General features: G+C 49.1%; 4 protein-coding genes across 4 annotated transcripts in view; 3 read left to right on the top strand and 1 right to left on the bottom strand.

The window, feature by feature from the left end:
* Positions 1–22136: 22136 nt before the first annotated feature.
* On the top strand, positions 22137–32948 carry rab4b (RAB4B, member RAS oncogene family). Its single transcript, XM_035384230.1, has 7 exons — positions 22137–22344; positions 28007–28087; positions 28683–28797; positions 29146–29208; positions 30662–30816; positions 31911–32006; positions 32786–32948. The coding sequence occupies exons 1-7, from the start codon at positions 22329–22331 to the stop codon at positions 32899–32901; spliced, it is 642 nt and encodes a 213-aa protein (XP_035240121.1). The 5' UTR covers positions 22137–22328; the 3' UTR covers positions 32902–32948.
* A 4852-nt stretch (positions 32949–37800) lies between these two features.
* On the bottom strand, positions 37801–48271 carry ap2s1 (adaptor related protein complex 2 subunit sigma 1). Its single transcript, XM_035384231.1, has 5 exons — positions 48111–48271; positions 46243–46392; positions 44202–44315; positions 42442–42501; positions 37801–40600 (listed from the first exon to the last, which is right to left on the bottom strand). The coding sequence occupies exons 1-5, from the start codon at positions 48111–48113 to the stop codon at positions 40499–40501; spliced, it is 429 nt and encodes a 142-aa protein (XP_035240122.1). The 5' UTR covers positions 48114–48271; the 3' UTR covers positions 37801–40498.
* A 3464-nt stretch (positions 48272–51735) lies between these two features.
* On the top strand, positions 51736–123595 carry arhgap35a (Rho GTPase activating protein 35a). Its single transcript, XM_035383873.1, has 7 exons — positions 51736–52413; positions 97533–101740; positions 105724–105841; positions 115344–115421; positions 117839–117970; positions 122417–122522; positions 122759–123595. The coding sequence occupies exons 2-7, from the start codon at positions 98009–98011 to the stop codon at positions 123147–123149; spliced, it is 4557 nt and encodes a 1518-aa protein (XP_035239764.1). The 5' UTR covers positions 51736–52413; positions 97533–98008; the 3' UTR covers positions 123150–123595.
* An 8995-nt stretch (positions 123596–132590) lies between these two features.
* The window catches only part of npas1 (neuronal PAS domain protein 1), a 57364-nt gene continuing 47364 nt past the window's right edge, over positions 132591–142590 (top strand). Inside the window, exons 1-4 of the mRNA XM_035384118.1 lie at positions 132591–132668; positions 134629–134789; positions 137332–137437; positions 137684–137770. The gene's annotated coding sequence lies outside the window, so the exon portion shown is untranslated. The remainder of the gene's footprint in view (positions 132669–134628; positions 134790–137331; positions 137438–137683; positions 137771–142590) is intronic.

Raw genomic sequence — 142590 nt, 5'->3', positions numbered from 1 at the left:
CTTTCTCTTCCCCTCAGGAGTAAGATCCTGATTCCACAGTAGATGAAGGGCTCATACCAGAGTAACACATGCACAGAAAATACGAAAATTCCACAAGGGGCACATCTCAGCCCCATCGAAATCTGTTTGGCGGTCCAAACCTCCCAAACCCACCATCGTCTGGCTTGCTTAAACAGCTGCTTTTTTATATTTGTTTGTTTTTTTTTTCTTTAGGTTTTTCAACTGGGTGTTCAGCTAATCGGGTGATTTATTCCCATCCCGATTTTTCAAAAAAACAAAAAACGAAAGAAAAACAAAAACAACACACACCTGTTGACGGGAGCCGTATCTCTGCGTTGCTGTGAAAGCTCTAAATCTGCTGTTGCCTGGAGCAGAGCCGGCCCATGATCCTTTACAGGCTGAGCGGGGCAGTGCCGGGCGCAGGACTTTGGAATGCCCTGATTCCACCTGCGGTTTCGATGGCTCTGAGGCCGGCGTGCTTTATTGGGGGGCCTCACGGAGATAAGGCCCGGGGGGGGACGGGGTGGGGGGGTGGGGGGGCGGGGTTATGTAATCCCCTCTGTGGAGTGCTGGGGTGTGACGGCTGGCCTCCGCTGTGCCTGTCTCAGCCAGGCTCCAGGTCCCCCCCCGCCCCCCCCCGCTGACTTTAATCCCCATCGCTGACCGGGCCGCGCTCCCGTGCCATGCTCCAGGCTTCCCTCTCGGCTTCCCCGCTTCCTGGAATCCTCCAGTCAAACATCCATCCTCCCGCACTTCCAGATCATTGCTGGGTTAAAAGCTACATCACCCCTAATAATCATGATCAGTGTTGGGTTAAAAGCTACATCACCCCTAATAGTCCAGATCAGTGCTGGGTTAAAAGCTACATCACCCCTAATAATCATGATCAGTGTTGGGTTAAAAGCTACATCACCCCTAATAGTCCAGATCAGTGCTGGGTTAAAAGCTACATCACCCCTAATAATCATGATCAGTGCTGGGTTAAAAGCTACATCACCCCTAATAATCATGATCAGTGTTGGGTTAAAAGCTACATCACCCCTAATAATCATGATCAGAGTTGGGTTAAAAGCTTCATCATCCCTAATGAGGAGGGAGCTGCACTGGAAGGACAGCCAGCGTACCCACCGGGCCTCCCGTCCCAGGCTGGGGAGGGGGGGAGGTGAACCCCACAGTTTAAAGCACTGTCCCAGGACAGAGGAATGTGCTCTACCCGCCCCGGACAGATGGTGCAAACGAGCGCGTGGGGCGCAGCGAGAGGTGTGAAGCTGGGAGAAGAGGGGGCCGTGGGGGCCGTGGGGGCCGTGGAGGTCAGGAGGGACGGCGTGCTGTGGAGGAGCGTGAAGGCGTCACACCTACACACCTGCCCTCCCCGTAGGGGGCGACGCGGGAGAGGGCATCCAGGGGCCAGACCTCACGGCGCAGAGACACTAACGTCTGTGGAATTCATAACTGCTGCTGTCGATCCAAACCACTGATTAGACACAATCAGCCTCCCTCGGTATGTCTTCCTCTGAAGAGGATTAGATTGATGCACATACACGGGCACATGCACGCACACACACACACGCACACAGACACACACACATGCACACAAACACACACACACGCACACAGACACACAGACACACACACACGCACACAAACACACACTCACAAACACGCACAAACACACACAGACACACACACACGCACACAAACACACACTCACAAACACACACAAACACACACAGACACACAAACACACACATACACTGTAATCCAGTCTAGATGACTTGCAACACTGTTTGAAACTAACACCATAAATCTTACTGCATGCATATTCTGTCTATGCACAATGCATTGGCATAATGCTGTCATAAGCCTGACATAGCACCTGTCATAACCAGTCACGGCAGCATAGTACAGCTTCGGGCCTTTGCCATAAAACTTTTATAAAGTGAGCGTGACTTTTACAAAACAGGTTCAACACAATAGACTGATTTCCCCAATCAGACTTTAGACGGCTATTGCAACTCAAAAGGAGGTAAGTGATGCTGTCCATCTTTGATCAGAGTAATGTTGCTGTGTTCCTCATGATTTTTTAAACCTTGTACTGGGATGAAATGAGGCTTCAATTAGGCCCCCCCTACCCCCCACCCCCCATACACACACACATAAATTTGTCTATTGGCCCATTACCTCATCTCTCAGTTCCAATCAAGTTGAAACTCTCTTCCCCTCTCCCTTGTCCTTCCTGTCTCTCTCCATTTCTTTCTTCCTCCCCTGTCCCAGATGGAATGGCCTTTGTTCTCTGGGTGAAGGCCTGTTGTGAAAAAGAACCTCTCCTTTTGCACGATCACGTGTAACGCGATCCCTTTCTGCTAATCCCATGAAAGAAGTATGTTTGCGTTGTGCGCCTATGAGATCCCGTGCTTGTATGTGTGAGCGTGTACCAGGAACCACAGAACAGTGTGTGTGTGTGTGTGTGTGTGTGTGTGCGCGTTGAGAGTGCGGGGGAGAAAACCAAAGGGGTCAGTCCATCAAAACATCATGTTACAATTATGCTACATGAGGTAATGTTGGTGACATGATGGTGACACTGATCTTTTTCGCTGAAGACAAACAGGGGACCTCTCAGATTTCACCTCGACATCTGCTGCACCCGACCCTGACCGCTGCAGACTACCTGATCGCCATGGAGATTTGTTTTCTGCACTGGCCAAATGACCAACAGAAATTTTTTTCACTTTTTGTTTTTTTCCTAACCACATTTTGTTTTCTCAATTTGGTATATGTGATTTCAAAATGACAGTTTTCGATTAAAATGCGTGCATCCTGTAAACTTTTTAAACTCTGTTGTCCCTTAGTTTAAAAGATTTTGTTGTTACTGTTGTTTTCAGTTTTTGTCTTTTAGTTTTTTCCTCTTTTTTGGCATTACACTTAACTGACCTTGGCAGGTGAGTGGACAGGTATGGGGGGGGGGGGGGATTGCTAGTCTAGGATGAAAACAGAATCAGAAATGTAGGCACCAGCAGCAAGCTGTCACTGCAAACTGGGGGCCTACAGGGACTCTCAGGCCAGGACAATCGAGGGAGTGGCACTGGAAGCTTGTTTAGCTTGGGGATATTGTTAACTGAGTTGACAACCATTTGTGGGCAGATTTACACTCAAAGGGTGAAGAAACTGAAGTCGATAGCAGTAAAGCAAGGGAAAAATATAATTCTCGATTGCTGTTAGTTAAGTGTGAAGTTTTGGGTTTGTATCCATATTTGATTCTTTAATTCATTTTAAATTATTTTTTATTTACTTATTTTACTTATTTTTTGATTGAATTTACATATTTGCATTTTTTTAACAGTACACCACTGACAAAAATACAGTTGCAAGAAACACTTTTGTGAGCCCTTTGGAATTACCTTGTGTTCTGTATTAATTACACAATACATGTGGTCTGATCATCATCTAAGTCACAATATTAGATGAACACAAACTGCTTAAAGTAATCACAAATGAATAATTGTACTTCTTGTCAATATTGAATGCATCATTTGAACATTCACAGTCTAGGTTGGAAAAAAATGTGTAAACTGCAAGGCTAATGACTTCTCCAAAAGTTAATTGGAGTCAGGTGTTCCAATCAGTGAGATTAAATTGGAGGTGTGGGTTGGAGGTGCCTTGCCTTATAAAAAAGGCACAAAAAGTTTGGTTACTGACAGTCTGCTCTTCACAAGAAACATCTGTTCATGTGTACCATGCCCTGAAAAAAAATTATTTTCAGTGGACCTAAAAAGAAGAATTGTAGATTCATAAACCTGGAAAGACTAAAAAGCATCTCTGAAGGCCTGGGCGAGTAACTAATGCAGAAATCCAGGTAATTCCAAAGGGTTCACAAACTTTTTCTTGCAACTGTATATATTTTTTAATAATATGTAATAAATGATGAAAAAATAAATCCATTGCTTAAAATGGTAAAGGAACAAAAACAATGCTTTTTAATAAATTAAAAACCTAAATAAAATGCATCATACAACACCCACTAATCCCCTGTTTTTAATCTCAAATTTTATTACTTATGCTTCTCCCACGTTTTACACATAAAATATGTAAACATGTTTTTATTATTAAAGCTTGTCATTTTCAGTTCAGCATCTTGTGTAATTAAACAAGCAAGGGAGAAAGAGAAACCTCGTCTGAAAGATTTGCTATAGCAAGGAAATTAAATCTTCTACCACAAAGCCTACGAATACCCACAGATCCCTGGGAGTGATAGTTAATTTTTGTGCTATGTTACAGTTGGCTAGGATCAGAGTTTTCATTATTTTCCATTCTCAGCCTCGCAGCAGTTAGCAGCAGCGTCTTTTAGCCTCCTCACACACTCTCCCTCTCGCTTACACACACTATCCCACACACTTCCTGTGTGTCTGTTTTCACTTCCTGTACCAATCACAGTTTTGCCTGGAGGCTCTCGGAGGGCTGCTTAGTCGCCGAGGTGAGCCCATCTCCCCTGGGCTCTTTCCCCCACACAGAGCGCTCATTGTTCTGGCCAGCGTGAGCTGTGCCTTCCCACTACCTGCACATTACCTGTGCATTCCCACAACCCGCAGTCTGTGTGTCTGTCTGTGCGTTTTCGCGTCTGTTTCTGTGTTTTGGTGTGTGTGTCTGTGTCCGTGTGTTTTGGTGTGTGTGTCTGTGTCTGTGTGTTTTGGTGTGTGGGTGTATGTGTCTGTGTCTGTGTCTGCATGCATATGGTTGCCTGCCATACCTGTCCAAGTTTTGATCAATCCACCATTTTGCCCCCACATCAGTTTATCTTTGAAGGAATGCTGGAGTCAGATTTGCTTTGGGTGGCGGGGGTAGAGAAGAGTGGAGGGAGTGGGGGTGGGGGGAAGGGTATTATGCTAAACTTCTGAAGATAAGCTGTTGCTATGTTGCTAGTTTTATGGTTGTTGTGTTTGGCTGTTGCTTTGTGGCATTAGAGAGTTGGTACCATACGATGCGAAGCACCACGTTCATTCCTGGTCGACTGAACGCATTAGCGGTTATCAGGATATAGACATTTTCTCAGGACTCTTTAGGCAACAGCGTTCTAAAGAAATGCCTAGTAGCTCGTGGGAGCTTCCTGCCTTGGGAGAGAGGAGAAAAAGCTGGCAGCTTTATTGGGGTGCAGTGATGGCCCAGAGAGACCTCTGTGAGAGCGTTATATGGCTGGTGATAAAGCCAGATTTCTGAAAAGACAACCAAGACACTCCATTCTGTTTAGGCTCCACCCCTTCTCACCTTGTCATATCAGGAGGTAACCACACATCTCCCAAGTAATACTATTCCATTTATATGTGCTTCTCTTTTGGTTTATGTGTCTTGTCATTTATTGTTTTGGGTGGCAAGTTTGTCAATGCATTTGTCTTGCTAATTAATTCCTCCATAATATAATATCATATATGTGATTTGTCTTAATGTTGACTGCATATAACAGTCACGTAAGTAGACACGCATACAGACTCGCACACGCATAGTGTGCTATTGGTCCTACTCGCCCACACAGAGAAAGGGATTCTGGGACACATGTCAACACTTAGGAGTGCCCTGTCTATTTTCATCCCTCTTAACGAAACCCCCAGGTACCAAATTAGTCAGGCCTGCATTGGCAAGCACGGGCCCTCTCCTCTTCCTGCCTCTCGTATTAAATGGCTCCCTCCCCCAGCACCCCCCCAAGTTTGAATGTACTCACCAAACCCCCCACCCCTCCTTTCTGTCAGGATGATCCCCGGATCACCCTCCCCCCAGCGCCCCCAGGGGGCCCCTAAGAGTCTTACTGTGTGGTCCCTCAAAGCACAACCTTTTCGTGGGGTCGGAGGTCAGAGGTGAGCAGAGCGGTGTGTGGGAAACGTGCTGCCGGAGCAGGCCCGCGGAGGGAAGCCGCCAGGCTCCGCCACTTCCTCTCTCCCCTCCGCGCCTCGGGTTCGTTTAATTGAGCTGTCCCGGCGCTTGTGACATCAGCTGAGCGCCGGGTGTTCATTTCCCCTGTTTTGATTTATTAGGATCCCTCTGCAGATCGGACCTCAGCCGTTCTGAGTGGCTGAGCGTGAGCGTGCAGGGGCTGGCTGAGCGTGTGGAGTGTGTACCAGGACCCTATGTTGTCCCATAAGACCCATTTGTGGGGACTGAGTCATTATGTATTCATTTATTGGCTGATTTCCTGGTAATCGCCCCTCCCTCCCCTCCTTCATGCAAGAAGAGGATATTGCTGGATATAAACAAGAGAAAAGAACAGATCAATAAAAGAAAGTCTCAATAAATGTTTTAGCATTATAATGAGGCTTAAAATCTTTTTCCTCTCTTTCACTTTCTATAGATGGTCCGTCATAAGTGTGTGCTATTTTATATGTATGTGTTATATGGACCTACTGTATGGTGTGTCTTGTCATCACTGACATACCATACAGGTGCACAGTATTCGGAAAGTGACATTTCTATGACATGCCAAGTGACATGCATCATATACAGGAGATAAATAGCTGTTATGAAGGGCCAGTCATAGAAATTTCTATGCTTTCTTTTTTACTGCTTCTTATCAATTTTGGAATTTGCGAATGTGCCTCTCAAGTCACTGCTGTGCCACCCACACCCATATATGGTAAACGCAGACACTGCTTTGCAAACCAGTGACTATTTCACACCCTAGAGGCTGCATAGTGTACTACAGGGAACCTAGCGCCAGTAAGAAGAGAGGTATACGTCCCACTGATGAAAACCGATAGCCTGGCACCTTGCAGTGCGTGTTACCACCTGATTTATTGGCTGCTATGTCAGAATGAATGTCTACGCAACACAGTTGCCTAACTCTGTTCCTAGAGATCTACCATCCTGTAGGTTTTAATTTCGATGCTGATTGACCTGATTCTACCAATTAGCAGCCCAATAAGATCTCTAGCTGCTGAAAGAGGTGTGTTTGGTTTGGAGTGAAAAGCTACAGGACGATAGATCTCCAGGAACAGGGTTGGGCAGCCCTGTGGCACAGTGATTTATCTCTCTGCTGAGTGGTTAGATAATTAATAAAAATAAAAAAATAAAAAAAGCAGATTATGTGCTGCTCAAATTTTTTTGACCACCTTACTGTTGTTTTTCTGGTGTAGAAGACCCATAAAGGTTTTGAGTGACAGCAAAGGGGCGTGTGCTGTAACATACCAAACACAGCTACACAAAACCCTATACCCGTATATATTTCAGCATTGCATAACATGTACAGCATTTTTTTGAAGAAGGCAATGACAGATTTGCACAGGGTTGCCAGGACGCACGGGTAACAGAAACTCCCCCACTTGTCATTTCGTAGGGGTTCTTGAGTTAAAAATCCTTCCAGAATTTCCAGACTTTTTTGCATTTGTACAAAAGTACTGCACAATGCATTGCTGCTATAAGATAATCAAATAGATGCAAATAAACTTTCACCTGTTTTAAAATGACATTTAAATGTGCAGTTTTAATGCAAAGCACGCATGTAATATTTTGAATTCCTGAAAGATTAAAAGTGTGTTCTTGCCGAACTTTTAGTAGTGCTTTTGTGTTTGTTCTTCTATGAATTGTGTTTTATTCTCCTCTTCATCTTTTAATTATTATCATTCCCATACTCAGTAAGTTTGGATTCAGCTTTTTGTTTCAGTTCTTTGTGTGGGAAAACAGGTTTTCTGCAGTGTCCCACAGATTAATCAATGCACATCCGTGCCTTAATATTTCCATTTTCCATGTAGAATAACAGCGTTATTGTCTGGATGTCTAGATTATTCTTTGTGGTTCTGAACACCTTTATTTCCATTTGCAACAGAGGTGGGGGGGAGGGGTGGAATCCATCCTTTGTGCATGAGCTCCTTTGAATGGAGGGCTCGCTGGAACTTGCTGTGTTTCATTTGTCAGGTCAGTTTGCATGTGCCTGTGTGTGTGCGCGTGTGTGCATGTGTGTGTTTGTCTGCGTGCATATGTGTGTCTCTGCATATGTCCGTGTGCGCGTGCGCGTGTGTGTATGCGTGCAGCAGTGTCACTTTGGTTCTTTTTTTACTGTAATTACTTTTAAATTTGAATTTAATTTAAATTTTTGAAAAAGTACCTGGGGCATGTGAGAATTTTTTATAATCAAATGTTTTGGGGTTCCAGAAACACAAGAACCATGAGAGCCTTATCTCAGCAGGCCTGCCAGTGGTGAAAGACACAAAGCACTGAACCCACTTTTCAACCACCTCCCCCTCCCTCTCAGCACACGCCTTCCCCACATTCTTAATTCTTCTTCTGGCAACTTTCAGCTCTGCGAGAGGGGTTAGGATTTTCAGAAGTCAGTATCCAGGGTCTTAACAGCCTCATTTACGTCATTGTTCAGATGAGAAGCCGGGTCACACTTCTCCTTTGGTCTTAAATCATTCCCTGATGGAGGAGGCTTGAATGAAAGGGTTCCCAGCATTCAGGCCCTGAAGAGCGGCCGATTCCCAGGGCTTGAGCGGCATTAGCCTGGTAATGGGTGATTAGGGGGAAAAGGTGAAAGGTTAGATCTGCTCTGGGCAGTGGCAGGCACAGTACGTGAGCACTAAAATTCGGGGTGGGGGGGATAGGGGGTTTGGGGTGGAGCTGGCCAGGCCGTGTGGCATGGTCTGTTGGGCGGCCAACTCCCAAACCATTTACCAAATATCCCAAATGAGGTCAGGGGCCTGCTATCTGTAACCCTGTCTGAATGAAGTAGAAGAAATACTGTACATTCAGAGGGTAGTTATTTTTTTATATAAAGCCCAGTACTTAACTGAGCCGAGGAATGAGGAAATGACTCATTTTGTGTGGTAAACAATGTTCTTTTGACATTATGTTGCTGTTGTAATGGGATGACACATCTGAGGTGTAACTGATATAGAATGCATCTTACTCCACTTGTTCTCCTGATCATCAATAGCTTGTTCCTTCCTAGTACTGCATATTCACCATGACACATGAACCGAACGCGTAACCATGGATTCCCTTCTAGTAACTACACTTCCCAAGCCGTCCCAACCCTCTTTTCTGTTCTGAATGACGGCTTTGGTTTGTTAGCTGGAGCTGTACTAGCATCAGAGGCGTGCCACTGTGCCATGTTGTGAAGAATGGGTGGTGCGTATATAAATAATTCCTGGATTATTTTTGTGTTTGAATAATGCAGAACAAAAGGGCATTAAGCATTTCAGTGTAGAGAAACACAAAAATAAATCCCCCACCGATGTGTTTTGGAAATAAACTCAGACAATAAGAAAGTTGGGCGCGTCCCAGAAATGTGTCAGCACGGAATCACGTTTTTATTGTTTTGTTTTGTGCTCGTTTCCCCCTAAATAATTGCTACCTTCGTACCTACGAATTACCTCTCTCCCCACCTCCCTCACCACCTTCCGCCTTCCGACCAAGCCCCATGGCTTTGGAAATGTTTTGGCAAAACGTTCCATCTTGATTTTTCCAGCTTTGATTGAGTTTTCCCTCAGGGGAGGGGGCCTCTGGGAGGGGAAGTGACATCATGGAAAGGGCTCTGCGAGGGACGCTCACTGCGGGTGACGGGGGGATTGGCCGTGATTAAGAGATTATGAACGATGGAGGAAATGAAAATGGCCGCCCCCCAGGGAGACTCGGCGGCGGGCGGGCCGACCGGTCGTCCTGGGGGCCCCGGGGCTCTAGGGGGGCCCCGCAGGTAGCGGAGAAGGGGAGCTGAGCCGCCATTAATTAGGGCAGCCGCCCCTGGACGGCCGCCAGACCCTTGCATGTTGGGACTGAATGGAAGGGCTGATTCAGCAGTGGGGCAAACAAACAGAAAATAGCCCCCCTTTCCCACCCCTCACACCTCCCTGGAAACAAAAGAGGCGGCCCGGGGGCAGGAGAACATCGGCCCGCCGCCCGCCGCCCGCCACCCGCCGCCCACTCCTAGGCCTGACGGCCCCCGCAGGAGGCCTGACGAATCGCTGGGAGATTTCAGAGCTCATGGGTAGATTTTCCATTCGGCGTCCTGCTCAGCTCACGCTGGGGATCGGGTATCAGCCCCCTCCGCTTTTAGAAGCGGCCTGTCATTTCGAGGCGCCCAATAGAAGCGTTGTGTGGGAAAAATAGAGCCTGAGACCATTTGTTTGTTAGTTTAAAAATTGCTTGAACGTCTCTTCGGCCCCTTTTAAAGCCTTCGCTGCTTTATAATCGTGGCTCCAGACTTTTTTTGGGGGGGGGGGGGGCAGAAGTCATTCAGGAATGCCACAAGCTTGGTATTCTATCTGAATATGAAGTGAATAAAAAGGTGGCACACGTCATGCATCGGGAATACATGTATGTATATATATATTACTACCAGCTTCTGTTTCAATACTCATACAGTCACATGACTCACTTATTCTTGAGGGGTTACTCTGCTCTGTAATCCCCTTTTTTTTTGGCAGAACAGTAAGCCGTTACTGAGGTATCCCTGCATGCACTGGTGCTCCCCATCAGTCTGAGCGTAAGATCCTATTAATACCCAATTAGAGGGACTTTTGCCCCTGCGTGCGGGAACAACGCGAACCCATCTGCCCCCTCTCTTGCCCTGGGCCCGGACACAGTGGTGCCTGCTCATCTGACGGTGGGGTGCTTAATGCACCCATACTGGGGGTATTGTATTCAGTCTGGAGGTAGTGTAGACAGGGGGGGTAGGGCGTTTTCCTGTGTTTGCGAACCCTCATTGATAACACATTGAGAAGAATAAGCCCACCCACTCATCTCAAACTGTGAAGATAGGTGCTGTGACTCGCTGTGGTTGCTGTCAAATCAGCAATAAAAGCCAAGATGGCCAATGCAGTGGCGACTCTCTGCGATTAACGATGTGCCTACCGCAGCAGCGTGAATTCTGGAACACAGTAGGGGAGGAGGGGCTATTGGTGAGCACCAGGGAGAGGAAGATACATTTTACCCCATTTTGTCAGGTTTCTGTAAGTAAATGCAGCCCAGGGGCAGGGAAAGGAGAGGTGTAGACGCACAGAGCGGAGCGGGGAGGTTGAAGCCTGGACACAGGGCCGTAAATCACGTCTTATTTTGAGGCGACGGAAGTGCCGGAGTCCAGCGCACCGCAGAGGTCACGCCCGGCAGGCTTGCCCCGAATCTGCACCCCACGGCCCGGGAGTCAGGGGAGCAGAAGAGCGCAGGTCACAGCAGGGAACAAGCTCGCCCCTGGGGCAAAAAACACCGACACGCCACTGATTTATGAGGTCATTATATCATATGCCTGGGACCTGTTACCATTTGGAGACCGGTTAAAAATATCAATCTCCATAATATTTAGCACTCACAGATCAGTGTACTGTTTATTATTATTATCATTTGTTTATTTTTATTTGTTTAAAAATTGATAATTGTCAAGCCTATTCCAGTAGCCTGACTTTATTTTCAATGTATTCTACTCAAGTGATTAGCCACTAAACCTGATTAAATGTGACCCCACTGGTTCTCTAATAACATGTAGCTTTAGTGTCCCTGTATTCACTGGAAAACTTTATTAAAAACAGTCTATTTATGGTTTTGGGTATGTGTTTTGATTGGGGGCTGGAGGTGTGAATTCTTGCATGTTCACTGTTGCCGTGGCATCAGAGGAGTGGCCACGGAACAGTAGGGTGTGACGTTGTTTCAAAGGAAGACCCCCTACCTCACCTCGGTTAATCCCAGCTCCCCTCTGCATTGTGTTCATTCACCCCACGCACCCCCTGTAGGCATGTTTGAGGAAGGGGGTACCCAGTTAATTTAAGCCCATGCTTTAATGACGAACTGTTTGGTGTGACAATTAGTTTATTAATTGTAGGGCTTTAAGATAATGTGTCAGTCAACACCCCACCTCTCCCCCCAAAACTACAGCCCCAAGAAATAATTTCTTCACTGTTTAAAGGCCCTGTGTAATTAAAAAAGATAATTTTGTAGTAGTTACATTTTGCAGAAAGAAAACAAGCACTAGGAAATGACACAATTTTAGATGAGGTTTTAAATGAGCTTTTTCTACCCCCACATTTGTCAATTTGTGTTTATTTCATAAATTAAGTGTTAGATAACTCAGCCATTCAGCATTGCAACCCCTTGCTGGGCTGCCAATCAGAAGTGAATATCCAGGCAGAATTTACATGCATTTTAGAATGTAGGTGAGACCTGAAATGCTCACGTTTAGAAATGACATACTTTCATCAAAATTAATTTGTACAATTTCGCTGTTTATATATAGGGAAGAATAAGTGCACATCTTTGTCTTGTGGCTTACTGAACGTTTTAAACAGAAAAAGAAAAAAGTGATGACACATTTCGAGAACCAGGAAAGTGCAGACAGCGAATATTTTTGACACGGAATTAAACGGAGATGACGCCACACTGTAAGTGAACACCGGGGACTGAGGCTCCGCTGACCTCGCTCAGTGACCCAACAGCTGACCCAACTCGGTGGTGCATGAGCGTCATTCCAATATGACCCAATGTGGCCGTCCTTACTTCAGCTTTTCTCATCCCAGGCCCAGCCAACAGAGAAGTGTCTAAAGAGGCAATCTCTGCCTACATCTGTCAAATATTGCGTTTGCCTACAACGTATTTGCCTGGTGATTTATGTGCTTACGTGACAGCTTATAATTAAGGAATAAATCCTGCCGTATTCATTTTATTCTTCATGATTTCAGGAGGCTATATACGAGAGAGAGAAAAAATCTGGCAAATGATGTTGCTTATATGAAATCCTGTCTCTTCTGTGAGCAGTTCATATACGAACAATAACATGCTGCTGTTCCTACCGTAGCTAGGAGTTCGCTTGATGAAGACACATTATGGCTATGCAGTTTCAGTCAAGACAAACAGTCCTGACTTCTGCTTGACTTATGCCTGAGGTGGGAACGTCAGCTGCTGTCAGTTCGCTGCAGAAATACCACCACTCACAATAGCTGGCTAACAGTTAAGGTGGGTTAGTGGACACAGCAAGATAGTGAAAATTTAACCCTTGTGTTTCGGTAAAATTGAGCAAGTTTAACTATTAGTAAAAGAGGAATGACTCTTGAGTGATTTATTTCATTGTGACCAACCTGCTGTAAATTTGGCTTTTGTTTTGTTCTCGATTTTTGTTATTTATGATCTGTATTTTCTTTATTGCTTTAAAATCCCAGTAATGCTCTGGATATATCTGACCCAGGATAACAGTTTCACTGGTGATAATAAGTAAACAGAACACAGGGTTAATATCTGTCACTTTTGTTTAGTGTGGAAAATGGGTTGAGTGTTATATCTTTGGGATGTGCAGCTAGTAAAGCTAAGGTTTCAGTCAGCAAAAAATGCTATTCAATGTTTTTTTTACAACATTGCATTAGAGTTGTGGTGAATAAAAATGTTGTAGCAACTTTTACCTAGCCCAAACCACAACTTTTGTCAGCTGACCTAATCACAAATTCCCCTAATTTTCTGCAGTACTTTCAAAAGGTTGTGAAAGCTTTTTCACGTTCTCAACGTTTGGTTTTACCTGTGATGTATTCTCTTGAGACCCGGCAGTTTTTAGGTTTGAGTATTAATTTTTTTTTTTACATAATTCAAGTGTCTTGGATGGAAAAAATTACAAAAATATAATGAATTATAATTCATTTCAATTTTATTGAATGTCCCTTGTAGTGTATGTTTCAAATCAGTGGATATATATATGGTTCATTTCATTTCTCCATCTCTCTTTAGGCAGAGGTTGGTCCACATACTGTACATCATCCCATTAAGAATTCTATCTACATTCCACAATCAACAAATTACAGCAAAAAGCTCACTATTTATTATTTAAAGACAATGTGAACTGAAGTTGTTCAGTTCTTTATTGAGTGATGACAGAACTAATGAGAATAGCAAAAAAGCCAAAAAAAACCAAAACATTTATGATATTTAAATATACACCAATGTACAAAAAAATGTATTGACCAATCATTTAAAATGGCAGTCTTGGAGAAGCCTCATGCCAATGCTTTGCTTTGCATCTTTGTTTACACTCGAAATCCTCCAAGTTAAACTTTGTACCTTGGGTACAGGTATTCGCCTGAGGGGGGGGGGGGGGGGGGGGGGGGGGTGAGATAAAGGCCTGTGTTGTGTGTTAAACACCCTTAAGTGGGCAGAGGGGCAAAAATGACCTAAATACTACACACATCAGAAGAAAACACTGCTTTGAAAAAGGTGTCCTTTCAGCACAAATTGCGAATAACAGGGCAGAAGACGTGTCCCGTCTGTCATTGGCGTTATCGGCAATAACGGCGGCCACGCCCGCTCACACGAGCGCTGAGATCATCCTCCGCTCGGGTGGAAGTGATTGGGGGGGGGGGGGGGCGGAGAGATGACGGACAAAAACAGAGCGCGTGCGAGGGGAGGCTTTGAAGGCGAATTGGGATGAGAGCACAATTAGAGGTGCGCTCGAAAGACGGGAGGGAGCAGGTATATTGCTTTGTCCCAAATGAGCCTGTGGTGTCACAGGTGCGACACACCTGGGCTATTACATCATGGCTGGAGGCAAAGTTTGTACTACATATATTACCCTACCCCCACCCCCCGAGCATTACAGGTCTTAGACTTATCCCTTACGTGTGCACCAAATTTATCTGAAAGGTGTGAACAGGGAGATCCTGCCTTATATCATACACGCAATTTAAAAACAACTTCTCCAACATTCTGTTCATAAATCCAGGGATTGTTGTCAGCTCAGAAGAATAACATTAATATTCCGTGTGGGGAGGGGCCTCCAGCTCATCATGTGCTCTGTCAGGTCAGCTGTTGTTTTGAGAAGCCCGTTTCCGTGGTGATATATATGGGGGTTGCTGTCAGCGCCGTCACTCATATCGCTGACATCACCCCTCATCACTGGAGGCGACTGTCTTCTGCTGACGACCCACACCTGCACTGCATCTGTCCACAGAGCTGGACACCGTCATGCACACACGCGCGCTCGCACACACACTCGCGCACACACACGCACGCGCACTCGCACACACATGCACGCGTGCTCACACGCGCTCGCACACGCACCCGGCCAAGCTGTGAGTCAGTGAAAAGACGTAGATCTCTAACAAAATGTTCGTACAGTGTGTGTCTTACACACTTATTCACTTTCCACTCTTCGGCTGACTAATACAATACATTTCAGCCCTTTGATGCTTCATTCATCAAAAATGGAAAATATTTAACTCTCTGATGTCCTTTCAGGGGAAGAATTATTAACATTTTTGCTCAATTATCTGCAAATGGTTGCCTTACCAGAGGCAGAAATAACTCACATGATACCTGTTTTATGGAACGGCATGTTAATTTCAAGAGTGAAAGATTGCTCTTCTGAAGAGTAGGTTAATTCTCAGGATTACTGACAGGTAAAGAGGGAGTTTGGTTGGGGGGGGGGGGGGGGGTTCAGCCTGAGGGTGGTGGGTTATCTGTGAAAGGGTGAAATCACCCTTGTAGCTGCAGGACTGAGGAAAAGGTATTCAGTTAATCCATAAGAGCCCCAATCAATTTTGGTCGCCAGGACTAAGAGGGTTGCCCCTAGTCACCCATCCACGCCCCCCCACCCCCACCCCCACCCCCACCCCCCAACCCTGAGGGGCTACCCCACTACCCACCCTGTCCACAGCTGTGCAAGCCTTGTTAGCTTCATGTCCAAACAACGCACCCTGAATTTCTGCTACATGCACTTTGGCGCATGGCCACGCAGCAGGGGGATGGGGTATTTATTATGAGTACAATCATTGCACAAAGCACTATAGCGATGAAAGAATGGAGGAGGTTTACGCAACAGGCACCAGCCCACAACCCAAACCGTAGCGCAGCCATGTGGAAAGGAGTATGCGCCTCTCTGGTCTGAGCTACGGACAGGTATGGAATACAGGGGAAGTCTGGACTTGAAGCAACAGCCCAAAGTGACAGCCTCCGACGGTGTTTTTGCCCTGCGAGTGGTGTGCGCGTGAAAGACAATCCTCTGCGGATACCGACCCATAAAATACCGAACATTTTGGATGACATCATTCGAGGATTCCTCGACAAGTTTCATCCAGCCATGTTTCTGCGCACGTTGAAAGCAAAGTTCCTCCCTGTCAGTGGATTCGCATGTCAGTGGTTTTTACACAGTGAGGCTTATTTCTGATTGATTAGTTTAATAGAGGGAACATTTTATTGTTCTTGGGGTGTCTGCTTGTCCTCGGGGGTGCAGTTTTCACAGTACCCCTGGGTGTTGGGCACTTCCTGTTCATTCTGTTCCATGTCAGGTCATGTATTTGGCTCAGGCAAAGAGAGGGCAGCCCTCTGAAAGGGGCTGTGGGTCCTAGAAGGCTCTGCTGTCAATCATGCTGTTGACGCTTGGTAATTCCCTGTGCTGATATTGAGTGATAAAGATCCCTGTGATCTGCTCATGGGGAACAGTCCTTAGGTTCCTCCTTCTTCACTTTCAATTCCCAGTCCTCATTCCCTCCTTATGAAGGGTCGTAGTGTCCCTGCAAACCTGATCGATGGCCTTTGATAAAGGAGAGGCTCTGGAATACAGAGGTCTCTCTCTTCCTCTTATCTCCCTCTCTTTTAATCCCGGGCTCCACACCGTTCTCTCCTTACTTTTATCAGCCCGGAGTATTTTCTCCTCTATCTATCTCCACCTCCCTCCTTTGATCTCCATCTCTCTCTCTTTCCGCCCCTCCGCTCACGCTGTTTTTCCCCACCCCTATCGCATCAGCTCAGAGGATCGTCTGTTGGCCTCATGTGCAAACACGCAATTTGCAGGCGTGCTACTGACAGCTTTGCGTCATTAGGATGTCCACCACAGGTACAGACACACTGGAGTTTTTTTTCTAGGTAAATCAAGCACATCATTTTAAAAAATCACATGCTGATTGAAGTGCCTGTATGTAAGCAATGAAATATCTCTCACACAGCAGCATATCTTTATACTTCCCTTCAATGAGAGCATAAATAACATGTACCGGATATTTGAGGCTGTAGTTCTAGGATCAGTAAGCAGAATATTGTAAAAAGAAAAATAGGATGACCGTTTAAAAAAAATAATAATAATAATTTATATCCTTGTCAGGGATTTGAGAATTCAAGCGGTTTTATTTAACGTGACAGAGTTATTTTGCTGAAGCATGGTCATCTTTGCCAAAATAATTGTAAGCAAGCACCCTCTCTCTCTCTGTCTCTCTCGCTCTCAGCAGGTCAGTAGGACACAGTGTGAAAGGGGAACACGAGAGAGGGGTGGGGGGGGGCCGCAGTGTGTAACTCATCCTGAAGCCCAAAATCCGAGGGCCCTTCACAGAGGAAAGGCGATACTGCTGGGGGACAGATAGGGATCTGAGACTAGAGGGGGTCAAAGCATTCCTTCCCCCAGACATGGCTCGGCCTGTCCGTACTCTTAACCTTTCCCCCCCCCCCCCCGCCCCGCACCCACCCCCCCCCCCCCCCCCCAGCCCCTCTATAGAGCGTGGGTAAACACCAGCGCACAACATTCACAAACGGTCCCTTCCTCTATCCATTACACAACTGTCAGGCCATTAAGTACTGGTACAGACATCTAAGCCAGCGCCATATAAACTTAATTTGGATCTTGATGCACATCAATAGATCCCATACCTATGTGAAACTCATCTGCTGTCTATAGTTTTGAGAGTAGCAGTAGCCTGCTTTCCTAATCCATCTTAAACCGCAAATAAAATACTCTAAATTTAGTTCATAAAAGCAATCACTAAAATAACTAAAAAATTGTATAGGCAGAGACAATGAAAGAGTAGCCTATGATTGCACAGGTTCTTACTGCCATGGCAAGTATGAGTATGCATGTATATCCTGTCAGTGCACATTGCCAAGGTAACGTGACATTAACGGGAGCTCAACAGGCCCAATCAGACCAGGTCAGTTGGCAGCAGACCTGCATCATCTGTTTGTTTTGGCATTGTTCTCCTGTGCGGTGAGCAATAAGTGCCTTTGATGTTGTGTGTTCACCCCGAGTCAGCACGACCTGTGATTCTGCTGTTATCTTTTAAAGTTTGTCAGTGAGGCCCAAGGGAGCGTCACTAAATGAGAGACTAAATCTGAAAGGGCATGCACGTGTGGTTGGGGCAAGCGTGCCAACATATCATCACCCATTATGTCACACGCATGCCAGCTGTTAACAGTGGCACTGGACCAGTCCATTCAACTGGGCATGTCTCAATAAGTTTATTGCATTTTTCATAGCTAGTATGACACTGTAGGAAGCACCTCCTACCCTCCATGTTTAACATTCAGCAAACCTTCGCCATCTTACCATGTTCTGTCATATACTCTGCCGAGACTGTGTGTCCTCAGGCATATTTATTTTGACCGAAGAGCTGGACTCATCACAAAATGGCTGCTGCTTGCTAAACTGTGTAGGATTGTACAACTATGTGTGACTATATAAACATTCCTGAAAAAGGTTGTCTGCCAAAGAATAAATGCATAATAATAATTATAGTAGTAAAATTTTTAAATATGGCCACCTAATTATCTTCAAGTGTAATGGCTTAATGCTTTATAACCCTCCTCTGCTTTAGCTGATGTGTGCTGGGTGTTCTCAAGCTAAATGGTTTTGCATCACCCAGGTGGGTGCTGCAGATTGGTGACACTGTTATGTTATGCAGTGATCGCGAAAAGCCGTATACAAATTCAATATACAAATGCATCACCACTCCCATTGCTTGAACACTGGACTGGGTCCCAAGACAAATGCTCTGTTACCGAGCTCAGTGGAAAGGTAAGTGTCTATCTTCCTTTGGAGACTGCACACAGAGTCCGATACCCTGATTCTATCCTTAAAGGGTAGGACAATAATCTGGCTAATCTCCACTGGGCCAGTACAGGCATTCCTCCAAGAAAAAAGGGCCTGACCCTTTAAAAAAGCTGGGCTGTCCCGTCCCATTATCACTCACAACACAAGAGGGGAACGAGAATAATGGCAGTAGCCCTCTTTTCTTTTTTTTTTGAAGACCCCATTATGCTCACAAAGCCACCCCCAGGCTTTTCATGTAGCCCTAAGACTTCACCCTCAGTTCATTTTTTTTCTTCTCACAGCCTCAGGATCTTGTGCTCAAAAGCTCCCAGAAATTAATAAAAAGGCGGGGAAAAAAACGCTTCTGGTTTTAGAAACAGTCAAGACGGGCGAGCGACGGCCGTGATAATTCCCCTCTCTCCCCGTAAGGGTCAGCCAGGCCGCTAGGAAAAAGGGAAAAAAAGGAAATAAAAGGGACGAGAGCATTCTGCACCCACTCAGCACCCGTCCGTTCCTTCACTCGCCAAAAATAACTCCCAGAAAGACATACGCTTTCTTCCAGGTCATTTCCCTCCCTCAATGCTCCCGTCTTTCTCTGGGACTCTCCCTTATTGTCCAGCCTTTCACATGCGGCCAAAGAGGCCTGAGGGTAGCTCGTCCAGGGTGCTTCAAACACCAGCATTGCATGAAAGCGCAGGCGCGTCCTTCAGCCATAATGGTGGCAGCTCCACTGGGCCAGCCAGCCAGTGGAGATGTGTTGTAAACACAAAAACACAATGTCACACAAGCATGTACACATAGCCCTCATAGTGATGAGCATTACAGTGCCTTCTCTGTTGTTTTTTCCCCCAACGCTGTCGAGCTCGTCGCCTGGTTTGTTCTTCTGGTCTCGCTCCTCATCCTGTTATGGGTACGCACACAACAAGAAAGACACAATGCGTTTAGGGAATTTCCCCTCAGAGAGCTAAATGTTTGTTTGAATTTATTTTCTTTTTCCTTCTCCCAGTTTTGACAATGGCATCTTGCCATACATATGCAGTGAACCAATGATGTCTCTCCTCATGTCACCCTCAGCCCAAACAAAGCAGGGACATGTTTTGGTGATGATAAGGTGATTAATGAAATCAACACCTTTGCTGTGCCACGCCTACAGATGTACACCTGTACGTTCAAAGGCGATTCAACACAGAATGTGATTCACTTTGGAAAATTACTCATCGCTCCATCCACAGATGCTCGCCTGTCATTGGCTGAGCCGTATCCTTGCCCCACACACAGGTTTGTCTGCGCTCCGTGTCAGTGAGGTAGTGTCTGGACGGGACTCAGTCACAGCTGCCCTTCAGTAGTTCCCCCCTGCATCTGCCAGTTCACCCCACAACGAGGGGCATCCCCTGACGCTGCCCTAGACTCTCTCATTTGTCAGAGCGGCAGTTTTCCTCCAAGGTCAAAAGCATTGCCTCACCTCCAGCATAAAAACAATGCCAGCCTGCTACAAACGACAGTTGGGGCCATTGAGAGATGGCGGAGTCATATTTAGCTCCAGAGGTTAGCAGGGCATGGAAACACACCTTTTTTTTTTTTTTTTTTTACCCCCCTTCGGAGTTTAGACAGGCTTAACAAAACATCCGAGGCCCCACAAGAGGAACAGACGCGCGCTTCCTCCCAGGTCCTCTCTCTAATCTCCGTAAAAGGCCTTTTTTTTTTAGAGGGCTGGAGAGACGGAGGGATCTGCCAGGCGAGAACAAAAGCCGCAGAGGAAACCTGGAAGGCAGCGGTGGGCTCTGTAATTTATCACCTGGAGGCCCCGGGCGGGCCTCGCTCCCCGGGACTTTGAAGCCGTCTGCACCCGACAGTTTTTTTCCCCCTTCTGTTTCTGTCAGGGGCATTGTGTGCAGAGGGCATAATGGAATAAGGATGAATAAGCCCAGGGAAGAAAAAAAAAGGAAGAAGATGAAGAACAGAAAGATTTCAGCACAGACTGACATTCCTGTTCTGACCAACTACCAGTCAACAAACTGACTCACTCTAACAGACTCTTTCAGAACATAACAATAAGGGACTCTACAACTACTCCCTAACACAAACACACACAGATAGGGGAAGGGGGGGGGGGCGGGTGATACTGAACACACAACTATTGTGCATGTTGCACATTTAGTTGGTTTTTACACTAGTCTGTGGTTTCATTATATTGTAAGACTTTTGGTGTAATGGTGCATTAGGTGTTTGTGTGTTGTGTGTGCAGGGGGTGGGTGAGGGGGGGATAAGAATAATCTATATCTTCACAAAATAATCAGCCTTTATGTATCACATGCACAAACACGATTGACACAAAGCCCATAGGGTGACGTACTTCAATAAGTTGACCTTAGAGAAACACTGAGTCATAGGTCATCTGGAAGCTTCTGTCTTTGACAAGACCTTTCCCAAGCTCTCCCTCTGTGTGAATCATTGAAAACTATATGATGACCATTGCACTACAACCCACAGTCTGGTAAATTATAATAATTCTCTGGAATAGAACGATGCGTTCAATTCAAGTATCTCGCACATAGGCCCTTTTCCGAAAGGATTGGATTGGATACCCTGGTCAAACTAGAAACGCGAATTGACTTTGCACGGCCGCGTGTATTTTTTATTTATTTTTTAACGGAGGGCGTGGGGACTCGACTACTGAAGCTTGCCTGCCACCGTGTGGTGTGATGTGATAGCTACAGCAACATATATTTGTGTGTTTGAGATTGAGTATTATTTTATGCTACCTCATTAAACGACATTTAATTAAAGTAAAATTACTTTGTAATTAAAGTAAAATGCGCCATAGCCTACTAGATTTCAAATGCTATATTCTGGCATCACTTCCTCTATATGAATCACTTAATCTGAAGGCAGTTTAAAAGGTGGTGGAATAACTGAGAAGGAATGAACTACAGTGTGGTGAGCATGCAGTCAAAACAACGGAATAGAACATACTCAATGTTACAGATTAGGAAGTTGTGGCGATCTTAACTACGCGGGATACAATAACATTCATTTTATTCTTAGATATGCTTATTTTACATTAAATGGGCTACGACAGGACTACGCCTTACGAATAAACAAACCAGTTTAAAAAATAAGATTTTGGGATAAGAGTTGATAGATTTTGATTTATACAAACGGCAATAGCTCGGCTAAAAAAAATCTACCAACTACTGTAACAACATAATCTTTATCTAATAGAGTAGCTTTATTAAGTTTATCTGTGGTCAGGTATTTTGAATGCTGCTGACCACTGTTCCGAGAAAACACCTGTTGACCATAAAATCTTTCTGGTCTCTCGGTCGAACTGCCTGAAACTATGGAAAAAGTGAACGCTTTGACGTCGTTATTTAAAATTCCGTCATTACGTTTTCATGCGTCGCTCTGGTGGGCAGGGAGGAAGCGGTGTGGCGGCTGGCGTCCATATCAAGGAGGAGCAATTGCTTTCCAGATAATACAACGCACAGGCCATTAAATATACGATATTCTCATATTGTAATAAACACAAAGCCTTAGACCTCAGGAAGCCTGTCAGGTTTAAGAGTCGAAGGTGTCCGGGAAAGCGGGGACAGACATGTCAGAAACATACGGTAGGTGTAGGCAAAACAACACCCGCACGGAACGGCAGACTGCTAGCTAGCTACTTAGCAAGCTAGCCGGCTAATTAAGGACCTTGATATGTTAATCATACTAAGCTTGCTAGCGACGTAGCGAATTTAGTTAGGACGAAAGTGCATTGTGTTAAATGCCTGCTGGTAAACTATCGCTGTGTCTAAAATGAATTCTTAGCTATTGACGACTGTCAACACATATTGCTGGTTTGCTAATCTAGCGGAGTTGGATGAACTTCGTTTTGGACGTGTTACAGTAGCACAGCTAGCTGCTAGCTATCCACTTCCTAAAACTAGGTGGGTTACAGTATTAACTGAGCTCCATACGATGCAAGTTAAAGAGAGATGTGACGAGGTTATCATGGTTGCCAGCTAAATGTCCTTAGCCCAGCTAGGTAACTCTTGAACGAAACTGGAGTTTGCGTCTTTCAGAAGTTGTAGTCTACTTGCTAAGCTTTCGTGGCGTTGGAATACGGAGGTATTTTGTGTCTTGTTTGGGTAACTTAGCTAGGTCGTAACAGCTGTTAGCTTACTACCTAGCCAGTTGACATTTCCTGTTGGAAAGGACCGAGCTAGCAAGCCAGTATCCCTGCCATCCGCCGTGCTTTTTTGACCGTTTTTCCGTGATGTAAACAGACTGTCATCGTGGTGGACCGAAGTTTCTGGATTGAGGTTCGATGTGGCTAACGAGCTAAATGGCGTCTGTCGCTACTGCTGGTGCAAAGTAAACACTCTGAGACCGGAACGACCTCTGCTGTGGTGTCGGATCAAATTTTCACATCACATTATTGATAAACAAATATGTGTCATTACCAAATGCTAGGCCTGTGTCACATGTACTGGACAATCTCGTTTTAAAGGCTGACGCTAAAAAAACAAACAAACAAGATTGCCAGTCTGGTTGTGGTTAGGTGTGGAGTTATGACAGCTCGTATGTGGTGTCTGTCATCTTTGAATCCGTCCACAACCGCTTATCTTCAAAATTATTGCCTCCGTGTGGGTTAAATTCCATAGGCTTCTCACGAAGCCATGTGTGTATATTGTTTTTTGCAGAATGGTGTTGTCTCAATGCTGAATAGCTATGGGTGACGATACTGATGGTTTGTATTTATCTGGCCCTGGTCACAGAGCTCTTTACAGTGAAGGTGGGTGGCGGATTACCCTGAATTACCAGTATATCATCAACCAGCTGATCAACTGACTCATGCAAATGTGTTACATACTTAACTTGGCTGTGATGTGGGAGTTGCCATGTGGATGTAGCATGGCCCTCACTGGCAATAATATTTACTGTTCCTATTCATGCTACGGGAAAACAATAACCATGACTCAATCCCAGACATGTCTTTTTATTTTAGAGCTCTTGTGTCATTAGCCTGGTTCATGTGCCTTGAACTTGAAAACGGTTGCCTTGAAATGGTACCACACACACACACGGAGCCGCCTTTTGTGGCTCTAGCAGCAGGAACTTTCTCCTCCTCCCTCTCTTTCCTTCCCTCTCCTGTACTCAGTAACGCAATACCAGCCGGTGCACTCTGGCAGAAGAGGCCCGCACTTCCTCATACTAATGGGTTGGAGAGACTGGCGTCCAGTTGCTTCGTAATAGTCCTCATTGATTTCCTTTTAGCATGGTTTCCCAGCATGGGGCTCTGTGCCGTTTGTGTGAGTGAGAGGGGGTGGGAGTGAGGCGGGGAGTTTGGCAGTCTTTGAGCTTCGTGGGCTAGATGCTTCACGGGCTGAGCGAACAATGCTTCGAATCCTCTATGACTCAGAAGAAAACCAGTCAAGTAGAATCTTTGTTTGGCATATTCTCTAACTCATTTAATATAGCACGTAACGCGTAAGACTAGCAAAGTAAATGTTAACAGTGTCACACTAATATACCATATTAGATGGCGTTACTCCCAGAATGTGAAACACAAGCTTGAGGTTCTGTTAATTGCCTTGCTAACTTGCCAGTTGCATAATTTCAGTCGGGTTACTGCACAGAGACTTTACCTCGCTGAACAGTTATGGAAATTATTAATAAATGTTGTCCCTGGTGATGATGTTTCTGTGGTGAGACTTAAAATACTTTCAGTGAAGTCAATGTACCTGTTGTGCCTGTATTTACGTCAGTTGAATTTTCTGGAAATGCTACCAGCAAGTGCTCACTTCATTGCAACATATCTGCTAATTCCAGTGAATGCATTGTCACCTTTGTGCTGTACCTTTTTCAGTTGGCACGTTGCACAGGGTAATATATTGTATCGCACTAAATTGTACGTTTCTCCCAGGCAATTGCACTTTGCATTTATCGGAGGGGTGCTGATTCCAGCACTGATTATGCAGAAATCTCAAAAAAAAAAAAAAAGTGGCAAGAGAGAACTGCTTACAGAATTACAATGGAAGGTCCATCTTAACTTGAGTAAGTGGTGTGGGTTTTTTTTTTGTTAATTAGAGAGCAGCAGAGAGAGAGGAAGGCCTTCCACGGTCACGGCACACCACACCACACACACACGGCTCACTTCTGCTGACTTTGCCGAAACGTTGCCGCGGGAACCGTGGTTAGCGGCCAGGCTTCGTGTTCTGCCGGCAGTCTTAACCGCAGCCGCTCCAGGGAAAGTCCAGTGGTAAAGTATGTGTTGCGTTGTGCGCAAATTAGTCGCGGCGGTGCAGTTCACTGTGTTTGTCGAGTCGGCCGGGCCGTGCTAGTCAGCTTGGACGAGCGCCCGGCGAGCAAATAATTAATGCGGAGTAACTGGAGTCTGTCTGTCGACAGCAGCGCAGCTAGTGGTCCCGTGCACCGTTTGTCACTAGCGGTCGATTAGTTTGGTCCTTATTCATGTTTGTTGTATGTCTGTATGTCTCTCTCCCTTTCCCTCTCTCTCTTTCTTTATCTCTCTCCACCCCCGTCTCTCTCTCTCTCTCTCTCACATCTCTGCGGAGAGTGGAGCAGTGGAGGCTAGAGAGCTGTCTGGGAGATCCCTTGGGGCTCTTCTGTTCTTTCAGGGGTTACAGTCTGCAGCCGGGCCTGTTCCTCTGCCTCTCTGTAGCCCTGCTGGGCCTCCTGAGAACAATACTGTGCCGCCTGGGCTCCTCATTGGCTAATGGGCCCTGCTTTGGACCACTCGCGTTCCACGGTATCGGCGGTTGACGGTGCAGATAGCAAGCCTCTTATTCTAAGAGCGTTTTGCATGGATTTTATAGCTCTGGGCTGCTGCCTTTGAGCAAGGCATTGTACAGTAGGTTGGTACATAAACCCAAGGCCAGGCAGTCTTTTTCTTACTGCGCACAAGCACTCTTTGCTTTTTGTACCGCTTGTTAGTAGATGTTTTTCTACAGAACATTTAGCTCTTCACTAGCAGTAGCAGGGGATGTTGATGATGTATCATTACAGTCCTCTTTCATGCAGATGCCGTAATCAGAAGTCAGAGTTTATCCGTGTAGCCACTGGCCGTGTCAGTCTCAGTGGCTTTGGCACAGAGAGCAGAAACTCAAATAAGGGCAGGAGGGAGTGGGAAGTGATTTGTCGAGGCCCTCCTGACTAAATATTTTCGGCGGGCCGAATGACCTTCGTGGCAGCAGGGCCGTATGCAAATGAGGCGGAGGCCTGCGCTGTGTGGCGTCTGTCTCGGCGGCTCTCTCTCCTGTTCCCCCCGGCTGCTGCCTCGCTCAGTACGTCACTGCTGGCGGATGTGAAGCCTTCTGCTGCGGCGAAACCGTGGAGAGGAAAGTCCAACGTGCACACCGCACACGAGTCTCGCTCTCTGTGTCAACTGCCTGTTCTCTCTGTTTTACCTCTCTCTCTCAATCTCAGTCTCTATTTCAACACCTCCCCCCCCTCTCTCTTTCACAAGACTCTCTCTCTCTGTTCCTGTATTTCAGCCTCTGCTCTCTCTCTCTATTTAACCAACCTCTCTCTCTCACTTTCTCTCTCTTTCACCCTCTCCTCTCTCTCTCTGTGTAACTCACACATCCTCTTTCGGAGAACCCTTCTGAAAGTCACTGTCACATCCCCCATGTATTTCCCTGTAGAGTGCAGTTGGCGGTGCACAGATGGAGCTGAAGATGTGCTGTGATCTCTGGCCTTGCCTCTGTTTGAACACGTCTCCCGTTTCTGGTCTCTTTAGCCGAGCCTGTTTGCTGAAAGCTTTTCACAGTGCCTGTGAGATTAATGCAATACAGTTGTATTCAGTTCCCGTCTAAACCTAATTTTAGAGCTGAAATAAGGGGAGTGTATCAGCGGTTAATGTGCTTTGCGGTTTTCGATGTAGAGTGACCTGGGTGTGGGTATTACGGAGCCCCCGCCCCTCTGGCCTGTTCCCCAGGCGACGGGCAGCTCCGCCCCCTCTTTCCCGGAATCCCCCCCGCATGACTGGCCGGCTCCCGAGCCCGGCACACGCGCGGCTGCGGAGGGTAAACAGAGAGCGCCTTTGGGTCCGCGGGTCAGCGGTTCAGCTGCGTGGGCCGGGCCGGGGCGGGGCGGGGCGGGGCGCGCCCCCTGCTCTCACCCGGCCCGGGGAGGTCCCCCGTAACGCCCGCGGTCGAAACTCCGTCTGTGACCGCAGTTTCAGAGGTCATGGGAGCGCCGCCAGTCCTGTGTAAGATGGTGGCCCTGCCGTTGCAACCCGGTCACGAGCTCACTGTGCGTGTGGACCAGACCGGGACCCAATGACTCATTTCTTATTGGCTCAGAGTCACGCATCATGTGTAATTGTGCAGCTAAACTGGGTATCAACAGAGGATGCTCTCTGGTGTAGGAGCCTTGTTAAGTAAATAAAAAAATAAAGTACTCTTTTTTTTTTTTTTTGTTCTGTGGTATGAAAATGAATAAAAGGCCTTTGTTACATGGTGAGAGCTAATGAGGAGCTAGACTCTGATGTGCTGATGACAAATCCATCATCCTTTTACTCCCTGATGGAGGTTATTCTGAAACAAGTCTGAAATTAGGTGATATTTTTTCTACACTGCCTTGTTTTTTTTTCTAGTTTATATATTTATTCATTTTTTTTTTTACATATTATTGGTTCATACTGCTAGATATTAATTCAGGTGGAGATTCTTGTTGAAGATTGAAACCTCACTTCCCCACCTGGTATTTGAACATGCAGCCTGAGAGTACCTTCCCCTGTCCTCAGCCGCTGCATCACTCATACATGTTTCAAATATTACATAACACAAATATTACAGAGCTTGTAGAGAGTTGTATTTTCAGTCAAAGGCATACTTTAAGGACTATGCACAATTATAGATGGATGATAAATATTTGATTAGCCTAACGCGTCCACTCCTCCTGAACCCTGAAATCACTTCAGTATTGAAACTGGGTCATGCGGTTGAAACGGGTGGAAACTTCATTTTTTCTCACTTTCATTCAGCCAGGGCACACTGAGTAAACACCTCTTGCCAGCTAACTTGCACACTTCCTTCAGTCTCGATTCATGTTTTTGAGCCCGTTGCGTAGAGGCGTACGCTCAGGGCTCACTTCTGCATTTCCTGTTGCGATGGCGATGCGCTCTGCTCGTTAGCAGCTTGTTTTAACCGCAGGCTGAGCGCGATGCTGGGAGGACGGCGTGCGGTCTGCGGAGGGTGCGGCGCTGAAAGCGCTGCTAGGCCCTGGCCGGGCTCTATTGATTTCTCCTGCTCTCTCCGGTTGCAGATTTCCTGTTCAAGTTCCTGGTGATTGGCAGCGCTGGGACGGGGAAATCTTGCCTCCTGCACCAGTTCATCGAAAACAAGTGTGAGCAACAACTCTCCCCCCCCGAGCTGCGTGTCAGAGATCCTGTAACTGAGCCAAGACGGCTCACTTCTGCTGTACTTCAGCTATCAGCTTCTAGTGAGCTACACAACCAATGGCATAGGGGGAGACAGCCAGCTATGGGTCTCCGGTTAATATTAGGTAGTTTGTGTTATGTAGAACAACCAATAGCCAAATCAGAAATTATTTCAAATTGTGAATAGTACTTCACTTGGTACGTATTGTTACTGCACATTACAGGAAAAGAGTGTGTGACACTAATAAATAAATAACCTATTAATTATACAAATGTATGTATGTAAATGTATACAATCTCCTGCCACATATTAGGTAGAGTACGCCTTATCTTGAAGGTGTGTCAAATCTACTCTGCGTTTTGTCAAAACATGATTGTATAAGTATTTGAAATATCTTACACCATTTCATATTGTGGGCAATACATTTTCATTCATACAGGACAGGATTTAGCCTGAATTTCATCAAATGAAAACCATAGGAGTTTTTTTTAATTGTTGAAGTAAATGTGGGGCGCTGGTGGCTGAGATGTCTGTAGTGTGACAGCCTCTGTCTCCTCCAGTCAAACAGGACTCCAACCACACCATTGGTGTGGAGTTCGGCTCCAGGGTGGTCAACGTCGGCGGGAAGACCGTGAAGCTGCAGATATGGGACACCGCTGGGCAGGAGCGCTTCAGGTAATGGTGATGATGTCATGAGGAGCGGAGGCAGGTGATGGCCTCCCGTCGGTCAGCAAAGATGTTGTCATGACGACGGAGGCATGTGTGCAATGACAGGCTACTTAATTAGGACATTGGGTATGCCTACATTGCTCGCTTGAGTTAAGGCTTTAAATGACTCATGTGACATGTCGAGGCATTGCGTTTGTGTGTGGGGACAAAAACAACCTGCTCATCTCTTTGAGCGTGAGTGGCCAACAGTACGGGCAGGGCAGGACTGTGATTGGTTGATTGCTTTGAGGATGAATGGTGTTCAGTGAAGACAGTCCCCCATAGGCTAACTCTTGACATTTTTTCCCAACCCAGATCTGTGACTCGAAGTTACTATCGCGGGGCAGCAGGAGCTCTTCTAGTGTATGACATCACGAGGTGAGAGGGCAGGGGATTCTGGGTACAGTGACGTACGGCATATCGCCGTACTATAAATAGTTTTGTTTTTTTTAATGTGTGTGTGGGTGGGGTTGGCGTCTGTACCGTATAAAAGCACACGTACACAAGCACAGGTAAACTCAAGGAAAAGGACAGAAGCACCCTCACCAGCTGCCCGTCTAGTTTTCATCAGCTGGGTGGATAAATTAAAAACAAATCTAACAAAATGGAGGCCGATCCTGCGACGCCCCGGGAACAGAAGGGTGGAGAGGGAAGGACGATCCAGGGTTTGATTTAATAAGCGTCTGAGCTCCGCTGCCAGTTACCGAGGCTCTGTGGCAGTGAAATCAGACCGAGCGAAAGCCATAATGCAATCTGACGGGGCCTTAATAAACTATCTTCTGCCAGCGGGGTTCGGTCCACAAGCGCAAGTCAATTAGCCTGAGAATTGGGAGCAGCTGGGGCTGTGTCGCTCGCTCGCACTGAGCGCGCTCGGTAGCTTCGTGGACATGGAACCAGCTGTTCTCTCCCTGTCACTTGAGGTGAAATGGGATCTATCGCCCCCTGCTGCTGTGGAGGACTTGAGCAGCCCATCCATGCCAGAGGGTGCATAAGCAGTGAGGAACCTAACCGAGGCTTAAAATCCATCTGTATAGTCATAGCCCATGTTACCAGCAGCAAATTAGTGAATGAAATATGCTTGAGGTATGAGTCACTCTCTGAATGCTTATTTTGACCAATGATAAATAACGATAATGATTAAATGAAGTTTATGGTATTCAGCAAACTGTGTCAAGTGGCAATTTTGGTTTTAAAATCAAATTGTCTGGTGTTATAATTGCTGTAGACACTGGGTGTTATTGTCTCATATGAGCCAATCAAAATACATGCTGTCCGTAACAAAACACTATGATTGGTTCAAATCTGAGTCACTGACAGTATGTGATCGGGAGTCCTCAGTCTCGTCACTATTTAGTATGTTGCAGTTATGTTACAATCATGTACAGTAGCAAACACACTTATCTAGAGCAAAGTACGGAGTTTACATCTTTGTAAATCACGTATACTAAAATGTGATATCACTAAGACGGCCCAATTAAAATCAATGAGTGTGAAGTTAACCTAACAAACAACACTGTAACAAATAGAAATGACCATTAGACAGATTACCTCTCTTTATACAGCTACACTTATAACATGACCCCAAAAGGAAGTTCAAAGAAGGATTATCTAAGAGGGTCAGGGAAGCCATCGTGCAATCAAAAGGCGGGTCTTTTCTGCAGACGATGAGTACATTTGTCACTAAGAGGGACGTGGGCAGGATTTATATGACACTAGTGTAATATAAATATTACACATTTATATTTCACTAAATTACCAGCTCAGAACAGTGCTAGAACGGGCATCTGTCACGCTGAAAGTGTCCTTGCGTCTGTCCGTCCGTCCGTTCCAGCCGGGAGACGTACAATGCCCTGACCAACTGGCTGACGGACGCGCGGACGCTGGCCAGTCCCAACATCGTCATCATCCTGTGCGGGAACAAGAAGGACCTGGACGCCGACCGGGAGGTGACCTTCCTGGAGGCCTCGCGCTTCGCCCAGGAGAACGGTACCTCGGCTGGACTTCCTGTTCCTGCACAACGCTTTCTGCTTCCCCCCCGACACTTCCTGTTCCTGCGCGTTGCTCTCTGCTTCCCCGTGACACTTCCTGTTCCTGCGCATTGCTCTCTGCTTCCCCGTGACACTTCCTGTTGCTGTGTGTCGCTCTCGGCCTCCCCCCCAACACTTCCTGTTCCTGCGCGTTGCTGTCTGCTTCCCCCCGACCCTTCCCTTTCCAGCGTGTTACTCTCCACTTTCCCTCGACACCTGAAACTGCCCTTTGTCCTCGAACCCTCCCATCACACTCATTACATTTTTGTCATTTAGCAGAAGCCCTTATCCAGAGTTGAAGGCTGCATTTCAACATGCATTTATACAGCTGGTTGTTTTACGGAAGCAGCTCAGGTTGAGCACCTTGCTTAAGGGCACGGCGGCTGCTCCCCAGCTGGGAATCGTAGTCCACATCCTTAGCCATTGTGCTACGCTCACCACACCCGTCTGCAGTCGCCTCCAGGTCTTCGTCTTTCTTCATCTGTCACCTGTCAGTGTTCACCTTGTCTTCTGTGTCACTTTCCTACTTTTCCTGCTGTCAATCCCATGGCTTTAAACTAGCCAACTCTGGCTCAACTACCGGCCAGAATCGTGGTGATGGCGGGGGTCTCCTGTTTCAAATGGATGAGAGCCCCCCCCCCCCCCCGCCTTTCTTTATTCACTCCATCCCATCACTTCTCTCCCTCTTCCCCTGCTTCGGTCTTGGCATCTTTTCCCATATTCAGTGTCGGTTGTTTGTTCACCCTTTCTGTGTCTGACTGTGTTTGTCAGTAATTAATATTCGCCTTTGATGACCTGCATTTGCTGTCTGCTGGTTGTGCGTTGACTGTGTGTTGGCCCTTGATGGTTCATCTTTGAGGGGGAATCTGTGTTACCTTTGTGTTGACTGTATGTTGACTCATTGTTTGTTGAGTCTGTGCTGACTGCGTGTTGACGGTACATTGACAGTACGTTGCCTCTCTCCCTCTGATTGTTTGCTGAGTCTGTGCTGCACAGCTTTGCCTGTGTTTTGACTCTGTGTTGACTGTATTTTGACTTTTGTCTGCTGTGCAGAGCTGATGTTCCTGGAAACGAGTGCTCTGACAGGGGAGAATGTGGAAGAAGCTTTCCTCAAATGTGCTCGAACCATCCTCAACAAAATAGAGTCAGGTACGTACACCCTCACTGTAAATACGCACACACACGCATGCACGCGCACACACACTCCGACCATCCTCAACAAGATAGTCAGGTACATACACCCTCACTGTAACCACCAGATAGTCAGGTATATACACCCTCACTGTAACCACAAGGTAGTCAGGTATATACACCCTCACTGTAACCACAAGGTAGTCAGGTACACTACATGCCCAAAAGTATGTGGACACCTGACATCCAACATTTCATTCAAAATTATGGCCATTAATATGGAGTTGATCCACCCTTTGCTTCTATAACAACCTCCACTCTTCTGGGAAGGCTTTATACTAAATTTTGGAGCACTGCTGCATTTGCTTCCATTCAGTCAGAAGAGCATAAGTGACGTCGGGCACCAGTCATGTTCTTTCACACCGTTCTTGACATAAACATTTCTATATGGACCTCGCTGTGCGCCCTGGGGCATTGCCATGCTGAAACAGGAAAGGGCCTTCCCCAAACTGGTGGGGAAGCACAGAACCATCTAGAATGTGACTGCATTCTGTAGCATTAAGTTTTGCCCTCACTGGAACTTAGGGACCTATATCAAACCATGAAAAGCAGCCCCAGACCAAGCGGTGTCCAGATACTTTTGGTGATATAGTGTAACTCTCTTACCAACCTCAGAACACTCTAGTCAGTTGCTGATGCTTTGTGGAGTCTGTATGTGTAAACGCAGGCGTGCGCAGGCGTGCGGCGTGTCCGTGCCGCGGCGCTGACGGGCGGTTTTTCCGGTGCTTTCCGCGCAGGCGAGCTGGACCCGGAGCGGATGGGTTCGGGGATCCAGTACGGAGACGCGTCGCTGCGACAGCTTCGCCAGCCGCGGGGCACCACTGCACAGAGCAAGCAGCAGTGCAGCTGCTAAGAGCCCCCCCTCTGTCCTCTCCACAACCCCCCCTCCCCCTCCCCTGCCCCCCCAACCCTGCCCCCCGCTCCCCAACGTGCCAGGTGCCCCCTGCAGGTCAGAAACGCACAGTGCAGCTCCCACACCGTCATCGTGAGACTCGCGCGACTATGACCCAGTCCATTTTAGACACTGCCACTATGCAACTCACTTTTAACCCATTAGCGTTTAACAGGGATGGTGACAGAGGCAGTTTCTCCAGAGGGCACTGAGTGCATCCTGTTCCAGTGCTGATGCTGCTAACTGGCTTGAAGTAAGACCTGGAATGGCTCAAAATGCTGTGCATTGGGAGTGTTGTTTCCATTCATGTAATGCCCCCCCCCCCAAAGATATATTGTCAAGTATATTTGTGAAGGAGCTTGACTTATGATAGGAATTTTCAAATCCAAAGGTTTGCCACTGCTATTGTACATCTGAGTCTTGGATTATGGGCAACTACTAAGCAAAATGAAGTATAATGTTAGCGTACACATTCTGCCACTCTTTCTCACTCTGTGCTCTGGGTGTGGTTAAGTGTGCAGGGAACCAACCCCCCCCCCACAAATATTATAACCCCCCCCCCCCCCCTTTCTCTGAGGACCACCTGTAACCCCTGACCCCTGACCTTTTGTTACCCAGGAAGGGCACTCGCTGGCCCCTGTAGCCCGGGCTAAGACTGTATAACACTCAGCTGGGCAGAGGGGAAGGCTAGGGGACCCTGGTTTTTCACCTTCCATGTTGATTCATTCTTCCCTCCACGTGGAATGAGTTGGTGCAGGCCAAGTAAGGTAGACATGTGACTCTGGTCTTAATGTTGCTCATTCAAAAAAAAAAAAAAAACAAGAAAAACCTTTTGAATATTTAAACGGCAGAAGCTCCAGAGTAACGGGTGTGTGGTGTCACTCAGTAGGACAGGCTCACTCATATTTGACCACCCCCCCCCCCCAAATTCTCCCAGAAGCCTTTAGTCTTGGCAGTGTGCTCCAGCTGAAACACCAGGGGGCGCCAGGGCTTGTGTGTGGGGGCATACGGGCGACAGCGCGCGGTGTGACGCGGCGGATCTGGCGGTCGCAGATGCAGGGTAATTGAAGCGCGGCCGCGCATCGATCCCCAGCCACGGCTCATGGCAAAGCCGTCCCAGAGTCCCCGGCTTTTTATGCTCAATTTTCCCAAATTGCCACTTTTGGTGCGCTTGCGCCCGTTTCCATAGCAACCTTTTTTTTTTTTTAACGAGCACTTAACGAACGGTCTCCGGTGGAGGAGAAGCAGCCTATCGGCGCTGCTCTGTGGCTCAGTCGGCACAAAGCAGGAGGTTGCTAAGCGCTGTTTTTTTGCCAAGGCTGCGCCGTCCAAAATGCTGTGGTGTTTGGGAGTCTCTCCAGCCTCAGCCGTGCCCCTGTGAAGCCTGTCCCCTCACAATTCGGTTTGTCTTTTCCTTTCACCCCCCCCCCTTCCCCCCCAGGCCTCCTCCCAATCCCTGTCTCACTCCAGGCTGTTGACCTGTTGACTTAGGACTCCACCATAGCAAGGTTACGCTTTTAAGCAGTGATGGGACAATGAGGGTTCATTAAAAATAGGTGGAACTGCCATGTGCAACAGCTGACTGAACCAAACTTTTGGTTTGCGGTAGAGAGCAAAAACCTTTTCGATTGGTTCAAATAAATCTCATTGTAGCTCCAGCCATTACAGGGTTCAGGAAACCCACACTGTCCCACGATGACCAACGCTTAGATTAAACATCAGAGCAAGAACATTGGAAAAATGATCTAGCTACAGCAGGCCTTAGGGGCTCACCGTTACCCACGGGGTGTAAGAGCACTTTGTAAAAATGTGCGCCTGAGACGTGAGGAGCACCCTCTTCCCTTCAGGCCTCCCGTAGTGGGAATGGCGCCCGTGTTAGCTCCTCACTGGCGATGCTAACGTTGCCGCGCAGGGCGCATTAACGCCGGTAGCGACCGCCCGCGAACGCTAGCCCGGCGGACTTTTCCCCGAGCGTTTCCCACGAGGCTTTGGGGCGAAAACGCGACGGAATCAGCCGTTTCAGTGAGCGGGTTCACCCCACCCTTCACGTTTCTGGCACTGTAGAGCATCTCCTACGGCCATCGGCTTGCCTAGTAGTTACTCAAAATGGCCGCCTGATAGGATGGAACGTTCTGTTGGACACGGCAATAAGTCACAAAGCTCTGGAGGCCCTTATGAAGGTCGATTTGTAAGGCTTGGTACACGGAGTCAGCCATGTACACATGTATATACCCCCCCCCCCCCCAGCACCTCTGAGCTTCAGTGGGAGGCAGATTCTGGCAAGGCTGCACAAGTGTGCTAACCACAAAGTCACTGTGCCCTGGTGTCCTTCAGCCCTCGACTCTATCGACTGATAACAGTCAGGTTTGTTTTTTTAATTTCTTTTTTTTTTTTTTTCTCCTCAAGTGCACTCATTTTATGTTTTAAATACTGTAACTATAGAAATATTTACAATGGTAAAATACTTGTACAGTTGTTTTGAGGTTCATAAAAAATCTGAAATATATTTAAAATACATCGTACACAATGTTGGACAAATACACGTATAAAGGACTCATTTCTTACTAAAGAACAACTGAGTTTGTGGTCTTAAAAACGAAAACATTCCAAAAGTCGTTATTTTGTTCCTTTTTTGTCTTTTTTTGCCCCCGAAACCTTGAAAAGAAGTGAATGCTCCCTGTGAAGGTGGCCACGACACTTCGTCTTTTCTTTTTTGTTGTTTTTGTTTTTTGTCGTTACTTTAGCTCTGTGCTCGTGGAGTTCTGCCACCGGCACTAAATGTACTTCTGTGTCCTCCTGAATGTGCGGATCACAGGCTCTGCTGGGAGGAACCCAGTGATTTCTGCCCCAGTTTTAACAGGTCGGATGCTGTAGCCAGGCTAGCCGTAGCCAGGCTAGGGCAGCCTTTGAAGGCTCCAGCTTCGCGTGTTCTTTCGATCGTTCGCCCCAGCAGGGAACGCTGTCCCCGTCTAAGCCATCGGCCACCGTGTTGTTCGGAAACGGTCGGAATTCCCCCCCCCCATCACTCCCTGACCGCCATTATTCAGCAGAAATCACTCCCAAATTTCCTTGCAGGAAAAAAAAAAAAAAAAGAACTCAGTTGTTGCTTAGTAACCAATGTGATATCATCATCATCATTGCTAAGAAACTGTATATCTGAGTCATCTATGCTGTAAATAAGGATTGTTGTATTTTTTCGTGTGTGTGTGTGTATGTTGGAGGGGCGGGGGGGGTGTTGTGAATTTTAAAAATTATGGACTGTAACAAAATTTGCTTGGTTATTTTTGTAATTTAGTTTTTTAATTACTGTGATGGTTATTTACATTTCCATGTTGGTATTTGAAAGGCATACAGACACTGACCCTGTCAGGCTGTTTCGAGACTGATGGTCATGATTGTTTTTTTCCCTTTGGGCTGTGTGTGTGTCTGTCTGTGCACATGCATGTGCATGTGCATGCATACGTGCTTGTGCGTGCGTGTATGTGTGTGTGTGAGTGCACGTGTGTGTGTGTGTTGTGTGTGCGTGTGTGATTGCACGCACAAGCACGTGTGTGCTTGTTGGCAGGAGGTGTGTATTTGTTTGTGTTAGCGGTACATATATTGATGTATGTCAGCCCGCCAGCCTCAGTCTTGTGCATGTGCCCCTGTGGGCCAGAGGGGGCGCTCCAGAGCAGCGCCTCAGTGGAGGCCATGGAGCTCCACCCTGCCCTGCTGCCCTCGCGCACAGTGGAGAAAACGCGCTAAGCCATGTGACTCCTCCACATCTCGCTGATTGGATGTAACTGGCCACCTTACAGCACGGGGCCCTATTCAATCTGAAGTGAAAGGCACCTGGTACAGACAGGGCTGCGGCACACGGGCGGGGCGTGGCAGGACAGGGCGGGGCCGGCCTGGCTCTGAGCGTGATTCCAGCTGCTACAGCCGAGTGAAAAGCTTTCTTTGAGTGAACCCCCTTCTGCCTCTCCATCCTCTGTGGCTACAGGGGAGTGAGGCAGGAGCGGGGCTCACCACGAAAAAGAGGCTAACCGCTAAAAATCTGGGTACCAGTAAATTTCCATTAGCTGAGGGGTGGGATCAAGGCAGCTTATGCGGACTGATTCATTGATTCCAGTGCAGATTTGTGTTTGTGACATCAAACCGCAATCGTCTACTTTTACCACTAGGTGGTGGTGTTGCATCACAGAGTCAGTACAATGTCCAATTGATGATATGGAGATTAGGCACAATATTATTTTTTTAAATTGAGTAATTGTCTCAATTTTTTAGTTTATTTAATTACCAGACTATAATAAAACGGTTAGTTTGTGACCATAATTGTTCAGTGGCTATAACTAGGGTAGAGCTTGAATAAATTAGCATTATGGAAGCATGGTCCATTTAAAAACCGTCTAAAATGAAGTGCTGTGTGTATTTAAAATGAACTGCAGTTACTTTGTGGGGTTATTCTCTGTCTTGCTGAGCAATTTTATAGAAATGAAGATTTGACAACCAACCAAAGGTTTTAAATTCAGTTCTACTGTGAAAGTTGTACTCAAGGTCCAATATGAAGGCCAAAATGAAGACCGGCTATTTACTGACGATACTTAAAAAAATCAAAAATAAGCTCAATGATCACTGTAACAATACAACAAAAATTAAAGATTTCAAAATGTGTTCCGAAACAAAGAGAACTGTGGTTTGTGTACTACTTTTACTTAGTTTAGAAGCCATTTAACACAAAAAAGGCATGTAAAAATACTGATGATAATCATGACAAAATGATGCACAAACTTAGGAGCTGGTCCTACTGCTAAGGGCAAAAATAGACCGAAACCTTTAAGGTCCTTCATTTAAAAAGATGAAACGAGTCTTGACACCCAATATACTGAGAGTACACTTTAATTCCATTTGTGTATATATATACATGTAGACTGGAATAAAATGGTGGGGGGATTCTGCAACAAGGTAATCAGCATAACGACACACATACACACACACGGACGCCACCCATCTCACACACACCTTAGGACACGAAGGGATATGTCTGCGGTGCTGCATTTCTTATTTTAGCAAAAAGAAAAATTGCGTAACGTTTTGCAAACTCAAAAATAATTTTATTTAAACGCTTCTAAAATAACCACTAGGCCCTGCCCCCCTTTTTAAGATAACGAGCGGCAGACGCGACAGGAGCCCTGCACCCACAGCCTCAGCGCCTTTCTGGGCTCCACCCGTGACAGGAAAAGGGCGAGCGCTCGTTTTGGCCTCTGATTGGATGGTAGCAGCCAGGCCCTGTGGCGATTGGACAGCAGAAACGGGCTAGCGAGCACGCTGGTTGAATTAGCTGACCCTGGGCTCCGCGCTGCTCGTTTCTGGCGTCGGAGTGCGGGTCACTTCACTGCTGCAGCAGGTGACTCACTGACGCACCCGTGATGATGCATCACCACCGCGTGCGTGTACACGTGCATGTGTACACGTGTTCTATGCCAAGGTGGTGTCTGCTAGTACTTCGGCCAGGAGTTTTTGATCATTTAACAAACTTAAATAGCCCGATTTCCATGCAGGCAGAGCTGAGGACGGCTTATGCAGCAGGGCTGGGGTCCTGCAGAGTCCGGCCATCTGCTCCATACTGGAATGCTTTAAAGAGGAGGTGTGCAAAGGCAATGGCTCCTTTTAGGATGGGATCATTAAGACTGGGAAAATGGGCAACCACCCCCCACCTGGTCACGTGACTTCCTCCACCACTCCACTGGCCTTTTCTGGCTCCTACATCTCTTACTTTGTTCAGTCCAACACACACAGACAGCAGGTTGCCTAAGTAACACAGGATTGATGAGCGCATTTTGGATGATGTGATGACATATGAGGTCATTACATTTCATCACACCTCGTGACTAGTTTCTCACCCGTTCCAGGGGCATTGTGTCCATGTATTTGGAAAATCTTTGAGCATGTATGAAAATAGTTTCCGAAGGACACCAGCAGGACGTCCAGAAACACTGCTGCTCCCACTCCACATCCCCCCCCCCCCCCCCCTCCAAACAAGACAAGTCACCTCAGCATCACGAACGAGAGTCTTCAGGACAGAAATACGATCAAATCAATAGAGGTGCTTTTTGAGGAGGAGCAAGGGGACGTAGTTTGAATGCAGCAATTACAGCCAATAAATTTACACTGGCAGCCAATGCTGGTGCAGTATTACAGCATGGCAGTTTCACACAAAACAAAGCGCCCCCCCCCCCCTCCCCCCCCCCCGAGTTTACCTAAGAGTGGGGATTTATTTCGTGCTGCAAGAGGACAAGTGCGCGAGTTCCACCGCCTGCTTCTTTATTTACAGGTTCTTTCTTCACCAACATTCCCTGCCAGGGAGAATTCATGGGCCACCCCCCCCCCCCCCTTCCCTGAAGCAGGGCGTTCCTGCAGGCTTTCGATCACTGTGTATTCTCTCCATACGGCAGCTAAGGCTGTGTGTAGTCGGCTTCCTCTGTCACACCCGTCTTTAAGCAGAGAGATCGGCCTATAATGAGGTGTGCCTTTATGCGAGGTGTGACTTATGGAAATAATCCCTCTGGCACAGAGAGAAATTTATCTGCGTGATGATTCATACTTTTGGCAATGGCTCTGTGGCGACCTGTCATTAATGCATTACATATTTTCTTATGGAGCAGGAGTCCTTGAGATGGAGACTGAGAAAAGTAAGGAGGATTCCAGAACTCACCACACCATCCACATAAAACACTTACAAATATATGTACACAATACAGACATAACTTCACAATACTAAAAGCACAATATATTTCATTAAGTAATTCATGTTCACTGTTGACTTTCACTTTTTTTCTCTCTGAAATGTGAGGAAAACTTTTTGGGAGAACTGACAAGCAGCTGCTGAGGCATGGAAAAGCTCAACCTTTTTTCCTTCTCAACAAAATGGCTGCAGCCTGAACTTTGACCTCTGAGGTCGCCACTTCCCAGCCATCGCCCAGCCAGGGGGAAAGATACTTTTTTTTGTTTTTTAAACAAAAGAAAGGCATTTGTTTTTGGCTGAACCACCATTTCCAAGTGACATGACTGAGCCAATCGGAATCTACACATTGAAAGCTTACTTTATATGTCCAGTCTGAGTGTCTCAGTGTCACCTGGCCTTTCAGTCATGTGATCTCTAAGCCAGTTCCTGACTGGGCGTGGAATCTGTAATTATAGAGGGTGACAATATCAGACTAGTCATACACTTTCTGTTTAATTCTGATAGCTAGTTAGGTCTCTATGTGTTCAGGCTGGCATTTCTCATGCTCAGTTGCTTGTCAGTAGCGGTAGTGTCAGACAAGGGGAGAGTTCCACCCAATCAGACCCTTTATGACATCACAAGTAGAGTTAACAGCAGCCCCTACATCTGGTATTATGGTGGAAGGGGCGGAGACTCCTGAAAAGAGGGAGGGGTCACATAAATTGGAATTTCTTGTCGACGGGGTGGAGCCGGCTCCATTGAGTGACCAGTGAGAGGAAGGGCTTCCGGGAGAGTTGCTGTGAAATTGAGAGGAAGGGGTGGGGGGAGGCGGTCTGATGAGGAGAGGGGGCGGGGCTACTCCAGTGACTGCAGCATGAGGAGCTGTTTGAGCACCTTGGTCTGGCTCGTCTCCCGGATCTCTCCCGCCAGGAACATCTCGTCCACCACCGTGTACACCTGAGAGAGGGAACAGGGCTGTCATCTCCAGGGGACTTTGCACGTGCTCAGTACAAATCCTGACAAGCCGCAGAAAGAGATGGCTGGCTTTCTAGGGGTTTTGATAGCAGGTTTAGAGTATGTTTCCCATTGGCCCAGACAGTTTTTGTGTGCAGGGCAGGATATTTTGGATATTTAGAGAAGTTTCTGATGGCTTGCCAGCCTTACCATGGCTATTACACAGGCATTTAATATTCATGAAAAAATGCTCTTCAGAAAACGAAAGCAGCTTGTACAGTAATGTGACGTCTGGAGGATGAGCATATGCATAATAAATTTTAATGTTTATGCACAATTTTAAATATAAATCACATAAATCAGTTTTTTTTTATTGTGCTGATACTGATTTCCTTGAGCATAGCAGTCAAAGACCACCACAGAGTCTATAGATTAACCAGATGGCCAGATACACATTTTTACCATCGAGTGCTCTCTCACGCTCTCCATCTCCTGTTGAATATGAAACTTTACAATTTCATCGCTCATGAATATTAACGAAACGCTGTGACCAAGGATAACATAAGATGGCAATGGATGTTCTGTGCTTGGGCATGCCTCCTCGTGAATATTAACCAGTTCTAGCCTCCTTGAGTAGGGAAACAGACAGAATGAAAGAGAACACAGGAGCTGACCATGTTTGATAAACTCACAGGATCCTTAAGAAAATGATACCCGTTCAAACCTGTATCCCTCATTATCTCTGTATGACTGTTTATAACCGTTACAAAAAGCAATCATTAAAAATAACTGAAATGCAATAAGAATTAATCTGCTATTTTATTTGAGCAGAACTTGGTTTACCTTGTTAATGACAACATGCAAGCAATGACATGGAGCCATAACTATGTGACTATTTGGCTGTAAAATGACCAGGAACCAAACAATTACCTGGAAATTAACACCGGGAACTTATTTAAAACTGCCATCTTGGGTTTTCCACAGCCAGCCGCCTCTCTCCAGGACTGTTCGAGGGCATTACTTTCAAATTACTCATTTATTGGATTTTTACTGCAGCAATTCGGTTTAAGTGCTCGCTCAAGGGAACGACGCCAGTGTCCGAGCATCCAAACCAATTTCCCTGTCACAGCAGACAACGGCGCCGATATTACTCTGCAACCGCCCACCCCCACCCCGCCCCCCCCCCCCCCCCCCCCCCGGTAAATACCGCCCGCCAATTTGTTATCAGCACGTCAGAAACACCCGACGCGTTCAGGACACTGTGGAGCAAGCGTGGCGCCGTGTCTGCTGGACAGACCCGTTTGGCAAGCGCCTAACGACCGAGTTTTATTGGGATTATTGTCTCAGATTAATTGATGTCTAACATCGTGACGGTTCTTCGTATTTTATTATTATTATTTTTTTAATTCCTCTGCAAGCAGCAGAGTTAACAAGACTCCATCTGCCTTGTGCGTAGGCAGCATTTCATTTAGGTTGACCGGGTGGGCGGATTCAAAAAATATCTCCAGTAATTAAGGCAGTGGCAGAAGAAGGTAATTATCAGTAGTGACTCGCTTAATTGCTTACTGTTTTCTTTTAAAGAAAACCCACCGTACCAAATTGATAGGAATGAGCGTAGCTTAATTGACTGATTGTTGTAATTACGCAGTGTACACTGGTTGCTATGGCAATGCCTCCACGGCAACCTTAAAATAAAAACAGGCCCCATCCCCCCACTTCCACATTCATTTAATTCCTTTCTGTATGTCAAAGTCAAGGGGGTATTAACAGTAGGCGTTTTTGCCACTTGCCACTAGGGGGCGAGACTTTCCAGCAAGAATGAGAATGGAGAGTGCAGCTCTTACCTTGTAGAAGTTGAACACCAGGTCTAACTCGCACACATTGTGGAAATACTCGTTCAGAACCTACAAGGGAAAAGGGCGGAAAAGAAACCTGCTTCACGTTTTGCTACGGCGCACGTGTCCCGTAGAGTTACTTGGAAAACACATTTCCAGAAACATCCCTTGAATGCAGTCCAAAATCCTGGACAGGAAATTGACATTTCCCTGCAGAAATTCAATTAGATCTGCAACGTTCACTCGTTAAAACGAGGAAATAACAGCCCGTCTGGTTGCTTCTCAGTAATGTGGCGAGTAGTTTGGCACAATCAAGCCTTGACAGGGTACACACTGGCGCTCCCTGCTGGCCAGGAGGACTGAAGTAGCCTGACCTTCACACTGCATGCAAAGTGGATAGTAGGTCAGGGGTGGCCAACGATGTTAAGGTGGGGTAGCAGGGTCAGCCAGTATTTTGCTTTCATCTTGAACTCCGCAAATAAATTTGCCACAAGAAACCAGGTGAGGCCAGTTAACCGTGTAAATCAGCTGCTCTGAGCCACAAAAACAAAAACCAGCACACCCCACAGATTCCAGGACCGGGGCTGGCTGCTGGGTGTGCCAGTTTGACCCGTTTATTTTTTGTTTTTTTTGGTGAGCTTTCTGAGTAATCTGCAGTTGAACCTTCTATAACACGAGTGTTCCATGACAAAGGCAGGTGGTGGAAGTCCCAGAATTCCGTGCTGTAGTGTGCTGGAATCCCTAAGCGTCTGTGGTTGCCCAGCTTCCTGTCCGTTAACTAACAGCCGTATCTATTCTTGTTCTTTCCCCCCTCTGTTGGTTTCAAATTCATTCTGACTTTGTATAAAGTGAATTTCAATCATAGATTCCAAAATTATTTCTCAGCGTGTAACTAGAGTTTATCTATGTAAAAACATGAACAAATATTTTGTATTCCCTTACCAGCTAATATTTATAATCTAAATGGATACAGTATCCATTAAAAATGAGGTGGTCTTGAGTGGTTACTTATGGTGCTCTCCATTGTTTCTTTCTAATCAACACATGGGAGTCATCTGTAGTTCTGCAACTGAGCTGAATTTTTTAACAAAAATGTTGACTAACAATCTACCTATCCATCAAGCTATCCATCATACGTTCCACTACACAATATAGAACAAGATATCCCCAGTTAGCTTGGAAGCATTTCAAGTTCCCTAGTTAGGGATCAGCTCAAAACTCTCATCGTCTTTTGATTTAAAAGGCACCGAGGGTTACTATATAAAACCCAGGAATGACAGGAACCAATCATGTATGCTGGTCCCTAGAAAGAGGAATGCCAAGAGCTGAATTGTTGCTGCTGTTCTCATGCACACTGAAAACCAGTGTGCATGATGTGAAGATGAGACATGCTGGGTCACCATGCCCCTGTCCCTGCACTGTGTGTGTGTGTGTGTGTGTGTTGTTAATCTTTGTGTACCTGCATTGCCTGGGGAACACAGCTGTCTGGTGCAGCTTCGAAACACAGGGATTATGGAGACCTTTAAAGACTTCATCCTTAGGCTCACACAGCTGGCATTATCAATGCTCTTTGCGGCTAGGATACACAGGCCTCATGTGTTCAGCGTGTGCCCATGCATGTTAATGTGTACGAGCACATGACCAGGGATGTGTGTACGACTGTGTGTGTGTGTGTGTATGTGTGTGTGTGTGTGTGTGTGTGTGTGTGTGTGTGTATGTGTGCGCGCGTGTTCTTGCACGCGTGAGTGCTTGCGTGTGAGGGGTCCTACCTCCACAAAGTTGTGAATGCCCTCCAGGTAGGCCAGGTTGTTGTCAGTCACATCCACACAGATGCAGAAGTACAGGCCAGCGTAGCGTCTGTAGATGATCTTAAAGTTTCGGAACTAAGCGAAGGGACAGAGACAGAGAGACTCTATAAACCACATGAGCAAGTAACAGACACCTCCACACTCTACACCCGACATGAATCACAGCACTGCTGCCCTCCCTGCTGTCACAGTACTCATGTACCAGACCCAAAGACGAGAGAACACTTTATTCTCATCTCAGTCCGCTGCTGATTCTGGGTGTCACTTCAACCACTCAACAAGATCATGAAACAACTCAGCCTGACTCTTTGTGGCATACTGTGAGCTGAAAACATGGAGTATTGTGCCCTGGAAATGTGGTGTACTGTGGGCAGGAAACGTGGTGTACCGTGGGCAGGAAATGTGGTGTACTATGGGCAGGAAATGTGGTGTACTGTGGGCAGGAAACATGGCGTACTGTGGGCAGGAAACGTGGTGTACTGTGGGCAGGAAATGTGGCGTACTGTGGGCAGGAAACGTGGCGTACTGTGGGCAGGAAACGTGGCGTACTGTGGGCAGGAAATGTGGTGTACTGTGGGCAGGAAACGTGCTGTACTGTGGGTAGGAAACGTAGTGTACTGTGGGTAGGAAACGTGGTGTACTGTGGGTAGGAAACGTGGTGTACTGTGGGTAGGAAACGTAGTGTACTGTGGGTAGGAAACGTGGTGTACTGTGGGAAGGAAATGTGGTGTACTATGGGCAGGAAACGTGGTGTACTGTGGGTAGGAAACGTGGTGTACTGTGGGCAGCAGTGGGGCATGTTAAACTCTCGACCACAAGGTCACAAGTTCAGATCCTGGGGGAGGTGGTTACCGAGGTCACTAGCCTTTTAGCAATGGTCCGCATAGCTTTACCCCCCCTGCATACCTCATATTTTCACATTTACATAAGCATATTAACCTAACTTTACAACCGAACACCAGCAACAGAAGTGATCCCTTTCCATACAGCATTCGCACAACTCAAATACCCAGCACAGCTTTCATGTTGTCTGTCTGTAGGTAAAGCAATTGCGCAAGCAAAGCCATCACCAGTGATATTTTCCCAGTGCAATGTCTCATCAAATAAAGGCGAAGCAAATGTGTTATTGTACCGCTTTTCTGAACTGAAATGTGAAGCTTCGGTTTAACTGTGCCCATACGCACATACCCATAATTACACAAACTGCGGGAAGTCAGTGGATTAACTGCCTCAGTCAGGCACACAGAAAAAAAAAAAGAAGGAAAAGACTGCTGGAATCGGTTCTGTTCAGTACAGGCTGTTCCTCATGCTCTGTTACTACACGGGCTGTAGAACAAGGAGCAAAGTGCATTTTTGAAGCCCGCTTTGATGCAGCCACTGAGCGCTCAGATACAGAATCTGATAAAAACGGAGGGCTGCTGTAAAGACCAATGGCATTCACACGGACTCGCTGCACATGGGTGTACAAGCTTTTCATATGCAAATTGATACATGGCCAATGACAATAAGGGGCACGTTATATCTCTCCTGAGCAGATGCCTTTACCCAGAGCAGCTTACGGGTTCCTTTAGTTTTATTATATGCAATCCAGCTTTTTATTTGACGCACTTATCCATACAACCATCCATATTTATACTTGCTCAAAGGAGAGAGGTTTGAACCTGCAACCTCTGATTGAAAGGCAAATTTTTAAGCACTACACTACTGATGCCCCATCTCTACTGAGAATGAGTGATTACAGATTGATAACACTATGCTTTGTAATTGAGTCTTTTCTGTGGGGTAACTGTCTTTCTTTGGAGAAAAAACTTTTCATCTTAAAAAAAAAACAAAAAAAAACAAACAGATCTCACTAAATAAAAGCAAGTAAAAGCAAATAACCCTCAATCATTGGAACCAAACATGTGGAGGGTTTACAGATCGCTGTAAGATAGATCATCTTAACTCGAGTTCGTTTGAAAGCAACGCAGACTTTTCTGCCGAGGGCGGGGTCACCGCGTACCTCCACGAAGTTGGTGTGCTTGGCGTCGCGGACCGTCACCACCGCGTGCACCTCCTCGATCAGCTTCTGCTTCTCGTCGTCGTCGAACTGCATGTACCACTTGGCCAGCCGCGTCTTCCCGGCGCGGTTCTGGATCAGGATGAAGCGGATCTGAGGGGAGAAGAGCAGGGCGAAGGCCCGGCTTCACTACGCTTGCAGGATTCAGACTGTCTTTTCAATCCAACAGCGTGTGCTTGAAATTATACATCGTTTCTGCCCAGGAGTTTCAGTGTGTGCAACTCCTAATCTTTTTTTGGTTTTTTTGAGTAAATACCGATTCACTAAACAGACCAATTTTGACACTTTCAGGCAGAAAAATTAATAATACCAACCGCCTTTCATTTTATCCAGGGCTGTTAGGCTTTCCGTCGTGAATATTGATGAGAAGAATACAATTGGATTGTGGAATTCTGTTAATAACAAGCATTCGATTGCAGATTCCAGCCAACAGATTAGTGAACTTGTGGTTGAATACTCAAACAATCAAATATCCGGTCTCCTCATCAGTCATTACAGCCAGAGATGACGTCATGACTGTCGATGTAGCATTCCATCCCTATACAGGTCAGGAAGCCAGGAGATAAGGAACAGTGCAGAACAGCAGTAAACCATTTAGATAGTGGAAAACAGTCTGGGCCCCAGTCAAGTGCCAAAGGATGGCAACTAAAAAAAATCCTTGATAAATCCTTAAATAAAAGAAGGCTGGATATAATAAAAATACAAGAACATTAGAATGTTTGATCACATAGCTACTGTCCAGAGAGCATCCAACCCTGCATCAAGTCTGGACTTTAACATCATGAGGGTCTCTGCCCCGACTGTGTGACTGGTAAGCCATTCCCCACTTTGACAAAAAATACAGCTGGGTATCAGTGTAGAATTTGCATTAAACTCACTTACACTTACACCTCGTTCTTAGGACTTAACTAAACCTAAATCAGCTTTCGCTGTTAACTTTGTTATCACCTGAACTGGATCCAGACCTGGTCTTTGACACGCATTCTTTCAATGCTTTTGAACACGAGCACAGAATAAACATGCAGTCAGCATCCAGGGAGGGCTTACGAGGCGCAATCCTACTGTCAGTGCCCTGACTTCTGACACCTTTTGCGCGGAGGAAAGGAAACAGGCCTGCATTCGCCTTCCGCTCAAAGGCCTGGAAGACACTGCCAAAACGTCGTCTTTTGGCTCCCCAGATCTGCAAGCTTGTTCGAACTGTCTCGTGACCGCCTGGGTTTCGGTCACTGTGGGGAAAAAATCCCATTCCCGGTCCCGAAACGGAGCAAAATTCTTGGTTGCATCCACATATCTCCTATGTTATTTCGCTACAGACACGTAGCTCGCTAATGCTGGCTACTTAGCAGATAATGATACCCCGCGCGCAAGCTGGTTGCTAAATAAATATAATGGAGCATATGACTGGAAAAAAATTAGCAAGCCAGAATGTTAGGCAACGATAATATAATACTTACCGGTGTCATCCTGTCCACGAAGACAGCACCAATTGATTAAAAACTATGGAAGGAATAACCCTATCCAGAAACCGACCAGAATTGTCAGAATTGAGTCTGATCTAAGCTAGCTACTGGTCCGCTTTAACGACATATTACAAATGGCTAGCGATACATATTACAAATGGCTAGCATCACGTACTTCATATATGTTTAATTCACCTAACAAAATAATGCTGTAGTTTGATTATGGCCTTTTTCTTCGTGGATTTACTTCTCTAGTTAGCTAGCGATGATAGCTAACAGTTCCACTCTAGCGATCAAAATGTTACAGTCGCTTATACACATGGCTTTAAAATGAATGAGAAATAGACTTACCATTGTATTTTTCTCGACACGGGTATATTAACAGACAGAATTCAAAGAATAGTGTCAAGTTTAAGACAGATGTTGCATGAAATACGCCTATTTTCTCAAGACCTCCCAAGGTTCTCCGCTATCTCCCTAAAACAGGATATCCAGGGAAGGCCGAGAATGAAGTGCATTGTGGGCAAAGTAGTTTTTATAGCGAACAATGTCTTTTTTTTAAATTGAAAGAGTGTAGTTTTTTACTTCATATACCAACATGCACTTCTATTTTTTTCAAGCGTCTTTCTGGGCAATGCAGTTGATGTCCTGACAGGGATCAGGCACGAGGTCGCTAACAAATCACGTGAACTCATGAGTTTGAGACTACACGTCGTAATCCTGCATTTTTATCCCACGCGTTGTTATCATGTTGCTTGCAACAACAACAACAACAACAACAATAATAATAATAATAATAATAATAATAATAATAATAATAAACAGGATGCTATAAAAAGAGGAAGATGTTAAATCCTGTTTTATTTATAAATTTCTTGTTTGTAAATTGAATTGAGTGTAGGGTTACTACTCTTCTCAACTGAGATTAGAAAAATGGCTTAGTAATGAATACACTTTAACAGTTCATTGAGTCTATGAATAAAAGGAAGCAATAACAAGAGTGACTGCTCTACACAAACCTTGCGGTGAAGAATGGTCTTCAGTTTCATCTCTTTGGGTCATTTGAGGAAAATATTTGCTTCCTGAAAAAGGATATGGTTGTGTGTGTGTGTGTCTGTGTGTTTTTTTTATTTTTATTTTTTTAAATGATTTTCATGATCCGCACACACAATACCTACTTAATATTGTGGTATTACACGACTAACAAATAGTGTAAATATCTCCAGTTTCTAATTCCTTTACTTGTTCACGCAAATTTAAGTCCTTAATTGAATTTAAAATGGGGATAGGGTTAGCTGGCCAACAGCTGTAATCTAGAAACAGCATTCTGGCACATAGCTACAGACTGCACGGAAAAAAGTAAAAACACTCCCCTTGCAAACCCAAATAAAGTAACAAGCAGCTAAATGAGTATGATGGAAGGCCAGTGTGTTTTCATTATGTCACACACTGTTTCCACAAGTGAGAAAACATGCATTGGAGTCAGGGCGGAGCATTTGTTTACTGGCCTAGCTGGAAGCAGACCAAATTCACCAATTCTGAACATTATCCAGACAGCCTTGATAGCTCCACTGTACTTCACTGATCATCAGAGATGGCAAAACTGTGAGTAGGAAGAATGCAGAAGCCCCTGGGGACCCTGGTAAATTTGACCACGGTGGGACAGCAAAAGGGCAAAGGGGAATCCAAACTGTGATGACAGCCTTCTTGTTCTTTGGCCAGTTTTTTTTTTTTGTTTACAGCTCAGGTTCGAAGTGGACGAACTGGACCAAACCACTGGGGTGATGCACTACTTGTACGAATAGCACAACTGGAAGGGACTAAATATTGCAGCTGCTTGTATGCTGAAATAACTGCACTCTGGGGGGTCCAGTCTTAATGTTCACAGTTGATAGTTGTTCATCTTTGTGACCTGGGGACTCCAGTAAAAATTTCACAGCCCTCTTGTGGTTAGTCTAGACAGCAAAATGTATAAATGTGTGTGTAATACTTTGAATAAGTATTTTTTAAATACAATTTAAAAGTATAATCAGTAAATAAGACTATTTTGGAGTAAGGCAAAATGGTTTGAAAGCAAGAAACAAATTTTTAATTTGGTGAAAATACACATTCCCCTTCAGACAGTGCAAACAATAGAGAAGTTTTTGAGAAACAAAAAAATTAACTTGAAGCAAAGTGTCTGTCACTGCAGCTTGCTGGTATGCAACTATGATGTTAATAATTAACTGTTTACTGCTGCACGTTTAATATTCTGTTTTCATGGTCAAATACAACCCATCCCATAAATTAAAAACCAAGGCATGTGGTGCAAACGCACAGGGCCCTGGTAGTTTCAGGAAGTGCATGCTTCCACCACTGCTCCGCCTACTGCACAATAAATGAGAGAAAATGCAAAAGAGGCACAGATTAAACTGAAACTTTGACCCACTCTCTAATCTTGCACTGTGCAATCCAGGTCAAACGCTTAGCCCAACGCTACTGCCTTTGAGAAGCTGAAAATCGATGTGGACAGTACACTGCAGTGGTCTGTGGTGGTTGGTGGCAGTGGTGGTGGATGGGATACTGAACTCTAGACCAGAGGGCCATGGGGCTTAAGTCCTCGATAAGGTACCACTGTTAACCTTGTGAGTGGAGCACCCTCCCTTTCCCTGGCAGGTGAAACAGGTTACAGAATTTACAATAAATGGAGCAGCAGGAGACCTTGCATAAGAACTTTTGCAGAGGAAAAGAATAAGAAATGTGACAAAAGATCCCAGCAGGATACATCTCCCCCCCCCCCACACACACACACACACACACCACCACCACCACAATCAGCAGTTCCAGGCCTGATATTGGACTAAGTTGGACTGCCTGTGATATAGTGGGATTCTGATATTCTGCAGGCAACTGGGTAAGGTAAAGTCTGCTGTATTTTATGGCTTTAAAAAAATCATTGCACGATAAACTTTCCAAATCACCAAACATCTGTTAAAGCTGTTACACAATAACCAGCCAGCTAGCTTTCCGAATACATCACTGGAGTTTTCATCCTATTCCAAATGTCTAAATACCATTTGTATTAATCAGCTATGTGTACCGAAGGAAATATTTCTCTAAAATGCCCATTTCAAATGTGGTTGGGCAGTTCTTGATAAGTTGCACATGCTGTAACATACAGGCAGATTGCAAGGTTTTTTTAATGTTCCTATTTCATATTAGACCTGTGCAATTTTGTTCAGTTGAAAATTATTGTGCTCTGCAGTTGCCACCCATTTCACTGCATTAACATGAGTAAAGGGAATGTAACTGAAAGGATATTTAGTTTCGTTTATTGATTTCTTTCCAGCATTTTCCGTGCCATTATATTTGTCCAAGTTCCTGTGTTCCAGTTGAATCAGAAATAAGATCACTTAATAGTGAGAGGATAGGCACTTATTTCTAACATGAATCCTTTGTGTATATTTAAGTCTGTGGTAATAATGAATCCGTCATAAATCAAAGGCTGGTGCATGATGTGTATAATATAGAAAAGTGAAACTGGGAATCATTAGTATGTTGAACAAAATGTTGACAGAGTAAAGCCAACGAGTTGGAATTAAGGGGGACGTTTTCTTTCTGATCAAAACGAGATCCCGATAGAAATATAATCTTTAAGTTTTAAAATATATTTAAAATACACGTTCTGAAATAAATTAGAAAAGTGTAACCAGATGCAAACAAATATTAAACATTTCCGCTTTGTAAATGTTAAATATTTACAATTCAAGTTAACATCACTGCATAAAGTGCTAGAAAACCACTGATTAATCGTTAGAAAAATAACATTAATGGCATGTTTTAGGAGGAAGATCATTGGGAATGACTTTAAGAATGTTTAATATATCCGAGGGTCATTCTGGACGTTTGCATACATTTCCATACGTTGTTGGGTTCCCGTTAGCACGAGCGTGTATATTGTTTCGTGAGTGTGTGTTGCAATGGTGTCCATGCGCCACTGGGCGAGTCGTTGTATCTCTCCCTTTTTTCTCTCGGAATAGGAGGAGAGAGAACTGGAGAAGAGCCGCCATTATTGGGAAGCAGGGGGAAAAAACACACTTGCACACACGTACACGCAGTCTGAAGTCAAACGCGCGTATTTGAGATAAAATATTTAAGAGTGGAATTGTTTAACATCGAAACAATTGCACCTGAATTTGAATCAAATGCCGTGAATGTATACGGGCAACTATGCATATTATGAGTACAACAAAGGAAATAATTGGTCAAAAAACAACGTGGTGAGCCCAGAGGAAGACTGTGAAACAAGCCGTTTTTAACGCCCCCTCCTTTCTTACAGGAAAAAAAATCCAGTGGACGAGCTATTTGAGGTCCTGAAGGATTTTTTGTGTTGTTTTTTTGTTTTGTTTAAACGCTGCGAAGAAGAACAAGAAGCAAAAATGGTACTGAAAACTTCAGTTTCTTGAAAATGGAGACTTGATTGAAAAACATAATCTTATCAATCATCCGAACGAAAAAAGGAAATACAGATTATCTTGTGACTGTTGGAGGTGTATTATTTTTTCTTCAGCTCTTTATTAATTTATTTATCGAGCCGGTCGGGGTTGCTGCCTGCGCGAGAGAACACCAGAGAAAGGACAGAACGAGAAGGGAGAGAAAGGAGGGTAATGCTATGGTATGTATTCGTCTTTTTTGCTCTCGATTAAATTAATGGACCTGAATAAGACGAGGAGATTATGACAAATTGATGAAAAGGAATTAAAACTAGGTTAGTCTGTGGTGTCGCGTATTGTAAACGGTCCGTCTGGGGGTTTTAAGTGATAATGTTTGGAATGAACGAGGTAGCCTAGCTAATAAAAAGTGAATCTCGGCTACATAGACAAGAAAAATGTGCAGCGAAGGGGTCTGCAATATTCCGTGGACTCGAGGCCTGGTGAGGCTTGGGATTTTATTTTTCTCTTGCGTAAAGAAAATTAAATTGCGTAATTAAACTGGGGATGGGATAATGTTTTAGTTCGTTCATTTGTCATAGCGACTTAGTACCTGCATTGAGCCAACAATGCCATTTTGGTATTTAGACTTTAATCAAGGGTCGACGTTTTCTCTGTATCCTTGGTTGGTTAATATCATTAGAAGTAGAATTGTGGGGGGTGGGGGCATAGCTAGCTTGTCATTATTTCAGTTTGCGATAATTATCAATACAACAATTGTCTATTCTCTTAATTGCCCACATTTCGGCCTATCAGATCTACGTGTGTTATGAGTATTTCGTTGCGGGTGTTTTACATGTCTGCAGTTGGTTTTTGATAAAATATTGTTAGTCATTGTGTACTGTTTGACCTAAAGGGCATTGTTTTTCGCTGTTCAGAGAAAACTCGGGAAACCTACCCGGCCCACTATTAGCCTATATATAGTTTTTGTTGTTTGAGCGCAATTGTGATTATTTTGCATTTACAAGGTTGGGTGAAAATAGGCTATAGCCTATCCGTTAGCCTATGTATCAGTTTCTTTGATATAAAATTAGTTTAATGTGGAAGTGAAATCGCTCAATGTCACTTGTGACGAGTAAGGCAATCACAGACTCTCTTTCCTAATTGACGCCTAATTAGAAACGTCAAGCGAAGAATAAACATAAAGTCGACGTAAAGCTGCAATGCCATAGAGTAGCCTGTTTGAATTAGTTGACAATCGTACTATCGAACATACACACCCGAAATTAGCACGTCTGCCTCCTCGCCCACCGAGAGAAAAAGGCAGGGGGGAGGTTTTTTTTTTCTCCTCCTCACTGTTCTCTCGGTTATGGTATAAACCGCAGGCCGAGGGGTAAGGGCAGGGTGTTGTGCATGTTTCTGATCAGTCGAAATGTTTCATGCGTTTATTTCGCTTTCGCGGCACACACAGGACGTGGGCCTACAGCAGCATAGCGAAATCGACTGATAGGCTAAACGTGGGGATTACACACGGGGGCCCCTCAAATATGTAGGCTAATAAATTATTATTTAACCCGCATGATCCGAAAACGGGAATTCTCTCGGAAGCGGATGTGGAGATTGCGTCGTTTAGGCTACCTCGTGTTTTCTAGTCAAGTTTTTTTTTTTTTTTTTTTTACCCCTTTGCCATTGTTACGAGCTAAAATGGAGCACAGGAATATCCCACGTTTTGCATGTTAAATTGTGACCCCGCTCCTTTTCATTGCACACTACATTATCTGTTGTTTGTGAGACGGTCGAGACTATGTTACGATTTAAACCAGAGCCAACTAACAACGCCGCCTAATATTTTCAAACAAATCTAATTTAAAGACAAAAGGATATTGCTGCGTTGTTACCACGTTGGATCATTTACAGTATTTATAAACTGGCATACTTTGAAGAGGCACCGTGCCAGAGAGGTTCTCGAGTCTGCATTGTGACCACTCCTTGGGTAGACGGAAGTGGCCATCGCTAAGATCTGCAGAACTTCATACCGCGGTAGTCGGGAGTCCTTTGCGCAGCCGTTAGGCCTATTAATATTTAGGAAAAGATGCAGGTTTTTTTTTTTTTACATTTTCCGTGTTGACCGACTGCAGTGTTTTGGCGAGCACCCCGGAGCCCCGCTCTGTTAATAAATGTCATGGTTTGTTTTTCGCTTGTGTTGATTCCCATCAGTATTTGTTGACAGATACTTATAGGTCTTGTTCGACAGTAAAGCTGTCAGGCCTGGTGATTTGTTCGTAGCTCACAACAAACACTTACTTGTTGCTAATATCCAATCTAAATGTCATTACATTTTGCCCCCGTACCGCTTCACCAGCCTCGTGGCGCTTTCACCAATATACATTTGTCAAGTTAAAATTCTGTATATTGTTTGTTCAATAAATAGCGTTCCTAGTTGGGGGAAGCAACTATTGCGTGCATGTTGTCTATTTGGGATGTGCAGCAGGCTCATATATTGAAAGCACTTGGGTCACGTCAATAGCTGATAAGTTGGTGGTTTCGAATGCTTAACTGACTTGAGGTTTGAATAATTTTTACGCGAATGGCATTTGTCAAATGCTATTCTGGCTGTGGCACAAGAAGGGGATGTTCTGTTCAAGGACCACTAAAATAGTTGATGTATTTGGACATCGGCGTTTACTTTCGCTGCTGCTTTGTGAGCATGCTTGAACTCTGTTGAAATGAGTCCACGTATGACCACTGAGGCAGGCTGTCAAAAGTTTATCAAGTCAGGGACAAAAAGATAAGAATGGTAGGGTGGAGAAAAGTGCCCTTCAATTGAACTTTACTATGTGGCCAAGATATTTTTTGTGTGTATTATCATGCAGTTAGTGTCACATTTAACTTGGATGGTTTGGAATTGTTCTGAAAAGATGGATGCTAGATGGGTGGCTTAGCCTATCAGGCCTTCCAGGAACCCTGCAATGTCTCATTTGTGGAGAAAAGACACATTATCTAATTCTTTCTCATGTGAACTTTGCTCGACAAAGGGAAGTGCCGTAAACACAACATCTAACAGCTGTTCGGTGTAAGCAGAATTCTGCTGAATGTAACCAAACTGGTTACTACCCTTTGAACAGTCACATAGGGTGTGACGTTTAATACAAGCTTTACATTTTGTAGGTTTGTATATTTTGCACTGCAGCGGTTGCAGTGTGTTTGCCCCGTATTTGATAACCTTAACCTGACAACAAATAATGATAAGACGTCAACTTTATGTTATGGTTCAACCTGCATCCAGTCGCCTGATTCGCCGAGGATGAAGGTGACGCAGGTGCGCAGGTTTCAAATGGCCTGATGTTCTTCCTCAATGTGTGACAAAGCTACTCGGAATCTGTTTCAGAAGACAGCGTGAAAGCTACCTCTCTGGTGTTCTCCAAAATGTCACCAGTAGCCGAGCAGGCCGTTTGTCACTTAAGGTACTAGTGGAGTGCAAGGCTGTGGTTCCCGCCTGGGGAGATGAAAGGAGATGGTGGCAGCTGCTCTTGCTGAGTTAGGAGGAGGGAGCCTGGATCCCTCGCTCTGAAAGGCATCTTCTGCAGTGGTGGCCCTGAGAACGTGATCCGTCTCAAGGGTGAAGGGCCCGCTCTTGAGATTGTTTCTGCTCCTGGGGATAAAAAACGAGCTCTTCCCCAGCCCCCTGGCACGAGGATGATCACCTCTCCAGTGCAGAGGATTGTGGGAAATGTAGTCCCAAACATACCACACTAGTGATGCAAAAATGCCCTCACGTCATCATGGAGCTTTTGGTTGTTCCTTTTATTAAAGTGGCTGAGCCAAATATGGCCACTCCACCCTCCCTGCCCTCGAGGTACCCTCGCAGATGGTAGAATTTCAGTGGACCTACTCCACCGCCCTACCCCACCCAGCCCAAATCCTCATGTGTCTCTGTATTTGAGAGGGATGATGCCCACGAAGGTAGAAGCACTCTTGTTGAGAAATGCATTCCGTCTTTCGTCACCCTCTGCCCAGTCGTGAAAGTTTTGGTCAGTGGGGCACTATGTCGTCTTGATTATCATCAAGCGGGATTTGGCTGTTCGGACACGTGCCTTGTGTCATCACTAAATGGCTGCTTGGATCATTTGTTCAAATATTTCTTGATGAACAAAAACAATAGAATAAAAATCCATGTTTATTATCGTTCTTCATGGACAGTAATAACCATGAATTTTCCTGTCTGAGTGTGGTGGTTGATGCCATCACTTTGCAATGACTCACTATTTATACAAAATAAAGTTCTGTAGACTGCAGTGGGAATTGAGGCAGGGGACAGTGATATTCCATCTTGGGAACTATAGAATATTTGAATCAGGTTAATGGTAGTGCACATCTGCAATAGTCAGTTTTATTTGTGGCAGGCCATAGCTTGAAATGTAATGTTTTGTGGAATAAATGTGAGAGAGTATTGTGGTTTGGCCTGTTGTGTTTCCTGTCCCTAATGCCTTGGATTCAGGGGAAGGAAGAATGAATGAATACATAATTGAGTAAATGAATGTTACATGCTGTGGTGGCAGAGGTATGTTGCTTTGTCAGTCTGCCCTGTTCAGGTGTGTGCTTTTTGAATGGGGACACTTGCAGTCTTTAGCCTCAGATGAAAGCCAGAATGTGTGATCTCACTGCAGCCAGAAACCTGGCCCCGCCCGTGATCAGGTTCTACGGGAGCCAGTCACAAACTGGTCAATGTGTCGTTTTCAGCGGCAGAACCAGCCCCCAAGCGTGCACACACACGGCAGTGCGCAGCCACGCCCCTGTTCTTCTGTGGTCGGTGGAGGTGTGGGTGCTGGCGACTATGGTCTCCCTCCCTTTCTAGGATCAGCGTTGTCTTCACGCTTGTAATAGAGCATGTTGGGATACGAACATGCTCTATTACAAGAAAGCTGATCCTAGATCAGCGCTTCTAGCCTGAGATAATTTATGAATACAGACCCTGATCTCACCTTATCACTGCTTTGAGATGATGTCATTGCAGCCACAAGTAATTGGTATCGTGTGTTGTGATTGGACAGCACCTCTACTTTGGTAAAGCAATTCTCAAACACACTCAAAACTGCAAAGAGTAGGGGGTTCCTCATTGTCCTTAAGAACACTGTGTCTGGCCCTCTTATTGCGCCCCCCCCCCATTAAAACTGGGTAAATAATTCCTCCCTCTCAGTCTTAGCTGATGTGTGCGGAGTATTGTGGCACAAAATGGCTGCCGTGCAACACCTACCAGGGTTAGTAGTGGTTGAAATGAATTTACCATTTTTCAGCAGGAATTGATGGTGCTGTATTCATGTAGTCTGTTGTAGTTATTATTTGTAGTGGAAAACCTACGCTTATGCACTGTAGTATTTGGTGGGATGGGCAAACATCACAAAGTCCTGACCTCCATATTTGTTGTGAAGCCTTGAAGAGCAAATGAGTCAGCTACAAGGAAGTGATGTAATTCCCAAGCGTGAGATCGGGAATGTGATTATTTTTCCCTTTTGGCTTTGGACCTGGGTCTTTAGCTCTTTGTCCTAACCGGGCCCCGTCATTCATAAATAACGTCAGAGTAGAAGAGCTGATCCTGGATCAGTTTTGCCTTTTGCTTACAAAATGTATGGAATTGGAAGATTGACCAGACAAGCCTGATCTGAGATCAGCGCTCCTGCTCTGAGACACTGTAGGAATATGGGTGTGGGTCTCTTTTTGGGAAACTACCCGTGGGTTTTGAGGGCTAGACAACTTGCTTGGCTGGCGAAGGTTTGGATAGTGGCGTTGGACACTGGTGCAATCGGCCAGTCGGCCGAGTTTTCTGCCCCAGTTGAAGGGGAGGAATGTAGCGTAGCACTGAAGAGCATGTGAGTCCACTACAGAAAATGATGTCATCCCCGCCCCAGTCTGGACAGGGCTGTGATTTGTTCCCTGTTCTGGGGACCTGGGCTGTTTGGCTCGGCGAGCGAATCGTATTTCTTGTCAGGGGCTCTGCGCTGCCCGGGTTGCGAGGGCCCGAGTTTGACTCCCCGCCCGTTTCTCGCTCCGGCTACGTACACAAGCTGCTCGCTTTGCGTCGGGTCGTATATTTCCCCCGACCGGCCAGGGACGGACGCGCCAGGGTGCTGCGGAGAGAGGCCGTTGCTCAACCGTGACGTTGTTAAAATTCCTTGAGCCTGGAAGGCCTCCTCCTCCTGCTGCTCATCTTAGCTTCCTGCCCTTGTGGTGCGTCAGATTCCAAAATGCAGGAAGCTTTAAAACGTGGTGCACTTTGCCCCTCTGCCTGGGGCTCTATGTGATGGCGGTGGGGCGGAGCTAATGATCATGTGACTGGCTGTTGTCAGCTGGCCTCAAGAAACTGTCATGTCCAGATTCCTGTTCTGAGTGGTCAAAATTCTAACATCTTTGTTCTGAGTTAACCAGGTAGTTATCTTCAGAGATAAAAATCATTATGTTTGCTGCTATATTTCATATTTGTGTAGAAATCCTCATTAGGGATAAGGCGATTTAACGACTTTGTATTCACTATCGGTGTTTTATTTCCTGAGCAAAAAATAAAATTTAGATTTAAAGTAGAAGCCTGTGTTTAATAAAGCAAGGAACCAATTATAGCAGCTTTAGAATTTAGAGGACAGATTATGTAGCTGCGCCTTGAATGGTGGCCTTGTTTGAGGCAGGATTAAATGGAAAAACTGCATTCTGCAATGAGCGCATTTGAGTTTCCGTCAGGAGGCAGGCTGCAGTCGCGCTAGCCCTCGCTAACGGCGTTTGTCTTTAGCAGATTATCGGAGTCGCTCGACAGGCTGCGCGGGACGGGCAGGGGGACGGGGGGCTCTTCCCGAAACGATGGCGGCTGTCCACCGCAGGGAGGGCCCTGATGACCCCCCCCCCCCCCCCCCCCGGTGGACTTTGTCCTCCGTTCGCCATTTTCAGAGTGGCCCGCGGATAAATCGATGAGGCAGAGTGGTTACGAGCAGGCCAGCCAGTGGCGGTAACTGAAACCAGAGTTCAGCGTTTGTCCACACACACACACACACACACACACGCTCACACACAGATGAGTTGGTATGCGCTGTCAGCTGAGGTCATGTGGCCTCAGAGTGTCTTTACAGTGGAGGAGGGGGTAGGGCTGGGGGTGGGGGTATTGCAGGTTCCTGTGTGAGTTCATAAAGGGTTTTCACAGGGTGGGGGGGGGGGGGGTCGTCAGATGTAAGCAGTTTGACTCGGTTTCGGGCGCATAGTGGATATCATTGTCCCTGACTCCACATGATTTCCCAACCCTGTGCTTTCTGGTATGGGGAAAGGGTCGGAGACGCGCTGCGTCTGATTGGCCGGCGGGTGAAAAAGGCGGAGACTGTGTCTTCCCCGGCACGCGGCGGATCGGGGCAGAGCCCTGCCCTCAGCTTGCTGCAGTGCTGCTGTGGCTTCGATTGCACCAGAGGGAGGGAGGGACGGAGGGAGAGACGGACGGAGGGAGGGAGGGAGGAGGGCAGAGGCGGAAGAGAGAGCGGGAGGGAGAGGGATGCACGCTGGCCTGCTGTAAGCCTTTATTCTTCGCATGGTGGTCATGTCCCGTGCTGCTTTCCCCGTGCGCTTCCCAGCATTGCAGTGACGTGATGGGATGTTCATTATTGGCCTGTGTCCTTTGCTAGTTGCACTGTAGCCATTCATGCAGGTGCATGCATTTATTTGTGTGTGTAGCAGCACCTATAGCTGTCTGTACATATTGTGTGCATTTGTGTATGTAGTATTGTGGTTAGGGAACTGGGCTCGTTACTCAAAGGGTTCAATTCCAGCTGGGACTCTGCTATTGTGCCCTTGAGCAAAACTACTTTACCTGCACAGCTTCAGTAAAATATCCTGCTGTGAATGAATTGTATGCAAAAAAGGCAATCTGTGCTAGTTTCTCTGGATAAGAGCGCCTGCCAGCAATGTAAGTGTGTGTGCGTGTGTGTGCGCGCATGCGCGTGTGTGTGTGTGAGAGAGAGAGTGTGTGTGAGAGAGTTCTTTTGGATAAACTGTGAGTATCCAGATTTCCACCCTATCATACCATAACTGAAAAATACAGAGGTATGAGGTATGCAGTTTTGAAAGGTGATGGCGCATTAACACACTTGTAGTTCCAAGAAGTCTTCATGATTCACTGCGTTGACATCGCCTTTATTATCGTAAACACTTGAGAATAGAATTCCTGCGGTAATGCTGCTGCCACCTATAATTGAACAGAAAGCTTGCTGCTGTAGTCGGGTGTCCTGTGTGAAGGACTCTACACAGGGAGGTAAACGCTGGCCACCTTGGCTACACTGACAGACTGGCAACTTGTGGTTTCAGATAAAAATGTAGCTGGTGACGCGCACATTTATTTCTGCGCGACGGTTTTATATTGTGTCTCACCGGTGACACGTCCCTTCACATTCTGTTCCCCCTCTGTGGTGGGGAGAAAGGCATATTTATACTTGGCTGTCTGCGCCTTGCCTAGCACAGGCTTCACCCAGGTGTAGGCCGCACACTCCATTCCCGGTTTACTATTCCCGGCTGTTTGTGTTTAACGCAGTCCACGTTCCTCACTGAAGTCTCTCCTTAGCGGTAGCTAGCTTGGTCAATGTGTTAGCTAACATGGTGCCATACTTGCCATGTTTGACTGCTTGATTAGTGCAAATTGCGTACTGCAGCTGGAGTATATTACTGTTTCCATAGAAACTCCCTCTATCAATGGGGGGGAGGGGGGTGGTTTTGTGTGCCAGTGGCCCAGTGCATCTTGGGAGAGTGATTGGAGGAGATTAGAATGCCTACTGTATGGAGAGAGGAAAAAAACAAAAACAAATGCGCAATATCAAAATGCAGGGCTGTCATGTTCCTCATGTGGCCACCGTAAGTGTTCCATAGTCAGTCGGTGTTCTAGAGCTCCATTGCTGTACCTGTAGTGATTGTTACATCAACATTAGAATGTCCAGTTAAGAACAGTGTAATTACATATTTGTGATGTCACACTTCAAAGGGTTAAAGTGTTTTTTTAAACCTTGCTGCTGCATGGACTGAGCCTGAGGTTTTCAGGTGTTGTCTTTCCATGGCAGATTACCTCATCTTTGAGTTTCCCTTTATACTGTGGTATAAAGCCAATGCACTGCCACACTGGAGCAAGTCCTGGGCCCCCATCTGGCTTTTTTACTCCTTTTTGATCCACTAGCTGATAGGATCACTTGCATAAACAGTAATTTGATCCCACAGTATCGCGTTGTGTGTGTGTCACCATGACACGCTTTTAAACAGAGGCAGTGCTTTATGAGGAGATGCTTCTAAGTAACACTTATTAATGTACACGCTACGAACACTGTGTGCTGTTTGGGTGGTATTGAAATAACAGTCTGTATTTTTACATTTTGTAGTATATTGTCGGATTTCAGCCCAGCCCTAGTGTGTGTGTGTGTGTGTGTGTGTGACTCAGCGTTTTAACATGAAAGCTGACTGTCTGGAAGGCAGAGAGGCAGACAGAGCGAAGCGGGGAGGCAGAGAGGGAAGAGGTACGACAGAGAGGCTCATGGGAAGACTGATGAGTGGAGGTAACATTTATCAGTTCCACCCACATTTCGCAGGCTCCCCTGAAGCTTGTGTCTGTCTGAGTGACTGTGTGTGTGTGTGTGTGTGTGTGTGTGTGTGCGTGTGCGTGCGCGCGCGCGTGTGTGTGTGTGTACATACCCCTGTGTCATGGTTTCTGGCGAATAGTGATTGATAGCCACTTTAGAAGGGCTCTCCCACCTCCTGGATATCTTCGTTATGATAGGATATTATGCCATGCCTGTCACGTCTCTGTCATTTGACTTGCTGTCTCTTCCTTGGTTGCCGTGGCTGCGGTTGCATTTATGTAAGAGGTGCAGAAACCTGGTGCTGCTCCCTGCGGTGTTCACAGGGGAGGGAGGGGGGCGGGGTTTGCCCTGCAGAGATGAGAATATAGGAGTGTCTCTTTCTCTCTCTTTCTGTTTTTGTGTCTCTTCACTCTGCCTTTGTGTCTGTCTTCTCGTTTTCCAACTCTCTGTCCACCTCCTCCTTTCTCAGTCTCTTTCAGCTTCCATTTCTCTCCGTCTGTCTCTCCCTCTCTCTTTCTGTCTGTGTCCCTCTCTTTCTCTCTCCCCGTTTTTATTGTGTTGTTCCTCCCTCCCGTTTCAATCCCCCCCCCCCCCCCCGGTTCTCCTGGCTGTGATTTTGCGCGGGGGGGGGGGGGGGGGGGGGGCGGGGTTAGACTGCACCGGGTCTGCCGGTTGCCCGGGCGTTCCTGCAGGACCTGTCACTCAGGCTGCGGAGCTGGGGGCGGGGCTGTGAGGGGGGAGAGTGCCTCTGGATCAGCACCAGCATGCCTGGCAGGGGTACGGGGGCTGGGGGGGTATTCACCACGTTTCCCCCCACAATATTAATCCACCTTTACCTGTCATGCCTGGGAGCTGAGGGATCTGATTGGTTGTCATATCTGAGAGCATATGTGTATCCAGAGAGCCATTCTAAGAGACAGAAAGCAGCTTTGAGTGACAGTTGTCAGGTTTGGTGTATTAGGGGAATATGGGACGTGTATTTCACTGTTGTCCCTAATGTTAGTGCTGTGGTGCAGACTGTTGTCCCTAATGTTAGCGCTGTGATGCAGACTGTTGTCCCTAATGTTAGCGCTGTGGTGCAGACTGCTGTCCCTAATGTTAGCGCTATAGTGCAGACTGTTGTCCCTAATGTTAGCGCTGTGGTGCAGACTGTTGTGCCTAATGTTAGCGCTGTGGTGCAGACTGTTGTCCCTAATGTTAGCGCTGTGGTGCAGACTGTTGTCCCTAATGTTAGCGCTGTGGTGCAGACTGTTGTCCCTAATGTTAGCGCTGTGGTGCAGACTGTTGTCCCTAATGTTAGCGCTGTGGTGCAGACTGTTGTCCCTAATGTTAGCGCTGTGGTGCAGACTGTTGTACCTAATGTTAGCGCTGTGGTGCAGACTGTTGTACCTAATGTTAGCGCTGTGGTGCAGACTGTTGTGCCTAATGTTAGCGCTGTAGTGCAGACTGTTGTCCCTAATGTTAGCGCTGTGGTGCAGACTGTTGTCCCTAATGTTAGCGCTGTAGTGCAGACTGTTGTCCCTAATGTTAGCGCTGTGGTGCAGACTGTTGTCCCTAATGTTAGCGCTGTAGTGCAGACCGTTGTCCCTAATGTTAGCGCTGTGGTGCAGACTGTTGTCCCTAATGTTAGCGCTGTAGTGCAGACTGTTGTCCCTAATGTTAGCGCTGTGGTGCAGACTGTTGTCCCTAATGTTAGCGCTGTGGTGCAGACTGTTGTGCCTAATGTTAGCGCTGTGGTGCAGGCTGTTGTCCCTAATGTTAGCGCTGTGGTGCAGACTGTTGTACCTAATGTTAGCGCTGTAGTGCAGACTGTTGTCCCTAATGTTAGCGCTGTAGTGCAGGCTGTTGTCCCTAATGTTAGCGCTGTGGTGCAGACTGTTGTACCTAATGTTAGCGCTGTGATGCAGACTGTTGTACCTAATGTTAGCGCTGTGGTGCAGACTGTTGTGCCTAATGTTAGCGCTGTAGTGCAGACTGTTGTCCCTAATGTTAGCGCTGTGGTGCAGACTGTTGTCCCTAATGTTAGCGCTGTAGTGCAGACTGTTGTCCCTAATGTTAGCGCTGTGGTGCAGACCGTTGTCCCTAATGTTAGCGCTGTGGTGCAGACTGTTGTGCCTAATGTTAGCGCTGTGGTGCAGACTGTTGTCCCTAATGTTAGCGCTGTAGTGCAGACTGTTGTCCCTAATGTTAGCGCTGTGGTGCAGACTGTTGTCCCTAATGTTAGCGCTGTGGTGCAGACTGTTGTGCCTAATGTTAGCGCTGTGGTGCAGGCTGTTGTCCCTAATGTTAGCGCTGTGGTGCAGACTGTTGTACCTAATGTTAGCGCTGTAGTGCAGACTGTTGTCCCTAATGTTAGCGCTGTAGTGCAGGCTGTTGTCCCTAATGTTAGCGCTGTGGTGCAGACTGTTGTCCCTAATGTTAGCGCTGTGGTGCAGACTGTTGTGCCTAATGTTAGCGCTGTGGTGCAGGCTGTTGTCCCTAATGTTAGCGCTGTGGTGCAGACTGTTGTACCTAATGTTAGCGCTGTAGTGCAGACTGTTGTCCCTAATGTTAGCGCTGTAGTGCAGGCTGTTGTCCCTAATGTTAGCGCTGTGGTGCAGACTGTTGTACCTAATGTTAGCGCTGTGATGCAGACTGTTGTACCTAATGTTAGCACTGTGATGCAGACTGTTGTCCCTAATGTTAGCGCTGTGATGCAGACTGTTGTCTCTAATGTTAGCGTGGTGATGCAGACTGTTGTCCCTAATGTTAGCGCTGTGGTGCAGACTGTTGTACCTAATGTTAGCGCTGTGGTGCAGACTGTTGTACCTAATGTTAGCGCTGTGGTGCAGACTGTTGTGCCTAATGTTAGCGCTGTAGTGCAGACTGTTGTCCCTAATGTTAGCGCTGTGGTGCAGACTGCTGTCCCTAATGTTAGCGCTATAGTGCAGACTGTTGTCCCTAATGTTAGCGCTGTGGTGCAGACTGTTGTCCCTAATGTTAGCGCTGTGATGCAGACTGTTGTGCCTAATGTTAGCGCTGTGGTGCAGACTGTTGTCCCTAATGGTAGCGCTGTAGTGCAGACTGTTGTCCCTAATGTTAGCGCTGTGGTGCAGACTGTTGTCCCTAATGTTAGCGCTGTGGTGCAGACTGTTGTGCCTAATGTTAGCGCTGTGGTGCAGACTGTTGTCCCTAATGTTAGCGCTGTGGTGCAGACTGCTGTCCCTAATGTTAGCGCTATAGTGCAGACTGTTGTCCCTAATGTTAGCGCTGTGGTGCAGACTGTTGTCCCTAATGTTAGCGCTGTGGTGCAGACTGTTGTCCCTAATGTTAGCGCTGTGGTGCAGACTGTTGTGCCTAATGTTAGCGCTGTAGTGCAGACTGTTGTGCCTAATGTTAGCGCTGTGGTGCAGACTGTTGTCCCTAATGTTAGCGCTGTAGTGCAGGCTGTTGTCCCTAATGTTAGCGCTGTGGTGCAGACTGTTGTACCTAATGTTAGCGCTGTGATGCAGACTGTTGTACCTAATGTTAGCGCTGTGGTGCAGACTGTTGTACCTAATGTTAGCGCTGTGGTGCAGACTGTTGTGCCTAATGTTAGCGCTGTGATGCAGACTGTTGTACCTAATGTTAGCGCTGTAGTGCAGACTGTTGTCCCTAATGTTAGCGCTGTGGTGCAGACTGTTGTCCCTAATGGTAGCGCTGTAGTGCAGACTGTTGTGCCTAATGTTAGCGCTGTGGTGCAGACTGTTGTCCCTAATGTTAGCGCTGTGGTGCAGACGTTGTCCCTAATGTTAGCGCTGTGATGCAGACTGTTGTGCCTAATGTTAGCGCTGTGGTGCAGACTGTTGTCCCTAATGTTAGCGCTGTGGTGCAGACTGTTGTCCCTAATGTTAGCGCTGTGGTGCAGACTGTTGTCCCTAATGTTAGCGCTGTGGTGCAGACTGTTGTCACTAATGCTATCACAGTGGTCTTGGTGAATGCTGTAGACGCACATCAGGCGGACCTGACAGTCAGTTCTGGAATTGTTGGCAACACTGTAAGCATCACCTTGGATACTGTAAGCACACCTCCACCTACGGGAGAGAGAGAGGCGCTGGCTGATTTTAATTAAAGCTGGCAGCTTTAATCGCAGTAATATAAACACAGAGGCAAGGGGGGGGGGGGGTTGGAAGCGCCAAGGCGCACGGTCCGTAGGCCCCGGCAGCAGGTTCGCCCCGGCTGCCCGTTTCTAGGGAAGCGCAGAAGGTTGCGTCAGCTTTCTGTGGTTGCTTGGGAATGTGGATGCGTTCCACCTTTGCCGGAAAGCTTCGGTCTGGGCTGCCAGGCTGCCAGGCTCTGGGCTCTTGGCCTTTTCAAGGCCTCAGGCCTCAGGCTGCCACAGCCGGGGCTATGTCCACCGCTCCCGCAGAGCCGTCTGTCTGTCCATCCAGCTGCCTCTGCGCTGGAGCAGTACCAGAGTGAGATGGAGCGGGCTTGCATACACACCAACACACTCACACACTCACACCAACACGCACACACACACAGACACTCACCAACGAACTCACTCCAACACACACACACACACACATTCAGAAATGAACTCCCACCAGCACACACGTACGCCAACACGCACATACAGTCATACATGAAAGCACACGCGCACATAAGCATACACATGCACACAGTGACCTGCATATACACACATGCAGGCGTACCCGTACACACGGATGGACCCGCGGACACACAAAGGTGCGGATAGAAGGAGGCAGATAAGACCTTCCATGCGGTTTCCTCGTTCCCCACCCCAGTGCACATGCATGGGCCAGCTTCAGCCAATTTAATCCAAACGTCAAAATATTTTTACCTTCAATTCCTGTTCCTGGGTCTTTTTTTTAAATTTTTTTTAAAGCTGACAGAAAAATGCTTTGCTGACAAAATAGCTCTTTAAGACCATTACATTAGGATTATGATCCAATTATGTTTTTTTTTTTACAGTTTGCCTTCTATTACCAGCCAAATGAAGGCACACTTTGATATAATTAACCCACATCCCAGTCAAGGCAGTGTGCAGCCACCTGGGGTGTCTTCAGTCAGCTCCAGCTTCTTTTGCATGTCATTCAACTTAATACCACTCATTTTCAGCTTTTAAGGATTCATATTTAACGATGAGTTTTCATTCATCCTAATTCCATTCACAGCGTAAGAAACCGGGGTTGCGTTCCTACTTCAAGCTGCCCTATGATGCGTTCCCTTGTGGACACGCCCACTTTTTGTGGATATTGCTTTACTTTTCCCTTCAGCCCATGCGTTGAAAACTGAATCTGTAAAAATAGATCGCCGTACTCGCGTGTGGTGATGGGGAATGTTGAGGATAACATAACCGTGAATGAGGTCATGACCGTGTTCCGGTCATCTGGTCACGTTCTGACTCCGGTGCTGGAGGGCTGCGCTGTTTATTGGTGCGTTTCAGCACACAAGCGATTCATGCCCGTCACCGATTGGCTAGAGAGTCCGGACACGGTTCCAGACCCCACCGAAGCTTGCAGTCCTCCGGGAGCGTGGGTTTGCGTCCCCTGCCCTGAAGCCACGCTGAAGCAGCTCAGCGCAGACCGGCGTGGGTCGTCATGGACACCGTTGCCAAGCGCAGCAGCGATGGCACCCCTTTCCCGAGCGGCCGCTGGTAACGGGAGGTCATGGCGAAGCGCTGCCCGGCCCGGACGCGCTCCGCTGTGTCTGAGTGCCGCGGCGGCGGCGATGGATAACTCGGCCCCGCTAATCGATCGGCGTGCGCTGGGCTGCCGTCCGGGCTCCACTCGGCTGATTGCGCCCGCGCCACGGAGGAGCGGCCTGGAGGAGCGGCCAGGAAGTGCGGGTTTCTGAAAGGACGGGAACGCCGAAGCTCCGCCCACTTTTCAGCGCTTTATCACCTCTTTACTGCCGTTGCTGTTGCCATAACAGTCTTACCATCGACGTTTCAGTAATTGGCCCGTGTTGCCCGAGGCGGTTTGCTTGGCTTCTGTTTTATGCGCTGTCTGCTTACGTATGACCTTGATTTGACCTTGCTCACGGGTACAGCTGCAGCGCCCGGTGCGGGGTTTGAACCCACGAGCTTCGGCTGTCGAGACCCGATCAACTGCCTCACCCCATCAGCTTTTAAATAAAGTTTTTATTTACAGTTTGCAATAGGGCTGCGTGATATCAGATCGTATTTTTAAAGCGTAGTAGGAATATCCGCTGCCATGGGACTAATTGACGGTCTTTCGTAATTTTTTTCTTTAGTCATACCTGGTATGGTAGTAAACAGCCATGTGGAATGCTTCTGGAATAGGAATTAACGTCACTGATCGCTATTGGTTGCTGAGAAGACAGCCAATCAGCTGCATGTGATTGAAAAAGCAAATCATGATCACACAGCAGATTTACAGCCTTGCTGCTGATTGGCTGTCTTATCAGCTCCCAGTAGCGATCGGTGATGTTTTTTTTTTTATCCTGGAAACATTTCATGTGGCCTCTGACGTTTAGTTGTTTAGTTTAGTTTACTGCCACATCAGGTATGATTAAAAAAAAGACAACAGATTGTCTACATGCCCCATTGCAGCAATTATTATGCTGAAGAAATGGATTCAATATATCGTGCGGCTGTAGTTTGCTACACAAAGGAGTTTGATTTGTGGCGTCCTTTATAGCTGTGAATCATGCTCATTTGGTTGGGTTGGGAAAATCAAATAAACAACCAGTCATTTTGGTACTGACCCTGGGAAGGCGATGGGGACTCTGTGTACGTGGATGCAGCTCATGTTGGAACAGTGAGGGTTGTGCACTGCAACACGTTGAAGGCGGAATATTTTGGCTCGTCAGAGGCTGGGATGTGTGGTAATTATGTAGGCCGAAACCTGGGCCTTGGATGGGAGGCTGCAGTGTCCTTGATGTGCTCCTTTCTCTGGAAAGACGTTCGGGCATTTATGTAAGCTGTCGGGCAGATCTCTGCATGACAAAGCTGACTGCTGCTTTGCCTAGCCGAGCAATTTCAACTTTCAAGATAAGGGGTATAAAGAAAGCCGGGATTTATTGGGAGAAAAAAGGAAAGACCCAGCTTTACACACGACCGCACTCAGCCCCGCTGCTTACAAAATGGCTTCCGTCCTCCCTCTTGCACCTGCTTAACCTATCGTGATTTAAATTACCGGCGGATGTGCAAGTGGCTGTATTCGATCATCATGCCCTTTCGCACAAAGGGCAATTAGTGGTTTTGAGGTGGACCTGACACATCTAGCAAATGCAGAATTGGTTGAAAATGGTACACTTTCCCTTCACATATATATATATATTTTTTTTAAAACACTTGACAGTTATTAAAGTTAAAGTTTGATGCTAAGACGACGTCTTAACCTTTGTACTCTGAGGTGGACGCTGCTTGTGTTGAGTCACCAGGACAGGGACAGTTTGGCTGCTCTGAGCGCCGGCGGCGCAGCGCGGGTAGCGAGCGGTTTGATTTGGCAGGTGCGTCCCTCGGACCGCGCGGCGAGCGCTGCGCGGCGGCCTCTGTTTACTCGCCGCTCAGGTTGACCTCGGACACCGACGCCTAATCGGAACATCGCCCGAGGCATTAGCAGAACCGCACGTCGCCTCGGAAGCGTCCGCGAGGCTCATTAGCACCGGAGCGCGTGCTAGCACGGCGAGATTAAGCACCAGAAGGGCTCCAGGTGCGCCTGGGATGTCGGCTGCTCAGGAGGAGACCTTCTAATTGGCTTCCTCTGAAAACGACGGTTCGTTTTGGGTCCAGTCGATCGACGGGGTTCGCGGCGCAGAACTTTCTTGGCGCCGGAGAGGGGGGGGGTGGCGGAGCAGAACGCCCTCGCTTTGTGTCGCAACTTCCGCTGTGGGAATGCGGTCCGTCCGGTTGCGACACGGCCAGGAGATGGAGGCGGGAATGCGGTGGCGGGGAGGGGTGCTCTGGGTGCTGCCACAGCCCGGCCCGGCCCGGCGGAATGGACTGGATGAGACGGGCCATCGCGCAGTGATGAGGAGGCAGTTACACTGACACTGCTCCTCACAGGCATTCACTCACACACACACACACACACACACACTCACCCTCTCACTCACTCACTCACACACACACTCACACACACACACACGCACTCACACACGTCCTCACCCTCTCACTCACACACGTACACACACACTCACACATGCGCTCACTCACACACACACTCACCCTCTCACTCACTCACTCACATACATACACACACCCTCTCACTCACTCACACACATACATACACGCACTCACACACGCACTCACCCTCTCACTCACTCAATCACACACACACACTCACACACACACACACACACACACACTCACTCACTCACTCACTCACTCACTCACTCACTCACTCACTCACTCACTCACTCACTCACTCACTCACTCACTCACTCACTCACACACACACACACACTCACCCTCTCACTCACTCACTAACACACATACACACACTCACACACACACACACACACACACACACACACACACTCACCCTCTCACTCACTCACTAACACACATACACACACACACACACTCACACACACACACACACACACACACACACACACACACACACTCACACTCACACTCACACACACACACACACACTCACCCTCTCACTCACTCACTAACACACATACACACACACTCACACATGCGCTCACTCACACACACTCACCCTCTCACTCACTCACTCACTCACACACGTACACACACACTCACACACACACACGTGCACTCACTCACTCACACACACACACTCACACGTGCACTCACTCACACACACACTCACCCTCTCACTCACTCACTCACATACATACACGCACTCACCCTCTCACTCACTCACACACGTACACACACACTCACACATGCGCTCACACACACACACTCACCCTCTCACTCACTCACACGCACACACACACACACTCACACGTGCACTCACTCACACACACACTCACCCACTCACTCACATACATACACGCACTCACACACGCACTCACCCTCTCACTCCCTCACTCACACACGTACACACACACTCACACATGCGCTCACTCACACACACTCACCCTCTCACTCACTCACTCACTCACTCACATACACACACGCTCACACATGCACTCGCTCACACACACACTCACCCTCTCACTCGCTCACTCACATACACACACACCCACACACTCCTCTCACTCTCACAGTCACTCACTCACTAACACACACCTACAGTCACTCACGCACACGCACTCACAGAACCACAAACACACACATCAAGGAGTGTTTGTGTATCACACACATCTTGGTATGTCAGTGGAAAAAATGAAAATAAACCTGTGCATACACACACAGCTTCTTGGAATGCTAGTGAGAAACCAAAAACAAACACACACTTGCACATTCACACACATTAACACAAACACACATAGACTCTTGGTATGTCAGTAAAAACAAACAGAAACAGTCTCTCACACTCACGCGCGCGCACACACACACACTAATCTCTGGGCGCTGCTCGCACTTCCTGTTGTGTTGCGTTCAGGAGATTCCCTTCGTTTTGCGGGAGGCAGCTGGGAGGTTGTGCAACTGTGGCTGAGGCAGAGGAGCTGGCCCAGCCGACATTCCGACCAGGCTGCAGAGCGCGGGGTCAGGAGCCAGTTGTGGAAAAAGCGGCTCAGCCTTATTTATGGTCCTTTCTCCTCTCCCGGACTCTGGATCGTGGCGATTTGGTTCCAATCTGCGACCGTCTTGTGAAGGGGCTTTTGTGGGAAAATGTTGGGCCGGGTTGTGTTTGTCTGTGAGGGCTCAGTAACGTGTCCCCCCACCCACCCCCTCCCACCCCAGGAGCTCAGATCGAGGCTCTCGGGTTGCACTGTCCCCGCATCAGCGAGCCACTGCTCTGTTCCTCTTGGTTTTTGTGTATTGCTGGCTGAGTATGAATGTGTTCTAATGGGGCTGTTTGATGTGTGCCGGTAAATTTGGTGTTGGGGTGCTGGGCGGGCCTGCAGTGCTTCTCCTGCCAGGCAAGAGAGGCCCAAAAACACAGGGATGAAGGATGAGAGAGTGGCGGGCTCCTGCGACAGGCTTTGAGGGCCTGGACAAAACCGGAAAATAACAACTGCAATTAAACATCCCTCAATCGCAGAGCTCTTAATCACAAATCTCCCAATCGCAAATCACTCCATTATACAGTCGCCCAATCTCAAATCCCTCAGTCCCCCTCGCGTTACCTCATCAATCTGCCCTTCCTCCAAAGAGAATCTCATGAAAAATGGTGAATAAATCACCCTTCATTACCTTAAAAACCAACAAAAATAAACGGGTTCAGCTGCAGATATGAGTTCTGTGTCTAACTCCCTCAGCTGCAGAAAAATGATCAGGGCTGTAGGAGGAGGATGCTGGGTAATCGGTAGAGGCTTGTAGACGGAATCCGGTGGCAGGTAGGGGGGTCGAGGGTGTGGCGTGGAAGCCTTTGGCTCCGCCCCCCTCGGCGTTTCCCCCAGGGGAGCAGTTATAATAGGGTTAGCGGTGGCGGCGGGCCGCTGAGAGGGAAGGTCTCCCGGGTTTCCCTGCCAGGTGAAGCGCAGCCGGCGCCGTGGTTACCAAGCCGCCGAATGCCGCTGGAGCCGCCGCTGACGCCGCAGCTGTGACAGAGACGCGACTGCATCATCGGGGCGGGGGGGGCGGTGTGAAATGGGCATAATTGTCAGAATCAGAAGTCTTTTCGTTGGTCTGTGACTCTGGCGTGGGGGCTGAGCGGGGAGCTGAGCTTCAGGCCGCCTGTAGCCTCAGCTGGGATCAGGCAGGTGGCCTCGTGCCAGTCGCCAACGTTACGCTTCACAGATGAGCTCAGAGCTCAGACACTGTTCTTCATGGGAGACAGGGCCTTTTGCCTTCTCCCTGCGTCTCTCTCTTTCTCTCTGCATCTCTCTCTCTCTCTCTCTCTGAATCATTCTCTCTCTCTCTCTTTCTCTCTGCCTCTCTCTCTCTGAATCGTTCTCTCTCTTTCTCTGCATCTCTCTCTGAATCGTTCTCTCTTTCTTAGCATATATCTCGCTCTCTGCATATCTCTCTTTCTGCATATCACTCTCTGCATATCTCTTGCTCTCTTTGTATATCTCCCTCTCATATTCAAATTAGCCTTTTTGGCATGACATACATACATACATATTGCCAAAGCATGAGCACAACAAACAGAGTAAACGTATAAACAGAATACTAATTTGTGTGTGTGTGTGTGGTATTTGTGTATGCCATGTCTCTGTCTCTACTTATCTTTCTCTCGGCATATCTGTCTCTCTCTCTCGCCTTCTCTCTTTCTCTCTACATATCTCCTCCCTCCTCCCGCCCCCTCCCCCGGTATGTGCTGCCGAAGCAGAATTGTTTCCCCTCAGGTCTCCTGTCCTTGTGGCCTGACAGGAAACGTTCTGTATGCCAAAGTGCGAGGCATGATGGGAGCTGTAGTTCCAGGTGGTGCGAGTGAGATGGAGGGAGGTAGGCAGCGCCGCGCTGGCCTGTCAGCAGGCCTGGCTGGCGGCGAACAGGCCGAACCGGTTACGGAGCAGAGGCCTCGTCACGCCGTCCCGCGGCGTTCGCTGATCTGAGATCCCTCCCGGCGCTGGGACAGATTCGGTGGAGGAATTTCGCCCGGCGGGGCGGGCGTGTCTCCCCCAGTACTCTGCAGCCAAACCGGCTCTGACCCTGCATAACTGAACGCCAGGAACCGCCTTCAACAACAAACCGCCGTGGAGTTTTGCCGTTGAGTGACACGTGTGCCGGCCCACATTCCAGCTTCCTCTGCGACAGTGAGCTGACGAGAAGCACGTCCGTCTCCAACTGCTTTTATTCCTTTACTTTTTAAAGCCACATACACACTGCGGTGTTTGCCCTTGTGTGTCTGTGCTGTGATTTATTGTCATGTATTTGCCTGACAGGCACCCTCATCCAGAGCAGCTTGCTCAGTTTACTTTTGAGTCCGCTTTCTCCGGTCATACAGCTGAGTGCTTGCTGGAGAAATTAAGATCACGTTACTCTGTACAAGGGTGCCCTCAGGGTCGCCAAAGTTTAGGGGTTTCCCCCTAACGTTGGGAGATTTTTGAAAAATGAATTGGCTAGTTTCAGAGGAAAGATGTATGAGGGTTAGTGGTAGAAGGTTTATTTCAAAGGGGGCATGTTAGAAAAGAGTTAATTTTTGGAAAGAAAATGAACAGATTTCCTTCCCCCCCTACACTGGAAGGAACACAGAGAAACCAAAACATAATTTTAAATGTGACAAAAATAAAATGGTGGATTAAATGAAATTAAACTGATCCAACGTCCTGTCTGCTGACCTCCAATGAGGTGAATGAGACCCCGCGGATCACGGGCCCTCCTCACGGCACCTCGGGGATGAGGAGCGCCGGCTCCTGGTTGCCGTTGCCGTTACCGTGTGACCGCGCACCTGTAGTATCGCAGTTAGTCACGCCGTGGAACTTTGGGGACCTGCACATCTTCTCCTTTTCTGAGAAGTATCTGAGTTGATTTATTTATTTATTTATTTTCGGCGGGGTTGGGTTGATAGATGAATGATACAAAAGAGGAGACAATTTAGGTGATGACTTGTCTTGTGTCTCACACTACGTGTGTTTCTGTGTTTGTGTTTGTGCGAGGGTGTGTGTGTTTGTATGTTGGCCAATGACCAGGGGCTCAGTTCCGCAGGGAGGTGTATCAGGTGATGTTTTTCTTTTTCTGCCTGTGGAAAAACGGTCGCAGAACCGTAATGACAGGTAGTCAGGTGTGTTTAAATGAGCCGCACGCCTCCCTTCCATCAGAACCTGTGCGAGAGCCGGGCGGCACTGTGCGTTTCGGGCCCCCCCCCCCCCCCCCAGGGCAGGAGACATTCTACCCTAAATAAGGGCTTCGGTTTCGCTGCTGAGGGGGGGATGGAATGCGAGGGCCCGTCCCTGGTGCACCGGGGGTCACGAGTCGCCCACCCGCGCCCCCGGGGCGGCGCTGGGGTCACCGGTTTGAGAAGCTGACTCTGAGGGGTGGGGGGGGGGGTGGTCATGTGAGACAGTTGCCCCGCCCCTTAGCACCGTCACCCCGCGGTGCGCGCCCCAAGCTAATCCCATAAAGAACACGGGTAGGAAACGTTGGGTAGTTTACCGCAGGAAGAAGAAGAAGAGGAGGAAGAGAAACGTAATCTTTTTAGCAGGTTGACAGATAAGGCTCTCCTTCGCTCTATGGCAGTTTGAGCCACGTTAAGCTGCTTAATTAGACGTAATCTATCGGCCCCAGTGTGAGGCGTAACTAATGAAGTTAAAGGCAAATCCCATCCCACAGCGTACAATTGGACATGATTTAAGAGATGGGTGGGTGGGGGTGGGGGGGGGGGGGGGGCGTGCTTTTTTATAGGGTAGGGGGTGAGCAGGAATGTGAAAACCAGGGTTCAGACCGAGAAGAACAGGCTAGGGTTAGGGTTGTACCCGGCTTAAAGAGGGAAAGGTGTCTGTCTGGCGAATTTTGATTCTTGGGATGGTACAGACCGTGTGAAACCCTGGTGTGGCGGAGTGTTGGATTAAGCTCAATTAGTGCTGATTGGCTGGCAGAGCCATCACGGTGATGACTGACACCGTCAGATGGGTGGAGTTATCGGAGATTTCCTCACGGCCAGCAATGGGTTAATTCTGCTCTCGTCCACATAAACCCAGAGCAACCGACCGTTTATTTCCAGAAAATAGTTTCTTATGAAATGGATTATGATCGATTGAAAGCCGAGTTGTCGATAATAATAACAAAGCCCTCCGTTATTGTGTTCGCCTGTACAGAAGCCGAGGTAATGCTCCATCTTTCTTTCTTTACATGGAAGGCGTGTCTCTGTCTTTCAGGTTCAGCAGGGTCATCCTGGCTCCTGGGGAGTCTGTGGGGTTATATTATTGATTGGGATTATTTGGGGGGTTTAAGGAATCCAGGAAAACGTGTCCTTTAAAGGGCTGGGGTGGGACCTGTTGGTAGGGAGCTGTGGGTTTGAATCCGAGCTTTGCCTGATTATCAGGTTGGGGAGAGTCCCCTCTCAGATGATCATCAGCTTGCTACGAGTCCTCACTGAGCGTGTGCAGAATGGCTTCTGATCCAATGCCCTCAGAGATTGTCCTGCCAATCAAAGTGGGTGGGATCAGTAAATCTTTGTAGTGTGAATCTAAAGCTCTTGTTGGTGCGTCAGTCTTCAGCAGCCGGCTGTTGCGTTCCTCCGGTGGGCGTGTCCCTGGCGACACACACCCTGCTCTTCCTGTCTGTGGCGCCGCCTCCAGGCCCGTGGTCACCTGCCTGATGACGGTGGTTAGAACGGGCCCTACCGGTTTCACCCTCCTGCCCAAACCCCCACCCCCTGTCTGCAGAGCTCGGGGTCAGGAGAGGCCTGGGGCCCTGTGTAGAGGGACACATTAAAATGGCCTGCTGTGCTCAGTGAGAGAGACCGTACAGCTGCTTCAAGTGCTCAGTGAGAGAGACCGTACAGCTGCTTCAAGTGCTCAGTGAGAGAGACCATACAGCTGGTTCAAGCGCTCAGTGAGAGAGACCGTACAGCTGCTTCAAGCGCTCAGTGAGAGAGACTGTACAGCTGTTTCAAGCGCTCAGTGAGAGACCATACAGCTGCGTCAAGTGCTCAGTGAGGGACCATACAGCTGCGTCAAGTGCTCAGTGAGAGACCGTACAGCTGTGTCAAGTGCTCAGTGAGAGACCGTACAGCTGCTTCAAGTGCTCAGTGAGAGACCGTACAGCTGCTTCAAGTGCTCAGTGAGAGACCGTACAGCTGCTTCAAGTGCTCAGTGAGAGACCGTACAGCTGCTTCAAGTGCTCAGTGAGCGAGACTGTACAGCTGCTTCAAGTGCTCAGTGAGAGAGACCGTACAGCTGCTTCATGTGCTCAGTGAGAGAGACCGTACAGCTGCTTCATGTGCTCAGTGAGAGAGACCTCACTGTCTCTGGGCTGCTATACAGCTAGTGGCTCTAGCCCTGGTGCAGTGGAACATGGTTTATACTCATCAGTAAGTGCCGTGCTGAGTAGTCTAACTATATGGCTGAAAGCATTGCTTGAACTGTGAGCTGGTTTAAATCCGCTGGCCTGTGCTGTTGTTTCTGTCGTGTTCTTAGGCAGGGCAGTGTGTGTGTGTCTACAGAGTTATCTCCTGGCTGGCCATGGTCCTTATCACACAGTGCCCAAAGGCGACAGGCTGTCTATCAAGTGCAGTTCCCGCCCTTTTTCTGTTCCCTGTGGTGGAGGCGCCCCGGTCTGCGCGGTTGGCTGCTGGAGATAGGGTAAAGAAAGATGGCCGCCGTCTTCTGGAACAGAGGCCTGTAGAAGTGCACCCCGATCAGTCCTTCAGATGACGTGTGCGCGGCGGCGGCGTGGGTCGCTGGGAAACGGGGTGTCCGCTCTGCCCGCGCTGCCGCACGCCCTGCCCCTGCGAGCCAGGGCTGAGATGAAGCCCCTTTATCCCGCCCCGCCGCGCGCTGCTGTAATTGGGCTGTGAGTGAAGGAGCCGGGTCCCCTGGGCCCCTCGCGTGTAGCGGTGGGCCGCCGGCCCCGTTAGCGAGCGCCTGGATTAGCCCTCGCCGCAGTACGGGGCGCGACGCGGCACTCCCCCCGCCCACCGTATCAGCGGCGCCACGGGAGATAGCGGGACCGTACCAAGTGGCTTTTCTCTCTGGGGTTTGGGGGGGTGGGGTGTGGATGAACGGGGGAGGGGCAGAACACACCCTTCCCCTCCCCCGTCCCGGAAAGCCCGGGGAATGGGCCGGTCTGCCTTTGGAAACGCTGAGGTGGACAGGAGCCATATCTCCTTCAAACAGAGAGCTCCGGGGAGGGCGGGCGGAATGAATGGGAGCGAGCGCCTCTCTCTCTCTGTGTGATGCGTGCGGAGACGCCGGCGGTATTTCACAGGTCCCCTCCACAGCCGCGCGCGCCTTTCTCACGCCTGATAATACTCTTCACCCTTCAGCGCCGCGCCCGGGGACTTTCCAGAGCCGTGCCGGGGGAACAGGGGAGTGCTCTTTTAGGTGTAATAATGAGTCAGAGGCCTTTATAATAATCAAGAGAGCGGAGTGGCGGAGGGTGACGTCCCTGCCGTCGGTCTGTTTCGCCTCTTTCTCGCCTGGGAGAGGAGGAAACGCCTCGCCTCTCTGACATTCCACCGAGCGCGGCCCACGTTGGTGCCGCCGCCCGTGGAACGGAGTGGGGCTGGGCCCTGCCGGGCGCTGATCCCCGTCTCTCTTTCTCTCTCTCTCTCTCTCTCAGTGCCACCCTTCTGCATCGCGCTGCATCCCGCTCCTCTTCCTTTAAGAGCGCGTGTGAATGGGAACAGTCTGGATTCAGTTTCGCATTCAGTTTCGCGTTCAGTTCATCGGTTATGAGGCAAAAAAACGCATCATTCACTCGAATGTGAATGCTCGCCTTGTGTTTTTTTTCTTTCTTTTCTGACAGCGGTTGTGTCTGTGAATGCCGCTGTGTTGCCAGATGTGCTGGTGTCTTTGTTCTCTGTCACACTGAAGCCGGTGTTTGTCATACTGATGGATGAAGTAGGAATTTTTTTTAATGTGCTGGGCAGCAGGAGAAACGAACGTGAGAACACTTCCGGTTGTGGTCACTGCGATGGGTGTTTAACTGTGGAATCAGCAGTAGCCTTAATGAGGCTAGTTTGTAATGGGGTAGCGCGGGCTACGCGGCGTGATAACGTGGGTTTGGCGGGAGGGGCGTCCCTGTGCCTCTCTGTGTAAAATGGTAACCGAATGACCCTTTGCTCCAGTCTCACCACATGACTGGAGATGGCCGAATGAGTTTGAGCTCTGTCTGTCTGTAATTATTCTCTCTCTCTCTCTCTCTCTCTCACTCTTTCTGTCCTGGTCTGGTTCTCCTGTCCTCTCTCCTGCCCCTGTGTGTGTTGCTCTCTCTGTGTTTGGTTGGTGTGTGATTTATGTGGCCTGTGATTGGTAATCTTGGGGAGAAGGCACTGGCAGTGTGCTGCCGGTGGATTGGGGGGGGGGGGGGGCTACGTTTGGAGAGGGAGCATCAGACAGGGGAGATATCAGAGCCTTGAGGGGCAGATTCAGACAGAGGAGAGGAGAGAAGGAAAAAGAAATGGAGGGAGAGGTGGAGGCGAAGATGGATAGACATACTGGGGATGAATATGGACAGGTAGAGGTGTTTGGGGGGGTGAGGGGAGAGGAGAGAGGGAGCAGAAATATGAAAGAAGGGACAGGTGAGGATGAGTGAGAGATTGAGAGATGCCGCAGAGAGATACGGATAGGTAGAGGTGAGAACAGGGGAGGGAGGGAGGGAGGGGAGAGAGGGGGATGGGGGGAGCGCAGAGTGTTTGAAAGGGAGGGAGCTTTAGGAGAGATGGAGAGATAGAGAAAAGGGCCTAAGAACCCAGGCGTTTGATGCTGAGCAGGGGGAGATGGAGAGAATGAGACACAGAAAGGAGGAGATTAGGAAAATCGAAAACTCTGCTAGAGTTTGTGTCAAAGAACACACATACACACAATCTCTCTCTCTCACACACACACGCACGCACACACACACACTCTCACAGACACACTTGCGCCCTCTCTCTCTCAAACACATACACACACTTGCACCCTCTACCTTTCTCCCTCCCTCCCTTTCTCTCTCTCACACCAACGCGCATGCACATGCAGCCTCTCCTCTCTTTCTCCATGTGTCTCACATGCACACACACACTCACACACTCTTGCACCCTCTCTTTCCCTGTCTCACATACACACACTCAAACACTCTTGCACCCTCTCTCTCCCTCTCTCTCTCTTTCTCTCTGTGTCTCACAGACACACACACACACACACACACAGCCCACAGTAAAGCGGGTCTTATCTTCGTGTGCAGAGACAGGCCTGCGTGTGCGTGTGCGTGTATAAATATGTACACGCGTGGCCCCGGCGCATTATCTCTGTCTGTTGGGGCCCGTGCGCCGCTTGTCACTTGAAAGGCTGTCACAGGTTTCCGTGGAGACCGAGAAATTGGGGTCTCAGCAGGGTGGCTTTTTTTCCCATGCGCTCCCAATACATTGTCTGCTCAGTGTGTGTGTGTGTGTGTGTGTGTGTGTCTCTGTCTCTGTCTCTGTGTGTGTGTGTGTGTCTCTGTCTCTGTCTGTGTGTGTGTGTGTCTCTGTCTCTGTCTGTGTGTGTGTGTGTGTGTGTGTGTGTGTGTGTCTCTGTCTGTGTGTGTGTGTGTGTGTGTGTGTCTCTGTCTCTGTGTGTGTGTGTGTGTGTCTCTGTCTGTGTGCCCGTGTTGTGTGTGCATGTGTGTGTGTGTGCCTGTGTGTGTGTGCGCCCGTGTTGTGTGTGTGTCTGTGTTGTGTGTGTCTGTGTGTGTGTTCGTGCACTCGTGCATGTGTTTGTGTGTGTGTGTCTGTGTTGTGTGTGTCTGCGTTGTGTGTGTGTGTGTTCGTGCACTCGTGCATGTGTCTGTGTGTCTGTTTGTGTGTGTGTGTGTGTGTGTGTCTGTGTTGTGTGTGTGTGTGTGCCCGTGTTTTGTGTGTGTGTGTGTCTGTGTTGTGTGTGCATCCTGTGTCAGCCTGTGCAGTAACCCTTCCCAGTTTGAGTGAATGGCTGATCAGAGAGGCCCTCTTAAATATGCATGTGCTGTGATGGGGCTCGGGGCGGGCAGCAGGAGGCCCTTTCTCTGTTTGTTGCGAGTTGCGGCTCAGTCTGAGTCGTGGAAATGATGGAGGTTCACGTGCAGATACGGCACCTGAAGGTGAATATTTGGCTGGGCATACATTTGCATGCATTTGTGTGATTAATGAAGGAGGCTGTAGGCAAACACGGGAGCCTCCTCACAGGGATCAGGCAGGATTCCGTCCGCAGGCTTCGCTCCTGAGAAAAACGCTTTCTGCATTTATACTCTTTCTTGACATTTAGCGGTGTGGAGAAACAAGAGGAAGAAGAAGTCTTCCCTGTTCATTTTTTTGTTTGTTTCCCGGCTCGACTCTCTGCCCACGGTGACGGCCTGCCCTCTGGCGTGACGGGCGAGACGGGCAGCGTTCGGGGGCCGCGTTCGGCTTCGCGGCTTCCGCCGTGTTCCGGCGGTGTGGACACGGCGCGGTTTTATCGCGCGGTCGCAGGTTGCGTCCTGCAGTGGTCACATGACCCCGCGCTCCCGCTCTAATTGCCGTGGCGATGGCTGGGTGATTGATGTCTTCGTGCTTCAGGGAGGTCGCTGATCCAGACCTCCGTCCCGGTCTCTGTGCGAGTCTGACGCTTCTCACCTGTCCCACCTCACCTGGGTTCCAGGTGCTCTGGGTCAGCACAGCCCTGACTGACATGTTGCTTCGCAGTGCGCGTTCATGGGACACCTGGAGGTCAAATGGGACTTCTCGACCAATCGGAGAACAGCAGAAATTAAGCTGTCAAGCACTGAAATGGCCAGCCGTAGGCTGTGTCCTGGCGTTCGGTCCCACCCTTCTGAACGTTTTTGCAACATTGCCGTAACGTTGCGGGAACGGTGCGGCGGTCTCTTCCCCCAGAGCTCCTTTCTTCTCCCATGGCTAGCAGTCTCTAAATTCCTCGCCCTCTGTAGTGTCAGTCGACCCTCAGGTGTGGCGGTGTTGGCTCCTCCCTCTCACTTTGTGCCCTGCTATCCCGCCCCGCTCAGGCTGTGGTTAGAGGGGAGTACAAACAGAGGCGGAGCGCCCCGTTGCCCCGTTGCCGGGGGCTGGTAACCGCAAGGTTCGGTTCCTTCCGGCTCATTCCTCTCTCTGCTGTGCGCCAGCTTGGCTGCACAATGTTGGTTTTGCAGTTTTTTCGTTTTTGCTCCATCTTAGGCCTTTCCTGGGTTTCTGCCCTGCGACAGGAAGTGGCCAGACACAGGAACAGGAAGTGAGGAGGCTGGTGGAATCTGCAGGACAGGGTTCCAGCACATTACGGGAGAAACTGGTCGCTCGCGTCCCTCTGGCCTGAGCTGGAAAGGCGGGCCGCTTTTGGAGCGAAACCCAAAGACGTTATTCAGACGGTGCGAGGAGCCACAGGTCGCTCCAGGCTCCAGGGCTCCAGGGCTGATCCCCACCCGAGATACTCCCCTTCTCCGCTCCAGCCGCGGCGTGACCCGGCCTGTTCGGCCGGACGCTCTGGTAGTCCGACACGCCCCCGCCCTGTGGACCGCACTTGGTCCTGCGGCGCAGTATTCGCAGATGGGAGTCGCTCGGCTAAGCCTCTCCACGGTCACTTCTGCTGTCCTGATCTGGGTGGTCTCCATGGTTGCGCAAGAGCCTGCAGCCGCCACACAAACAAGCCCCGCCAAGCGATGCTCTGTCAGGCTCCTCTCCGTACCGTTCAGCGGATATCAAATCAGAGCGCTCGAAATCATCTCAGGGGTGGCGAATGTTCTTTTCGCCGGTCAGATGAGCGAACGCTACTCTTCCCCTCTCGAAAACAAATTAATGCTCGACGTCTGACTCCGTGCAAGCGCTCGGCGTGTCTGCTGGCTCGGTCCTGGAGCAGTTACACTGCTGTTTCGTCGGGGATATTGCTATTTATTCACAATTACAATGTTTTTGTTGTGATGGACAGATTCCTTCAGCACTGCCAGGGTATTTCCAGGCTCAGAACAGGGCTTGGGTTGGGCACTGTGTGACAGCGAATGCGGTCGGCCCATGGAAACTCCATGCGTCATCTCCCTGTTTGGCTACATTTAGAAGGTAAAGTTCTGGTCTTCAGGAGACCCCCACAGTGCATTGAGACAAAAATAGAAAATTGGGACAATTAAATCATTTATTGAAGGGTTACATATAGCCTAGTGCCAGCACTGGGGGAGAAATTTAGCTTATACTGAGGAACCTACAGGATATAAGGGGGTAATTCTACAGGAATAGTGGTATTCGGCATTGCAGTATGTTTTTAAATGTGAATAATTTGCACTCAAAATTTAAGGTCCATTTTTACCTTTATTTTTATACATTCACTCAAAGAACACTTGCACCATTGTTTTTATTGCCGGTGTTACTTGTACCCTACATAACTTTAAAGGCTTCTCTCTACACAGATAGGCAAAAACAGTGTATGTTAATACAGGAGAATCCTCTTAATTGCATAACGGGTTATCACATAGGCTAATTTGTGCATCTGCTCAGAATTGCCAAATCCCAAAACCATTTCCCCTTCATTCCATTGTGAAGAGATATTTGCATAAACCATTAGCGTGTATATTTGATGATATTTTCATGGAATTATGTCCTGTTAGGCCGCGTAATTATCTATATAAATATGTGTTAAAAGTCGGCAGGTCTCTAAGCTCGCACGTGAACACGAAAAGCTGTCAGAACTTGAGTTCAGAATTCAGTGTCATTCGTGACAGAACTGTACCAGTAAATTCATGGGCCGTTACAAATCGTCTTAGGCTGCAGGATTTTTTTTTCTTTTTCTCCTATAGGCAGCCCGCTTAAGACATTTCAATGCAGGAAAGACCCTGCCTCTTCTTCTCTCTGCAGCGACACACTGCTCACTTCAGTCCGGGGAGAGTGCGATGGTGAAGTGCATTCTGGGTATTGTTCGGACTGATTGCTCCGAAGTTGTTTACAGAGCCACAAAGATGATTCCCTTTGACCTTGTTTGTATTTCTTGAGGAAAAATGGCCTCTTTGGCCGGGAAGCATTTTATTATTAAGGTGATGAACAGCACTGGAATTTGCGCAATTGGGGTTGTATTATTCTGCCCTTGACCCCTGTCCTGGAACTGACTGGATTTCTGGTGGGAGGTGCTCCCTAGCGTAGGGTCAGTGTGTAACATTTAAGCAACGTTGTGGCCTCCCTGCCGCGTTGTGGGAAGGTTTTGTGCTTCGCTTGCTGTAGCCAGTCCGTAACCTGGAGTTAAATGTGATGCACATAATGTCAACCTTCATGATGCTGCAGTGTGTTCCACACACAGACTGGAGGTGATAAAGCTTTAGAGGCTACTGTCTCTCATTCAGCGAGATTCATTCTTTATTTTTCCCTCTCTTTCTTTTTTTTGTTGCAGTTGCTGCTCCCGTGTGCAGCGGGGCCAAGGTTTATCAGGCTTAATTCGTTTATTCGTTTCTTCCCGTCCTTTCTCCTGGCAGCGATTTTATCAGCGTTTTTTTTTTCTCTTTTTTTGCGCGCGCGCTCCTTCCTTCCTTTTTGTTTGACGCGGCGAGCGGACCGCTCAAGGTCAACCGCTCGGCCCGTTCTGCACAGTCTTGAGGATCACGTGTTTTTTTCTCTTTATCTTGGAGAAAAATCTAGAACTGACTTCTCTCCTCTCTCGCCCCCCCCCCCCCCCAATCCTCTGTTCTGAAATCCCTGCAGAGATCTCCCAAGATGCAGCGAGCCCTCTCTGCTCCCCTGACGGAGGCTAGACACCAGCTTAATCCCCCCCCCTCCCCACCCGCCCCCATGGCAATCAGAAATAAATTGCTTTGGGATGCAGTCATAAAGGAGCAGACAGATGGACGTGTGCGTTGCAGGGGATGCGATGGCACATTGATTAAAATGAGCAGATTGAAAGAAAAGTGCCTTGGTTAAGTCTCGACTCCCTCATTGTCTCTCTGTCTGCGGAACACAACAGGATTAACGGGCGCTAAGATCGCGGTCCGCAGCCCTCGCGCGCCTGTCGGCGAGTCGTCGTGCCGACCCGCAGCATCGCCGAGTCGCCGTGCCGACGAGTCGCCGTGCCGACCCGCAGCATCGCCGAGTCGCCGTGCCGACGAGTCGCCGTGCCGACCTGCAGCGTCGACGAAACGCGGGTTTAAACTGCGCGTCTGTGGGCAGGAGTGCCCGGGGCGGTGCGGGCTGAGGGGAGGACGGAGAGATTTAATCGGGTGAATTTGTGCTTGGTAGGTGAGGAGTGGCTTAATGATCAGCGCCTGGCCCAGCAGTCACAGCCGGTCCAGCACTGTTCCTTTCGCTTCTCTGCGTTTCTCTGTGAATTAACCCAGAAATTATCCGCATTTTCTTTTTCTCATCTTTTTTGTAAATTTTTCAAAGGTGCAAGGTCACCCCGCACACGTCGCTGTGTTTGTGTCGAACAGGCCCCGCCACATTTTCTTCTGGGGGATGTGATGTCACAGAGCCACACCGCCCCTGGTCTGTGATTGGAGGAAGGCAGGGGGGGCGGAGCTTAGTCCTGGAGTTTTTTTGCAGCATTAGAAATGGGGCTGCCAGTCATCAGGCGGCAGCTAATCAGAGGAATTTCGGCGCAGCGCTTCGCTAGCATCCCAGATTAGCCGTGTGAGGACTGTAAGATGGAGCTTGTCATGAAACTGCACCTACAAAAGGAAAGTTATTTTTTCACACCCCTCCCCCCCTCGGCAGGCCCCGCCCCCACTCGAGGCGGAGGGCACGCAGCCGGAATGCGGCCGTTGCGGCGGGCGCGAGTGCCAGCGCTCGGGAGCGTGCGAGATCGCAGTCCGCAGTCCGCAGGTGCCACCCTGCCGCGGCTGAGCGGAGGAGGCGGGGCCTGGCCGTCACCCGCCGCGAATTGGATAGCGGTGCCGGGAAATGACTTCATCCGAACCCTTAAGTCTCTGGGAGGAAGGGGGGGGGGGGGGGGTGACGTTGTAGAATGGAGAAAAACAGTGGCGGCTAGCTGCACAGGTCGCTCTGGCAATAATCTGTTCCCGCTCTTCAGGTGTAGAGCAAAGCAGAAAGGTTTAGAATTGCGGGGGGGGAAGTGGGGAAAGCAGGTACTGAAGCAAATCTTGGGCCTGAAAAGTAAATCCAGTGTCTTGTATTGCATTGAAGGCATTTAGCCAGACGCTCTTATCCAGAGTGACTTGCACAATTTTTACATAGTGCCCATTTATACTGCTGGATATTTACTGAAGCAATTCAGGTTAAGTAGCTTGCTCAAGGCTACAACGGCAATGTCCTACATCGGAATCGAACCTGCAACTTTTGGGTTACAAACCCAGTTCCATAACCGTTATACTGCACTGGTGGCATTTGCCAGCCCTTTTCTTTCTGATTGGTCATGAAGTATTCGTGCTGGCCAATTGGGCATCACAGCTGTGAGAAGATATTTTTTATGCTGCAGACTCCAGTAGATTGTACAGTAATCTGTCATAGCTATTAGCCTATAATGGGGATAAGAGTAAACCTAACGTTCCCTGGAACAATGAATGCATTTATGTGTTTAATTCCTTTATCTGACTGGTCATTTTAAAGCAACTGTGCGAAAGGCTGTGCAGAGTATTGGCTCTGACAGCTGTTTATCAGGGCTAGCTTTCCCCGACCCAGAATCCCCATCCACTCGCTTCCAGGGGTATTTTTTTCTGTCCGAAAAGAGAGGTCTCTGCTTTATGACCTTGATTTAAAAAAAGTTTTGGTTGCCGTGGTGACAAGTCAATTATAAGTAAAAAAAAAAAGAGATCCTTGTCTCTGGCAGTTGTGTGCCTGGCTGTGCCCTCCCCGGTGAATGAGTCACCCCCCTGCCTGCCCCTGTCGGGCCAGGAGCTGACAGGTGGGAGGGAGTGTTGCGTCTAGCGTCTTTCTCGGCAATAAAAAGTGATTTAGGGTCTTGGCCGCGCTGGGCGGTCTTACCGCTGCTTTGCTGAAAGGGAAAGCGCGGGGGGGGGTGGGGTGGAGGGGGGGGGGGGGGTGTGGCCACCGCACCGGGGGCGAGTCCGGGCACGTCCCACAGCACACCGAGCCGCGAACGCAGACTCACCCGAGCGGTCGGGACGGGACGGGACGGGGCGGGGCGGGGCTGGGCGGGGCAGGGCGGGGTTGGGTTGGGTGTGGCGGAGCCGCCCCGGACCGTTACCCGCTGACCTCTCCTCCCGTCGGGTCACGCTCCCTTTCCTCCTCCTCCTCTGCGCGCCTCGCTCCTTCGCGTGGGGAAGCTTTTAAAAGCGGGCGTCGCCGCTGGTTTTATTAGGCTGGCGAGCGTGTCCCCTCCAGCAGGCAGCTCCGTGTCCCCTCCAGTTCGGCTGTCAGTGCACAGTGCGGCGCGTCTGCCTTTAAACAGGGGGGCCACATTAAAGTCCTCATAGCGTAGGAAGCGGTCAGTCAGCTCTGCCCGTAAATCTGCAGCCCTGCACGTGCACTCATGCTTGCAGCGCGCGATTACTCGTATAATACCTTGCATGTGCGCACACACACACACACACACACACACTCTTACACATGTGCATTCACACACACTAAGCTCTCTGTGGCTCAGCACCTGTCATATCCTGTTTTAATTGGTTTCAGAATTCAGCAGCGCATGAAAACATTCAGGCTCTTGGAGGAAATTAGGTATCACTTAATTGCTCTTTATTTTAAGTGGAGACTGAACTAGGAGTTGAAGTTAGTAAGTTTGTGTGTGTGTTTGTATTTGTGTGTGTGTGTTGGTGTGTCTGTGTGCTTGAATTTGTGTGTGTGTGTTTGTGTGTGTGTGTGTGTGTGTCTGTCTGTATGTCTGTGTGTGTGTGTGTGTGTATGTTGGTGCTGAGTGTGAATGCGTGGCAGCTGAGCCAGCAGGTGTGTGTTGCGTAACAGTGTGCTGTGTTTTGTGAGCTCTGATGTTGTCAGAGAGCTGAGTGTTGGGAGCCTGTGGGATGTGTTTGACATTTTGGGCCGAATGAGCGTTCTGTGTATCAGGGAAACCTCTCGATGAGACTCACAGAGCCGAAGGGGCTTATTTAACACCGGTGCAAAGCCAGGAACCAAAGACCCGGCATCAGAACCTGGGTTCGGTTAATGCCAGACTGGCACAGGTGCACAAACAGCCTGTTGGCACAGAGCAGTGCATTGTGGGTGATGTCACAAGGCAGGATTTTTGGCCAGAGGGTCTGAAACGGCTGGAGATGAATCGGCACAAAAAAGATAAGATTTGGCATTGGAGCAAATTTTAGAAAAATTTAATAGATTAACCAGAATTTGAACAATTCAGTTTGAAGGTGAGTAATGAAAAAATGTATTAAAGATTATTAAAGTATTATTTTAAACGGTGTATTAACACATACTGCCATTGCCTTCATGCTTGTCCACCATTAAAAGCCTCATCATCCCAGCATTACTGCTTCTGCCTTCATGCATTAAACTAATAAGCTATATATATATATATATATCCCTGGCAATTTTACTTTTGAATTACTGTTTAATACCCAAAATATCGCTCAACCGCTTGAAATCAAACCGCTAATGAAAAATATATGAATAATCCTAAGGTAAATTGCAAGTTAATTTCTTCAGTAATAACTCACTCAAGCTGTAACGCATGCAGATGGTGGGGGAAAAAAAACACGCTAATTCAGATGGAAGGAAATTACAGCTGAACTGCGCGGTGGGGACCGGCGTATATTTTAGGCCCCAGTGGAGAGGGGCTGTCGGTTGATATGGATTCTGTCTGCGACAGATGAGGGGCTTTGGGTGAAAGTAATTGCGGGGGAAAGGGTGGGGGATGGGGGCGGGGGGTTGATGAAGCCACGTTGGTGTGGAAAGGTGACGTTTCGGAGATTATGATGGCGGTGGTGCGTGCCGTTTGATTACAGAGTGGCTCCACTGCTCAGTTACATCAGTGAAGGGAACGGGGAGGGCAGAAAGTGGGGGGGGGCGGTTACTGTGAAAGTCTGAGCGGTTAGCGCTCACCCGTGTGGACCGCGAACGTCCGTGTACGGGGAACCGCAGAGCGAGCCGAGCGAAGAGCGCGGCCCGCGGAACAGAATCCGGCGACAGGACCAGGGGGCCGGAGAAACCAAGGGCCCCGTTTATCACGCCGGGTTTGTTCTCGAGTCCTCTCGCTGCGGAGAACGGGCGCCCTTATTTTGTGTGAAGTCGTGGGCGAGGAGGACCTGGAAGCTTCTTTAGACCGCGGAAGCACGCGTTGGCTTTCTGCTGAGTCGGCGCGGAGCAGAATGATGTATGGGTGCGGAGCGTCGCAGGGTGCTGTCGGAATCTCTCGCGGCCGGTGAAAAGCCCCCGTTGAAAAACGAGCTCTGTTCCCTGTGCGTGGAAAAGGGGACGACAGACGAATGCAAAAAAAAATAGAAAAATAATAAAAATTGATTGGGAACCAAACTCCATCTGTTAATGTGTAATTACGATGCCCTGACATTCCGCAAATGGAGGGTGGCGGAAGACATCTGTCTCTAATAGCAACCGGCCAGCCCTGCCCCCCTCCCCACCCCACCCCTCCCCTCCCCTCCCCTCCCCCCGGTATCCGTGTGCAAAAGAGAAAGGATTTCTGCCTTGAAAGAAGAGAATCTCTCCTAATTGCGGACTTTAACAGGTCTGAACTTGCGAAAGACCACAAAGCCCGTGAAACGCTCTTGCCTTTTTGCCCATTGTTGAGGCCCTGCTAATCGATGAGACAGCAAAATAGTTTTCTTTTATTGTTGTTATTATTACACAGCTGGGAAATGAGAGGTCCTGATTGTTCCTGCTGTCCTGTGAAATCAGAGGAGCGTTAAGTGCTGCTCAGCTGTGTCGGACCTGGCCGGTGCTCCTGGGCGATTGGTGTGCCTGAACACGCCGCTCGCGGTTAACGCGGTGCAGTGAGGACGTTTTGGTTCCCCCACCGCTTGCTGTGGCTGGTTTCATGAGCTAAAGCTGTTTGAAACACTCCAGGGCTGTCCAGTCTCATCCTAAAAGGGCTGAGGTGGGTGCAGGTTTTTTGTTTTAGCCTGGCAGTAAGTAAGGCATCTGATTCAACTAAGTAACGAATCATGGTCTTCAGTCATGACCTTGATGAGTAGAATCGGGTGTCTTGGTTCTGGACCAAAACAGAAACCTGTGCTCACAACAGCTTTTTGGATAAGATTGGACACCCCTGGAATAGATGGTGTACCCAGGGTGCTGACCCTGGATCAGCTTATTTGCATAAAATCAGGGTATGGTTAGGTGGGCTCCAGCAGCTGAACTGATCCAGAGTCAGTTCACTGAGGCCGATCCTGACGGGAGCCATTTTGTGTGCGGGTGCTGGAGCTGTTCTGGGGCGGTTGTGCTCGGGGGCAGAGCCTTGCCCTGCGCGGCGTTTCGGGTTGAGTGGGCTGATCTGGGATTAGCGCTACCTGCAGCGCGAGCCCCCCCTGCGCCCCCCCGAGCCCCCCTGAGCCCCCCCCGCGGTTACGGCCTTGTAATCGGAGCCCTAACACGGCCGCCATCGCCTCGCCTCGCTGGAGCGGCGCCCCCCAACACCTGCGCCGTCACCTTAATTAACCAGCCAATTAACTCGCTCATCTGAGCCCTTCATTTTCACAATTAGCCGCTGGAAGAGAGCTGTGGAGAGAAGACGCTCCTTGTTGAAGCAGTCTATGTGTGTGTGCATGCATGCGTGTGCGTGTGTGTGTGTGTGTGTGTGTGTGTGTTCGTGTGAATGCGTGTGTGCATGCATGCGTGTGCGTGTCTGTGTGTGTGCGTGTGCCTGTGTGTATGCACGCCTGTGTGTATGCTTGTGTTCATGCATGCGTGCGGGTGTCTGTGTGTGTATGTGTGTGAGGGAGAAAGAGACAGGGAGAGAGGGAGGCTGTGTGAGAAAGAGGAGGAGGGAGACAGAGATAGAAAGGGGGAGGGAGACTGTGTGTGTGTGTGTGAGAGGGAGAAAGAGGGAGACAGACACTGTTCTGGGAAGAGCGAAAGAGACGCACCATGTTGCTAAAGCAGAAAGATACTGGGGGAGACTGTGTAACAGAGAGAAGGACTGTTTGTGTGTGTGTGTGTGTGTGTCGGGGAGGGGGGTCTGTGGGTGTGTGTGTGTGTGTGTGCGTGCATGAGTGTGTGTGTGTGTGTGTGTGAGTGCGACAAAGAGCTGGCAGAATGACTCTTGGTCCCAGCCAGTGCTGTGTGTATAAATCCTGTCCCTGTCTGACTGTGGCTCTGTGGAGCTGACAGGGAAAGTTGGGGGGGGTGAGGGGGGTGAGGGGGGTGAGGGGAGGAAGGATTCAGTCCCAGGGCAGATCCACAGGGCTTTGTGCCGGCTTTGAGAAAAGCCAGCGTTTTCTCCCGCTAGAAACGCTGACTGCACCAGCGCCGCCTCTGGGGCTCCCACAGCCCTTCGGAGGGCTGGTCTTCGCCTGGCCTTTCAACTCTCCTGTTTCTAAACCTTCTCATTTTGCCGCTAAATATTACTTTTCAGAAAAATAACTAATCAGGAAAGAACAGAGGAGAAAGGGGAGGGAGAGAGAGGAGTGAATGAGAGCCTCTTAAGGGCGAGGGAAAACATTCTTCTCTTTGCTCTCTCCCCAGAGCGACTGCAAAGCTTCATCAAACATGCGAAATAGCAGCCCAGCAAAACGACGGAGATCTCTGCGGGTTTTACTGCATCGACGTACACTTGGGCTGAACAGCCTGACATTGGACAACGGTGTCTCAATACTGAACGTTCAGCCTCTTTTAATCGGGGAAGCTCAGAAGGGCTGGCACTGATTGGCGTTGCCGGGAGACGTGTGCGGAATTAAAAGAGAGGGGTGAGGTTTGATGAGCCTGGCGTGTGGCAATGCCAGCTGAAGGTTATTCAGCACTGGGAAGCAGGGCTGTGTGGCCTCGTGCTGGTGGCAGCGCTGGGCGTGTTGGTGTTGCTGGTGGGGTTAGGGGGGGGTTGGGGGGGGGGCTCTTATCTGGGGGAATGCGCTGCTGTGCATGTCGGCTGCTTGCATTAATACCTGTCATCAGCCATGTCCCAGGCGGTCTTATATTTAGCCTCTTTATCACAGCGTGTCTGGGGTGTCATGGAGCGGTTAACCCCGCCCCTGCCCCCTTTCCATGCCCCGCCCATTTCCCCACCCCCTGGCCTGTCGCATTCAAGCGGCTGAGTTCCGGTTTAGAACTGCTTCTCTGTCTCTTTTACTCTCTCTCTCTCTCTCGCTTGCTCTCTTCTCTTTCCAGCTGACTCTGTGGACTTCCTTTTCACTCTTCCTTTTCTCTTCTCACCCCGCCTTTCCCTCCCTCCTTCCCCCTCTAACCTCCCTCCCTCCCTCGCATCACGTGACGGCTGAGAGGAGTGGCTGCTGTAGTTCCTGATCCAGCGTGCCTGCTGCTGAGAAGTGCATTGTGTGTGTGTGTGTGTGTGTGTGTGTGTGTGTGTGTGTGTGTGTGCGCGCGCGCGCGCGCGTGCGCGTGTGTGTTTTCCCCACATGGGGGTTACATTGGTCACAAGTACTCCACTTACGGTGACTTTACTGGCTTCAGATGGAAACGTGGTTTGGTCCCAAATTTGCCCTTTTCTCGTAAGGTCATAAACCGTCCTCCTGAAACTGTATGTACATGTTTAATGAGGAACATGTCTGTGAAGGCAAGAGTCTCCCTTACTGTTCCTTTATAAACAGGATACATGTACAGCAGCATGTCCAGTAACATGTGACTGCCTACCAGGTCTGAGACACTGGAGCCTGATCTCTCAGCGCACATTTATTTGTGTCCAGTTTGTTTGTTTTTTCCCCACTCACAGGCAGGGTTTTGGTGCGGATAAAAACACTGAAACATGTCCCAGTTTCTCCTCAGAGGCTCTCATTTCTCGCAGATTTGACGCGAGCGGCGGAGGGATTAGTCTTGGTTTTGACTCTCCTCTGGATCTCACGGGCGGTCCAGCCCTGGTTTTGGCTCCGCCGACATCCGATGTGTAATGCTTATATAACAACAGCGAATCGTACGCGCGCTCGCGCTGATCCTGGACATGTGAAAACGGGAAGGGCCTGTGTAATCCAGGGGGGTTGGGGGGGGGGGGTGGGGTGGGGAGGCGTAATCCGACAGGAAACTGACCATCCCATCGGGATTACACCCATATTATGAGCCGCACTGTCGTAAGCTTGCGATGAAAGTGGGTGGGGAACGTCTTAGGAAGGGTAGGTTGAGTTCGCGTCAGGGTGTGTGTGTGTGTGAACGTTCTTGCAGCTGTCAGCTGCTGCTTGCGAGGCGTGCGTGTGCGTGTGTGTGTGTATGCTGCTCATGTGTACTCAACCTGATAATGTTTGTGTAATGTTGTGTGATGTACGGCCAGGTGAAACCAGGGCCTATTACAGATTTCTGTCAGTTGTGAAGGTCCAGAGTGGTGCTCAGTGGTCCCGGGCCTGTCAGGCCTGAGGCCTGGTCTCTGTGGGTGAAGGGAGCTCTCATTACAGCGCGCTGCTGCTGAATTTTTCATGCGCTTTTATAAGCCTCATTCCTCCAGAGTCCCCTCCCATTCATCTGCAGCACCGCTCCCATCTCTCCGGCACAGGAAGTGGTTTCCGTGCGACGCCCCCCCCCCCCACCCCCACCCCCTCGCTCCCTCGGCCCCGCGATAATGCAGCCCAGGTCTCAGGAGAAAGGGGGAAGCAGTAGGAGGAGGAGGAGAGAAACGGACAGCTAGAGAGAGAGAGGGTCCTGCTCCTTAGCGCTCCTGTCAGAGTGGATGCAGGGAGAGGAATAGACAGGGTGAAAGCATCAGTCAGACTAAAGTGCGTCTCCTGCTCCTGGGCTTGCTTTGTAATCGCCAGCGGAGCCGTCATCACCGTCATCATCATCATTTTGTGCAACTGTCGCAGAGGAAGCAGCAGGTAGTTAATGGACCTGCGGCGGCCCTGAAACCTGTATGAGTGGGTTCCTCCAGTCCTTCCTTAAAGCATCTCTTTAGCCGTCCGGTTTTTTTTGCTTTTCTCCTCAGTTTGGAATGCCCAGTCGCAACATGCTATGACTATTGCGACATGCCGTGACGGTCGCGACATGCTGTGACGGTCGCGACATGCTGTGACGGTCGCGACATGCTGTGACGGTCGCGACATGCTGTGACGGCCGCGACATGCTGTGACCGTCGCGACATGCTGTGACCGTCGCGACATGCTGTGACCGTCGCGACATGCTGTGACCGTCGCGACATGCTGTGACCGTCGCGACATGCTGTGACTGTCGCGACATGCTGTGACTGTTAAGAAATGCTATGACGGTCACGGCTTGTCGTGATAGCCCCTCCAGTCATAGCTGGCATTGGGACGGTCAGGCTTTGCTTTCAGGCTGTGGGCCGGGCGTGGGCGTGCGGGATACGGGCGGAAGCTCGCCGGCTCCCTCCATTACAGCCCATTACCCTGCCGGCAGCGAGTGGGTCCGGCGACGCGCTCGTCTGCGCCTGCATCATTCTCTTTGGTTACCGCCATCACTCAGGAAGCAGCTGCGGTCGAGAGTGTTTGCTTAGCGCCCGCCTTGAGTTTCTGCGGCTAAAAGCCTGGCTCCGCGCGCGTCACTTTGCCGGTAACTCTCGAATCGGCAGTTAAGGGTCGACTGGCAGGCGCGCGGGGCCTGGACGAGGCGGGGCCGGGGCGAGGCGGGGCCGGGGCGAGGCGGGGCCTGGACGAGGCAGGCAGGAGTTCCAGCTGCTCCGCTGCCTCCGCGAACAGTTGGGACAGAAGACCTTCAGACCCCTGGGAAGCTTGCCAACCCGAACGGGCGACTTGCTCAGTTGATCCGGAAAGAACACGTCGCGTCCCCCGTCCCCCTCCCCCACCCCCCCACCCCCCGCAACCCGGGTCGGGCCCGGTCCGCCCCTGCAGACGGCTGCCGTGGTCGCGCACCGCCGCGTGCGCCGCGAGTGCATGCGGGCCGTGTCTAATCTGCAGCCGAGCCGCGTGTTTACCGCTGCGAAGCGCTTCAGAAATGTCTCCGCAAGCGCTTCTGAGATGTTTCGCCCTGCGCCGCACATAAACGTGCTTCTGCCTCCAGTCTTCCTAAGGTATAATTCCTTATTTTCATTTTCTGCTTGCATTTGTTGGGCCGTTTGTTTTTTTAAAATTATTCTTATTCAAATGCCACCTGCCCACATCTGATGCTAAACAGGGGAAATCGTCTTTGCGGTATTTAGATTTATGTTGCTTAAAGTCTTATCAATAGATTGTTCTAGATGGATTTATCTGCGTACGTCCACTGAATTCCACCTCAGGACATGCTTTGGGATAATATCTAAATGAGAATGCGTATATGCTCTGTTTTCTTTGAGGGAAGACTTTCTGCTTTTGGCCTACATGCCGAACATAGGATTAATCCTTAAGCCCATCACCCTGTTCTGATGGGATTTTTTATTTTTAATATACTTGCGTTCTCAGAGCTGAAGTGCTTCATGTATATCTCAGACAGAATGATTCATATATTTATACAGTTTAATTCAAGTTTGTTTGCAGAGTGCTTTTTTCAGAAACACTGTCACAAAGATCTGCAGAAAACCTGGCCTGAAATCCCCCAGAAAGTGAGCGAAGGGGACAAAATCTGGGGTGGAACCCAGCTGCGGAGGGAGATTCCATCCCCCGCTGGCCATCCCAGAGTAATCATTAGCAGGAATGGTAACAGGAATGCAGTGGGTGATCTGTCGGAGCAGATGATAAAATGGGATGGGCCGGTTATGAGAGGTAGTTAAATTAGGCAATGCAAACAGAGGGATGTGCAGTAATCATATTTAGAAACAATATTTATTCACCGTTGGTCCGTGCCACCACTCTGTAGTTTGAGTTAATATTGAACAGAATATTTACAAGTGGTTTGCACATTCAAGTTCTGTTTAACCTTTGTTCCTTCTGGCAAGCACTAGACCATTTCAGTTCCAGTTGTGGTTTCAGGTAAGACTGGGCTGTATACCGCACTGATAATTAAAGAACAAATAATAATATTGAGTGCAATAGCGATCATTGCCACCATGCAACGTATGGCCTGTCTTTTCGTCTTTTTTCTTTAAAGGTTACCCGATGCCGTAGTAAACATCTAAACTTCAGAGGCCCCTTGAAATGGTTGCTGGGAGAAAGCATCATCCGCTGATGTTTATCGGGTGATAATAAGACGGCAGCAAGGTCATACAGCTTCCATCTGATTGTGTGCTGTGTTTTTTTTTTTTTTTGTCAATTATAAGGAAGCAGCAGGGACTTGCCCAAAAGAAGGAAGCATTTTTGTCCTCTGAAGTTTACATATTTACTACCGCGTCAAGTATGATAAAAGAGAAACGCGATGAAAGTGAGCCGATAGGCTGCATGGTGGCGGTGATTGCGCCTGTGCTTGAGAAACATTTGATAGTTTTTGTTGCGCTGTCGTGCCCAGCCCTAGTTTCAGGTTCAGTGATAACGGGGAGGGGGAACATTGTTTGGTTCCCAGCGTGCGCTCAAGGTGACCCGTCTTCCCTTCAGTCTACCAGCGGTGTTCCCCAAACCTCTGGGGGTCCACCCGCACAGTTAAAACTGAAGGGGCGGAGCCTTTCTGGAGGGCCGGCCTGCTGGCCGTCCAGGTGAGCCGTCCGCGCGACACTTTGGTGGGGAAGTGCGTATCGATCGCAGGCTAATTGCACGAAAAGGCCGGGGGAAGAGGCGGCGGCGGCGGCGTTCGGGGAAGCGCTCATGAATAAACCAGGGCGGCGCGAGCCCCAGCGTCTGTCCCGTATCGATCCCCGAGCCGCCGGACTGCACTTTGCAGCTGGCCCCTCCCCCTCGCGCTGCTGCGGTCGCAGGTCCGCCTTCCGCCGGGCTCACCACACGCATTTCAGCGGCCTTCAGCAGGTGTCCCTTTTCCAGTTGAATCTGTTGCTTCGCATTTTTTTGGGGGGTGGGGGGGGGGAATCCTCCTCCTCCTCCTCCTCCTCCCTGTTTGACGGACGTGTGCTGCGGACGTTTCGGTGTCCGTTTTCCCAAAAAAAAAAAAAAGAAAGAAAAATTGGCGCAAAATGGGACTTCTGTATTCCCCTTGGCTGAATTCTTGTCTTCTACCTCGGCACACGGCCAGTTTTGGACTTAGGGCTGGGCTTCATCAGTGTGTCATGCTGTCAGCGAAGCTTGTTTGCACATGCTCACTGACAAGCCAAAATCAAATCTGTGCGCTGGGCTGACTCAAGAGTTTTCTTTTAAAAAAAAAAAAACTTCATTCTAATAGTTGTCTCAGATCGCTGAATCATACACGGGTTTGCTTTTATTCGTTTGTGTTTTTTAAAAAAAAACGATAATGTCTTGTAATGTTTTTTTTCAAATGCAACTGAAAAACATGGCCTCTTCTCAGATAGCAATGTACAAGGTAGTTGTTCCTCTGAGGCCTTTTTTCAATCGATCATCGGTGTCTGTTTCCAGGATTTTTAGCCTGCATTGGTGCAAAAACTCTTGATTGTGTTATTGTGCGGCTAATTTGCATGTTGGAAGTGCATTTTAAGCAAGAGACTGTAACTCCAGACTGTTGAATGATATGGAGCTGCCAGTTTATTACCTCCAGGTAAATGTGTCGATGTTGATTCTTTTCATTTGCATGTGTAATTAGTGGTGGTACATCAGCCAACACAAGTGGCCCTTGTTTTCGATTCTGCCTGTGGAGAAACCCGGAAAAAGCGTGTTTTTTTTTTTTTGTTTTTTTGACTTGGTGGAAAGCAGCCAACGTGCGGCGCAATCTTTTATAAGACAGCTGGGGTTCCCTTGTCGACTAATTAATAACTCCAGCAAAGGACTACTTATCAAAGCTTTCATCTCGCAGTGCATTTGTGGGAGTGAAATGATTACATGTGTTCAAGAATCACTGGGAGTGTGGAGTCATCTTTGCCTGTTGGATCTCCTGCTTTGTAAAATTCAGGTCTCTTGCAATACCAATCTTGTGTTCTGTTCTGCTATCTGGAAACCCATTGCCTGGCAACCCCTGAACCATTAGAGTACCAATAAGTTTGTTAGTTTGTGTTGATATTTCATCAGATACTCTTTGAAAGCATATTCCTTTTCAAAATAAAAGCTTTTTAACATATCTGTTAGCTATTCATTTAGATCCTTAGTGGAACACAGACCTTGAGAAAACTTTCTGATTCAGAGTGACTATTTCACGCCATGTGTGTGGTGTTCATTTCTCTGATTCCATTTCTAAGTATCTCTTTCTCTCTTTTTCCAGGGACGAACCTGGGCTGGACAGCTCTGAGACCTTTTGCTGCAAAACGACATCGCCGGGGGAGAAGGATGGGTCGGGCTAGCGTGGTCTCCTGCACTTTCGCCTGATCCCTGCCAGCACCCCCTCTGCCCACGTCCCCCCTCCCACCAGCCCTTTCCCCCCACTTCCCCTCTTTCCTCACCCTCTCTTCTTCCATTGGACACAAGCTCCAAGATGTTAAAATGGACTGAAAAATGAACAACATTTTGGATGTTGCCAAGAGCGTGTGAAAACGAAGGAAAAACCACTTCAACACAAACTGTAACACAAATACAATTTAAAAAAAACAGTCAAAAGTGAGTGAACTGAAGATAAGCCAAAAAATAAAGAACAAAAACATATTTTTTTGAGAGGATTGGAGAGAGTTGCATGGAAACGTGCCCAGGCAGACTCCTCTCTCGAGCTTCCAGGCACAGCAGGATGAGTTCCCGCGTGTGATAATGATGGCGAAGAAACAAGATCCCCGGACGCCCACCTACAACCTGGTTGTGGTGGGTCTGTCCGGGACGGAGAAGGAAAAGGGGCAGTGCGGGGTGGGGAAGTCCTGCCTCTGCAACCGCTTTGTCCGCCCGAGCGCTGATGACTTTGATCTGGACCACACCTCCGTGCTGAGCACCAGCGACTTTGGGGGCCGGGTTGTCAACAACGACCACTTCCTGTTCTGGGGGGAGGCGTCGCGGACTCTGGAGGAAGCACCGGAGTGCCGGATGCATGTGGTGGAGCAGACAGAGTTCATCGATGACCAGACCTTCCAGCCGCACCGCAGTACTGCCCTCCAGCCCTACATCAAGAGGGCGGCCTCCAACAAATTGGCCTCCGCTGAGAAGCTCATGTACATCTGCACAGACCAGCTGGGCCTGGAACAGGACTTTGAGCAGAAGCAGATGCCCGAGGGCAAGCTGATGGTGGACGGCTTCCTGCTCTGCGTGGACGTGAGCCGGGGTATGAACCGCAGCTTCGATGACCAGATGAAGTTTGTCACCAACCTCTACAATCAGCTGGCTAAGACCAAGAAGCCCGTGGTCCTGGTGCTCACCAAGTGTGATGAGGGCGTGGAGCGCTACATCAAGGACTCGCACACCTTCGCCCTGGCCAAAAAGAACCTGCAGGTGGTGGAGACCTCGGCCCGCTCCAATGTCAACGTGGACCTGGCCTTCCTCACCCTGGTGCAGCTCATCGACAAGAGCCGGGGCAAGCCCAAGATCATCCCCTACTACGAGGCGCTGAAGCAGCAGAGTCAGCAGATCGCCTCCGCTAAGGACCGCTACGAGTGGCTGGTCAGCCGCATTGTCAAGAACCACAACGAGACGTGGGTCAATATCAGCCGCCGCATGCAGACCTCCTCCGAGTACAAGGAGTACGTCTTCCTGGAGGGCACGACAAAGGCCAAGAAGCTGTTCCAGCAGCACGTGCACCGGCTTAAGCAGGAGCACATAGAGAGGAGGAGGAAGCTCTACCTGAGCACCCTGCCGCAGGCCCTTAACTCCTTAGTGCCCGATCTGGATGAAATCGACCACCTGAGCTGGTCCGGGGTGCAGAAGGTCCTGGAGACTAAGCGGGACTTCGGCCACTGGTTCGTGGTTCTGGAGGATACGCCCTGGGAGACCACGCCCCACATCGACAACATGGAGGACGAGCGCATCCCGCAGGACCTGCTGGAGACCGAGTCGGCGGAGGTGGTCTACGACGCCCACCTGGAGCAGCTGCGCAACGAGCGCAAGCGGGCGGAGATGCGCCGGGAGTTCAAGGAGAAGCTGGGCGCCTCGCCCTTCGTCACGCCCGGCAAGCCCTGGGAGGAGGCGCGCAGCTTCATCATGAACGAGGACTTCTACCAGTGGCTGGAGGAGCCGGAGTACCTCGACATCTACAACCGGCACCAGAAGGAGATCATCGACCGGGCCAAGGAGGACTTCCAGGAACTCCTGTTGGAGTACTCCGAGCTGTTCTATGAGCTTGAGGTGGACGCCAAGCCCAGCAAGGAGAAAATGGGGGCTATTCAGGAGGTGCTGGGGGAGGAGCAGAGATTCAAGGCTCTGCAGAAGCTCCAGGCTGAGAGGGATGCCCTGGTGCTCAAGCACATCCACTTTGTCTACCACCCCACCAAGGACACGTGCCCCAGCAGCCCACAGTGTGTGGACAGCAAGATTGAGCAGATCCTGGCGACCCGATTCCCGACTCGGTACCCGTGTTTTGATGGGAGCCTGAAACCTGGCGAGGGGAAGGCAGACCGGATCAACCTGGTGATTCTGGGGAAGGACGGCCTAGCCAGGGAGCTGGCCAATGAGATCCGAGCACTGTGCACAAACGATGACAGGTACGTGCTAGACGGGAAGATGTACGAGCTGGCACTGCGACCCATTGAGGGGAACGTGCGCCTGCCAGTCAACTCCTTCCACACGCCCACCTTCACCCCACATGGCTGCCTCTGCCTATATAACTCCAAGGAGTCCCTGTCCTATGTAATGGAGAGCATTGAGAGGGTGCGGGAGTCCACCTTAGGTCGCAGGGACAACCACATGCTCCAGCTCCCCATGTCGCTCCTCCTAGTCACAAAGCGGGGTGTGGGGTCGGTGGGAGACATCGGCGGGGAGACGGCCCACAGCCTGATCGTCCAGGGTCAGCAGGTGGCCGGCAAGTTGCAGTGCAGCTTCCTGGACCCGGCCTCGCCCGGCGTGGGCTACGGGCGCAACGTGAACGAGAAACAGATCAACCAGGTCCTGAAGGGCCTCCTGGACTCGCGAAGGAGCCTGGGCAGCAGCTCCCCGCCCCTGCCCCCTCCGCCCCCCGGCTTCAGGGACTCGCACCACCAGCAGAGTCCCGAGGTCGACCTGCGCGTGGTCATGTGCCTGATGTGCGGCGACTCCTACGACGTCGAGCAGCTCCTCGCGCCCTTCCTGCTGCCCCAGCACTGCCGGCCCACCAGCAGCCTGACCAGCGGCACCTCGGTGCTGCTGGAGCTGACGGTGGGTGGGCAGCGGCAGAGCATCGAGCTCTCCCTGCTCTCCTACCACTCGTCCTTCTCCCTGCGCAAGAGCAGGCTGGTCCACGGCTACATCGCGGTGTACTCGGCCCGCCGCCGCGCCTCCCTGGAGACCCTCTGCGCCTTCCTGTGCGAGGTGCAGGACATCATCCCCGTGCAGCTGCTGGCGGTGACGGAGAGCCAGACGGAGCTGGCCGACTGCGAGTCGTCCCGAGAGCAGCTCGCCCAGGGGGAGGAGCTGGCGCACGAGATCGAGGCCCGGCTGAGCAGCGTAGTGTGCGGGCCCAGTGGGGTGGTGGGCGGCCTGCACCGGATAGACCTCCTGCAGCCCTTCCTGAAAGATGTGGTGGAGAAGCGCACCATCGTGGAGGCCACGCACATGTATGACAACGTGGCGGAGGCCTGCAGCACCAACGAAAGCGTCCACTCGCCGCGCTGTGGCTCCCCGAGCCCCGTCACCACCCAGGTGGACTCGGAGGATGATGTGGAGCCCTCACCCCCGTATCCCTCGCACGACGGCACCCTGACCTCCAGTTTCAAGCTGCCCGACCTGGATGCCAGCGACCCCTTCTCAGTCATCTCTGACATCAGCACCTTCGAGAGCAGGCTCAACAACAAGGTGCCGCCCCAGGTGCGGCCAAAGCCCACCGTGACCTTTGACTTCCGCAAGGTGAACCTCAGCCCTTACATGGACCAGGGCGTCAACCGCCGCTCCTTGCCCTCGGCGGTCACGTGGGCGTCGGGCGGGGACGCCGGCTACGACCCCTCGGACTACGCCGAGCCCATGGACGCCGTGGCCAAGCCCCGGCCCAGCGAGGAAGAGAACATATACTCCGTGCCGCACGACAGCACGCAGGGCAAGATCATCACCATCCGCAACGCCAACAAGCCGCACTCCAACGGCGGGGGCAACGGCTCGGACAGCGAGGCGGACAGCAGCTCCCTGGAGCGCCGGCGCAAGCTGTCCGCCCTGGGGGTGAAGCCCCGCCTGTACCGCGACCGCTCCAAGCGCCTGGGGAAGTTCAGCAGCTTCCGCACCAGCTTCTCCATCGGCAGCGACGACGAGCTCGGGGGGCCGCCCAGGGCCAATGAGGACGAGGTGGCCGCGCTCAGGGGGAACAACTCCATCACCGAGGAGGGCGAGGCCCCAAAGAGGAGGATCATCCTGAGGAGCCTGCGCCGGACTACCAGGGTACACGCCCGCACCTCCTGCTCCACATCTCACATCTCACATCACAGCACACCCGCACGCATGTCAGGGATCTTCAGTAACCTTTCATAGACCCTTTTTCACCGTTTTCACCACATTAAATTACGTAGTATCGTATAGTTCATTGCCTGATGTATTGTTACATTACATTTCATGACAGTCACTTGTACTTCACAGATAACCCTACCTATAACAGCTGTAACTATTAAAAAGCTGTAACTGTTCAATGGGACATCCAAAGAAGGAAAGGAAAAGTGTTCAGTCTGTGTCGGAATACGGGCAGGGCTTCTGCAGTTCTGACTGCAGTGGGAAGCTCATTCCACCACCAGACAGACAGGAGAGATGACATTGCAGGTTTAGGGGGTTGGGGGGCCTTGTAGGCATGTGGGGTCTGATTATATTTTGAAGAAATAATGGTAATATCCCTTTAGTTGCCCAATAGACTAGCTCCAAGGTTTTAAATGTCATTCAAAAACATAACAAAAAAAAAATTTTTTCACTCTCAATAGATAGCAATGTAGACACCCAGATTACGGTACATACTTATACATTTCCCCCATCAATTCCATCTTCAAGTGGCCCAGTTTCATGGGAACTTTGGCAGCAATGAAAAGTAGTCCTTTCAAATTTTATTTTCATCCCTAATGTGCCATTGAAAAGTAAAAAAACTGGGGAATAGAAATGGATTTGAGTGGGAACACTGATGCATTTGTGTGTGTGTGTGTGTGTGTACTGTACGTGCCTGCCACTGTGTATACCAATGCGTGTGTGTGTATGTACGTGTGCAGGTGTGTATCGGTTGAGTGTACATGCGGTGGTTTATGTGGCAGGAAAAGTGAGTGTAAATTCTGCTTTTGAGTTTGTGGTCGAAAGGCTCTGGTTCCTTTGATGCGATACAGCACTATTTTCCACTGGAGTCGACACTGCAGCATAATCTGCATTTCATGGATTTAAGGAGAAAAGTAAATGAATGTCAAAGCCGTGTCAAGTCATTTATTGATACAGATCTCATTTGTGAATGGAATTTAATGGATTTCAAGAAATGCTTTCAACTCCTCAAATTTTACTCCTTATCTGGCACACTGACTGTAAATAAACCACATCTTCCTGTGTGTGTGGTGGGAGTTCCTCCGACCTTCCTTTTCATGCTTTTACAGAACCTAGAAACGCTGTATGAACAGGATTTGTTTTATCATGGCGACTGAAGGGGCCAGAGGTGCAGTTCAATGCAGCTGGCTCCTGATTGGTTGAGTCATTTGGCTGTCCCCCATTCTCATTGGATCACAGCAGAGGTGTCAGCCCTGCTGCACCACCGATTTGCTGAGTCAGTGAAGGCGCTGGGCCAGCCGAGATCCATGGCATTTTGCAGGTATGGGGAACCTCGTTCCTGGAGGGTGGATCCATTTCTGGATTTCACACCAACACCTGCTCTTCGTTATTTAGTCCAATCATTTACACACACATCTTGTTACCGTGTAGATGCTGTTATTTTGACATTGGTAGAAAAACGTTTGAATCCCGTGTTTGCATTGTGGTTTTGCAAGACCTCAGTGTGGTCACTAGCTTCAAAACATTCCAGGAAGTTGGACAAAAATGTCCTCCTTCTCCCCCGTGCTTGTCTACTTCTGACTGTTCCCATGACGATGGGTACCACACCATCCTCTACCTGACGCTGCTGCTTTTGGGCCAGACGCGGGGCACATTGTTGTCCGGTCATATCTGCCACCCTCCCTGCCTCCTCTTTGTCCACTGCTTCGCGTGGCAGCACAGGGCCGTGGGCGGATGCCAGGGGCGGGACTTGCATGGGCAAATCTGCTCTTTCGCCTTTTGAAACAGCACTTCAGTTCTGGCCTAATGCTTCCAATCCATCCAGCTCGTTGGCAGTTCACTGCACCCTGAAAGCTGGGAACGTTCAGTGAAAGCTGTATGAGCCCTAATGGGGTAATTGGTGTTCTTATTTCCTCTTTTTTTTTTTTTTAAATGTTGTTTATTTATTTTTTGTTGCAGACGCTAAGTAAGCCCACGCGGCGTTTGTGTAAATTGTTAACGATCAGGCCTGTCAGTCAGGGCCGATTCGGCGTAGCCGAGCTCCGCGGCAGACGTGTCGCCGGGAGCAGCAGGCCGCCCGCCCGCCCGCCCGCCCGCCTTCGATCGGCGACTCCTCCCCGCCCCAGCGCTGGGAAAACGGGGCGGTGTTTGGCCCCAGAGGTGCGGGAGGCCCGGAATGTTCTCTCTCCCCGCTGCAGGGTCTTTATCGCTCGGCGGGAGCGCTAACGGGCCCCTGGGGTTGCGTTACCTGTTTTTCGGGCACGGGGTCGAGATGGGCCTTTAATTAAAAGGCGGCTACAGGACCTATAAAAGTGTGTGTACGCACCCCCCTGGGGACTAAGCGGTGTAAGAGTGGCGGTAACCGCTGCGGCCCTGGAGCCCGGCGTGTGCTGGAGCTCCTGGGCTGATCTCCTCCTGGTCCCCGGCCTGCTGAGGCCTCCAGCCGTTCCCTGGGCCCTGTTACTCTGGCTCTCTGGTGAGTGGGGGTCCGTTCCCTGGGCCCTGTTACTCTGGCTCTCTGGTGCGTGGGGGTCCGTTCCCTGGGTCCTGTTACTCTGGCTCTCTGGTGAGTGGGGGTCCGTTCCCTGGGCCCTGTTACTCTGGCTCTCTGGTGCGTGGGGGTCCGTTCCCTGGGCCCTGTTACTCTGGCTCTCTGGTGCGTGGGGGTCCGTTCCCTGGGTCCTGTTACTCTGGCTCTCTGGTGCGTGGGGGTCCGTTCCCTGGGTCCTGTTACTCTGGCTCTCTGGTGCGTGGGGGTCCGTTCCCTGGGCCCTGTTACTCTGGCTCTCTGGTGCGTGGGGGTCCGTTCCCTGGGCCCTGTTACTCTGGCTCTCTGGTGCGTGGGGGTCCGTTCCCTGGGTCCTGTTACTCTGGCTCTCTGGTGCGTGGGGGTCCGTTCCCTGGGTCCTGTTACTCTGGCTCTCTGGTGCGTGGGGGTCCGTTCCCTGGGTCCTGTTACTCTGGCTCTCTGGTGCGTGGGGGTCCGTTCCCTGGGCCCTGTTACTCTGGCTCTCTGGTGAGTGGGGGTCGAGTGTTTGGCGGTGCCCCCCCCCCCAGCAGGCTCACCGAATAACCGCTCTAAACGATCCCTCTGCACCGCACCTCTAAATCGCCCCGTCTGACGAGTGAAATGTTTTAAATTCCTCCGTTTGTTTCTAATACCCCCATTGGCGCGGCACCAGGGAGCGCACACTGCGTGTGTGTATGTGTGTGTGTGTGTGTGTGTGTGTGTGTGTGTGTGTGTGTGTGTGTGTGTAGAGTGCGGGGGAGGGAGTAGGAGGAGGGACTTCTGGTTTCTGTTTTCATTACGGTATGTTTTGTAATGAAGGCATTTTTCCCCCTTTGGTTGAAGGGCTCTTGTTTTGTCTCTTCGCATTTTTTTCTGGCTGCACATCATGGGCACTTGTAAGCTATATGAGGGAGAGGTAAACAAAGCGGGGAGAGAGTCTTAAATATGGGGGCAGTGGGCTCTGGCGGGGGGGGGGGGGACCCCCATCGAGCCGGAAGGAGGCCTTCATACGGCAGTCCGCCAATAAATCCTGTTTAGAATGGCAGTTCGGGAACCTTGTTCTGGGATGGGCAAGGAGAGAATATAAGAGAGTATGCCCTAATTATATGAATGCGGAAAACACAGTCCAAGTGAGAGCACTGGTGCACGTGAGCGTCACATACATTTGCCCTTTATAGTTGAGGGCATCTCCACTATACAGTCCTACTCACCCCTGAAGAAGGAATGTCAGATGTCTTATCTGCCGGAGTGTGTGCTTGTGTGTGTTTACCTCTCCTGGTGTGGGGGGCTCAGTCTAAGAATGTGGAGAAAGGAGGACAGGAACAGGCCCACAGGCTCTGAGCTCTCAGCTGTACCTCACACCCCCGTGGCCCCTCCGCTCACTTCTGCCTCTCTCCCCCCTTTCCAGAGAACGCGGCCGAAGCCCAGGCACTCCTATTTCGGGGTCCCCCTGGTCAGCGTGGTGTCCCCCGAGAGACCCATCCCGCTCTTCATCGACAAGTGCATCCGCTACATCGAGGCTACAGGTAGGCCCAGCGCCACCCCCCCCCGCCCTGCTCTCCGTGTCCTGTCTGCTCCTGCCTCTGGCATCCCACATTACCCTGGTACAAGAATGGTGCGTGCGTGTGTGTGTGTGAGCCTGTGTATGCGTGTGTGTGTGTGCGTGTGTGTGTGGAGAGCAGGGAGGGTAGAGTTATGCTCATCTCCCCATCTGGCCTCCACGGGTCAAGGAATGACCGATGTAGAGGAGGCCATTTTGTTTTTTTAAATGACTCCCCAGCACGGTTCAAGAAGTATGAGACAAAAGCAAAGATTATTCCTGCTTAATTTGGAAGGTCCCTGCTCCTTCTCTTCTCCCCCCCTTCCTGACCACCCCCCCTTCTCTCTCCCTCTCTCTACCACTCTTTTTCTCTCCTTCTCTCTTTGTCTCTCCCTACCTCTTCATCTCTGAGGAGCAGATGCCAGGCTGTCTGTGTGCTGGATGTGCATGAAGTATTTATTTCCAGCTTCCACCTTGCGATCCACAGCTGTCCTTTCATTGGTTGGCCTCCGGTGGGATTTTCTTGAGTTCAGTGGAGCTCTGAAATCTCAGGCCGGTTGGACGACGGCGAGATGGCAACAGTCTTCCTTTCCGTCCGTCTCCTCTTCGGATGGTTCCCAGCGACGCGATTTTCTGTTACCCAGCGGCAGGGACCTTTCAGTAGGGGACGGGCAGGGTTTTGCGTACGGCAGGCGGCCATGTTGGCTCCGCTGCAGAGGACCGGGATTGTGTTTATTATGGGTTTTTATGGTGTGTACAGGCTCTCGCTCCAAACAGACATCAGTGTCGCATCGTAAACAGACTTTGTTGTGGTTGTCGTGTTATGAATATGGCAGTTGTTTATGAGGTGAGTGCATGATGTTGCCGTGGAGATTGAGCGTCCCGCCAAGATCTACACCCCCCCCCCCCCCCCCCCCCATCCCTTGGATTATCTGCTCCTGCATTATCAGATAGGAGGGCATTCAAGCTCTTTCCTGTCCATGATCAGGTTCTCAGATTTGGAACTGGGGTGGGTATGGAATGTAGATCACATGACTTTCCTCTCCCACCTTCATGGTTGAGGTTGGGCTAAAACGGCCAGCATATTACATATACTTTAAATTCTTTGCTCTTAAGGGCTCTGTTGGGTAGACGTGTGGGCACTGGTTACAAATCCAGTCGGTCTACTCTGATTGGCTGCTCTTATCTCTGTGTCTGGGCTTGTGTTTCTGATTGGGCGCCCTGTACACACAGACACTGGTGTGTGAGGCAAGGGGGGCATAGTGTACAGTAGGGTGGAGTAAAGGTCTGGGCAGTGGAATGGAACAGCATAGAGTCCAGTGCCCAGCACAGCGCTGGTTTTGTACCTGTGTGGGTATACGATCTCAGCTGCTCACAGAAGAATTGCTCTTCACAGGTACAGGATTGTGTTAGGAGTGACATGGAGAGCTCCGTGCTGCGTTTATTAATACACCCTCAGACCCATTTGCTACTTAAAGCACAACATCCTCAAACTTCCCCTTGCACCGACTATTGAACCTAATACTGTGTTGTAGGTTTGCTGCTGCTGCCGTTGTGATATCTTGGTGTCGTCTCTGGTCTTTGCTTAAACCCTGGTGTGAGCACCTTTGTAAATCAATCTGGATAAGAGCGTCCGCTAAATGTGAAATGTATCTTAAATGCATTATTCACCTCGTGTGGAGTAAGCAGCTGTGTGTGCGTTTGTGTTTGTGTGTCCGCATGCATGTGTTTATGCGCCCGTGTGCGTTCATGCATTTGTGTGTGCGTGTATGTGTTTGTGTGTTTATATGTGTGTGTTGTGCGTGTGTCTGTGTTTGTGTTTGTTTGTTTATATGTGTGTGTGTGTCTGTGTTTGTGTTTGCGTGTTTATATGTGTGTGTTGTGCGTGTGTCTGTGTTTGTGTTTGTATATGTGCGTGTGTGTCTGTGTTTGCGTGTTTATATGTGTGTGTTGTGCGTGTGTGTGTTGTGCGTGTTTGTGTGTCTGTGTGTGTTGTACGTGTGAGTGTGTGTGTGTGTGTGTTGTGTGCGTGTCTGTGTGTGTGTGCGTGTCTGTGTGTGTGTGTGTGTGTGTGTGTGTGTGTGTGTGTGTTATGCGTGTCAGTGCGTGAGGGCAAGTGAGGGATCATGAGCAGCGTATTTACATTTTAGTGTCTTTCTGCATTCTTCTGTAATCTCTGCCCCGATTAAGCCAACTTCCCTTTCAAGGATTAACGTTCTCCACCCCCCCCCCCCCCCCGTGTCCCCCTCCCCCCTTCCCAAACGTCTTCCGCATATCTCTGTGTGGCAGGAATGTCAGTCTGTAAAACAACCCAAGGCGTCCCCACCCCCTGACAGTCGCCCACCCCCCAACCCAACCGCCCCCCTGTCCACCCAGCTACGATACATACAGATCACTGTACTGTAGAAATAATGTAGCATATGGCTGAGCACCTAGGCTACAGGAAGGCTTCTGCCAGGCGCCAGAGGGAAGTTAGACCCACAGGTTAGGGCAGGGACACCATGTGACGTGTGGAATACCTGCACACGCTCAGTGAGCAGCAGACGCACTGGCGAAACTGGCTCTCCGAAACATGTGACAGGTGTTATGTACGCTCATGCCTCCAGACTCTCTCTTCCTTCCATCTCTCCCCTGCTGTTCTCTCTCTCTCTCTCTCTCTCTATCACTCTACCCTCGCTCCCTATCGCTCTACCTTTGCTCCTTCTCTCTCTCTCTTTCTCTCCCCCTCACTCTACCCTCGCTCCCTCTTTCTCTCTCCTCTCACTCTGCCCTCTCTCTCTTCGTATCACTCTATCCTCTCTCTCACACACACTCCCTCTCTCCCCCTCACTCTACCCTTGCTCCCTCTCTTTCTCTCCCCTTCGCTCTACCCTTGCTCCCTCCCTCTCTCTCTCCTCTTTGTGCTCCTCCTGCTCTTCGCAGTGCTAGCGGGGTGCCGGTCCTCTTGCTGTAATTTTCTGCCTGATGGCTCCCTCGTTGAGATCGATATCGGGGCGCAGGAAATGAGAACGATCTTTTGGGCTGGGCTCTGTTCTGCGCTCTCCCAGCAGCCCGGAGGCAGATCGGGCGATAGCGCCCCTCACTCCGCGCGCGAGGGGACCGCGGCTCGGGAGCGAGCGAGCAGGCGGGCGGGCGCCGGGGCAACTCTCCTCCAGAGGCCCTGAGTCACAGAGCCTTTATGATGTCATAAATAAACACATTACTTCACACGGCAGCAGGAGGATGTGGTGTCACGCTCGGGTTCGGTAAGAGTTTGTTGTGGGTTTTATGTTCTAAAGACTGGTTTCATTTTGAACGTTGTTTTTCTAAATGATGTCCGATATGCCTTCCTGGCACTTGGCATGCGGTCATTACTGGGGGGGTTTTTTTACACTTGCCTTACAAGCCAAAAAACAAACCTGCTAGTTGCCCCAAAGTTATAAGCAGAATAAATCGTCTTACTTAAATAGCATTTCACTTAAATAGCATTTGGAATAGCAATTCAGAATAGCACTCGTTAAGAAGGTGCCCAAAATCAATGTCAACAAAAAAGGGGATTGAAATCGATGTCTGCTTTCCTTTTTTATTCTGATATTTCCCCGTGCCTAAGACCTTTCCACAGCAGGGATAAATTACCTGTGAACCAGACTTTTCAGGAGAGCTTTACGAGATTTGTCGGCTGCGTTCCTGTTTTGATATATATCCTTCCCCTTCTCTTTGTGTCCTATAGCACAGATACGCCGTACGCAGCGCATTGTCTTGTGCGGCCCGGCGTCCTGTTTCACGGTTCCCTTCCTTCCTGTCTCGGCCGCTCTTCTCTCTTCCTCTCGGGCCGTGTGTGAGGGTGTCGTTTTACGCCTCGGCCCTCGTTCGAGCGCGTTCGGGCTCGCGCAGCCGTCCGCTCAGGCACCCAGTCGGCCGCTCCTGGCAAAAAGAGAGGGCGCGCGGGGACCTTTGGAAATGGAGACAGTACCCCTGCCCCCCCCCCCGCCCCCGTCTCTGGGTCTCTGTGACTGGTGTCAGATTTAGGGAGACCACACTGGGACGAAACCAGAAATTAGGCACTAAATTGCACGCATGTGATTGCGCGCATGTTCATACGCATGTGACCCAGTTATAATTAATCAAAGAAAGCAAAGTGTGTGTAGGCTGTTGGCCGTTGCCTCTGTTTTGCTTTACTTTGCATTATTTGCTCCATTTCTTTTCTTAGAAGACAGTGGCGTGAAAAGCTCACGTGATTTTTGTGTTCTGTTTATGCAGATGGATATTTACTGAAGCAGCTCAGATATTTACTAAATTCCCTGCTCAGGGTTCTCCACCGGCTGGATCCCACCTGGGATTTGAACCTGCAGCCTCTGAGTTGCTCGCCCAGTTTCGTGGCATAGCAGCGACGTGTTTTATCCATTTCCCACAATTGTTGCGCGTCTCAACGGTGGGACTAGCAGGAATTGGTGGCACCGTGCCAAAGATGTTTTGCTTTCAGTGTTTGTCACTCACTGAATGCAGATTGTCTCTTCAGAGCTTTCAGAAAGGCAGGCAAAGTGTGCTGTGAGGGAAGGAGGAGGGAGGGCTTTTTCACAGGAAACGGGCTTATTTGGTTTGTCCCGACTATAAGGAAAGGCGCGGGTTGACTCCTTTTTACCGAGAGAGAAGTGAAAGTTTGTGCTTCATACTGCATATCTTGCCACACTGGAGTGTAATCTTATTGTATAATGTAATGCTGCTGTTGAGTGTGAACTGGAATCAAAGGCTTTGCAGCAATTTAGAAAAACGGCGAGCAAAAGAGGGATGGATTTGCGGGGATGGGGAGGATGGAGCGAAGGAGAAAATGGGCAGATGTTCAGGGAGAAAAGGAGGAAAGAGAAAGACAGCGATGCAGCCAGAGGGGGAGGGAGGGGGGCTGCAGTGGTCTCAGTGCAGTTTGGGCCCTTAAGCCCAGTGGTCTCAGTGCAGTTTGGGCCCTTAAGCCCAGTGGTCTCAGTGCAGTTTGGGTCTGCTCTTAAGCCCAGTGGTCTCAGTGCAGTTTGGGTCTACCCATAAGCCCAGTGGTCTCAGTGCAGTTTGGGCCCTTAAGCCCAGTGGTCTCAGTGCAGTTTGGGCCCTTAAGCCCAGTGGTCTCAGTGCAGTTTGGGCCCTTAAGCCCAGTGGTCTCAGTGCAGTTTGGGCCCTTAAGCCCAGTGGTCTCAGTGCAGTTTGGGTCTGCCCTTAAGCCCAGTGGTCTCAGTGCAGTTTGGGCCCTTAAGCCCAGTGGTCTCAGTGCAGTTTGGGTCTGCCCTTAAGCCCAGTGGTCTCAGTGCAGTTTGGGCCCTTAAGCCCAGTGGTCTCAGTGCAGTTTGGGCCCTTAAGCCCAGTGGTCTCAGTGCAGTTTGGGTCTGCCCTTAAGCCCAGGGGTCTCAGTGTAGTTTGTCCCCTTAAGCCCAGTGGTCTCAGTGCAGTTTGGGCCCTTAAGCCCAGTGGTCTCAGTGCAGTTTGGGTCTGCCCTTAAGCCCAGTGGTCTCAGTGCAGTTTGGGCCCTTAAACCCAGTGGTCTCAGTGCAGTTTGGGCCCTTAAGCCCAGTGGTCTCAGTGCAGTTTGGGCCCTTAAGCCCAGTGGTCTCAGTGCAGTTTGGGCCCTTAAGCCCAGTGGTCTCAGTGCAGTTTGGGCCCTTAAGCCCAGTGGTCTCAGTGCAGTTTGGGCCCTTAAGCCCAGTGGTCTCAGTGCAGTTTGGGCCCTTAAGCCCAGTGGTCTCAGTGCAGTTTGGGCCCTTAAGCCCAGTGGTCTCAGTGCAGTTTGGGCCCTTAAGCCCAGTGGTCTCAGTGCAGTTTGGGCCCTTAAGCCCAGTGGTCTCAGTGCAGTTTGGGCCCTTAAGCCCAGTGGTCTCAGTGCAGTTTGGGCCCTTAAGCCCAGTGGTCTCAGTGCAGTTTGGGCCCTTAAGCCCAGTGGTCTCAGTGCAGTTTGGGCCCTTAAGCCCAGTGGTCTCAGTGCAGTTTGGGCCCTTAAGCCCAGTGGTCTCAGTGCAGTTTGGGTCTGCCCTTAAGCCCAGTGGTCTCAGTGCAGTTTGGGCCCTTAAGCCCAGTGGTCTCAGTGCAGTTTGGGTCTGCCCTTAAGCCCAGTGGTCTCAGTGCAGTTTGGGCCCTTAAGCCCAGTGGTCTCAGTGCAGTTTGGGCCCTTAAGCCCAGTGGTCTCAGTGCAGTTTGGGCCCTTAAGCCCAGTGGTCTCAGTGCAGTTTGGGTCTGCCCTTAAGCCCTTAATCTGATGGCGGTCGTGTTGCTCTCGCACAGAAGCTGCCCCTGGGCCTGGTTGCCATGGCGAGTGCTGTTTCTCAGCTGCCTGTGGACGCCCGGGAAACGCTTTCGGCTGTGGCCCTGGTCGACCCCGCCCTCCTCCGAAATAATCGTAGTCCCCCTGGGCCGCGGGAGGGGGGGTTTTCGGTTGCTTATTATCCTGTTACTTTCCCCTTTCCAGCCCAGGCCTTGCCCTGGGAAGGACATTCAAATTCAGTGACACCAATTATGGGATTTCTCAAATGTTGGTGCATTCGAATTTGAGATCTTTAATTATTATTTTTTAAACCTCTGCTATCTATTGTCTCATTAAGGACATGATGGGGCAGATGTGGCTTCACCTTCACCCCTGGTACTGGAACCAGGAACTTTAAAACTCTTTTTTTTTCATTATCAAAACTGGAGTTAGAACTATTTATTGTATTAGTGATTAATTAATAATGGGAACAACTCCATATTGTTATTTCAGCCTTCTGCCCATAACTTAGATGATGCTGGCCTAGTAAACATAAACCAGAAGTAGAGGGTGTGGTCAACATGTCCACTGCCTGACACAGCCAATCAGGGAAGAGGTAATGCAGTTCTTTGACAGAAAACATGTCAGCCGTCCTGCTTTCAGAAATGCAAATGGATGCTTTTGGAGAAATATGTGCTTTTAGGCTGATTAAAGTATCAATCACTTAATCTTTGATTTATCATCTGATTAACGCTCATAACTTGCTAGAATTTCAAAATTGCCTAAAAGGCCCAGGAAGTTCACTTAAGTTTACTTGAGAACAGAAAAAGCACTTACCTCATCCATAAGTCACCATGACAGTGGGGGCTTTTATGGGAATGGATTTATTTTCCAAATCCTAAAAGCTATGGACACATATTTTATCAGGGAATAGATCAGAAAAATACTTATCTTACCTTATCTTTGTATTACCGTGTGTTATCAGCATAAGAGCAGATGTTTTTTTTCCCCCCACAAATGGCCACTTCCTCCTTCTCTGCTCTCCGTACCGGGAGAGTAGTCTGCCATCTTGTTGAAGTAAATCGATACCTCTCGGCCTTCCCTGACTGGCTGGGCCCGGCAGCGGGGGGGGTGGGGGGGCGGTGCGGGGGGGGGCCAGGCCTGTGAAAGGAAATGCAGAGAAAACAGGAAATGCAGAGTTTGTAGTTCCTGGCAGGTGATGTAGTGTTGTCTCCCACACACAGTGTGTTCCCCAGGCACCGGCTGCTGGGTGAACGGCCAGCTTCTGACCTGAGAATGACCACTGCTTTTATCCCTGAGCTGTTGTGAGAAACTCCAAAAAAAACACCGTTGCTTGGTGTCCCTGCTCTGTTTGCCAGCCCTTCTTTTGTTGTGTTTTTGATGTCTGTTTCAGTTGGCACAGAACAATCAGGGTAGGACGAAGTTCATGTAAAAAAAAAAAAGAAACAAAAAAAAAGACTATGCAACACTGCAGCTAGCTAATGCTAATTTGATGAAGAAAATGCTTTAGATCAGGGATGTGTCCAGTCTTTTCCGAAAAGGGCCTTTGTGGGTGTAGGTTTTTGTTTTAGCCCAGCACTATGCCACCTGATTCTGGTATCAAGGACTTGACTGATGACCTTGATTAGTTAATAACTTGAATCGGGTGTCCTAAGACAAAAATGTGCACCCCGCACACCGGCCATTTCAGGATGAGATTGGACAAGGGTTTGGCAGTGGTGGTTCATGGCCTGTATAGTTGGTTAATGTGTGTCCACCCCACCCTGTGCTCAGTCCAATCATACCTGGGTCAGGAGACAGGTCAATTGTCTTTGATCCACTGGAGGCTAAACCAGACTAAATATTTGTTGTGCAGGAGGTAGAAGACAAATGGCTGTTTGTTTCTTTGGCATTAATTTCTTCTACTAGCACCTTGCTTTTCTTTTTGTGAGTTAGAAATTGATATTTTGTTAGTGCTGGGGCAGTGGTCGGTGGGTGGAGAGAAAGCTGAAGGCCGAAGTCATTACTGACCACAGCCATTCAGTAACTGCCACCTCTGCCCCAAGCGGTGCTCCTAGCGCTCTCTGGACTCTGGGCAGCTGGCGAAATGCCGGTGCATTACAAGCCGCTCCTCTCTTCCTCTCCTCCTGTCTTTCCCTATCTGTCTCCCTCTCCTCCTCTGTTTCCCGCCTTTCTCCTTCTCTCTCTCTCTCTCTCCTCCCATCTCTCCCTATCTCTCCCTCTCCCCTTCTTTCGCCACTCCTTATCTGTATCCCTCTCCTCCTCTCTGTTCCTACTCATTCCGTCTCTTCTCCTCTCCCTCACTCTCGCCCTCTCCCTCTCTTTCTCTCTCTCTCCCTTCCTCTCTCTCTCCCTCCCTCCCTTCCTCTCTCTCTCCCTCCCTCCCTCTCTCTCTCTCTCTCTCAGTCCCTCTCTTCTCCTCTCTCTCCCTCCTGCGTCAGTACACCCCCCCCCTCCCTCCCCAGCCTGCATATAAAAGCCTTTGTGGGTAATTGATTGGGGGGGAGGGGGAATCGATGCCGCCTGCCTCGACGGCGGTCCTCCTCATTTCCGCGAACAGCCCGGCGTCTCTTTCTTTATCGACACCCGGACGTCGCAGGCAGCGCCGCGGCCGGGCAGGGCCAGGGCGCGAGCGTGCTCTTCCGGGGGGGCCCGGCGGGGGGCGGGGGCTCGATTGGGCAGATTCAGCCGCTGAGCCGCGCCGCGGCGTGTTAGCCCCGGGGCCCTGGAGGCGGGGGGACCCGCTGGGCGCTGAAGTGGCCCTCGCGGCCCCCCCGGCCTCGCTCCCCGAGCCGCCCGGTCGATTCCGGCCGGACCCTCCTCCAGCATGCTGTGCTCCGGGTCAATCCCGTTCGCCCGCCTCCAGAGCTGTGCCCCGCCCGTGAGTCGCCTTGTTAGCGGGTGACGCTGAACGGTTCCCCCTTTCGTACCCCTGGTGTGTGCGCCGCCCCACAGGGTGGTCATATCCTCCTGTACCGTTTTAACTTCCCTCGCTCCTATACAAGCTCCCCGCCCCCCAAGGCCAATTTAGAAATGGTGCCCAAGTACTCACTAAATCTGTTTTCAAATGAAGGGTTAGTAATCCTCTGTTCGTACATGGCAGGTCTGAGTCCGAAGGTTGTTTTTCACATGGATGTCCTGTGAATTGTATCAGATCAGGTTCCAGAAAAACAAACTGCGTGTGTGTGACAGTGACTTCTCCGAACCCTTCTGTTTGTGTCAAATACGTACACGTCGATCACATGTGAAATCTGCTCCTCCTCTACAGGTCTGGGCACAGAAGGGATCTATCGAGTGAGCGGGAACAAGGCCGAGATGGAGAGCATGCAGAGACAGTTTGACCAGGGTGAGTCGACCGCGACCGCGCCTGGTCTCGCCGCCTCCGCCCACGGCTTCCACCTGAACCGTAGCGGTTTGGGTCCCAGGTGGAAGGGTACCTGCACATTCACGTGCTGCAAGTGTGCAAGATGTGATGTGCGCTGCATTGTATGCAGTGAGGTTGGGTTTATGTCGTAGTGTTTAAAGACCATGTACCTCATGTGAACCTGTCCTCTCCGTAAGTAGGCAGAGTGGAGGAATAATAATAGTAATAATAGTAATGATAATAATAACGGTAAATGGACTGCATTTATAAAGCTCGTTTTCAAGCAGCTACTGCACAAAGCACTTTACAATGCATGCTTCTCATTCACCCATTCACACACACACACACACACACACACACCAGCGGTGAAAGGCAGTCATGCAAGGTGCCAGCCAAGCTGGTCAGGTGCAGTTAGGGTTAGGTGTCTTCCTCAAGGACACCTCGACACACCTAGAAGACCGGGGGTCAAACCGACAACTCTCCGGTTGCCAGACGACCAGTTTACCTCCTCAGATAATAATAATTCTTATATCATTATATTATTTATATAGCACCTTTCAAGCTGTACAGCACAAAGCGCTTTACAGACAAGAGAGATGAAGAGCATTAAGAACTGTAGCTGATATGTGGAAAAGGTGTGATTGTTATGTTTTTAAAGCCTCTCAGTAGGTCCATTCCCGGCATTGCTCCCCATCCCGCGTCGCGTTGGCAGCGCAGTTCCTGCGACCGCTCTGACCCTGAGCGACATGGCGGCTGGTCGCAGGGCCTGCAGGCTGCGCGGGCGCCCGGGCACAACGCGCGGGTGGCAGATGCCTGCGTGCGTGCGTGTATGTTGCGTGCCCGCCTGTGCGGGCATTGTAGGGCGGACGTGCTTAATTACCTCAGCCCGGTTCTGGAGCCATCGATCCTGAGAGGGGGAATATGCTTCTGTTCCGCCTCCTCGGAGTGCGGCACAATCTGCGGGCCTACTCAGGCTTGGGGGGGATGTGTGGCGGTTTTTCAGGGTGGGGGCGGGGCGGGGGGGGTGCGGTTAATTACCCCCAAATAGGTTTGGCTAATGAAGCGTGCCCCTCGCGCAGTTCTGAGGAAGGCCCCCCCGCCCGCCTGCCCGCACAGCAGCCCTGGCTCTGGACGCTCTGCGTCCGATCGATGAGGACCAGGAGGTGACGGTGCAATTATTGGGGAATTGTGCCCGTTTGCTCCGAACAGCGCCAAAATACCAGCCGCCATCCCACGCGCTCGCACCCCCCCCCCCAGACCCATGACCCTGTGTGTCGGGGCGCTTTCTCTCATGGCCTGATTTGATTGCATTTGTTGTCTGTCAAACGGGTGTGCTTCACCTGGCAGACAGAGGAGGAGGAGGAGGAGGAGGAAGGGGATAAAAAAAATCTGCCTGCAAACTCAGTAGGGAGAGCTCCGCACTAGGACTCTAGGGCTTTATATGTTACTTCAGACGAACAGAAATTAATCAGGAGTGCTTTTTTTTAATTAAGTTCCTATTTTTTTCTCCCTCTTTTTTTTTTTAACTACTGAAACATTCATCGAATCCCTCTTTTTAATTTAAAACAAATTCTATCCGGGAGGACGGCCACAATAATTACACTTGCGCGGGCTTTTAATGAGGCCCTGCTGTTCCTTCGGCCCGGCCCCTGTGCCCGCGCATCTCCTGCTCCGGCTAGATTAGCGTGGAGAAGCTATGAAACCGTCTGAGTGTTAAACACGCTTGTGTGGGGGATTAATCCCCATGAATAATGCATGCGGGCTGTAAGGGATAACCGGTGAACCGCTCTGGTAGCAGGGGCTGTGAGGTCACGGCCGTACAGTGATTGAAATGTGCCGTTTCCGGGGTTTGGTTTGTGTGCGGGCCTGTGCCGTCTGCGCGTGTGAGGTAGCGGGGAAGAAGGGTGCGAGTCAGAGCGTCGGCGTGTTCTGGGGCGTAAACTTTTTAGGTTAGACAAAGGGGTCGTTTAGCCTTGAAACTAAGTGTCATTCTTCCCGGAAAGATGACGACGTGGAAACTGTTAATGGCAAGTGCACCCGCATCGGTCGTTCGTGTTTATGAACAGTGTGCTAGGTTTAAGTATGCGTTTACTGTTTTTTTTTTAATAGCCTGGATGTTCAGTTGCCGCAAAAATGGCAAACTGCAATGAATGCGTACAGGATTTGTGAGTATCAGCGATTACACATCTGTGCTCAAAGAGAAACGACACGTTTCGGGCTTCTGCACACATGTCCGTGCATCACCGTCTCATAATGATGACATCACTCCCTGGGACCAGCAGCTCGTTTGGCGCTGTATTTTTTGGGGGGGGGTGTTTAGTGCAGAGTTCCGGCGGGCAGTGCGCTGGTGTGGGACAGCTCTGAAGGGCTGCTGACTCACCCTCTCTCTCCCCCTGCAGATCACAACCTGGACCTGGTGGAGAAGGACTTCACTGTGAACACAGTGGCGGGGGCCATGAAGAGCTTCTTCTCCGAGCTGCCGGACCCGCTGGTCCCCTACGCCATGCAGGTGGAGCTGGTGGAGGCGCACAGTAAGTGGGGGGGTTGGGGATGATTGGATGGATAGATGGATGAATGGAGGGTGAAAAGAAGCACAAGATGACTCTTGTCATGTTATCTGGGATCAGGGTACTCTGCATTAACCATAAACACTTACCTTTGTGCTTAAATGCGTACTCTGATCTGGGCTCAGTGTTAAACGTGGGGTTGAATGACAGGCCTGCTGCATGGCAGGTGCATGCTGGGACAGAATGCGTTCTCGGGTGAAACTGAGTGTGCGCTCGGGTTTTTGCAAAGAGGGATGCTGGTGACGATGCAGAGTGCGAACGCTCGCTCGCTCACTCACTCTCTCTCTCTCTCTCTCTCTCTCACCATCTCTCTCTCTCTCTCTGTGATAATGAGGTCTAAGGGCCCACACAGCCTCCATCTCCCCCTCCCTGTTCTTCCTTTTCTGGGCACTAATATTCACCTGCGGAGACAGACAGCTGAAAGATTGAAGACTTGGCTTATCCAAACACGGCTCCAGGGGCCACCTATAATTCTGCAGCCTTCTCTTTTTTTTCTTCTTCTTTTTTTTTTTTTTTTCCTTACCCGCACTGCGCAGCGAAAAGCATTGAGCAGTAAAAAAAAAAGGCCAGAAGTTTTGTCTGGAGTAGAAATGTGGTTGCTGACCAACTACATTACCCAGAATCCCTTTCGCAGCTGCTCTGTGCCGCAAGCTTGGCGCAGGCTCTTATCGGTTGACATTTTGAAACCATGCCTCATTTACCAAAATGTCAAGTGTATCGGCGTGACCTCGTCATTAGTTTCTTTGTTTGTTTTTGATGCAGTAAATGAGCGTGTGCACTGAGTTCCTCTGTTTATCCAAACGGTTTTGGGCCTGGGCTTCTGTGTGTAAAAATAACAACAAGCTGAACTGAGTCTTGAACCCATTTGAGCCTTTGACTGTAAGCGATAAGGCTGTCAGGCAGATATTCGGATGTCTCTGTAGTTTGTTTGTGAATCACTGTGAGTGCTTTTAGTTGTGCATTTGCAAGTAAAAAATAAAATAATGAATGGTGAGTCATTTGTTTTCTTTGTGTAGTTATAGCTATGGCTACAGCTTCACGGTACATTGACCAGCCCCCATTTTAAACATTTTTCTGCAAATAAGGAAAGTAATGCTGTGTATGTATTTTTAAGCTGATAACATTCCAAGATTGTTGCATTTTGAAGTACTTGACAGAGGAACTGTGACAGCTAACTGTAAAGGCTACATGAGATCCAGAATATTTTCCTTTTAGCATGTCTTTCTGTAGCAGTACATATTGCATTCAGAATAGAAATTCTTTCCTGTTGATTTTGCAGCTTGCTGCGGCTGTAAGGATTGTGAATGTCGATGTAACGCTAGCACTGATAGTGGCCCTGAGTGATTAGATGCCTGCAGTGTGGTTGTACCGGCTGCGTGTGCAGTGGGACTGGTAGCCCTTCAGACATAAATCCCCCCCCCCCTTTCTGCTGTCCGTGGGGTCAGTTGTACGTGCAGTGGGACAGGCAGCCCTACTGACAGAAACCCCCCCCAGCTCTTCGCAATGGACACCGGGGGGGGCTGCTGGGCATCGGCCCAAGCGGCTCTCGGGTGAGGGGGTTTAGCCGGACCCCCCACCCCACACCGCACACCGCACCCTGCTGGTTCACCACAGGCCTCGAAGTTAGACCAGATACGCAGAGTTTGATTAAAGAAAAATCTGAATGAACATCCGTACAAAAAAATTAATTTGCGTAAGAAGTCCTCTGGCCATCCGGCTGCTTTTGGGCGGCTGAAACAAAAGGAGTCTTGCTGACCAACTAATCGCTTGTTACTGGCAGCGCACTCTGTTCCGTTTGCTGCTGACTTGATGTTTTCTAATTAGATTTAAAAGGTTGCTGTTATCCTCGGTGACACAACAGTTTCTTTTGATGCCCCGTGAAGCTCGCCGCTGCGTAGCGTCTGTGGTAATAACGATCCTCCGATTACGACCGTCTGTGACATCACGCAAGTCCGTACCGGGTTCGCTTTGGGTTCTGACCCGCACCGAGAGACCCATCACTTCCATGGCATTGCGTCTTTCACAGGTCAGAGGTACCTCTGTTGCTCGATAGCCCGTGAATCCGAAATGGGCACAGGGAGTGGAAATTAAGCTTTGGAAACAATTACAGTTTTTAGGCGCTGATTCAAATGGGAGCGCATTTTCTGCGCCGTCGTGTCCTGCTTTTGATATGGCAGGTAAATGGGGTGTGTGATGTGGGAGGCAAATGGCTCAGAACGTTCGAAAATCTGGGCCCTGGTCTGGGTAGCAATTACACTGTGGGGTAGTTTCTCTCCCTCGTTTGGATTGACTTGTATACATTTAAGAGAATGGTTCTAGTTCTGTGTGTTTTTTTATGTATCAGTTCTAGTGTGTGTTTTTGATTGGCCCAGACAGCTATACATGGAAAGAAGGACAGACAGGTAGATGCAGAAGTTTCTGACAACTTGCCGGTTTTAAAATGGCAGGCTTTAGGGCATCCAGGGGTTTGTGGTCTAAAGCAAAAGATACAGTATCCAGAAGCTGTACATGTGCACAGATTAATCTTATTGTATTTATTCGCAATTCTGAATATAAAGATCAGTTTTCATTTTGTGCTGGAACTAGGCTACTGTTCTTGAGTGAGGCTTTCTCAGGTAACGGGTGCCATACAAAATGGTTCCAACTGACAGCGAGCATAGCAACCAGTTAATGCGGACGTGTGCAACCGCTGAAGGCATAATGTCGCTGTCCAAGCTGCTCTGGAGTTGTTTCAGATGTCATTGCTTGTTTTAGGCCAGAAACCCCCTGAATTGTGAAGCTGGCAGGTGGGGAGATTTCTAAAATACCCTCACACACAAAAAAACTGGGCCAGCTGAAAACATGCAGTAAAGCTGAAATAATATCAAAAGAACTCAGTAAAGGAACAGTCCCTTAAAATGTATTTCCCAGGAACAAACCTACGTAAGAACACAGGATTACATGATGATAGGATCAGGCCGTTGGGCCCATCCAGGCATGCATTTACCCAAAGACTAGGGAGTGTCTATAGCAAGTTGGGCATCTACTGAGGCATTTCAATTCAGGTTATTCAGCTTCCTTTAGAATGCAACAACAGAGCCACACCCTAGGATTCAAACCCGTGACCCCTGGTTCAGTGTCTGCTCCCCCCCCCCGGGGACCACTCCGCCGTGGCACTGCCGTGTCTCTGCGGCAGTGACGGTGACATCAGCGTTTGTGACCGGCGAAGCGCACATCTGTCATCCGGGGTCACATGAGAGAGAGAGAGGGAGAGCGGGCGAGGAATACAGGGCTGTCTGTATGTGACGGGTGATGTAAGCATGTTTGAGTCACTGACACCATTGTTCAGCGCGCTCGAAACGAGGGAAAATGTGCGTGTGTGTGTGTGTGTGCGCGAGCGTGTGCATGCACGCTTTTACCGCTTCTATTTATGTTCTCTTGGATTTTTCATTTTCTTTGCTCAATTTGTTTTTATTATGCCTGCGGTGTTCTTTAATATAAACATCTGCGTAATTTGATGGTTTAAACAGAGATATGAAATAATAAGAGGGATTATTATAATCAGTATTCACGGACAGGCAGAAATAAACAATGGGAACTTTGTGTGAGCTGTGTCACAGCGCAGTGGCACAGACAGAGATGTGGTTTTCCTCATCGAACATTGGTCCACCGGCCACGATCCAGCAGCGAATGAGAGGCCAGTGCGCGGAGCAAGGCGCGGAGATAAACAACAGGGCTGATTGGGCTTTCAAACCAAACTGGCCTATTCAAAGTGAGGCTTTGCTGGACCGTTTAGCATCACCTCTGGGTGACACAACCTGTTTGGTGGTGGTGGGGGCGGAGTAGACCGCTTTCAGGAAGTGACATCGCCCGGGCCCTCCCGCTTCCTCGTAAACATTTTCCCAGGGGGAATGTGCGCTGTTTTGACAGCAGGTTCACACAGCGTAGCCGTGACTTTCAACACCCTCTATGCCCTCGCAGGTCCCTGTGCTGTGTGTGTTTATGCAAACCCAACGTACTGTGTCAGAGGGAAGCCCTGTGTGTGTGTGTGTGTGTGTGTGTGTGTGTGTGTGTGTGTGTGTGTGTGTGTGTGTGTGTGTGTGTGTGTGTGTGTGTGTGTGTGTGTGTGTGTGTGTGTGTGTGTGTGTGTGTGTGTGTGTGTGTGTGTGTGTGTGTGTGTGTGTGTGTGTGTCTGTGTGTTCGTATGTGAGTGCATCTGTCTGTGTGTGCATGTACACAAGTGTGTGTACTTGTGTGTGTGCGTCAGAGAGAGAATGGGGGGGTGGGGGTGTGTTTTATGCTGAGCAGTGAAGGAAATATCCTCCTCTGAATGTTTGCTGGGAATGTTCTAGAAGCTTTTCTTTAAAAGAATGTGTGTGTATGTGTGTAATGTATGTGTACACACCTCACACTCTCTCTCTGGCTCTGCAGAGATTAATGACAGAGAGCAGAAGATGCAGACCATGAAGGAAGTGCTGCGGAAGTTTCCACGTGAGAACTACGAGGTTTTCAGATACGTCATCACCCACCTCAACAAGTGAGTGCCCGCTTGTGTGAGTGTGTGCATGTGCGCGTGTGCACGTGCGTGCGTGTGTGCGTGCGTGTGTGTGTGTGTGCGCGCGTGTGTACATGTGCGTGTGTGTTTGTGTGTGTGTGTGCGTGTGCATGTGCGTGTACATGTGTGTGTGTGTACATGTGCGTGTGTGTGTGTGTGTGTGCATGCATGCATGCATGCATGGGTGCAGGCGTGTGTAACCCTCTGCTTCCTCCCAGGGTGAGCCAGAATAACCGGGTGAACCTGATGACCTGTGAGAACCTGTCCATCTGCTTCTGGCCCACGCTGATGCGTCCGGACTTCACCACCATGGACGCGCTGACCGCCACCCGCACTTACCAGACAATCATCGAGAGCTTCATCCACCAGTGTGCATTCTTCTTCTACAATCAGCCTCTCGTAGAGACGCCCAGTGGACTGTCCGGACTGCCCGCCTCCCCCACCACTCTCTCCGGAGGCTCCGCCTACTCCTGCTATGCCCCGCCCACCACCTCCTCACCTTATACCCCTCTGCAGCAGTCCCCGCCCCCCACCCCCCAGTCCCCTCTGCAGTCCCTGCTGCCCCCGCTGCACCCCCACCACGCCCCCACCGAACCACAGACGCTGTGAGAGAGAGGGAGAGGGAGAGAAAGAGAGGGAAAAAGAAAGTGTGAAGGAAAAAGGAAGAGGGATGATTTTTTTTGCCACAATGCTGGACTTTACTCTTGCATACAGACACTTTTTTTTCCCCTGCTAGAGATTGAGAGAGAAGAGGAGAAGCACAGGGGAGGAGGAGAGAGGGGAGGAAGAGGGGAGGAAAGGAGAGGAGAGGAACACTCGAGCCACTTAACAAACTCCGTATTTGTCTTCCCAGAACCCCTCCTCTTGTGATTTCTCTTGGTTTCGGCTTATCCCTCACTGCTTCCTGACCCCTGGTCCACCTGCCTTAGAAACAACACACCCTCCTACACACACACACACACACACACACACATACACACACACGCTCGTACACGCACACACACACGCACACATACACACGTGCACAGGCAAGCAAACACGCACTCACCCCTACACGCACACACACACGCACACACACACACACACACCCCTACACACACACACACACACACGCTCGTACACACACACACACATGCACACGCACACATACACACGTGCACAGGCAAGCAAACACGCACTCACCCCTACACACACACGTACACACACGCGCGCACACACACACACGCGCGCACGCACACACACAGGAACTCTGGAGAAGTTTGCGAGTCGCGAGTTCACGCATGTCCCTCGGCGTTCCTCCTTCCTCCCGCTCACTGTGGTCCGGAGCGCTCCCGCTCTGTGGCTCCGCCCCTGGCCGGCGTTTCGGGGGGCGAGGCGGGGCGGGGCCAGTCCGGTTCGTGCTGCGGCGCTCCTGGGATTACGAGCCCGAAACCGGACTCTTCGCTACGGACGTTTGGGCTAACGGGGGCGAAGGTGTGCTCGGACCGCCGATGACCTTTAAACTTTGAACTTTGACCCCCCTCTGGCTCCTGCGTTGGGCTCTTCAGTTCCCCTCTGACCCGTGACTCCACCCCCAGAATTTGGCGCTCTTTGCATGGGGCGCAAGGCGTTGTCGGAGCCTGTGAGGAGGGAGATACTGTGGTACTGTGGGGGGGGGGGGGCGGCTCAGGGGTGGACTGTTCTTAACCCGAGGGGTTCATTCTGGCTCTTCCTTTGGTCTGTGCTCCACCGGCCCAAAATATGAACACAGACGCAATCCTGACCCCCCCGAAACCCCCGTCCGGCCGAACCCGCTTTCACAGAAGAGGGGGCTGGAGCGCAGAGTGCGGGACCTTCTCTGGGCCCCCTGTAGGAGGACGGGTCGGCCCACGGATCGAAGCGTGCCTCCTCCTCCTCCTCCTCCTCCATCACTTCATCCGCTGCCTGAAGACGGCCTGCATGAAAGGCTCTTATTTTCATTTCTTCTTGTTTTTGCCCCCCCCCCCCCCCCCCCAGATTTGCTTCCATTTGCCCCACCATGCTTTTTTAAAAATCTCTGATGTTTGGAATTATGGGATGGATCAGTCGACAGGGTTATCCAATGCTGCCCTCTCGTATGCCAGGTCTAGTGGCGTGTTCCAGACCATGTGATCAAACGCACAGGAAGTTGCGGCCTCCTGCGTCGATTCTCACAGGCTTCCTTGGTCAGGGACTTCGTAGCTAGCTGGGGAGTGGGGGGGGGGAGGGTGGCGTTTGGGACAGGGTACGGGTGCAAGTAAGACATGCACTTTAATGGCCTCAGAACATTACCACAGACGCTTGAGGAAACGGGACGTCCCGGCTGAGACGGCCTCCAAAAGTGTCCCCTGTCCCGGCCCGCTGGGCGCGGCGGGGTTCCTGTTCCTGTTCCTGTTAATATCTGAAGCACGGTGTTCTGGGGCCCAGCGTCCAGCCTCGGTGTTGATAAGCCGGCCGATGTGCGTGTGGATGTGCGTGTGGATGTGCGTGTGTCCGTGTGTGCGGCAGGGTTCGTTCAGCACCTCCCTAACACATCCGCTCAGCAGCAGAGCAGGGGGAGATGGGAGAGGTCACGCCGCTCGGCTAGCTTCGGCCTATGGGCAGATAAGAAGGTCCTGGTGATTTAAATCGCATTGGTGGTGTTGTTCAGCGACATTTTTTTTGAGGGGGGGATAATGCACTGAAAATATGTCTGCAGGTTGTGGGGGTTTTCAATCCACGGATTGCACCGGGAGCGCTGTGGCGGGCGGAATTGTGTCTGCGAATTGAGGAGGCCAGGTTTGGTCTGATTGAGGTTGCCATGGTGACTACGGACGGAGGGAGGGAGGAGCCACCGGAATGACGTTGGAGAAACAGGAAGTCAGGAACACGAAGAGGAAGGTGGAGCGCAGTGTAAACATTAAGCTGTGCCTGATTTGTTTTTGTTGTCCGGGCCAGGTACACGCAGAAGAGCAGCAGTCGGTGCGCAGGGCTCATGCGTTGCGTTTGTCAGCAGGGTGTGTGTGTGGCGTCTGCGGAGGTGTGTGCGGTAGAGCAGAGCCGGCGGGAGGGTGGGCCGCTCGCCTCTCAGCCTGAGGCTCGCTGTGCAGGTTCCTGCGCAGACGGCGGCGTTCAGTCGGCTGGTCTCCACGGCGCCCGTGACTCAGGTTACAGTCAAAAACTTTTTAAAAATAAAATTTAAAAAAAACCTGACATCCCACAATGCATCTGCAGCCGGCGAGCCGCAGGGCCTGAGGTCTGAAGGGTGGCGATCCGCGGACCGCACCCGGGAGGCAGAGACCTTGCGCCGAGCGTGTCAAAGGGCGTTTCCACAGCAACAGGGTCGGCACTCACCTTTGCCTTATTCGGGCTTGTTGGGCAAGGCGGGGCTCACCTGCGGGCGGTGAGAGTGGCACCGGCGGGCGACGCCAGCGTGGCGTCAGGGGGCTTCCCCCGGCACCTGTGAGAGGAAACAGAGCCGCTGGCGTCTGAGGCTTCCGGAAAGGCCTCTGTCCCTTCCGCCCCACGGAGTTGATCGTCAGCAGTTTAATGATTAAAAGCCCGTGGTTGAAACCGAGAGAGAGAGCGAGAGAGAGAGGGAAGGAAGGAAGGAAGGAGAGAGAGAGGAGGGGAAAATCGCGCAATGGAATCGATAGTCGGAGGGTGACGGGCTGATCCAGCTCAGATTCGGCCCAGGCGGGAGTCTGTAGAGGCCGCCCTGCCGTTTGATCCTAAAAGCCCCAATTAAAACGAACCCCGCAGCTCGGAGCAGGCTGGCTGCAGAGCGCATGAGTGCAGTACAGTCGTCTGGATAACTTGGCGGAAAAAACTCCGTTTGAAAAAAAGAAAAAGAAAAGGAAGCTACGTCGAATGTGGGCCAGTTTAAGATGGACTCCGGTTTCCAGGGTTAAACGCAGGACCCGTTAAACTGCTGGTTCTCTCTGCTTCTTGGCATCGAGTGATTGTGTGTGTGTGTGTATGCGCGTGCACGTGTGTGTGTGCGCGTGTGTGTGTGTCAGTGATTGTGCGTGTATCCTTAGCACTAGCCTGCGGGTCCATTCACCTTTGCTGTCTCATTCTTCATTAAAAAAAAAGAATTGGTGCAGTTGCCCCAGCAGCCTTTGCTCAGACATTGCACAACTGTAATGAGAGAGAGCTCTCCGCTGCCACCTGCTGTCAGACGTGTGCTCCGCAGCCTCCACTCCTTGCAGGAAAGGAGCAGCACTATAGGTCACTCAAATCCAGCATGCCATTGTAGATATTCTCGACACTGCATTATCCAGAAAGCATTGAGTGGAGGTGAGCCGTTAGATTAGCTGACCTATTTTTCTCACAAGTCTCTTCTCACCGCCATGTTAAACACACAGTAACCCAGATTGAGCCTAGAGAACTGGGCTGTGTAATCCCTGGCAGAGCCAGTCTGCCCAGTACTGAAACTACGACTGTGTTGCTTAATTTTTTTTTTTTTTTTTTTTTTTTTTTTTTTTTGAATAGCCTGGTGTTTGATTAACATTACATAACAAGGGAGCTTGTTGTGACCTGGAACAGGTGGGACTGGAATCTGATTGGTCATGCTGTGCCAAGCCTGAGCGCATACTTTGATTCCTCTATTGGCTTACCATGCTGTTGTCCCACATATTCGGTGAACAGTTGCCAGCGAGAGAAGACCAAGCAAAAGTCACACTCTGAGGCATGGCTGTTTTGCATAGTTCATTCTGATATTAGGGCTGTGGACATTCCTCTTAAATTAGTGAAAAAATGCACAGTGAAATTAATGAGTTGTGGAACAAGAGGAATTCACACACAATTCACACAACCCCCCCCCCAAATTAATTGTGTTTATTATTGTATTATCCTGTCTCTATTATTATGCCTGTGGTCTTTATTGGGGTGATTCACACCTTTAACGTTCCTGTATGACATTATCCAGTAGCCCAGATGCTGCTGTGGTGGAATTCCATATTTTGATCCGGTCTTGGCCTCGCTAGAAGCCCCCCTGCCTTCAGGACCGTGGAGGCCAGTGTAATAAATCTGTTCCTGTCCTGTGTGAACAGCATTCCGGAATTAAGGAAGTCCCTTCCCGTAAAGCTCTGGAACGCCTCAATGGAATTTGGGGTTCTATTCAGAGCTCTGCTGTTTGTCCTGTCAGCCGGCTAGCTAGCCCAGAATTCCTCGGCACTCTCAGCCCGGAAAGCTGTTTCATTGATTTCTGAGATCAGAGTTTTCGCATTGGCTCTACAATATAGAGGCATATTTGGGAGATTTTTTAATGGGATTTTTCTGCTGGGGAACGTTGGGAAATGGCACTTTTTCATTTTGTATTTAGAAAAAGATTTTGTTGTGGCCTCACCACAAAATGAAATTGGGAAGGTTGTGTATGTGAATGCGTCAGAGATGGTAACATGGAAAATGTAGCCTGTGTCAATCTGAGCGGCTGGTCCCTTCGTACATGTCCTGTGTCCAGGGTTCGAGCCTCTGCACCGACACTGACTTCAGGCCCGACCCTGAGTTTGTCGTTCGAATCCAAACCGCCTTCCTGCTAATGAGTTCAAAATGGCTGCTCTTCTCTGGGGGAACGGCGTCTGATTTCGGGCGAGGGTGAGCCACGGAGCTTCGCCCCGTCTGCGCACATATCTCCCCACGCGCTCGCAGCCCCGCTGGACGTCCTGCCCGACCCCCGGCCCCCGTGGGCACACCGCTTGCGCCAAACCCGTGTGTACCGCTCTCCGAATCGCAGGGTCCCCGTGGCTCTTACTTGAAGAAACTGTGCTTGCTTTTTCAAGCAGAAGAGAGAAGCCGCCTCCGCTGGTCTCCCCCCGCCCGTTTTTAAACACCGCTCTGAGCACAGTTTAGTCTTTATTTTGGGGGGTAGTGAGGTATGTTGGGTTTGAAGGGAAAGGGGGGGGTGACATTTAGGAGACGGGGTTGGGGTTGGGGCAAATTCTGGTACTTGTGTTTGAATGCCCTCTACGCATTCTCTGTGTGTATATCAATGCATTAACACTAAACAGACTCGGCTGAGGAGAAGACGGCGCTACAAGGGGCAAGAGGGAGAAAATGAACGACAAAAATGGAAAACAATTGTATTGAAAAAAAAAAAATGTGACATTGGTTCAGCAATCTTATGTGGCTGCATCACTTTGTTTTTCTTTATTTTTGCAACAATGGTGACAGATTGTCTGTTAAGTTAAATGAAAAAAAAAACAAGCAAACTATATTCAAATGGTTGTTTATTTGTATGTTAGGGGTCTAACACTCTGCCCTTTAGTCGATGGTGATAGAAAACATTTCTTTTAATGTTTTATTTTAATAATTAAAAAAAGACCATTTTTTAACAATTTTGTGAATGGTGTTGAGGCCAATTCAGTATAGTGCATGATTTAAGACCAAGCCAGTGGGAGCAGCCTGCTGCTCTCAATATTTAAAAAAAATAATAAAAAAATAAAATGATGAAAAAATAAAAACGAAAAAAAAAAATAAATGAAGTAAAACAAAAAGATACATCAACAAAAAATCATGTTATTTGCTAAAAGTATCGTACTTTGTCTCAATGGGAATGGTGTACAAACATTAAGGCCTTATGTGACCTGTATTATAGTTAATAAATCAATCTTGTAAAGTCTGCCTCCTGTCTGTCTTTCTGTTATCTTTTTTTTTTAATGGTGCCCTCTGTTTTTGTGTTCCATCTAAGCTCTTGGTATGTTGGGAAAGTCAAATATAGTTTAGTTTATAGTTTTATTAACCTCCACAGTCACAGGTAGTGGTATTGAATTTGTTGCCATATCTGTGTCTTAATTGCCTCTTTGCTGTAGTAGTCCTTTATTATACCGTGCCTCAACTATGGTTTGTTTTAATTGTCTCTCTATGAGCTGCATATAGTGGACAGAATGCTGATGGGTAGTGCAGTCCACAGCTGGATATGGGGTTTTGTACTCAAGTTAGCCTTGGACTACAGTTCCCATCAGCATCTCAGGTGGTAGGTTCCCCTGAAACTTTCCCTCAAAACAGAACAGCAGCCAGCACTGTTTAAGTAAGCATTCAGACTCAGCGAATACTAGCGTAACTTCATTGTCATATCTCTTAGAAAATGTGCCCTTTGACAGTTATTGTGAAAATAAAATTGCTGATCCTTTTTGTAAAACTACTGATATATACCCCAGGAACAAAACCTGTTCAAAGGAAACAAGATTGCTCAAAATTGTCCCTCTGAGTTATCAAAAATACAGTGGTGCTTATTTTAATACATTTAAAAAACAACCTTATGGATTCGAAATTTCAATTTTTAAGAGGATAACATAAATAACAGACTCAAGTCATATTTTATATATTGATTATTTTACAGAATTTTAACAAACCCAAAAATCATTGTATGCAGAAGCAAACCTCTATTCAGTAATGTGTGGCACCTTCTTTAGCAGTGATGGCTTCAACCAAAGGTTTCCTGTAGTTACTAATCAGTCTCATGTCCTTTGAGGAATTTTTGACCTTTCCTCCTTACAGAACTGCTTCACCTTTTCAGATTTATGGGCCGTCTTGCATCAACAACTCACTTCAGGTAAAAACCTAATATTTCTCCTGGGCTGAGGTTTGCACTTTGTCTTGGCCTATCCAAAAGAAAGAGAAATCCATGGTAACCAACCCTGTTCCTGGAGATCTACCGTCCTGTAGGTTTTTATTTAAACCCTAATTTGACACCACTGACTACTAATTAGCAGATGAACATGATCTTTGGCTGTTGAATGAGGTGTGCGTTGTTAGGGTTGAAGTGAAAACCTACAGGACGGTAGATCTCCAGGAACAGGGTTGGTTACCACTGCCTTAAACTGTAGCCATAAAAGTACCGGAAAAGAACTGGGTGAGGTTCGCAAAGCACCGCCCGTACCTGGGTAGAGCTCAGAACTGCTGTACCCAGGAAACCGCAATATGACAATTTATTGAAACTTCACCCTGTAATTTTTCTGCTATAATTTAAGCTGGCCGTTTCATTGCTAGGAGACAAATATTTCGACCACTCCAATAACCGTGTAACTTAAAAAGCAATCATTTGAAATGGTCCAATTCTGCGAATTGAGAGTTGTTCCAGGTAATATTGAAGAAGCCTATTTGCTGATCATTCAACCGATATGGCCAGCGGCTGCATGGATCCTTTTTTATTCGTCATTAATCCTGTACCATTATTTGTAAGCCAAATTAAAATGAGTCCTTTGTGAATTGATGGGCAGGTTTCCAGTTAATGTTATTGGATCAGTGCTGGCTCAGCTTCAAAAACGAGCGTGAGCAGAACTCCAAAGCCAGCCCTTTATTTTATGTGTGTGTTGGAGATAAGATGACAAGACCCATTTTTGAGTTTAAAAAAAAATAGATTTTACTCGGGCAACAGAGGCAATGCGTAGCCTGAAATGTAAATTAACGCTGCTCAGAAAAGGAAACTTGTGGAGGGTCGATAACAAAATATATGGCGAAAGCCTAAATATATTGTGAAAGCCAATGCCAAAATGTCATGTCTCGCGACTAATAATGTGACTTACTGCTTGTGAACTGTGCAGTTGAGACAAACATGCTAAATATTTTTGTATGCTTCTGCAGTTACTGCATTTGCTCAATACTTCAATACCCAGGAAAGATTTTGCAGTCATAAACAAATAATTAGCATTATTTGCGCTCCATATGATTTATTTGTGGATCTGCCCCAGCAGATCCACAAATAATTTGTCCTCTTGTAGATTTTCTGTAATGTTTAAGATCGTTTTCTTGCTTCGGCTTCCGCTCGCGCAACGATGGCCTGATGTTTTACAGAATATTTCTATGTAACTGATTTCCTGGTTCCCTCAATAATGGCAAGTCATTAAGATCCAGGGGCAGAAACGCACTGTGATTGACAGCTAAAATAAGGTCATCTTCCTGCCAGGTAGTTTCTGGCTTTGCTCAGAAAGATCCGTTTTTGATTCATCCATCCTGAGAATATTGTTCAGGAAATCTACAGGATCATCCAGGCTGTCTTTTTGCAAACTTTATACAAGCTCTTCTTGGAGCGCTAGGGTTTGCTCTTTGCAGGAGCTTCCACTAACCCCATTGGCTTGCAGCTTGCATATTGTTGAGGTGTGAACACTGACATCAGCTGCAGCAAGGCAGCCCTGCAGACCCTTAGATGTGGTTCAGGGGTTCTCCGGTCTGATCGTTCTTGCTGCTTCGTGGGACCATTTTGAAGGTCGTTCGCATTTATGTACATCGGGGCTGCCCAGCCCTGTCCCTGGACATCTGCCATCCTGTAGGTTTTCACTCAAACCCTAACAAAGCACACCTCATTCAACATATAGAGATCATGCTGAGGTGCTAATTAGCGGAATCAGGTTTGCTAAAATAAGGTTAAAATGAAAACTACGGGACAGCGGGGGCTCTTTCCAATTGCATATTATACTTTCTTGCATCCTTCCCGTGTGTCCTTTCTTCGCTTCCTTAGCTCCACCCAACAGGATGCATGGAAAGGATGAAAGAATGTAGGAATGGAGGAAACGTTTATTAGGCAAATGGAATGTCCTTGTTTAGTCAATCAGTTTGAACCCACGTCAGTTACAGTTATGGCAGATGGGGAGACGTGAATCCACAGGTTTATCATTTATACATCACACGTTCCAAAAAATTACTTCCACAGAGGATGCACTCGTATTTCCTTGCTCAGGCATCCTTCAGGAGTCTCCTAGCTACTTCAAGGAATATTTGACGGTTTGGAATGTCCTTAAAGATGGTGGACCTTTATCGATTTCCGGGTCAGGCGAGGACTGAGGAGACGATGGATAAAATAAGCCCTAGATCACCGGGAACGGGCTTGCAGGCTTGGACAGCCCTGATATATGTCACTGTGGCCTTAAATCAGTGGTCCTCAGTCCTGCCTGGAGAGCCGTGGGGTCCGCTGGCTTTCACTGTTGCTCAGCGCAGCGCAGCAATTGATCAGTTAAAGCGGTTGATTACAAAGCTAACTCAAGTCACCTGGGGCCTGCATCATGATGCAGGATTACTGAGTTAAACCCAGAACAGCTTTTTACTTCAGACCATGTTCCAGAGTGGGAGGGTTCTGTGTTTTACTCAGTGGAGTTGTCTAGTGATCCTGCTTTGTTTCTTGGGTCTGAATCAGCAGGCTCATCAGGATTGAGGGTAAGTCAAATGTTCTCCATTTGAAGACAGTTTGTCTCTCAATTAACTGATGTTTTGCAATGGTTTTCTATCCCACGCCAGTCCAATGAGCATTTGCAGCTCATCAGGAGGTTCTATGAGGTCTCTGGATGAAATGCAATTTGAGGTTCACTTATACATGTGCATGCACTGATGCTTATTTACCAATCTTACTTATATTGACTTGAATCAATTCCTCTAAAACAGGGATCTCAAACTGAAATCCTGATGGGCTGCTGTGTTTGCTGGTTTTCGATGTGTCCCTGCACTTAAGTGCTTAATTTAAGTCTGATTGGCTGAAGAGCCTGCACGGCTTGTTCCCAAGGCCCAAATTGGCTGCTGATTGAAAGCCACAGAAAGCAGCAGAGACTGCAGCCCCCCAGGACTGGAGTCTGAGACCCCTGCTCTAAAGCCAGTGGTCCGCAGACTTGGTCCTGGGCCCCCCCGTGTGTGCCGGTTTTTTCTCCAGTCAATCTCCTCCTCAATTAAGGATGTTGAATGTGTTCTTTATAAATGTTTTCCATAGACTTATTAGCACAATGCAGATTTGCCCCATTATAATTAGTTTTGTCTTTGAATTCTTAAATGTCTACAAAATGGTTCCTTTTAGTAGCCAAGTGTCTACTTTTTTTTAACCTCTTTTTATATATAATCACTTGCAATATAGCACAATGTGAATTTGGGACTTATTTTTCATGTCATGGACTATTTCTGGCATAATGTGGTTTAAGGGGGTAAATAATCCCGCAAAATATGAAAACCATAACAATAAATGAGCAGCTCAGTAACATTCTGGGATTGCAATTGTGGGCCAAGTTTGAGAACCACTGCACTGAAGAGCATGCAGGATGTGTAAAATTAAATATAAATCCTTTCCTTTTATAAAGACTTCTGTCGCTTGTACAATTTCACCGTAAAAACGTGAACATTTAGAATGACTCTGGGGGGGGTTCGCACACGTTAAAGTGGCCCTGTAATGGGATTGGCCCAGTGCTGACTGTGGCCGGGACTCCCGCAGGGTGGCGTATAATTGGCTGAAGCGTTGCTCTGGGAAAGAGGCGGCTGCTCAGATCAGATGAGCACCTGCAGTCTGCCTGAATCAGCTGCGTACATACTGCAGTCCTCCAGCGCGGCGGCTGCACGGCTCAGGTGGGGGACCGCAGGTAAAGGATAAGCCATCGTCGGATACGCTACGTCGGATAAGCTAAAGAATAAGCTACGTTGGCTACATGTGTTTTCGGGGGAGGCTCGCAGGTCTGAGCTCCGCTGAGTTTAGAGGGAGTTGCAGCGATGGGAGAGGCCTAAACATTTAATTGTAAATGTTGTACATTGGGGAAAAAAATAAATAAATAAAAAATAGCAGAACAAATGGAATGGAAGTAACTGATACTTTGGGAATTCATCATGTGGCTTTTTCCATCAATATATATATATATATGTGTGTGTGTGTGTGTTTTAATGTAAATCAGTTTTCTTTCTATTATATTATATATATATATATATATATATATATAATGTATATTTGGAGGAGGGGGGCGTGTACCTAGCACCGTACACAGAAAAGGTTTCTAAACATGATCGGTTATATAAGGATTTTGACCAATATTTTAATAATTCATTTATTATAGGAATAACGAAGTCTGATAGAGTTCCACACGCATCTGTCGCACTCCATATTCCCTAAAAACTGTGGTGTCTTGGCACATTGCTACCACTAGGCGGCACTCTTGTCTTACAAATAGACATTGTTGAACTAAGTCTTACTGCCTCTTTGTACACGGAGAATTGATTGAAATTGACGTTAACTGGTGTCCACCTAGATTTCACAGAGGTGATATTAATAATAATCAGGGCTGTAGCACAAAATTCTGGGCCCTATACATAAGCAGTCTCTGTGGTCCCCCTTCCTCTCTTGATCCATGTCTCTCATGCACCAATCCAGGCTTTTTGAGGGCCCTCCCCCCATTCGGGCCCTGGGTAGTCAGTCCCACTTTTTCCCCCCACTACAACGCCCCTGAAGGTACGACCAGCACAAGCCACCAGACCCCGATTCGAGCCTGATCGGTTTCATCGATGATTTTTGGAAACCCCATTTCCCTCAAGGTTGGTATTGATCCTTTGGTGTTGCGATGGTATTTTACTATCGATAGTTACCTCGATTGATGAAGACACCCGGGGGGCTATTGACCACCTGAAAGTGAGATGGTCATATTGATGTATGTGTTTCGATGTGGGGGGAGGATCTAATGAACAGAGGTCTCGTGGTCAAAGAAAGACCCACTTGACCAAAATTTGCATCTCCAGTTAGAAGAATCTGCAGTGGAATCTAAATGAGTAAAATCTCATTTTTGAGCAACCCAAATTCATTCATTCATTCATTAAACCAGCTAATCAGATTTGATGCTCAGTGTATCTAAAGGAACTGCATTGTGAGGTGTGCACCTCGACTGAGAAGTGTCAGGTTATTGGGTTAAATACAAAACAGTTTGGAAAACATTATTCGGTAAAACAGTGCTCAATTGACTTTGGGTGAGTAGAGCTGCTTCCTACGAGTTTAGCAAGTCATAAAGATGAAGGTTAATTATGCCTTCAGATTTCACAGTTTGGTCCAGTCACAGGCTCCCCCCGCCTTGCATTACAGTTCCTGAGCTCTGGGTCCTCCAGTGACTGAGCTAGGAACAGAATATCCACCCCTAATCCTGACCTCAGTCCTTTCGTGTAAATGGTGTGTGCTGATCTCAGATCATTGCTGGGAACAGGATGTCTGCAAATGTCTATTTTGAGCGCTGATGGCATTGTACATGGAGGGAGGGATCATGGGGGTTAGTAGTTTGCCATCTATACAGGACAGAAGGTTGCAGGATTTATGTTTTGTTTGACAATACCGTTGTATGGTATTGAGTAAGACTTCATCAAAATTTCCTTCATAGACGCCTACCTTATATTGAGGGTTTGTTTAATGCAGAGCTGGTTCTAGGCATTGGTGACCAGAATGGTCACCTTGGGCCGCAAATCCATATGAGGGGCGTCGGGGGACTGTAAAGCAAAGGGAAGAGAAAACAAATCCATGTGTTGCGTCCATAACAGTTGGCTCCCGTGCTTACCAGTCCACAGTCACTAACTTACAACCCCCCCTCCCCCATCCCCACCCTCCCAAGTTTGTAATCATGCCAAGGATAGCAGAAAGACAAGGGCTGTGCCTGGTTTGATGTATGAACTGCCTTTCCATTCAAAAAAGAAGTGATGCATCCTGATTTAGCGTCTATTGTAGATTGTATGAAACCAGCGCTAACTGTTAATGTGGTCCGCTAGCATCTCCATTTCTGGGGATGCTAGTCGTCACCCTGTCCTGCACCCTCGCAGTTCCTAAACTGGCGGTCAGAGGTCATGAGAGGTGTTGCAGTGGACTGCAAGACGACATTGAAAAAAAAAATGTATAAAATGTACTTTCCATTTTTAAAAAAGTGAAAAACTGAGCAAATTGCTCCTTCTGCGTTATTTACAACTTCAAAAACAGTTTAATAGCACAGTTGATCACATCTGGCTAAATTTTAATAAGCATGTAAACAATTGCATTTGCTCGTCAGGCAGACTCTGGAAGTTTGGGACATGCGGCATGGATACAGGGTTACCCTGACAACAGTAAATGCAGTGGCGGTGTGGGTCACATGACCGGGTGACAGACGGAGATTGGTCCGGAGGTGTCGTGGTCAGCGAGCTTCTGGCCAGTGATCCTCGTGCTCGGTTAGCTCCGTCCGTGGACTCCCGGCAGAAGTGACTCGGCTGTTTGACAGCGTCGATGAGTCAGTGGGGATGTGTTTGAGCTGATTTCATGTCTTCTGTTGGCACGGAAAAGTCCGGCAATCAAACGCAAAAATATTGTGTTTGTTTTTACTCTGTTTGATTATACTGTTGGTCCATCAAGTCTGTGTTGGTCCATCACTGTAATTTCGATTTTGTCATTAGATTTTTTAAAAAGCGATAATTCAATATTTAAAATGTTATATGAAATATAATTGAAATTTTTAATGTTATTTTTCAAATGACAGATTAAATATAAAGAGTGTACAGTCAATGATTTCACATCGGATGAATACGCCGACAGACATTTTGTTTTGAGCCCTCCTTGGCTGCGCTGTGTTTTGTTGGGTCAGGTGAGCGTTTCGTTTCGTAGCATTCGCACAACGTTTATATAACGTTTGTGGCACTCTGAAATTGTGTGTGTACGGCACGTCCTGTCGATCAGCCCAGAAGGCCCCCGGTTCGGAGGCCCCTTCATGCGTGTCTGACAGTTTCAGGTTAGCCTCCTCCCCCCTCCCCCCTCCCCCTCCCCGCCCCGGAGGATAGCGCTCAGATCCAGGCGTTTGAGCCCCAAAGCCTACCCATAATCCCTGGCATCGATCGCCCTGAGAATTTCCTCTGGCTCTCAGCAGGCAGCCGCCGCGAACGAGGCGCTCGGGTCCCTCCCTCCGCTCCTTTCCCAAACTCCTGGCCGCGCGGAAAAAACCTGAGGCGTGAGGCCGGCCAGCTGACATCAGCCCCCGTCCCGAGCTCCCAACGCTGCCGCCCAACGTGTAGTTGTTTATGTGCCTGGCTGTGGAGCGCCACTTCAGTCCTCCATTCCTTAATGCTTTGTGTTTTACAGGAGGTGATGCTGAGCAAGGACATTGGATGGGACTCTAGTTCCCAGAATCCATTGCACTGACAATAGTCACAGATTGTGTAGACTCCTCAGATAACTCCTGATTCAGGTGGGTAACCACAGCCGTTGGTTCTCTCGTAAAGTACAGAACGCTCATTGCCACAGTATTGGCTTTGGTTATGTCTCTTAAATTAATTTGTTTTGAAGATTCTTGAAATTGGAATGCTTTTCAGTGGTCATCAATTTTCACTGTCTTTAGTGGTAGTGAGAAATATCATGAATATTGAGTCTAACTGTGCTGCTGCCTTCCTGTATTCCATTCTGAATGGTTCCCTTTTCCATGTTTCTGCACAAGAGGTAGACTGCATCTGTAATCTACGCACTTTGGTGATGATGATGATGAGGATTCCAAGGAAGAAGAAGCAGACCGCAGGAGGCAGAGGTAGGGGAATCACATGACTGCGCTCTGTCCAATGAGAGTGCACAACAGAAAATGTCGGAAATGTTACTGTCAATTGGGTTTACAGGATTTGCGAACAGACCAGAGGTTCAGACAGCCAATCACAAGCTCACACACACATACACACAAACACACATCCATGATAGGGTGTCCAAGAATGTGTGTCTATGCTTCTCACAAAAAGGATGTCTCTCCTGGAGATCAATTTTGCGCCCCTGGCAACTAAAAATTAAAACTACCATGAATGGCTCCCTGTTCATGGTGAGTTGGATTCTTTCACCCTGAGCTCTGTGTCTCCAGCTCTCAGCCTCCATAAGACCAGTACTGATACCGCTACACTCGCCCTCTCCAGCTATTCCTCTGAATTCATCTGTTTCAGAAGCATCATTATCCCCCGCCCGCGGCATGCTAATGAGGGGGGGGGGGGGGCATTCAGATGAGGGGGCGAGGTCGTCTCAGGAACTACCCGAGCCCTCCGACCTTTGACCCGCAGCGACGCACCTCGACTGGCACGGGTCAGCGGCAGCTGTCAATCAAATGCTCTAGCGCTGGCGAAGCTTGGCGCGGCGTGGCAACCGGAGCGCACGCTCGCGAATCACGGCACGCCGCCATTTGAAAGCGATGTGGGCGCAGGCACGTCGGGCACTCGTCCGCAGGGTCTGCGGTGTCCCAGGGGGGTGTAGTGGGGGCCTGGCTTTACTGTGTAGCGCAGTTCTCTGAGACTGCGCTTTTAGTCCCTCATAGGCCACCGTACTTGCAGCGTTCCCTGAGGTCAGAGCCTGTGGCTGGGGTGGGTGAGAAAGGGGAAGAGAGGAGCGAGTTGAACAACTGATCTTTGAGCTTTTGCTGATTAAGAGTACGTGTGTGTGTGAGGGTGTGTGTGTTTGCGTGTGTGTGTGTGAGTTTGGGTGTGTGTATGAGTTGGAGTGTGTGTGGTTATGGCATGTGTGTGTGAGAGAGGATGTGTTTGTGCTCAGCCGAGGAAGAGTGCGTGGTGTGTGCGTGCGAGCGTGCGCCTGTGCGTGTGAGTGAATGCATGCGTGTCTGACTTTGTCTCTATTAGCAGTAGCGGCGGTGCCCACCCTTCATCTCAGACTCATATCTATGCAAAGACGGGGTCCTGCCAATCAGTCGCCCCGGTGACACCGGGGCTCCACCTCTCCAATTAGAACTGACAGGGCAGGATTAGGTGCAGGGCCCGCGCATCACGACCCGCCGGCCTGTCAATCACGCGAGAGGCATCCGGAAGGCTGTTTACTGTCAGATCCCATCTCCGTCTGCCTGCCAGTCGGCCGTCAGGGAGGGGGCGGGGGGGGTGGGGCGTCTGATTGGAATTAAACATGCCTCTCCCTACTGACTGCACTTTTAATTCATGAAAGGGATGAGTGGAGAGAGAGAGAGAAAGAAAGAGAGAGAGAGAGAGAGACAGAGAGAAAGAAAGAGAGAGAGAGAGACAGAGAGAGAGAAAAATGAGAGGGGGGAGCACGAGAAGCGTTTAAAACTCCAAGCAGGATTCACTTGAAAGTTGGAGAAGATGAATCCCTCTCTCATTCTACTGTCTGCACACTTTGACTGTGTCTCGTGGGATGATTCCAAGGTGATTTTGGGGTGCTTCACAGGCAAGTGGAGGTGGGGGTGCGGTGGTACTGGCGTACTGGGAGAAAACCCGTTCTCATGACCAGAGGTTGTATGTTTGAGTTTTGGATGAGACACTAACTGTGTATCTTTCAGCTGCATGTGATACCAGATGCATTTTAGCAGACCCTGCAGTGTGTCAAGAGAGAACAAGCTAGTGCTATTAACATATTTATTTATTTACTTCAGCGATTTGCATAGATTCCATTGTATTTATCCCTCATTAACATTTCCTGATGTAAGTTCCCTGACTGACTGCTGATAGATAATAACTGTCATTCCCCATCAGGGACTCATATCAACACCTTAACTGGTTACTTGTCCAGTTTCCTAACAGCTATGCCGACCTGCTGCTGTTATGTAAAATATAACCCAAGCACGTCAGTGTAAACTGCGGAGTCTCTTGTCAACAAAGGTACCGCAGGGTTACAGGAAAACGTGCGCTCATTTGAAGTATCTACAGGATATCAGGAAAGCAGGGTGCACCTGGTGTTGTACAGTTGTCACCTGCACTGGTGGGGAGCGGGGTGAAGATCAGGTAGTCTCAGACCAACCTGCCACGCAAAAGATCAGGGGACGGATGCTGTACCCTTTTCCCTGGTCCTACCCTTTTCTCTTGTCTTGTTACCTACCCCCAGCCCCCATCCTAGTCCCTTATTTTACCTCCTCCCCCCCCCCCTCCCCCCTACCCCCCTGAGACCTGACTGGCTGCCCCCCGTAATCCCGGACGAGCCCCCAACTAGACCCCCATCAGCGTAGGGATTAGAGCCTAATCATACCGAGGGCAGATCGGGGGGCGGGGCCGGGTGACTAAGGGGTCTCCAGGTTCAGGCACGGACTCGCCAGGGACCGCCTGGATGACAGTCACGCCCCCTGCCTCCACCCGCCCCTGTGAGATGGAGGGGGGAGGGGTCCAGAGGGAGACTGAGTGATAGAGTGATGGAGCTGATGGCATTTCAGTGTAATGCAGGGTTATTCCAAAGGTGTGGTGGACATGTTTCAGTTCATAGTGCAGCTCTTGTATATGTAGCTGTGGGTAAATCCAAATGAGATCAAGAGAATGGGTATATTTTACAATTGCGCTTTATTTTTTCTCTGATGCAAAAATGTAATCTTTCTTTGTTTGGAATGTCTGTTTGCATGTCAATCCACAGTGTGAGGGGGAAAAAGATCTGAATTAGAGTTACCGGCTGCAGCCACTGCTGCGCGATGTTTTTAACATATCGCCAACATAACCTCTGCGAATAGACGGCGGCAGAAGGCATACGGACTGTCCTCGTCAGCGTTGCTGTATTTGTATTAGAACAACAGAGACAGACTGTTCCAGACGCATACACGGAGGTACACCCTTATGTCAAAAAAAACAAAAAAAAAAAACGGACGCGAAGCACAAGCATGCTGCTGTCAAGGCCAGAGTTAATGCAGTGCAAGCACGTATGCGGTGGCAGCTAAGGATGTGCCTATTATATTAATGACACTATCTGTTCACTGAGCAGTTGCCCTTGTCATGCACATTTTACGCTGCCTACATGTTGATACCTCCGGCAGAAACAATTATGGCACAACTCCTCGGACCCATAAACTAGCACAATAGCACCGCCTCGCCCGCGAGCAAGACAACCGCAACCTTTCCGCCAGCCCAAACAGAGAGGGACCGCATTTGTGGAGGTGTGTTTGAGTCTGGCGGTCTGCGAATCCTCATTAACCTTTACGGATCACGTTCAAAGGAAGCGCCAAGGCTGAATTGATTTCCGTTCATTGTCGCAAGTTCTGTTGGTATATGGAAATATGTAGAACAATGAACATTTTTTTAAGATGATGTGAAAAATAGAATTATCGTAAAATGTAATTATTAAACGGAAAGGACGTGCTTGAACGCGTTCCCCGCAGTCACGCAGAAATGAGCGCAGCGGTTCGGTTGCATTTATATGCGAGTGTGCCAGCGAGGAGATCTCTAAAGCGCGCAGCGGTGAGAGATACCAGAGGGGATATCCTTAGCAAGGAGACAGACAGCAGGACGTGCTGGGAAACATGAGCGCGAGCCCAGGGTACCGAGCAAAGTAACTCAAGGCTGTCTCGCGCCGCGGACGGGTTGTTAATTCGCCGCTTCTTTCCCGCACGTTGTGCCGGAGTTTTTTTTCGGCGAGGAGCGAACGAGACGGTCTCGCTGAGGCGCTCTGAGGTGGCGGCCGTTAGTTTTCATCCCGATCCCGAGTCTTTGAGACTTTGCGTAGCTGCCGCGCAGTTTTCGCGATAGGCCCGTAGGCCAAAAAGTTTCACCGAGGGGCTCGGGGAACGTCGAACGTTTAGTCTCCTGTTATCACCGCGAATCCAAAATGGAGACTTTGATCGGTTACAATGCGGCATGGAGATAGGTGTGCGTGGCTTCATTGAGAGGCACAGGGGTCGCCGAACATTCAGCTCCGAGATATCACTGCAATGCTAAATCAAAACCGATTAGATAGTCAGGATTTGAAACATGCAGTTTTATTGAGCTGCACCTGGGGGGATGGGAAACATCTGTTTCCTTGGTGTCACAAATCAAGACTTTGATTAGTTTGATTATACGCATGTGTAGTTTTTATATTTATTTATTTTAAAGGAGCGTGCAGCACTATCTTCCTTAGTTTTTTTGTTGTTGTTGTTGCTTTATTCAGACAGGCAGAAAGCAGAGAGGGTAACAGATTTTGGGATGGGTCCACAGCTGAGAGAATGGGGGGCAGTTTTATTGCAGGGTGCAGGGGGTGGGGTGGTAATATTCCTTTTCTCTCATGTCACCAGCATTCCCAATCTAAACAGATTTGTTCAATTGTCTGTGTGTCAGGTGCCAGGGACAGGTGGTGGTGAGGTAAATTCAGCCCCCCCCCCCCCCCCCCCCCCACCCCCCGCATAATTAACTGGGTGGGTGTGAAGGTTGAAGGCTACCAGTATCTAATGGAGGAAAGAAAAGAAAGATGAGAGCGAACAAAGAAGAACGAAGAAAGAGAGGGGGATTCGCAGTGGCTAATGTCTTTTTTGCGGGAGGAAAAAGAGAGATAAGCAAGTCAGGCGCATTCAAACGTGGACAAGGATCTGGATGAACAATGAGCATAATCTCCCATTCTGTGTGTGTGTGTGTTTTTTCCCTGCATGTATATGTCCAGGCATTTGTCTGCGTCTCTTTCTCC

The sequence above is a fragment of the Anguilla anguilla genome, chromosome 12 (genome assembly GCF_013347855.1).
Source record: "Anguilla anguilla isolate fAngAng1 chromosome 12, fAngAng1.pri, whole genome shotgun sequence".
NCBI classification, from domain to species: domain Eukaryota; kingdom Metazoa; phylum Chordata; class Actinopteri; order Anguilliformes; family Anguillidae; genus Anguilla; species Anguilla anguilla.
The sequence above is the reverse complement of the archived record's forward strand: the minus strand, read 5'-3'. Positions and strand labels throughout refer to the sequence as shown.

Excerpts from the sequence above, each read along its gene's own strand:
- rab4b (XM_035384230.1), top strand. Across the intron at positions 29,209-30,661 it reads CTAGTGTATGACATCACGAG|CCGGGAGACGTACAATGCCC; the intron begins GTGAGAGGGCAG and ends CGTCCGTTCCAG. Across the intron at positions 32,007-32,785 it reads CCTCAACAAAATAGAGTCAG|GCGAGCTGGACCCGGAGCGG; the intron begins GTACGTACACCC and ends CTTTCCGCGCAG.
- ap2s1 (XM_035384231.1), bottom strand. Across the intron at positions 44,316-46,242 it reads AGCACACCAACTTCGTGGAG|TTCCGAAACTTTAAGATCAT; the intron begins GTACGCGGTGAC and ends CCCTTCGCTTAG. Across the intron at positions 40,601-42,441 it reads TGGTGTTCAACTTCTACAAG|GTGTACACGGTGGTGGACGA; the intron begins GTAAGAGCTGCA and ends TCCCTCTCTCAG.
- arhgap35a (XM_035383873.1), top strand. The coding sequence starts at position 98,009 with ATGATGGCGAAGAAACAAGATCCCCGGACGCCCACCTACAACCTGGTT. Across the intron at positions 101,741-105,723 it reads GCCTGCGCCGGACTACCAGG|AGAACGCGGCCGAAGCCCAG; the intron begins GTACACGCCCGC and ends CCCCCTTTCCAG. Across the intron at positions 105,842-115,343 it reads CCGCTACATCGAGGCTACAG|GTCTGGGCACAGAAGGGATC; the intron begins GTAGGCCCAGCG and ends CCTCCTCTACAG.